Genomic DNA, 144,179 nt, shown 5'->3' with positions numbered 1-144,179 from the left:
GTGCACGATAATCTGCCTGGTCTGTGTCAGATGTGTGTTTTACCGATTGTGTGTACAGGCGTGTTAAAGGACAATGTGTTCTTTATAGTCATGAGTTCTTCCTCTATCACATCTTCTGTAGATGATGACAGTAGTTACTGTGACAACAACATACGTTACAGCCACATAAGCTATCAATGGTATACACACTGGAGAAAAGCTTGGCCATTTACTCCATGTAAGCAGTCAATGATTTCCAGACAAACAACGCCCTTCCACAGTGATTAACTTAATGAGGTTTTGCACAAGCAGGGAATGGAAAAGTGGGAGAGGGCATAAACAGTGTGGTCAGAATGAATGCACCACTTTACCAGTAAACAAGCAAACTGAAGATGTGTTCTGGCACCACAGAATTTTAAACACTGATAAACTGTTAACCATCAAATGTTTTGCTGTGCTTAGTAAGCAGTTGCTTGAAAAGCTCATGGCCTAAGATTCAGTTGAAATACTTTCGAAATGAATTTGTTCTTTGGGACTATATAGGTAAGAACAATAGCAGGCCTCCATCTCAGTTGGGCACTTACAACCAATTTATGATGAACCTGATGAATATTTATTTTAAATTTTGTATACTTTTTTTTTTTTACATTTTAATGCTTAGTTGGTTGGTTCATTTTGGGAGTACAGAGCTTTGCTTACCTCAACCACAAAATCAAAAGCGTCTGGGAAGGGAAGCCACAGTTTATAAGGAAGGATTCTAGGAAGTTTTAGCACCAGGGTTAGTTGCGTTTCAGTTCATGATTACTCAAAAGGAGTAATAGACCATTGGTTTATTTGCAAAGTGCATACCCCAGAGGTTCGGCAAGCATATCTCACATTGGTGTCAAGCTGGCCAGGGTTGTTTTACCAAACATTTCTGAGCAATTGCAGGGTACTGACTGGCTGGTTCCGCATGAGATTTCATTGCTTAGCTGACTGTCATGAATGATTTATCAAAACACTGGCAAAAACAAAATGTCCTTTGCCAATATTTCCAGTAATGCTCACCTTTTAACATCCCTTCTGATTGGTCAGTATTCTCCAGGCCGAAAAGAGCAGTCGCTGTCCTCACCAGATTGTAGCTACAGTTACAATTCCACCTGCTCTTCATTTTCTGCTATTTGGATTTGGTTGCTGCCTGTTCAAGACCTGCATATTGGTCATATTAAATTGTGGCAATGTTTTGGAACATTTTTTTTTTTTTTTTTCACTGATGTTTTCTGAATGTTTGCCTTACAGGGTGGGGGGAGTGGTGGGACTCACAAGGTATGCAAATCAAATAAAAATAATGGTTATGTTTTATTTGAATAGTGGTACGGCATTGTACAAGCCTTATTAAAGGTTGTACATTTTTCAAATCTGTGTTTATTTCTGTTAAATTAAATTAAAGTTTTGATAATGATTTTGAACATTATAAAAATAGTCATAGTCATAACCTGTGGAAATAAATGTACCATTAATACAATTACGAATATTGTTTTAATAATAATTTATCATTTGCTTTGCTTTTCTGGCTGATTTGACTTTGGCCAGACAATATGGCCCAGGACTGGCTGATCAAATGTTGAGCCATAGAGTATGGCCTCATTTGCATCATTTGCCTTGTCTTCTAACCTGTGCCAAGACAAAGGAGGCCAAATCCTGAACCGTTTGAGAGCTAACCTTTTGAGAATGCCCTCAGAGAGCTCGGCATTGCATACCAACATGGAGTGGTCTTTTGACTTGACCTCGTGGCCTTACTAGCCTTGGAGGGGGTTTAGTGAAGTGCTGCCATGCTTTTGGCCACTCAAAAAGCAATACATTGCAATGGGTAGAAATGGTGGTAACAGCAATCCTGAATGCTAGAAAACTTTCTCCTTGTTTAATATAATACTGAGGACAGCTGATGAATGAGAGACCATAAGTACTGTTACTATATGTAAATATGGTCACACTTTACATTAAGGTCATGAATTGGCATTAACTAATGAACTAATTATGGACAAATACTTTAATTAAGCTTGAAATTCTCTTATCATTAGTTAATGCAGTTGGTAACAACTAATGTATTTGTTACATGATATTTATACACTATCAAACCAAACCGCCACTTTTTCATTCCTATATGAATTGGCAATAACTATTTTAGTTGTTAACATGAGTTAATGATGTACAAATACATTAATAGAGTTGTATAGATTATCTTCTCAGTAGTAGTTAGTTAACAACTACATTAGTTCATGCCATTTTATGGAAACTTATTGTAAAGTGTTACTGTAAATTCTTATCTTTCTTCCATTAAGTGGAGTGATACTTTTCTGTCATTCGGATGAGGAAAACACTTTTGGTCATCTGTTTACTTTTCATAACTTTTCATTGTGTGTGTCCAAATTCATTGGGTGACACTTCATCCTACAGCAAGAGAATGATCCGAAACATACTGCTCAAGTAACAAAGGATTTTTTCATGGCTATAAACTGGAAAATTCTTGACTGGCCAAGTCATTCACCTGATGTGAATCCAATTTGAACATGTGTTTTTTATGCTGGAAAGATAACCTAAGGCAACTAGCCCCCAAAACATGCAGGAGCTGAAGATGGCTACAGTACAGACCAGGCAAAGCATCACCAGAGAAGATATTCTGCACCTGGTGATGTCAATGGTTCACAGAATTCCAGCAGACATTGCATGCAAAGGATATACAACAAAGTATTGAACATGAATAATTTAATTTGCATAACATTAATATGTTGCAAAAACACTGGGACCCTGGGGGATATGTACACTCTAAGAAGAGATCTTTCATTTTGAACATATGTTGTGTTGATTTTGACACAGGAAATGTGTAAGCTATTAGTTGGAATGTCCTCAACGGTTGTGGGGCAACACAAAGGTATTTCCATTTTATTATAATTGAATATGTATATACATATATATATATATATTCAATTATATATATATTCACAAGTACACATTAAATATATTACTCACATATAAAAATATTGTTTTTCAAAGGATTTAAAAGGAGTGGCCAACACATAGTGTTGATTCTTGAGTATTCTTGCACTTTGTGTGTTAAAAGTGTTCAGAATTAACACAACCTGTCAAGGCATTCTTGACACAGGATATGAAAAAATGACACATCTCTTCTTAGAGTGTATAAAAAGTTATACACTATAAAAAAATTAAATGTATAGAAATTCCCTTTAATAACAGCTGAGAAGGGTCATGGCAGAGCAATGTATGTGTTAAGGACTTGCCATGAATTCACGTTTATCTTGAATTAATGTATTTATATCACCCATTTTAAAGGCACAAGCTTAAACCTGCCACTACTTCTCTGAGAATTCCCAGTCTCAAGATAGATGTGTGAATCGGCACTGGGTGAAAAGCTTAATCAATGATAATTCAAAATTGCAGCTGAACTGTTAGTTCACCAGTACAGATTCCACCAGTCCAATGCTCTGGCAGCAACTCTGGAAGTGTTTTGTCTTTCGTAAATCGCCATCTTGGATTCGGCCTCTCTGTGGATGCCTGTGGTATAATTAACACTCACTTAAAGTGTCATGATTTGTCAAGTGTTCTTACAGATGAAAGCCTCATTGAGAAAGCTGCTAATCCCCCTCTCCTCTGCTAAATCCTCAGACAGCTCATCAGCATTGTTTGACCTATAACACACCTGCCTCACTCTGTCTCACTGCTGAGTGTCAATTCAAATGAAGCAGCACCCCACAGATGCAGATTAGAAGAAGGAATCTTTTGTAAATTCAAACTAAGCAAAATAATGTTTCAACCAAAGTGACTTTTTAAAATAGAAATTAAAATTGTTCTCTTCATCTGTTCATCTTTAGACTTTTCCCGCAGTATCTTTGTCCACATAAGTCCCATGAAAAGGCCAGGGAGAGACCTCAAACAAGCTCTTATGGTGATTTCATTTCTAAATGAGTTTTCCACAGAACAAAGCAAAGATGCAACTCCAGCAGACAGTTGAAGGTGGCACCTGGAGAGATGTCAGTCCATACATTTAACAAATGCATGCTTTTTTTATTTGGCTCTGTACTGCACAATTTTAGATTTGAAATCACATGTGTAGTTAAAGTGTTTATTATCAGCTTTTATTGAGTATTTTTATACATTTTGGTTTCACTATGTAGAAATGACAGCAGTGTTTAGGGCACCATAATGTTTGGGACATCAATGTTATGTAAATGAAAGTAGTCATGTTTAGTATTTTGTAGCATATTCTTTGCTTGCCATGACTTCCTGGTGTCTGTGACCCATCAACATCATCAGAGTCTGGATTTTTAGGTTGTCCTACAGGTGATACTAATAATATTTGCATTTTAATGGGAATTGGGGGGTGGGACTAGATTCAATTGTAAATTATGCTGATACAGTATGGACCACATTTGTTGGCTGAAAGGCTTTAAGTCATCATGGGTCCAATGTATCAAATGAGCCTCAAACCACCATGCTGCTGCCAGATATGTAGTAAATATTAAAATAATTGTTTCTCCTGACTAATTGTCCTGTTGAACTCACTGGAAAAAATATTCAGGAGAAACCATTATTTTTGTATCTACTGCATATTTGGCAGCAGCAGCAGCATGGAGAAATTCCCACAGAGATCCATTAAAATGCAAAGAGTAGAACCTGTAGGACAACCTGAAAATAAGCTATCCAGACTCTGATGATGTTGATAGGTCACAGACATCAGGAAGTCATGGCATGCAAAAGATATGCAACAAAATACTAAACATCACTGCTTTCATTTACATAACATTGCTGTGTCCCAAACATTATGGTGCCCTGAAATGGGGGGAAACACTGCTGTAATTTCTACATGGTGAAACCAAAATGTAAAAAATCTGACAATCTCAAATTTTGGAGTACAACGGCAAATAAATAAATGATGGGTCTTTGTCCCAAATCTTATGCAGGGCACTGGCAAACCACTAGTTAGCTGCAAAAACAGGATGCTAAGTAACAGTTGCCAATAAGTACCTACAAGAGCCTGCAGAGTCCTGGAAAATGGTCTTGTGGACAGATGAGACCAGTGACCAGTATATTAAAAGTGCTATCATTTTGACATAGTGAAACCAAAGTGTATAAAAATGATGTACATTACACATGTCAATTGTTTGATTACAAATCTAAATTGAACAAATATGACTTTGTCCCAAACATTATAGAGCTCACTATATAAGAGATTGTTCAGGGATTGTTCGAGCCTGCACCCTCAAGCTGTGAGTATTCCAAATCTCACCAACTCAGTTCCCACAGGTAATTACAAGTGTGCTCATTGTGCAAATGATGACCACTAAAATCACCAAAAGTTCAAAACAACTGTCAATAGGTGTTGTGACATGTATGTTATCCTAAGCCCCTGAACTACCAGATCTTTAAAACACTGAGGACAAAAGTTTAACCAATAGAAATTATATAAAAACTCCTGTGGCCAGACACTTCAAAGAGGCTGATTCCTTCTTTCATTACTTTCTTTGGCATTGAACAAATTAAAACCAGCCACAGAGGGGGGTGGCATGAACTATTTGAGAAAACAAAAAGAGGCTGTCTGCATTCATAATCTTCATTTCCTTTACAATCAAAGTCTTTAAAATGTTTTTTTTGTCTTTTGATACATATGCTTGTTTTATACAATGTAAGCTATTTGTGGAACCTTATCTTTCTTCCAAACAGACCAATCTTCTGGCCAGATCAGGTGCTCTTTTTAATAATGTCCATTAGCAGCCTCTCAGTCCTCCAAGATACCATTGATTACCCTCCCACCTTATCATGTCTGAACTGTTCCCTCCTTCTCCTTAATTGTGTTGTATTAAGGCCTATGATGTTTTTTGATTGTTTTTTTCTTTCTAATTTTATTGTTTGGGTAGGCCAAGAAGTAGAGGAGACCAGGTTTGGCTGGCAAAACTCTCTTGTAGATTTCTCAGAATCTTGTGTATCTAACAAGATTAATTTCAAGATCAGTGGAAAACCTGAAAAGAAAGTATTTCGAAGAAATCTCTTTTATCCTTAAAACATTTGTTTAAAAAGTTATTAACCAGCAAAGACACCCTGACATACTGTGACAATTTGTCCTGACTGAGGGATATGGGGATGGTTGATCCTATAATTTTCATTAGATTTATCTCATAGAAACATTTACATTTTATAATACATGTAACTTTTTTATAATCAGGAGATATTTGTCTCTACAATGCTCATCTAATTAATAAAGACTTGTTTTATACTTTGCAGTTTAAAAAACTAATTTTTGCTTTGTATAAGGAAGTTGACAGTGTGCTAATAGTGTGCTAATTTCAAAATATAAAGACAAACTGGCAGAGAACATATTTGTAAATATTCTTCAACAAACGGAATGACAACCTTCTTTTGACACAGGTTGTTCAGCATTTCAGCTAAACACAATCCATTTCCTGACTTTCAGTAGCCGACATCACAGACAACCTGCCCCACACAGACAGTCAACCAGCCACATACCTATTTTATTTTAGCTGCTGTACAGTGTACCTACCACATGGTTTGACCTAGCAGCACAATATTGTAATTACCTCAGATTAGAGCTCCTATCCATCTCTTTTTTTATGGATATTCTCAACATACACTTACAGTCAGGTCCATAAATATTGGGACATCGATACAATTCTCATCTTTTTGGCTCTATACACCACCACAATGGATTTGAAATGAAACGAACAAGATGTGCTTTAACTGCAGACTTTCAGCTTTAATTTGAGGGTATTTACATCCAAATCAGGTGAACAGTGTAGGAATTACAACAGTTTGTATATGTGCCTCCCACTTTTTAAGGGACCAAAAGTAATGGGACAAACTAACAATCATAAATCAAACTTTCACTTTTTAATACTTGGTTGCAAATCCTTTGCAGTCAATTACAGCCTGAAGGCTGGAACGCATAGACATTACCAGACCCTGGGTTTCATCCCCGGTGATGCTCTGCCAGGCCTCTACTGCAACTGTCTTCAGTTCCTGCTTGTTCTTGGGGCATTTTCCCTTCAGTTTTGTCTTCAGCAAGTGAAATGCATGTTCAATCGGATTCAGGTCAGGTGATTGACTTGGCCATTGCATAACATTTCACTTCTTTGCCTTAAAAAACTCTTTGGTTGCTTTTGCAGTATGCTTCGGGTCATTGTCCATCTGCACTGTGAAGCGCCGTCCAATGAGTTCTGAAGCATTTGGCTGAATATGAGCAGATAATATTGCACGAAACACTTCAGAATTCATCCTGCTGCTTTTGTCAGCAGTCACATCATCAATAAATACAAGGGAACCAGTTCCATTGGCAGCAATACATGCCCATGCCATGACACTACCACCACCATGCTTTACTGATGAGGTGGTATGTTTTGGATCATGAGCAGTTCCTTTCCTTCTCCATACTCTTCTCTTCCCATCATTCTGGTACAAGTTGATCTTTGTCTCATCTGTCAATGTTCCAGAACTGTAAAGGTTTTTTTAGATGTTGTTTGGCAAACTCTAATCTGGTCTTCCTGTTTTTGAGGCTCACCAATGGTTTACATTCTCTTGATTGTTTACTTTGACACACATACACCTACCTCCTGGAGAGTGTTCTTGATCTGGTCAACTGTTGTGAAGGGGTTTTTCTTCACCAGGGAAATAATTCTTCTGTCATCCACCACAGTTGTTTTCCGTGGTCTTCCGGGTCTTTTGGTGTTGCTGAGCTCACCGGTGCGTTCTTTCTTTTTAAGAATGTTCCAAACAGTTGATTTGGCCACACCTAATGTTTCTCTGGTGCGTTTGTTTTGATTTTGCAGCCTAATGATGGCTTGCTTCACTGATAGTGACAGCTCTTTGGATCTCATATTGAGAGTTGACAGCAACAGATTCCAAATGCAAATAGCACACTTGAAATGAACTCTAGAGCTTTTATCTGCTCCTTGTAAATGAGATAATGAGGGAATAACACACACCTGGCCATGGAACATTGTCCCATTGCTTTTGGTCCCTTAAAAAGTGGGAGGCACATATAGAAACTGTTGTAATTCCTACACCGTTCACCTGATTTGGATGTAAATACCCTCAAATTAAAGCTGAACGTCTGCAGTTAAAGCATATCTTGTTCGTTTGATTTCAAATCCATTGTGGTGGTGTATAGAGCCAAAAAGAGGAGAATTGTGTTGATGTCCCAATATTTATGGACCTGACTGTATTTCCCACAAAGATGGCAAAAATACTTTGACTTTGCTTCTTTGACTTTTCTATGAAAACACAAACATGATCTTCACAACAATGTTTTGGGCCTCCTCAATGAAATTACTACATTAAGATGGGTGCAGAATTGAAGATCACGAGACAGGACCCCCTAGTGTGGTTGTAAAAACCACTGTAGACAAACCAGCACCCAACCCCTGTAGTCAACCAGCCCCCAGTCCTTTGCCTTTTGTAAGTGTAACCCTAAGGCAAGTCTAAAAAATGCATTAGTTTTGTAAATATTTTCATTCTGCACCTATGTGTGCAGGAAACCTTCATTTTGCTGACAGCAAGTTCATAGTCCATTTAACTATTTGCTTCTCATTTTTAAACGGGTATGGTAGACAAGCTACAAAAATGACACTACATTGAAGAGGTGACTGTATATAAAGAATGTATATTTGGCACAACAGAAAAAAACAACCACAAAAAACATTTTAAACACATGTGTATGTGTTTTGCGACCTACAACACACAACTTAAGCAAATCAGCACAGTGTGGTAATAGATGCTATTTTAGGGCGTGCTTATTGACTTCCAGGTCATTTTATCTGCGCTTGGCACCGTCTGTTGAGACATATCTCCTCTAGTATTCAGAACGAGAGCGCACGAATAGCCGTGGTGGTGGTTCCACAAAGGCATACAAATCAGTTCGTCGGAAAGCTGCATTTAAGTGCTCATTGTTCGCAGTACAATATTTCGATCTTATTCGCAGTTTGGTGTGTCTCTAATAGAAACTCCTTTTGTCAATTAAATGTTGCTTTTTGTTCGCTTTTGTCATTAAGATGTTCTTTGCGTATCGTTTATAGACAAATATCAATAATTCATAAGATTAGCCAATTCTTTACGGTTTTAATGTTCAGTATGAGTTGTGGATCGCATTGCGTAGGACCCTCTCAGCTCCACTTGTCTAGTTGGCTATATTTCCACATTTAGAAAACGCCGGTTTAATTATGTAGCCTACTGTAGTTTCTTAAAACAGTGGTAGTCGGCCGTGATTTACCGATATCAAATACATAGAAGGCTACGGCAGAATAAGTTAACAAAATGTTGCATTTAAGTGCAAAATCTCTGCGAATTAGAATGCTGCGTCACTGCTAAAGGGGACCACGTATACCAATTGCGAAAATAATTCCTTGGGTTTCATCTGTAGCAATTATGATCCCTAGTACAGGGTAGGTTTACGCACTGTACAGTAATTTGGTATCCGAAACTCACTTCATATATTTGCGTCTCCAGATTTGCTTGTATATAACCTACGTGTCACACCTGACCAAGTCGATAAATAGGCTATGAGATTAGTCTCTCCCATAGATTTCTTCCACGTTTATTCCTTTCGATTCGGTTTTTTCAAACACTCATGCCAGCAGGGCCTTATTCCAAAATAGCTTCATTTTATTTTCTTTACAACCGTGTTATTTTATGCGCCGTTTTGAATTTTATATTAAAATAATATTTTTCGGATACACTGTGCGTTATGACAATTATTAATTCGTAGAATATAGAGAGATCTACTCAAGTGTAAGTAAATACATAATTTGATAGTGTCATGGGGTCTGTGAAATTATTGGTTCCATAAATAAGTACAAATAAAGCTATGCGTAACAACTTATTTTCCCTACACAGATATTGTTTCAGTTAATACTTCAGTGGGGAGTTATTGTAGTAATACTGTAGCGCATAGGGCCACCAAGTGGTAAAAATGTGTAACTCGCATGCTCCTTCTCAATATTCCATAAAGACATACGAGCGGTATAAATATCAAGATGCTGAGCATATACAGAGAGAGAGAAAGCGAGAGAGTGAGTGTGAGGCTGGTGGTTTCTTTAACTTCCTGGACTTGAGCCTAAACGCTACCTAAGAGGCTTAGACGCAGCACAATCTACAAAACGATCACATTGCATCTGGGAAGACAGTATGGAGCATGGTTGTACAGTTAAAAATATGGATTATATTGTTTATCAACGAAATTGCAGGTATGTAGTTATTATTATTATTATTATTATTATTATTATTATTATTATTATTATTATTATTATATTATTGATTATGCTGATGGTCATGCGGATGTTTATTTTATCTTTATTTGTTTTTATTTAATTGGTTTCACACAATGAAATTGTGTTTTCCAGTTAATTATTGTAATAAATGCATTTTACTTGCAATAATTTATTTATCGATTTTTTAAAATACGTATTTACTTCCTAATTTTTCATTACTTTCCCTTCTCTGTGATGATTTGATCTAGAACAATAATTATTGTATGTCGTTTCATTTCTTCTAGCCTTTCTCTGTGATTAAGTCTGGTGGACAAAGATAAAGATACTCCTGTATTAACGAAATTGACTCATCGATTGACAGAAGTAAGGATGTGGTTAAAGGATTAATTTATTTAAAACACGGGGGAAGTATTAAGCGCCTGAAATACTAACCAATGTTAACGAGTGGATGACAAGTAGCGGCTAAAGTGCCTTTTTTTAAAATAGATACGTACAACATACAACGTTTAAGCGTGATGGAGACGCTTTTCAAAGAGCAAGATTTTTGGGGAATGAATTTGTCCTGGAGCAACACGAGTCTCGGGAACGAGACTGAAGGAGCGAATCAGTCGGTGAACCCATTGAAGCGGAACGAAGAAGTGGCCAAAGTGGAAGTGACTGTACTTGTCCTGGTCTTACTGCTTGCTCTTGCTGGAAACCTGTGTGTCCTGCTGGCCATTCACACGGCCAAGCACAGCCAGTCGCGTATGTACTATTTCATGAAACACCTCAGTATTGCGGATCTAGTGGTGGCAATCTTTCAGGTCCTGCCACAACTAATTTGGGACATTACGTTTCGTTTTTACGGACCCGACTTCTTGTGCAGGCTCGTGAAATACCTGCAGGTCGTCGGAATGTTTGCCTCCACATATATGCTTGTTTTGATGTCCATAGACAGATGCTTAGCGATATGCCAGCCATTGCGCTCTTTACACAGAAAAAAAGACCGTTTCTACGTAATTGCTTCTTGGATGCTCAGCCTATTGTTCAGCATCCCACAAGTGTACATCTTCTCCCTGAAAGAAGTGGGCAACGGTGTTTATGACTGCTGGGGAGACTTCGTGCAGCCTTGGGGTGCCAAAGCGTACGTGACGTGGATTACACTAACCATCTATATCATACCAGTGGCAATTCTGAGCATTTGCTACGGACTTATAAGTTTTAAAATATGGCAGAACTTTAAACTGAAAACAAGGAGGGATCAATGTATATCTCTTACCCCTAAGCCCTCCAAAGGTCCTGCGCTTTCTCGCGTGAGCAGCGTAAGGCTCATATCCAAAGCTAAAATCCGGACGGTTAAAATGACTTTTGTCATAGTCGTTGCATATATTGTGTGCTGGACACCCTTTTTCTCCGTGCAGATGTGGTCGGCTTGGGACCCAGCGGCGCCCAGAGAAGGTAAACTTTCCCTGTGACGACCCCCCCCCCCCCCCCCTTCTCACATATACACTTCAGACACTCATGTGGCCGCACCTAAATGCATAAAAGCATGCCCAAGAGGTTCAGCTGTTTTTCAGACCAAATATCAGAATGAGGAAGAAATCTAAGTGACTTTGACTGTGGAATGATAGTTTGTGCTAGACAGGGTAGTTTGAGTATATCAGAAATCAGTCTCTAGAGATTGTAAAGAATGGTGCGAAAAAAAAAAATCCACCCATGAACAGCAGTTCTGCGGACCGAAACGCGTTGTTAATGAGAGAGGTCAGAGGACAACGCAAATAACCACGCATTGTAACAGTGGTATGCAGAAGAGCATCTCTGAACACACAACGCGTCAAACCTTTTGAGTGGAAAGTAAAAAATAAATCTAATAAATACCGAATAAAATACACTGAGTCGCAGCAATCTCGCACCTCACCAATCACTATTTAAGGGGACGGGGAGTAGACCAAACATTCAATCATGTAATATGCTTCACGGAATCTGTCTCATTGCCGTCACTGAGAGAGGTTGACCTAAATACATATTGTTAACGTTTCCAAAATGTAGCTACCAATGTACATCATCTGAACATGCATTTATCTTGGTCGTAAGTAATTCGTCATTTGGCCACATTTTACGCTGCGTAATTGTGGCACAGTATGGCGTGGGCTGAATGTCATTATATGAATCTAGCTTCTTAGTGACGATCTACTGATCCATTCAGCAGTTATTAATGTTTCGACTTAACATTTTAAACTGTAAGACCACAAATATGTGATTAGAATATTATTAACTGACTTTTCTAATGCCGACGTAACAATCACTACTGGCAATGAAAACAGCTGAGATATGGAACACAGAATCCCAAATAAAAAAATCCTCTTCAAAACACACTCTTCAAAAAGATGAGTGTATGACACGACTGCATATCTATTGGAGCTATTGCTATTGGAAAATGAATAGTCGGACTCTTTTTACGCGCAAATCTTCAATTATCCATTTTGAATTGTATATATATATATATATATATATATATATATATATATATATATATATATATATATATATATATATATATATATATATATATATATATTAGTTTTAAGGATCATTTGAAGTATACTGCCAAATTGTTCTTACAATATATGAAAAGTATTCAGTGCTGTGTTTAAATGAATCGTGACCTCATTGTCTTAGTCACAAGATTTAGAGCAAGACTTTAGTCAGTGAGTGATCATATATAAACTAACTGACCATGGCACGAAGATTCTTTAAAATGTTTATGAATTAATAATTTCAGTTACTAATGGGAGCATACCAAAGCAGGGCCAATTTTTGTGTAAAATAGTCAGGCTCGTTGAATAATGATTAACAAGATATACATATATGAGCGTGTTAATAAGCAAGCGTCTCGAATTAAAACTTCAATAAATACAACAGTTCATGTTTGCTGTTCTGTGCCAAAAGCAGCCATAGCTGACGCTTAACTCAAATTCGGCACCACTGCCTCCAGAGGCTAATACAGATTACTATAACAGAACTACTGTACACGATCATCTCTTTCCGTGGACAAAGAGAGAATACCTACAGAAGTGTACACATGGAGAACTACGTAAATGCAACTCTGCGCAGTGTGCGTTGGAAAGGAATCAGGGACACGTTGATACCGATACAAAGAAAGCGATCACGTCCTACTGTGCGGTCATTATATTAAGGATTACCCTGCTCGACATGCTGCCAACTCATCTGGGTTCATTTCAAATGTATTCCTCAGTAACACATTTGAGTGAACAGGAAATGTGATGAAAGATCCGGATATAATTGAACGAGGGCAAAGAAAATAGTCCTAAGTTGAAGTCACAGCACATCGGCACGCAGTAAAATTGGACATGATGACGATAGCGAATGTTCCCATTTATTCCCCTCCCGTTGGTCAATACGAGAGAGCGAGAGCAACAGGTTAGTGTATAAGCCTTGCTCATCCATATTTACATTTTTATTTCTGCGCCTGAGGTGTACAGAGTAGGAAGGCTAAGGTTTTCCACAAACAATCTGTCTTAAACTCGGGCCCAATTAAGCACCTATTCACTGCTTCACTGAGTTAATTATTCTTTAAAGTATCTGTGATTGCTGAATATTGAGTGGCGTTGAAGCAAATTTATGTATAGCGTTCAGCAGGAGTAGTATCTGCTGCACATACGATGTGTCTGTGAAAGTACAATGAAACATCAAGCACTGCACCATATAACGTAGTAACATTGGCATATTGCCACTCCATGATACTCTATGGCTACAGGCTTCTCCCACTCTATCACTAGACTATAATAACTGATTAGATGCCTGATCATAGAGGTACACTTCTAATCTAGATTTAAATATTGAGACAGTGTCTGACCCCCTTACAGATTTGGCGCTATTGGGGTGAAAGGTGGTGACGATTCTAGTGGCCCATCGCTTGAGGGGGCCCACAGCTGTACGGGGCCCACAAAAATGGAATTTGGGAGGAGGGCCCAGCGTGATATTCCTTCATGGGGCCCAGAGGTCTTAGCCACACCCCTGCTTCCTTATACATTTTGGAAGGATGCTCCACTGTAGTAGGGCTCTGTAAGATAAAGCTCTGCCACCCACCATGTTTTTATATATTCTTAGGGCTACCAAGTATCTTGGGTCTTGAAAACAAAGTTACCATGTGGGCTTATAGGGTAAAAGGTTCGTTATGCAGGTACAAGTCCATATAGAGCTTTAAACACCATTAGGTAAATCTGTCATATATCTGTCAAGTGAAGCTAGAACTGGCATAATGTTCTTATAATTCTTAGTTCTAGTCAAGATGCCAGCAGCTGCATTCTGTACAAGCTGAAGATTGGGCTGGTATTAGGGCAGCCGGATAGTAGGGCATTACTATAATCTAGCCCAGACATAACAAGAGTATGGATCAATTTCTCAGCTTCCCCTGCTGATTGGAAGTGCCTAATTTAAGCTATTCTAGCTATTTATATATTAGCTATTTAAACCTCTCTGGATATTTATTTGTGTCTCAAAGGTCTCCACTGTACTGTAAGTATTTGGAATGCTGTTTCTGTAAGTACATGTATGGTTGAATGCCCCAGTATGGGTAATTTATTATTACTTATTATTTGTTATTACTTTAATAATCATAAAGTAATGTATTAAGTTACATGTATTATATTTGGATATAAGGTTTGGTTAGGCTAAATGCTGACAATCTGTTACACCATACATACAGTCTTGTATTGGAACAGCAAGGCCAATTCCTTTGTTTTTGCAATACACTGAATACATTTGGGGTTGAGATAAAAAGATGGGGGGGGGGGGGGGGGGGGGATGATGAAGTTCCTCCCAATGAGTTTGGACGCATTTCTCTGTAAGTTGGCAGACAGAATGTTTTTGTCGACTTCTGAATTCAACCTGCTGCTATCAACAGGAATTACATCATCAATAAAGACTAGTGAACCCATTCCAGAAGCAGCCATGCAAGCCTGCATTGTAATCTCAGCTTTTGATTCTCACTATTGAGTGGTTTGCATCTTGTGGTTTTGTCTCTATATTGCTGCTCTCTAACTCTTTTTCGAATGGTTGATTGAGATACCTTCATCCCTGCCCTGTGGAGATTGTTTGTGATGTCACTGACTGATGTCTTGGGGTTTTTATTCACATCTCTCACAATGTTTCTGTCATCACCTGCTGATGTTTTCCTTGGTCAGCCTGTTCGATGTCGGTTACTCAGTATGCCAGTGGTTTCTTTTTCAGGACATTCAGTTGTTGTACAAGCTATCCCCAACGCTTTTGCAATGGCTATGATTTCCCTCTTTTCTAAGCTTCAAAATGGCTTCCCAAAGACAGCTCTCTGGTCTTCATTTGGGTTCATCATCTTCATCATCATTGGTCTTCATAATCTTTTCTAACACAAATGCACTCTTCACAGGCAAAACCCAAGGCTAAAATCAATAATAGACATTCAGAACTATTTAACCAATCAATCTAACACAACACATCTGGGCAAAAAGAAACTTTGGGTTGTTTGATACAAAAGGTGATATATATAAGTGTTTTAACAAATCTAGATAAAAATACCAAAATACCAAATCTAGATAAAAATCTAGATAACATTTTTTTAATCTAAAAATTCAGATAAAAAATAAGATCTGAAATTCGGATCTGTCATCTCATGGACATCTTTTGACCTCAAACTCAATTGCCTTCAGTGTATAGCAAAAACAATACTTTTGGAGGGGACTGTATGCATTGTGCCAGTTCCAACATTTGTGTGCATGTGATGTGCTGTCTGAGCAGTGCTACTTGGCGAATGTTTGTCTGGTTTCCCCCACAGTCACCTGTTGTGCTGTGTAGATAATGTGGTTATTTGCAGCACGTGCAGTGTGCTGGGAATACTAATAATGCCGTCTGGAAGAGAGGTTAGTTGGGGGGGGGGGGGGGGGGGGGGTTGTTAACACAGCAGCCCCCTTGACTTTCATGTCCTTTATTCTGCTAATCTAATGTTAGGGCACCCTAATGGAAACTTTGTCTGGGGAACAGCCCACAGCTGCAGTAGGTTCAGACTGTGTCAATGATGTGACCATGGTTATGCTTTTGCATTTAATATTAATTTAAGTATTCGGAAATGCATCTGTTGGACTGATTCCATAAAATAATTTTAAAGCTGAAATATTCACAAGTGCTGTTCAATACATACATAGATAATTAAATGTCAACTGTCATGATCATCATTGTCAAAATTTCAGTCATTTGCTGCCTGAGTTTTACATTTCCCACATTTCCCTGAATTTTAGCAACCATAAAATATTTTTGTTAGCAATGACAATAAAGTAGCAAATGTGTATAATTGTGATTCAAAGCTGAGGACCATTTCCTTACTAGTTTTATGGATTTTGTAATTATACCTTCAATCACAATCAAATCCAGGTTGGCAGCGCTTGATTACAGGAATTTATAGTCACCTTTTCTGAGCTGTAATTTTCAGAAGATTGCCAAACCTTTACATTTCAGAGAAGGGAAAAACAGAACAAAAAAAAAACTGTCCTTCTGTGCTTATTTTCATTCATGCTGATTTCCATTGAATTTGCCCGACAGAGTCAGAGTGTTCAGACTGAGTATTTGGTATATTTAAGTGCCACATAATATGTTTAGTGTATAAATTTAAACACCTGTCATTTCCTGCTTATCTTACACCATGCAGCAACTCCAGAGAAAATGTCTAAATTTCATCGATTGTAGCAGTCGAAAGCTTGCTATTTCTATTTTCCTGGAATTTTTTTTTTTTCTTTTTTTTTTGTCCTGGATCTGAAGTCTTTTGAGATTGTTCCAAATGAAAGGTGCTGTTTTCACTCATCCCATATTTCAAACCACTTTCTGGAAAAATACAGAAAAGGTTATTGATTTCTATTGCTTCCACTGAAGTAGAATGAAACAATAGCATCCCAAAATAACAAACAAAAGCTGTAAACTATAATTTATATATTAATAGCAGTTTTCAATCACTCTGGCAACTGGATATACTGTTTGAAAGTTGTATACTTATACTGTTGTATACTTCTACAAAAGTACTTGTACATATAAATTCTATTATCTATGTTTTGTATATACTCTCTTAAACATGATGAGCCCAAGTACAACCATTTCTGACCAGTATTTGTAACGTAGTTGCAGAGAAAATGCGTTACCCCCATCCGTGTGTCAGAAAATTCTGTATAATTCAGGTCATCAAAAAACAGACTTTGGGCATGTTATTGAAGTGATGACTAAAAAGCATTTTAGCTAATGACATTACATTTGTAATGGTTTATAATTTGTTAGGCTAAAATTTTTTAGAGGGAATTTTCAGTGAGGTGACCCCATCTTATATTGGTGAGACTCTAAATACATTCTCATAATATTTTATTATTATTCAGTATGCTTATAAATAAGGAGTCAGCCTGCTTTTTAATAATAAATAGCATGTGAAATTATGGAATGTGTGTGACTTGTTGATGGGGGTTGGCCATTTGACAAAAACATCAATCAATGGACCTTGATAAATATATTAGTGTGCAAGGTGGTATTATTGTGATTATTGTACTTATTTATTTTTATGATCTTCTTGACCTGTTGCTGTCTGAGGATAGCTGCAAGTATTGGAAAACTGCCTAGACATTAGAAGAAAAAAAAACTATGCAGAATGCTAATTTTTTGTGATACTGTCCTCAAATTTGAAAGGGGATTTGTCCAGTGTTGTGACTTGGTGCTTCAATAATCTGTATCCAGTCAGTGAGAAGAAAGCTTCCACTTTCACTTTGTTTGAGCTTTTGTTTTAGTAATCTTCTGAGTAATTCTGCTCTTGGGAAACAAACACCAAAGGGTTACCTTTCATAAGATACCAGGATTATGTCTGTAGTCAAAAGGGTTGAAGAATAGTAAACCATTTTACTTTGGTCATTTTTAAAGTGGCAATACTTAAGGGGTTAAATCATTTTCCTGTGGAAAAAAGTAGTGTAATGGGAATCCATTTACTTATAGTTGCAACATTGTAAAAGGTTGCAATAACATTTTGGGACAGCTAGGATCCCTTCTCCGCCAGGTCTGCTCAGATAAGGAGATTCTTGACTGGCAAATCTCACCCTGCTTTTGAAAGAAGCCTGGCCCTGGGGAAAATCCTTCTTTCTGCCCTATTTTCAACCCTTCTTTTCTGGGTGTCTAGTGTGGGTAGCAATATAGAGTAGAGATTGTACGACAGATAGGTCTGGTGCATTATCTCTGTTGGTCAGTTTGTGTTCCAGCCGTGCCAATATCCACAATATACGCATGACTAAACATGTTCACATATCTTTTAATATTACTCTGTGTTTGTAGATCACCATTACGTTCTTTGTTACCATAATTCATCTTTTTGCCGCTAATAGCCTACCAAAGTAAAACAAAATGAGCGATTTTAAAGTGTCCTTTGACCTTCTCTGGGATTTGGAAAGGAGTAGGAACAAAAAAAATACAACTAAGGCAATATCCTCGCATTGAAATACCAGCAAGACCAGCAAACACTGCCAAAGCAAATTATGGCTCCTAACAATGCTATGAGTTATTTCAATAAATATCTGGCTGTGTTCAGATAAACATCTACAACAAAGACAAATGACTTGGGTGTCAGTGTCATCCGGAGTAGCGTAAACTAGCAAGCTAGCTAGCTAATGTTATTGCAATAGCGTTGCTTAGCTAACATTAGTGCAGTGGGGATACATTATTGCTAGTAGCTAACTTTAGTACCAATGCTTAGCTCGTAGAGTGGGGATACATTTTTGCTAGCTAACGTTGCTTAACTACTGCAGTGGGGATACAGTATTGCCAGCTAACATTAACAATACCGTTGCTTAGCAACCAGTATACAACGGATACGTCCGGTCCATTGTCTCTATTGGTCAGTTTGCTAACCGCTAACCGCTCTACACTTACATTATTATACATTATTATTATTAGGATACATTATTCCTTCCAACGTTAGCTAACGTTAGTCCCATTGCTTCAATAGTGGAGTGGAATACTGTTCAGCGGAAGAATATATTTACCATAAAACATAGTTCTCTTAAAAATAAATTAAAGTTTTTCTTGTGTTTCTTTAGTGAAATTGAATAAATAAAGATAAATGTGATAACCGTTGTATAAAAGCGTTATGGAACTCGAACCTGTGGTATATTGTGGATATTGGCATGCTTAAATAAACTACTGTTCAGTGGAAGAATACATTTACCATAAAGCATAATTCCATTAAAAATACATTCATTGAAAGTTTGTCTTGTCTTTCTTTTCTGAAATTTTGAAAGATAAATGTAGTAACCCTTGTATAAAAGCTTTCTGGAACTTTTTATAATTGTTGTGTCTAACCACTCTGCTAGCTGTGCCGATATCCATGCTATATCATGGGTTCGCATTCCATAACGCTTAAATATATGGCCAGAAGGCTGCAGCTCATCTCAGATGGTCCTCTAATGAATACTCTGTGACAACGACTAATTTGCTTCTTACTGAGTCTGCCTCCATTAAACATGCCAATGATTGACATGTAACCTAGCAATGCTGCTGTGTCTTCACTGAACTAAACTAATCTGCACTACAAGATTGGTGAGCAAGAGAGATCAGCTGGCACCCCTCAGGGGAACTCCGAAGAAGTTAATTCCCTTATTTACATGTGTACAGTACTGCAGTAATCTGTTATTTACTACAAGGATACAAATAGACAGGAAATTCATGATGGATGATCATTTTTCTGTGATTTTGGATGCTGGATGCTGTAGCTATTCTTGTTTAATTTTTAGTTATTTGCTGACATGAAATGCAATCAGGCAGTGCATTGTGATATGACTCACATGGCTGTTGGGCATTCTGTTAAGGCATTGTTCCAACATGTAGACGCCTAGACAGGCCCCACGATCAGGTATCGAATCTAGACTCTGGCAGCCACAACAATGAGCTTGGATTACCAATAACTGGCCATTCCAAATAGGAAAAAAGAGAACATTTCCACAAGATATGTTTCTAGCCAATATCAATAATATCAGTATGTAAATAGGGGGTCTGAATCATTCCTCAAAACCCCTGTCTGAATAAGGAAAGCAATTTAGCCATTGATACGGTAATGAATTGATATAGAGAAAGTGTTTTGCTCCATGCTTGGAGGGTTACATTATATGCTGCTCTATGGTATCAGAGAGGTGTAGTTTTCTCAATCTTCCCCAGCTGAGGTTACATCCTCAGGGTGCAATACCAGCACCCTTTCTGCCGAGTTCCCCCCTTTTGTATGTGCTGAACCAAACCAATTGGAGATTCCTCCAGTAAGACAAGAGGTGTAATAGCAGTGTGGGCCTGGGCCCTGTCAGTAGAAGAAAATGAAACAGTTAGTGTTTGATTAATTGAACATGGAATTGGTGTAGAGGATTTGGCTTTGTGGCTTGAGTAATTTCCATTCCACGTAGGGCACAGATCATGACTCACACCATCTGTAGTGAAAAATGAAACGGGTGAGGCAACATACAAAGGATTTTTCAGGCAGCTAAGACACAAGCCATATGCCCCCCTCCCGCCATGTCAGAATATAAGTCAAGCCATTGCCAGTAAAAGAAGATTAATTCCATTTGTTCTGAAAAGTAACATATCTTATCATTGAGTTCCCATTTCCCCCCTTCTCTGAGCCATTTAAATTCTGTTTTCTACCTCAGTGAATTGCAAACAATGCTACAGTCCTTGCCAGGCTGGAGCGATTTGTCAGTGTAATTCATGATGGCACCTTGTTTTATTTATGTGCAAAACACTGGACATTATTCTCTCATGTTCATGTGATTTATACTCACAACTGTAAAAAGTTCAAGATCAAGGCAGTTTTAACCGATTTCCCATGAAATATTCCAACTAAGTCATTAAGTTGGGTGTTACTCTGAGTTTGCTGATGAGTGAACGGTGCACCTTCACCTAACTAGCTATAATTAGCAGCTTCAGCCCTGGAATCAAAAAGGAATAGTGATTTGGTTCCCCTGTGTCTCCCAACTACGGAGACACAGGAAAAACTAACACTGTGAAAAGAATACCAATTTTAGCCTGATTTATGTCGTCTGTGAAAGTTCTAATTGTAAAATAGTTCATACAAATTAGTTATGAACGTTAGTTTTATTGTTTTCGCTGTTAGGATTGAATGGAAATAAACACACTCTGGCCATGTGGTTTAAGGGATTATCCTTAAGTATCCAATCTCCTGGAATGCATACTATTACTGTTCCATTAACAAAGCCTACAGTTAAAGGAAAGGACAATGTTAAAAATTTAAATAAAAGATTTATCCCGGAAATGTACATTATTATAATCAGATTTTCAACCATTTTTTTAAAATGTCATATTTTTGCATCGGATTTTCACCCGTTATTTAAAATAAAGAATAAAATCCAAAAAATCCCAGGATTTTTTCTATAAAAAATTAACTCTGAAAATGATGAGCCTTAAAAATTATGCTATGAGCTAATCTTGCAAAGGTTATTTTCCTCCAACCCCCTATGCTGTAGGTCTTGAGCCCCTACTTTGACTGGTAATACTTTATAGTCATTCATAAGAGCACTATAACTTTTTCATGAGCACTGCATAGCACCTTTATAAGAATTACAAAAATATTACAATTACAGCATTTACATCAATAACCGCAAATAGGTATTTTGTGTGTTGTGCCATCACTGATGTCAGTAATGAATGTCAGTGTGCAGTAATGAATGTCAAAAGTGTTGCCAAATATGTATACTTTGGCTGTCCGAGAACTGAATGGGCAGAGTTAATGGAAGCACTTGCATAGCAAGCTTCCAACATAACATTTTATTTTATAACAATCCCTCTTTTTAACTGTAGCTACAAGTGAAGTCATGCTAATTTATAGTGCTGATATAAGAATTGTTTATATAGCTGGTAGAGCACCAAGACAAATTTACTGCAACAATACAGTTGAAGCATGGTTTGTGTTACCATATTGATGTTTTGGTTTCATTGATTCTCAATTGAGAATTCTCACAGTTTGGCCAAGACCTTGAAATAACAGAAAGCATCCAACCTACAAAGTATATGACTCTGCTAAATCAATGATAAAATCAATGCCCTTTTGAATATCGCAGAGAATGTTGGATTAACACTGCTTAATGCACTGCCCCTAAAATGTATTTCAGCACAGCATTGTAACTCTACCAGAGTGAAACCAGATAGCCCTGCCCAGTAAATCACTGGCACACAGAATGGAAAACAAAACAATTGTTAATTTAACTTCCAGGTGTCTTAAATCTAATTTATTTTTCAGCAGTGATACGTACATGTATTTACCACTGCACTCAATACAGTGAGCACCAAAAAAATCCTTATTAAAGCATTACAAAAATTGGATTTAGCCCATCTGGTGTACAATGAGCATTAACAATAATATTATGAACTCTATGAACTGGAATGCAGAGATATTAGCTTTTCAGATAAGGTTTCAGTAAATCTTCTTAATTATATTGTGTTGACAAAGGGTGGACGTAAAGGGAATTATCTTATGATGTCATTGTTTTGGGTTAATAGCTCATAATGAATCCTGCTTTGTTGCACTGTCTGTTTCCATAATTAATTCTATTTGCATATTATGGCTTGTTTGAAGATGACATTCATTTCCTTTCACATGTTAAATGCTTGTAGAATTACTTGGGTGATACTAAGGCTCTGCAACTCACAGACAATGCTAAGATTATGCCTATTTTGTGTTGGTGATTATCCTGTTGAAAGAAAATGTATTTACTAGATTTTAAATGTGAAATGATCCAAAGGATGCTCACAAGATGCTCCTAATCCACAATGATATTGAAAATAATTTAAAATTCAAATCTAGACCTTATGTGACTGGTATATCCTTCTGAAAACAGACTATCCTCCCAAGTATAGACACCCTTCTTGTTGTAACACTCCAGGTTTTCCTGATCTGGAGAAACAACCCATTCCTCACCCAAGAGGCTACACAGCCACTGTACCAGCCTCCTTGCCTTGCCTACCAACCTGTGCCTTTAGCCCTGGAACTTGCATCCAGAACCTTGCTGTCCACCTGGTCTTCAACCTGCCTAAATTCACACATGCCAGCTCAATTTTGAACACTCTTCACTGGATTATGGCTGCTGTCCACATTCAATTCACATCACACACTACACATAACAAGCTGCAAATGGCAATGCCCCTTCCCTTACTTACTCAGAGAATTATTACACCATACACTCCAACCAGACCTCTCTGTTCAGCATTCTGTCAGAGCCTGTTAAGCAAGGTGTCCCATCGCTTTGGACACCTGGCAGCAACAGTTCTTCTCTGCCCTCTGACAAGGAAATGTCTTTCCCTAAACAAGCAGAAAGGCTGTCCTCTCTAAATAGGTCCTGAGGCATGCACCTTGACTGTGGTGCTTATTATCATTTATTATTTAGTTTCACAATTTATTTACTGTCCAGGGAAAACTACTATGGGTTATTTATTTTTCAATGTCAGAAAATAATGCAGTAAACAAATATATAACACTGGATTACATAAAACCTCCATTTATTTTCCAGTCACTTTTTTCCAAGGTGACTAACAGTAAGTACATACCAAACGTCATGGTACACAATATGGGTCGGATAAAGTACAATTCGGCTTGTTGTATCTACATATCTACAGTAGTTCACAAGTCAGTATGTATGGTATATCAGACTAGAAGCAAGGCATGATACAATAGATATGGTAAACAAATACAGCACCAAGATGGATACAAATTACAAATGTAATAGCGTTAGATGAAGATACAACAAGTACAACAAGAGAGCAAAAATATCAAGAGACACAAGGGGTACATGAGTGGTACGAGATTAGAGTACTCCTGCAGAGGAGTAGTGTTAGAGCTGGTCAAGGTGCTCTCTGAAGAGATGAAGTTTCTTCAGACTGTGGCAGAAAATTGGCAGTGGCTGAGAATTTCTTACAGGAATGGGGAGCTCATTCCACCACTGTGGATCTAGGGTGGAGAAGCTCTCACATGGTTGGCAGGAGGTGCAAGTTGCCCTGCTGTAGCAGAGTGGAGTGATCAACCTGTAGTGTATCTTTCAACCAGTCCATTGTTCCGAGAACACCAGTTGCTTCATCCCTTTAGTAGTTAGCTTGGTGTCATTGTCTTGCTGTACAATAGAATATTGTACCAAATGACTGGAATGTACTGAATTTACTGGATATATGGTCTCTGACTTTTGCACAGCACGTTTATAAAAGTATTACAATTTAAATGCTATTTTGTGGAGTATTTCTCTTGTTCTTCAATGAACATGCTGTATACTCTAAGGAAAGCCACATGAGGTAAAGAGATATCAGGTGTACTGCCTCTACTATAAAACCCAATTTCCATAACCCCACTGTAAAGCATTTCCTTGAAGGCCCAGAACTGAAAATTGTATATTTTATTTCACTTTCCATTTCACTTAAAAAGGTGAGAGGTAAATTATCACCATCCAATGGACAAATAAAAAGCTGTTTGGTTAAGGTTGATGTAACCCAATCCACAGCGTAAGTCTGTGCAGAGATGTTAAATACAGCACATGAGCCAATTCTATTCATCTTGAATTCATTTACAAAATGCCAGTTCGGCACTGGAGACTAAATGTCATATCCTCAGAATAATAAAAAAACAAATAGAAAAGTGTTCTCACTGATACGTCCTAGTCTCCCCACTGCACCATTCATTTTGTGTGTATGTTTGTGTGTATGTGCATGCATGTGTATGCTTGTGTTGTGCAGTAAAATGTCAGAGATAATTGAAGGGTAGCTTTTGTCAATTTTGAATTTTTATACAGATGAAAATCAGAATTATAATTGGAAATCATTTCCGCATATTTCTGTTTTGAGAATAATGCAATGTTCAGTTCAGTACCAAAATGACTGTCATCATAGCAATCATATTGATAAAGGATAATCATTAACAATATTGTGTGAAAAGACAGCATCCTCTGACTGCATAAAACGATCACTGGTTGATTGAAGGGCCCCAATTATTTGACGTGAAATGACAAAATCAAATGTCAAAAAAGGCAGTTTATTTTATGAATTGAATTATTATAAATACATAAGGGAGTTCTTAGATTTAGTCTGCTGCTGTAGCCAATCCACATAGAGGTTTGACGTGTTGTGTGTTCAGAGATGCTCTTCTGCATACCACCCTTGTAATGTGTGGTTATTTTAGTTACTGTCGACTTTCTGTCTGCTTTGACCAGTCTGACCTCTGTCATTAACAATGCGTTTTTGTTCCCAGAACTCCTGCTCACTGGCTGTGTTTTGGTTGGTACAGACCAGCTGCTGTGGGCCTTGTCATATGATTCTTACAACCCCTATGCACTCTTACAACCCCTATCTCTCTCTCTCTCTCTTTCTCTCTCTCTCCCAGCAATGGCCTTCATCATTGCGATGCTGCTGGCCAGTTTGAACAGCTGCTGCAACCCCTGGATTTACATGTTCTTTGCAGGGCACCTTTTCCATGACCTAATGCAGGGCTTTGTCTGCTGCTCCACACGCTACCTGAAGTCCTCTCAGTCCCAGTGTGAGCGCCAGTCCAGCCGAAAGAGCAACTCCTCCACCTATGTCATCAAGAGCACCAGCAGCCAAAAGAGCCTCACGCAGACCTCCACTACGTGAGCTCCACCACACTCACAAAGACTACTGCACTTCTTTTTATATATTCCTTCACAAATAGTAATAGTTGAACTGCAAATACCTACACATACTATGATATGCTGTGTAAATATATCAAATTGCCATTTCATATGACACATGCAGAAATGTTTTTCTTTAACCAAATAATGTAATATAAGGAAGATCAGTATTTTTTACAATTTAATGTATATAGTAGATGTCTTTGTATGTCAATAAGTGGAGTAGCATTGCAATGACTGAATGCTTAAAACATTGCCCAGTGTATACCTTATTATTCTGTGTGTACAAGGACACCATACAAAGTGATATTGCTCAACAGAAAATATGGACAAAGCTCTTGATTTGATTGTACTTTATGTGTGTCTCGATTGTACACATGCACTTTCTCATTCATAATTACTCCAGTATAGCTCTTTCTTGTAATTCATGCAATAGATAAGACCATTTTAATACATGCGTGTGTGAAGTAGATCTGCTCCACAAAGTACTGGTATTTCTTTTGTACAAAGAAACATTTTACTGATTTGTGTAGACAGCAAAGCCCTTGCCCTATTGCCTCACTTGGAAGGGATTTAGAGGTCCTTGAATTTGTTTTCTTTTAAGATACCAATTGTAATGCGATTTAGGTGAATTATGTCTGTCTGTTTCTGCTTTCTTGACACTGAACAGATTCCCCGTGGTTTCGCCTTCCACCTCCAGAATTAAATTGCACAATGACCTTATCACAGCCAGCCGTGCATGTAGACGCTTAAGAGACATTTTTCACACACAGTAGATTTATTCAGAGATAATGGTCATGTGTTTATCTATTTTTCCCCCAGTAATTATCTTTGAACAGAACAGCTACGTCTGAGTATTCCCATGAACCTACTGCTGGTTTTCTGGGTGTGTTTAGAATGTACTGTAATCTACTTTCAATTCTGCAATCCATTCAAATTATTGTTTGATAAATTGCAGTATTCACTGTAATACCAGGCAACTTTAATAATTATGGCAATCTTGCTGATTTTGTGGTGGTTTGTATTGTGTCTATGCAGGAAACTGTAACTTCTGTAAATATATATATCTTTTTTCATTTAGTGGGATATAATTCACATAAAATTAAATAAATATTTATTAAAATTCATTGTGTTCTCTCAAGGGTGCCAGTGTGTGTGTGTGTGTGTGTGTGTGTGTGTGTGTTTGTGTGTGAGTGTATGTGTGTGTGTGTGTGTGTGTTTGCTGGCTGGTTTATTCTGGCAGACTATGTGTTGGAATTAGACAGCTTTCAGAACTATTGACAGCCCCTAGTGGACAAAGGCAGCACCATTGAGGCAGATGAGACATAAAATACTGATTTTACTTCACAAACAGATATGTCCCCAAAATATGGTTTGCTTGACTAGGGCTTATTCGTTGTGCACAAAAACCAAAAATGAAATAGATTGGATATAATGTTTTACATACAGTAGAGTGTGCAGAAATTAGTTGGATACTAGTAAGTGTATGTTTTACCTAATGGATTTGATTGCAGTGCAATTATCCTTCCTACATTGTCGCTGATTTTAGTTTTCTTCCTAATCCTAGGAGATTATTATGTCATCCTTTCATTTGTAGGTTATTTAGCTGATGCTGCAGATACTGTCACAGATCATTAATTGTGTATTATTGACAGTTTATGTTACTAACACTGCTGAGTACAGTGAATAAAAAGACTGATAACCACACAATTGATAAGGCTTTAATTATTAAATATGTTATCTATATTCTGAAATATGAAACATCACAAGTAAATACTTCCTACATTTTTACATATTTATTTCAAAATTTTTAAATGGAAAAAATCTAAGATGGGGGAATTTAGAAAATAAATACAAATCTTGTATCTTTTAAATTTGATTTAGACTCCTCCAAATGTAACTCATTGTTACTCAATGTTTACACGCTGACTAGCAGGGCCGTGTACTGAGACCTGCCTTCTTTTCACTGATGTCATGTAGAGGTAATGTCACACAAAACAGCTTCCACCAGCTTCAGGACTTCATTTAGTAAAATACTGGGCAGGGCCAGGTCAAGGAGGGCAGAGCCCTGCCATTGGATGAAGCTGTTAACGTTCTTTGGTTGACAGCTGAAGCTCCCAGTCCTACGGAAAGTTCCAGGGCTGTCACTACTGTAAGTCGGTGTGGGTCTGGGCAGGGAGGGTTGTACGGGGGTACGTGTCAGATGCTGCCATACGCCTGAGGGGAGTGTGACAGAACAGAACTTGGGCACACCCTTTAGACCTAGACCTCTTTGCGCAGGGCCACTCGAATGCTGCTGAAGATCTTGCCCAGGGCCTCGAAGAGGGGGTCGCAGAAGGTGTGGATGCAGAGGGAGTAGATGCGGCTCAGGCACTGGGTCTCGATCAGGTAGCTCTTGATGCAGGGCATGACGGCCCAGATGTGACAGAAGGAGATGCAGGCGAACAGGAAGCCCCACAGCAGGGCGACGGGGATGCCGAAGACGGCCGACAGGATGCGGTAGCACCAGTACTTCGACACGGTGAAGGTGGTGTAGCTGGCCTTCCACACCCCATCAAGGCTGTGAGTCCCGTCTGGCTCTGCGATCACATCCTCGAAATCCACCTGCAAAGGGCAGGAGTAAGTCAGCAGGCAGCATGCAGGCATATGTATTTCTCAAAAATAGCCAGTAGAACTCTTACTATCAACAGACTAAAGAAAAAATCCTAATGAAAACTTTCAGTGACCTGATTAAGCATGGAAGACACACAAAGGCTGAACTGGAAAAATTACGGTTGTCTCTAAATCAGAAACAGATTTGTTTGAGTAATGACTTTGTTTCTAGTGCCAATAAACAGAGCTGGCTGCTGGTATAAACACTATATTAGGTCAGTTAGGGCTGGGGACAGAATTCACATTTTAATTGCACTGTAGGCTATTGCTATTTATGAGTCTGTGACAATCGGCTCTGCCACCTCCAATACCCCAAACACGGCAAACATTCTTAGTTAGAGCCACCAAAATCCTATCCGGATCTGCCAATACATCCCACAAAAAATACATAATCCATCCATCTGCAGATTAAAAATCAGACATACATACTATTTATACATGTGATTCCTCATTATTATGCCAACCTTCTGGTATTTCAGTGCATTTGAGGTAATTTTGTTGAAAGTACTGGTCAAGTTATGAGTTTTTTAGCAAAAAGGTCAACACATACCCCTTAGCCCAAATGCAGTAACAAATATTTGTTTGGAGTCGTTTTGTAATGTTCACAGCCTAAATCACATTATTGGGAGATGGGAGAGTGGTTTTTGAGCATTAAAACTTCAAATAATAATCAGCACTGTGATGATACTGTGCTGCCATCATGTGAACTTGACCTAATTAGTCATTGTTATGAAATTTGTATACTTTATTTTACAATGCTGTGTGCTCTACAATATGTGTGTGTAATATGTGCATAACATGACTTGCATTCAAATAATGTATTATATTCCTTGGAATTTGTATGTTATGCTTTACATTATTTTGTATTTTAGAAGGTATAGTATTTGCAAAAACCTGGCTTCACAGATTGAGGATTGTGTTATGAATTGCACATATTGCAAAATATAGATCCAATTCCATTTGGTAGTTTATAAACTATTACTGAAATGGTGCTTCCTTTAACACTATGGTGTTCTGAGTCAGTTGCTAAATTAAGATACTGTGAATATGATTTATTGTTGGTTGCATCATCTAGTGTATGAATGAAACCAATTAAGAGAAACAATAATAGAAATGTGCTACAAATATAAATGACTTGCCATTCACTTTCAAGACATATGACACAATTATTATGATAAACAGGATATATGTGGTGCATTAATATTGCACCAGTCAGCCATTCCTTAATTGTTGAGACATGTGATTCCATATTAAATACAGTTATGTACTGTAGCGTTTCAGTCAGTAAACAGATTAATTTTATTAAAACTATTACACGTTATATTTACATCACATTAAATGCTTAGAAAATGTATCAGTCATATTGTATGTCTAGTTGTAAATGGTTCCAAATGTAAATCAATGGAAGGCCTTGCAAGAAAGTTACATGTCAGAACTGCTTTTGCAAAATATTTAAAAGCTTATTTCATACACTGTGTCCCTACTATACGAATGTAATGTATTGAATACAGTATGCCAGAAAGTGTCAAATTTGGTTTTTAGTTGTCAGATGTGTATCGCATAACAGTTCATTCTATAGCTACTGCAGTCTACCAAAAATTGCTTCAATTCCCACCGGAACTTCATAATAGAATACAAAAAAAACATAGTAATGCTTAGCAACTCTCTAACATCTCTAAACATTATCTATCATACCCTTGCCCCTCTTCCAGAAATAAAGCCTACATCTCTTGCTGTGGCAGCAGAGTTTGCCTATGGCTATTTTGGGAACCATGCAACAGGACACAACGTACACTGCAATGTAAAGGATGAGGGTTTGTGTGCCCTGTCTTTGGGTGTGCATGGAGAGTGACTGCTGTGTCGGTGGATCTATGCGGTGGAGCTCCGTACCTTGACCACGTCCTCGTTGATCTGCTTGGGGTCCCTGTTGATCAGATCGATCTCCTTGGTGTGGCTGTCCCTCATGATCTTCTCCTCGTTGGCGTTGTACTGGTCCGCCATTGTGCTGCTGGGGTCCCGGTCTGGAGGCACTGTCCAGGGGGTGTGAGGCAGGAAAGGGGGACTGCAGTGGCTCTGGGACAAAATAAGGAGTGTTCCGCTGTCCCGGTGTTCTGAGAGTCTGTCCTGAGTGATGTCACTCCTGGAATGCCGGCGGACAGCTGCCACGACCGACAGCCGGAGCCCTCCTGTCAAAAGTGGGCACGGCTAGATTGTGCACCCCTCCCTGTCTTCCCCTCCCTACACACACGCACGCGCACACACACTCATACACGCACACACACACACACACACACACACTCATACACACACACACACACACTCATACACGCATACACACACACACACACTCACACACGCACACACACACACACACACACTCTCACACACACACACACACACATACTCACACACGCACACACACTCACACACATGCACAAACACACACACACACACACATACGCACACATGGAAACACACACACTCGCACACACACACTCACTCATGCACACACACACATGCACACACACACACACTGCCTGCCCCACCCTACCACCCTAGCTCCTCCCACTCCGTAGTCATAACTCACACTGAGGCCAAAAGAGTATCTTAAAGGGGAAACCAGGCTGTGTTACATTTCACAGAGAGGTGCCAGGTCACCCTACTGTAATTGCAGGAGTTTTCTTTGCCCTACAAATGGTCCACATGCCATCCCGAATGGACACTCCCATAGGCAGTCTGCCCATTGCTGTCCATACAGCTACAGTAGAACTGCACTGCAGCAGTAGGCTGCTCGTGTAAATTGTAGTTAAAGGTAATGGAATGAGCTTACTATTGGCAACCTCTTGTAAATAGTAAGCGCATTCCATTTCCTTCATATTTTCTTCTTGAATAGTAAGGGTTTATGGAACTCGAGATATTTAAGCATGTTGTTTCTTGTAGCATGGAGCATAAATTTACTTCCCCAAAATTGAACACCAAATTGTATTTGTTTCTGGTTAGTGATGCAATTGTATGGATTTATTTGACATTCATTTAACTGTGGCAATTATTGTAACTGGACCAATTTAAATATAAATGCTGATGGCATTAAAGAATAATAAGAGTAGTGTTCTGCAGAGTTATCTGGAGATTACAGTAGGTGACAGGTTTACATTAATCATTTTTACAGGGTCACTGATGCAGCCAGAAAAACACAACTGATGACTCTCACACACACATAACTGTTTACAGTGCAAAACTGGATTTATTAGGTGTAAATTTCAGCACCAGCTCAGCAGCCACATCGACAGATAATTTGCCCTTAAAAGACAGGGTTCAGTTTCCACCCTGGTCATGCCATTATATGTTTACAAATGCCAGAGTCCCACGCCAGATTGTAGAGATAAAATAGACAATGCCTTTCTGCAGATTTGTTATATCCTTTCCAGATGTCCCTCCATGATAAGTGAAGTGCTCCAGGTCTTAAGAATGATCATAACTATATTTCCTTATGTTGTCATTCTTATTTTTTATTTATGTCAGCAAGAAATGATATACTTCATTATAGACATGTGGTTTGTATAAGGTAATACTGAAAAGCTTGGTAGTTAACCTTGTGGAATTCAGATGGAATGTCAAACGTGTTTTTATTTTTCATCTTTAAGCTGCTCATTTTGATCAGGGGAAGTGCAGTGTAGTTTGATTGATAATCCACAAAGTGGCTTAACTGATTTTCAACTGGAGAATATTTACTTTCAGGTCTATCTTGGTATGCAAACAGGAACAAGAAAGATATGACACATATTAATGGAGATATGACACATATTATTTCTTACATCACATTACATTTATATCATATTTCATTACAAAAACTATATGTGTCAGAAAAAATACATTTCTGACACATTACTGTAGGCAAAGGTTCCAACAGGGAATTGGCCCCCATATTGGGCCCTACCACCCCAGGATTCTAATATGTTGTTGTCAGTCAGGGCCCTTGGAATGATCTTAACCCCCCACTACCAACACTGATTCAAAGTGCCTTATTGACAGTGCACACAATATGACGTGTCCTCCATAGGCATCCTGTAATTTTATATGTATATAAATTGACCATTTATTTTTAAAATTGTTTTTCGAATGATGAATAGGTGCCAGTTCTTATGCATTCCTAATACATGAAATAGAAAGTTATTTAATTATATCACATATTTCTCTTTGGTATGAGCATAAAGACACACTAGCTCCATGCCTCTCTCTATTTCTCACATTTCAATTTCCTGCAGATGTAGCAAGTTGGTGTAATCTGAAGCTGTATATACTGTATAATGTAAGTTATGTATATGTAATAGTAAGGTAATCCATATAATAACAGGAGCTATGCGGAGGCCCCGGTGCCTGGGTTGGGTAGCTGGCGGGGGTGCCCAGCATGCTTCCCTGGGACAGATTCAGTGAGGCGGGATGCCATCCTCATCGCCACTGCTGCTATCTGATATAAAAAGCTTGCAGCCAAGGCGACATAGTAAACAAACCTCGAGCTGTCTGTCATTAGCAGAGTGAACACAGCACTAAGTTTTTGGCATCAACAAGTGTCTTGGCAGGGAAAAAAGGAGGAAAATGTTTTATTTTATGTCTGTAGAACATTAGCATCAGACATCCAGTACTAGCCCATGATATTGGCAGTGATGCACAGATAAAATATGGAGGTCTGAAATATTTTACAGGCTTGTTCAGTGAGCTGTGTATCCAAAATGAATTCTAGACATTCCACTGCTGTTGACAGCACATTGTTAATAGTTACCTGATTCATTTCTTTCACCCTCTCAGCATTTTACCCCATTTGACCCTCGGCTCCATAAAAGTTCTGCATCATATATTCTCCCAAGATTTTGTGAGCATATTTTTTCTGCCCATTAAATTGCTGAATTCTCCGTTGTTATATTTTGTATATAACAGCAGGTTCTCCCTTTATGTGACATCTATCACACTTTCACAGAGCAGAGCAGCCTGCCAGTTGTACTGTGGGAGGTCTTTAAATATGCCTTCCATATCAATTCTCTTCTGTTTGCTTTTGCTTCCACATTTACATCAAAATTTATATTATTTCACCAAGCTGATGAACAGGCAATACAAATTTGTTTCATGATTATGATTTTTCTTTACAAGGAAAGGAGAGTTTGTCTTCAATGTGAAAGACAGAAATACATATGTGTGAAGGTGGCCAATTGTGAAACGATACATTTGATTAGAAGTAACGTATTAGGTTTATTAGGAGAAGTTTATTAGGAGGTTTGTAGCATCTCTACCATTCAAATCAAATCCATTCACTGCACAAATTCTAATTAATTAATTTCAGTGATGATAAATGCGAGATCATCATGGTTTTTTTTTCATATGTAAAGGAAACCATTTGAAAAACAAGGCCATATATGATGCTCAACCATCTATAAGTTACCACATAACTTGTGTCAAGCAAGCCTTCCATTTTTATACTGTAATGTGACAGGGGATCAATGTATCATCGAGAAATACATCATTCAAGGCCTGTTGATAATTTTATGATTCCACTCCCTTAAAACTTGATCCTGCCCAAAAATACAACCCACTGATTCATACCCTCCCTTGAAATAAAAAAGATGACAGGGTGTGTCTCTGTGGCATATGGACAGTAAGGTAAGTGGCCCAGGCCCCAGAATAGATTGGTATGGTAATGAACAGCGGTTTCCCTACAGAGAGAGTGGTAGGCTGGGGTCAAAGTGCATGTGGGTGGGTGGGGCCCAAACTAATTAGAGGAGCCTTCACAGAGTGCTCACAAAAGGGATGGGCTCTTAGTCCGCTGGGAAGATAGAAATAGCAAGACATGTCAGACATAGCTGTGTCGCATTTAAATCCATGCTGTAAACCGAGCCCACTCATATCACTGCAGACTGACAAAAAGACAGGGATAGAGTCATGGCTGTGAATTCATTTAGACAATGAGCGATATTTCTGAAACTTTGACTTTTAAAACGCGCCATCTGATGCTAATTAAAACAACCGATTAAATTAACTGATTAAAACAACTCTCAGACATTTGAGCTTATTAAATTCTTCCTTGGACACTCTCAATTACGACTTCCTAGCATTCATTTTATTGAAACAATCAAATTACTTATGTCTGCTAAAAAGAAATAAATCAATAAGACCTGACAGATCCATCTATTCATTTCTGCTACGATATTAATGTATCGGCAAAGCATTATTTTTTCAAGATTGTATAAGGAAAAGTTCACCTAAGGGAACTTTAGACAGGAATGTTTAATCTGTAGTGCTGAAATATGAAGCATGGTTAGCATTTGTGAATAAGAAATGTTCTGCTGGAAGCGGTGTTGGTGGGCCAACTGCACCAGGCAGTCAGTAACCCCCAGTACAGTGACAGGGTGCTGTTAGAGTCCTCATTCCTCCATTCAATGTACCCCATGCCTGAATGATCTCTGATCTCTGCAGACACTACCACCATCCCAGGGAACACATCACAACGGGAAGGGGATAGCTCTAGAAACCCTTTCCATGTAGTAATGTTAGTAACACTTACACAATTATCTTCATCTTTTCCCACATTGTGATGGAAAAACACACTTATCTTTATACTATTAGCAAAAGAGCTCCAACATTGTGTGTTGTTTAGGTTTGTATGCACATGTATGATATCTACAAGATTGTTACTACTACAAAATGGCAATATACCGGTTTCATGCCAGCAGGAAGATGTAAATGGAGGGCAGGCACATATCATCTTTATACTTTTACTATTAGACTTAGCTATTAGACTTTCCTCTTCATACATACAAAGCATGCAGCTGTTTAGAAAAAAAAAACCATTTTCTGTTTGTATCATCTTTTCACAATTACTATTGTGAATGATATGGTAGAGATACAAATAAAAGAGAACTTAACACAAGACATGATTTACAATTGTGAACCTTTTGTTAAACTTCAAAACCATTAAATTCCCATTAAATCCATGGCTTTCTTGGCCTTGAATATTTGCTTTATATAAACAGAGAGATCTATTCTAAATACAATTATAGCTGTGGGATTATGAAAGACATTTAAGGACTTTCTGTTTATCTGTTTGCATCGACAGCATAAATAACACAGCAGTTCTGCACAAGAAACCAAATTTAATATACATTTAATTCAGTTAAATTTGTTCAAGAATCAGTATGCAGGTGTTCCACACCGTTCCTGAACATAGTGTTGAAAAGTCCAAAAGTTCCTCTTTGATTGATCAACATTTTATTTGTTATGTCTGTTGAAATATTAAAGTACTGCATCTTACAGCCCTTTTTATATAAAGGGATTTGGCCTGTATGATAATAAGGTATTTGGCTGAATGTTTACATAAGTCTTGCAGCAGTAACAGAACAGTATTGCAATAAATACAACTCTACAGTACATATGATCAAAACATTGTTGTCATAAAGGTCTGTGAATATGACCTTGAATATGAAAACTAAGATTGCCAGCACTTTCACGTACATTAGTCATATGCGGTGCTGTAGCTTCAAACTACCTCTGAAGGTGGGTTTGGAAATTGCTGTTGACATTCGGTGTGCGTCTGCTCTTTGCAGTTAATGAAATTGAGATATTGAAAGTTCTTGGTAAAGTAACTTGCCCCAGACTGTGGATTCAAATCTGCAGTCACGTGTGGTGATGTGTGATTGGCTATAGCAATGCACAAGGAAGGAGGATTTCACTAGTGCACTTGTGCTTGCAGTATGCATTAACCAGCTGCATATTAAACAGCTCAGCTGATGGCTAGTGAAAACAAAGGCCAGCTGCGAGATCTGCTAACGGTATGGACATACTCTGCTAGCCTGCCAATGCTCTGTACTGAAACGGCGTTACACCTAAATAGCATTGTATGACATGGCTCACAATCATCATCGAAGAGCTAGACTGGCAGACTTTACCACTGCTACTTTATAGAAAAGAGCTTAATAAATGATACCAAACAATTGTCCATGATAGGTGTCAACCAGTAATTCATATCAGTGCATACAAATCATGTCCGCATTGAGAAACGGTTCAGTTTGTGAAACATTCAGGCAATTAAGATTTTTTTACTTCTCAGTTCTGAGCTTCCCAGCTCCAGTTAGGGAGGGTCATACTAAGGTGATATACTCAGTATAGTGACAGTTCCATGTTCCCTTGGCTGCAGAGCCCCATTCTTTTCCCCAGGAGCCCCTGGCGTGTAAAGGGAATGCGGTCACTTCTGCTCCAGGTGGATGCCGACAGCTCCGCAGCACTTGCCCATGCTCCTGAAGAGCGGTGAGATGAAGTGGTCCAGCACAGTGTTCCACAGGGTGCGCGGGCAACGTGTGTTCAGCAGGAGGATCTGCACACAGGGCATGAGCAGCCTGAAGAAGAAGCAGGAGAATACTGTGTGTTTCACAGACCAAGCAGGGACATCCACTCTTCAATGAAAAGAGGAAAATTGACGAATAATAATAATAATAATAATAATAATAATAATAATAATAGTATCATCATCATCATCATCATAAGAAGAAGAAGAAGAATAAGAATAGGAAGAAGAAGAAAATTATTTATTATCATATAAACAATCATAGTTGACATGCATATCATTATCTCATACCTAATATTTTATAGGAATATATTTTTTACACAGAGTTGTATAGAGCAGGCGGTCAGCTCAAGCAGGGATTTTAAGGGCTTGGCAAAATGCTGGATTCTGCTACAGTCTGGTGCACAATACTGGATAATCAGAACAATTTTTGGCCCCATTCACCCCTCCAACAATCCTGGGGGCGTTCCAGACTTGAGACTGGTCTGAACCAATTAACTGCACAGATTATCATCAAATGTAAGATGTTTATAGGCAGAATGGTAACCCTCCCAAATGGCTTGAAGCCATCCCAATTTTGAATTACCCCAAACCCCTGTAGTGTGAGGGCAACTGGAATCATGAACAGAAACCTGCAATAGCCAATGGGAGTCTTGATGACTGGGAAATTGAATGTTTGTTTTGCCCTTTGAGTAATCCAAAGTCACGTTGGAAGTTTCTGCTAAATCCCAGATTGTGAGAGACAGGATTCTGTTTGATTGTCAGCATAAACATAAAATGTGTATTGCTCCATCTTGGCCAAATCTGTGTTTGCAATCTAATGACTGAAAAACTAAAAATTGTGAAATCTGTCATTATGTGTGAGGTCTCATATTTTCAATATCAGTTTGGATCCTGTCGTGTGCATCAGATTTAAGCAAATGATGAGTAGAGACAATTGATGACCCATTGTTGATCCATTATGGGGTTTATGAAGTAGCTTCTACTCCCATCCTTAATGTGAACTGCCTCTTCAACAGACATACCATATATGGAGGCAGGACAGGACGGCGAAGAGTACACCACTGATCAGAGACACAGGTACAGCAAGCACGGTGGTGAAGATCCTGTAGAGCCACACTTTGGAGACTTCAAACAGGGTGTGGCTGCAGATCCAGACCTTGTCCGTGCTCCGCACTGACTGTGGCTCAGCAATCACATCCTCAAAGGAGACCTGTAGATCCAGAACCAGTTACTCACACATGATCCAGAACCAGTTATTCACACATGATCCAGAACCAGTTATTCACACATGATCCAGAACCAGTTATTCACACATGATCCAGAACCAGTTATTCACACATGAGGATTTTACATAAGCTTCTCCTTCCTCTGCTGATCCAGATAATTGCTTGACTTACAGTGGGTGACTTTAACCTATCTTTTTAGCAAATTTTGCAAAGTTTTGGTGGATTAGTGAGGGATCACTGTGCCCATGTCACTGTTCAACAGGACTCTGGTCTCTATGTCCTGCAGTACTGCTTCTTTAGCTTTGAGTGTTGTCTTGTCATGACAGAGCAGAACAGATTAGAACTGTCTATGTATACTGTGCGTATGTCTGGTGTGTGTGTGTGTGTGTGTGTTTAAATATATTTTTTCATCCAAACAGATATGGTACAATTAGGGACTGTGTTTACATTTAGGCTTTTTAGGCCTCCATAGTCTGATTTGGAGAGTTGCACTTCACAAGATCTTAAATAATAGACTCCAGGGTCACTTTCAGCCAAAGCAAAACATAGCAAAATGTAAAAGGTTGTGCATTGAACATCCTGTGTGCAGACTGACTGATAGAGCCTATCTGAGATGGTGTCTGAGAAGGCCATTCGGTATGTTCTTTTAAGCATTGGTCTCCATCATTATTGATTCGGACTACACCCCTGAAACACCCAAATGTACCTCAAATATACCTCAAAACCTCTTGCCTAACCCTAATGCTTCTTACTGTTGGGAAGAAGCATATCATTCAACCTGGACACTAGCAAAACGTTGCAAAACTTTTTCCAGATGAACATGCCCCAGACTAGGAGGCTGCTTAAGAATCTAAAGCCCTCTTGATCTACATCGACAGACTAAGCTGGATTCTGCCCTGCTACCTCTTGTAGCAGTCAGCCATTTTCTGGTGTTGGCTAGTAGTTGTTTTATTTTTATTTATTTTCAAATGTTTTCCCCAATTTTGATTTTGGTTATCAGCAGAGCAAACCTCCACTGGGTTGACTGGAGGGTGATTTGATTCACCAGCAGGTCAGGCTGTCGGTACTGGCTCATAATTGGCAGTTGAGCAGCCTGGTGCATTCCCCTCTTGGCCCATCAGGGTGTGACGACGCCCTTTCTTTTGGGATTAAAAAGGCAGGCAGTAACCTGCACACCTGGTTGATTTTCTGATCCTATCTTCTTGCAGTTAGACCTCATGGCCGTTAAAACCATAAGATCTAGAAACACTGATGCTTTAGCATCATTTTTGTTAATTCTTTGCTTGCTCTAGTTGCTGTTAATTTTGAGGCATGTTTTGCAAAACCTCTTGCCTAGCCTTGATGATGGCCTTGTCCTGCAGGTTTTAGTTGTTATGTTTGAGTTCATTACTAGTTTATTTAAATACCAGAAACCCCATATTCATATTCTTTTTTAGGAAATATTATTATTGAAGAGGCATTTGTTAATTATACTTAACTTACTGTCCTTCTTGATTCCCTGTATTTTATGTGGTTGTGAACTGGTTTTCAGGCTTCTCCCTGATCAGCTGAAGTTTGGTCATTGGTACCTCCACAATCTGTTGATTTGCAAATCGGGCCTTAGAAATTATACTCCTTTGGCTGTTTTCCTCCAGGACCAGACAGCTAAAGTTATGGTGGGTTTTCTATCTGTATCAGTTGCACTTCAAGTATAACTGACATAGATGAGTCTAGCTGTATTCATATGAGATGCAGAAAATTAGCTTGATCTTAAATACTTTTATAGAGGGTTTTACAGAGGGTCATATAGGGTTATAGAGGGTCATGTTTAACTATAACCTATACCCCAACCAAGATAACATGAATATAATAGTATTGGACAAAATATATCTACATTTGTCACCAAATACTGTAAAGGCCTATATCCAATCTAGATGCATATTGGCTTTCCCAGCTGCTATAAAAACTGCAATTCCATACCTGCTCCACTGACATGCCATTCAGAAATATATAAGGTTTTCATTGTCAGTGCAGTCAGTGTGGCTGACCATAGTACAGTTTTGTGAAAATATTACATTACATTACATTACATTACATTATTGGCATTTGGCAGACGCTCTTATCCAGAGCGATGTACAACAAAGTGCATACCCATAACCAGGGATAAGTTCGCTGAAAGACCCTAGAGGGAAGTACAATTTCAACTGCTACCTGTACAACAAAGATAAGGACGAGGGCCCTTTTTTTTTCTCTTTTTTTTTTTTGAGAACAAAGAAACAAACAAACAGAGCAAAAGTGATCAAAGTTAACTATCCAAACACTGCTTACCTAGCCAACTAAAAATACCTATACACAAAGCAAGTTACAGGGACAACAATTAAGGTTCACAGGGAGGTAGGGAGGGATGGGGAGAGGTGCTGCTTGAAGAGGTGTGTCTTCAGCTTGCGCTTGAAGGTGGGGAGAGATTCTACAGTTCTGACCTCAACGGGGAGTTCGTTCCACCACTGTGGAGCCAGAACAGACAGTAGTCGTGAGCATGATGTGGAGGTTCGGAGAGGGGGAGGTGCCAAGCGGCCTGTGGAGGCTGAACGAAGAGGTCTGGCAGGGGTGTAGGGTCTGATGATTTTTTGTAGATAAGCTGGGGAAGACCCTTTAACTGCTTGGAAGGCTAGCACCAATGTTTTGAATTTGATGCGAGCCATGACAGGCAGCCAGTGGAGGGAAGTAAGCAGGGGGGTGACGTGTGAGTATTTGGGAAGGTTGAAGACCAGACGAGCTGCTGCATTCTGGATAAGTTGGAGGGGTCTGATGGCGGACGCTGGGAGGCCAGCCAAGAGGGAATTGCAGTAGTCCAGGCAGGACAGAACCATCGCTTGGACCAGGAGCTGGGTCGAGTAGGGGGTGAGAAAGGGGCGGATTCTCCGTATGTTGTATAGGAAGAACCTGCATGACCGGGTCACCGCCACAATGTTCTCGGAGAGGGACAGTCTGCTGTCCATCACCACGCCGAGGTTCCTTGCACTGGGTGACGGCGTGAGTGTGGTATCCCCGAGGGAAATGGAGAGATCCAGATGGGGAGAGGTTTTAGCAGGGATGAATATCATTTCAGTCTTGCCTGGGTTGAGCTTTAGATGGTGGTTGTCCATCCAGCTCTGGATGTCACTCAGGCAAGCAGAGATATGGGCTGAAACCAGCGTATCAGACGGCGGGAATGAGACGAAGAGTTGGGTATCGTCCGTGTAGCTGTGGTAGGATAGCCCATGTGCATTGATCACAGGGCCACGGGAGCGAGTGTAAAGAGAAAAAAGAAGCGGGCCTAGGACTGAGCCCTGGGGAACTCCTGTGGTGAGGGGCCGAGGTGTTGATACCGAACCAGCCCAGGCAACCTGGAAGGAGCGACCAGAGAGGTAGGACTCAATCCAGTCCAGGGCTGTGCCACAGATGCCCGTTGCTGACAGGGCAGACAGGAGGATGGAGTGATCCACAGTGTCGAAGGCAGCAGAGAGATCTAGAAGAATGAGGACAGAGGAGAGGGAGGCTGCTCGTGCGGCATGGAGTGATTCACTGACGGAGAGGAGCGCAGTCTCTGTCGAGTGGCCCGATCTGAAGCCAGACTGATGGGGGTCTAGTAGGTTGTTGTTAGAAAAGAAAGAAGCCGGAGTTGACAAGGGAGGTGACAAATGGGAGAATGTCTGGTGTGATAGTTTGGAGAAGAGAAGAGGGGATAGGGTCAAGGGCACAGGATGTAGGGCGGTGGCAGAGCAGGAGTTGAGAAACATCAGAGTCTGTAAGGGGGGAGAAAGTGGAAAAGGAAGGGATGGGCCTAGAGGGGGGGAAGGGCACAGTGAGGGGGGCGGTGGTTGTAAAGGATCTTTCTTTCTCATCGAAGAAATCAGCAAAGTCATCAGCAGCAAAGGAGGACTGAGGAGGAGGAGGCGGTGCATTGAGGAGAGAGGAGAAAATAGAGAAAAGTTTCCGGGGGTTAGAACCTGAGTTCTGAATTTGTGTTTGAAAGTATTTGCCCCTTTCCTGATTTCCTCTATTATTGCATATTTTTCACACTGAATGGTTTCAGATTTTTAGGCACAATTTAATATTAGATAAAGGGAACATTCTCCTTAAGAATATTCTGGCAGAATTCATGCTTCCTTCAATACTGAAGAGTTGTCCAGGTCCTGAGGCAGAAAATAATCCACACACCATCACACTAACATCATTGTTTGACTTTTGGTTTGACGTTTTTACTGTGAAATTGTGTATTTGCGTTATGCCAGACATAATGGGACCTGTATTGTTCAAAAAGTTCCAGTTTTTACTTATCTGTCCATAGATCATTATTGCAAAAGCCTCGGGGTTCATCCAGGTTTTTTTTTTTTTTTTTTTGCAATTGTGAGATGAGCTTTGATGTTTCTCCTGGTTAGCAGTTTCCACCAGGCAACTCCCTCATGAATCCCTTCTTTGCAAAGTCTGTTTCTTATTGTAGAGTCATGAATACGGACATAGCCTAGGCTAGAGAAGCCTGCAGGTCTTTGGATGTTCTTCTGGGAGCATGTGTGGCTTCCTGGATAACAGTAGTTGTCACTGTGCCCTTGGAGGATTGTTTGGCAGGCCAGCCACTCCTGGGAATAATCACTACTGTTCCAATTGTTCTCCATTTGGTTTGGCAGAGTCCCAGAGCCTTAGAAATGGCTTTGTCACCCTTAATTCATTCAGTCATTCATTATCCTAACCCGCTTATCCTGAACAGGGTCGCCGGGGGGGCTGGAGCCTATCCCAGCATACATTGGGCGAAAGGCAGGAATACACCCTGGACAGGTCGCCAGTCCATCGCAGGGCACACACACCATTCATTCACTCACACACTCATACCTATGGGCAATTTAGACTCTCCAATCAGCCTAACCTGCATGTCTTTGGACTGTGGGAGGAAACCGGAGTACCCGAAGGAAACCCACGCAAACACGGGGAGAACATGCAAACTCCACACAGAGAGGCCCCGGCCGATGGGGATTCGAACCTGGGACCTCCTTGCTGTGAGGCGGCAGTGCTACCCACTGCACCATCCGTACCGCTTTGTCACCCTTTCCAGACTCATATATTTTAGACCTTTTTTTCTTATTTCTTCTAGAGTTTCATTTAATAATGGCATACCAGAACTATGAATTTGTCTGAATTAAAGCAGTTCTGCAAAGAACAATGGGCTAAAATATGTGCACCGCGATGTGAATGATAATATCAAATGTTTGATTGCAGTTATTGCTGCAAGCATTTTTTAAGATTAAGGGGGTAATTTGTATTTCACTGGGGTGTATGGGTGTTTGATATCTTAATGAGAAAGAAATTAAATAGTCATTTAATTAATATTATTTAATAAAATAATAGAGGGAATCAGAAAGGGGGCAAATAATTTTGCATGGCACTGTATCTCCACAGGAGGGTTTTATTTGGCAGGCTAGTCCCCACCTCGTCAAGTGTGCCCCCTCTGATCAATCAGGCACCTGAAATCTGCCTGCACCCACATTGTAAATAGTGCCTTCCTTGTGCCCAGTGGGCTGTGCATGAGCTGGTGAACTGCAGAGCGAAAATAGGCAGCAGCTGGCATTATGCATTTCACAGGACACAACCCCTTCTTGGCTCTCCCCTGGCTTGGGGCAGATCTACAAACTGCACTTTCCAAAATATGAAGGCAATTTAAAAAATAAAAATGGGGAAAATATGTAAAGCATGAATAAATATTGTTTAACCAAATACTGTATATATCCATATTTGCTTCAGGTTTCTAAAAGTAAACCAGTATAGCCTAAATCACAGTACGAGTGTCAAGGAGAAGATTTAGCTTCTTCTTTTAGCGACAGATGGGGTGTAAAGGAAAACACTCCCACATGCGACATGTTGCATATAGAGTGCTACACTTTTCAACATTGCCACAAGGTAGCAGCAAAACTACACCACTTATGCTCACTAAAATCTTATGCTTTAAAAAAAAAAAAATATTTCGTAAAGGAATATATTTTACTAAATTGTTATATGTTGGTTGATAGCACACTTTATATAAGGTACTTAAATGATTCCATTTAACAGGAAGGGAACTTCCCCTTCCTGTTAAAATGCAGAGAGCTGAGCTGTCTGAACATGGTCTTCATTCTGGTACGGTATGTGCTGTGTGTCAGTTACCTTCAGGCACTCATTGACTCCACGAGGGTCTCTCTCATTCAGCAGTGGCCTGGTGTCGCTCTGTGTGGAGATGACATCGTCCTCCAGGGGAATCTCCTCTTCATCCAGTGTGATCTGGGTCTCCTCTACTGAATCTTCCCTCATCATGGTGTCAGTCTCGGCAGAGAAGGATCCAGAATCAACAAACTAGGAGGCAGAGAAGCTTGCTTGCACTCTGCACTCGCACCCCAATCTGCCTTTCTAGGCTCGGCTTGCTGCCATGGCAGTGGGATATATTAGGAAAGTGACTGTGACCCCTGGAATCTCCATACAGCACTAGGTCGCCCCCACGTAGAGAGGCAGACATTTGAATAAATAGGTTATTAATACTTGGGTAAGATATTTCACTGTAAAAAACTGGCAATAAGGCCTGTTCACTTTTTTAGACATAGGTGAAAAAAAATTTGGAAAAGTATTTGATTTAATGTGTTTGATAACAGCCAGGAGCTTGAAACTCCAGGTGTTCACAGTGATATGGTGTTCAAATATTGTAATGTCTGAATGAGTGCACAAATGTTCATCCAGAGAGCGCAGGGTTTTCTGAGAAACAGCATTATCGTCACGCCATAGAATTTTTTACAGCAGCACTTACGACAAGCTTATGGCAGTGCCTAGTGTTAGCTATAATTACGTCTGTTTTGTAGATTTATATCCAACAGGAAGCAATCAGAAAGGTGGAGCTGGAAGGGGACATGGTGGAAATTTCCATAGCTCCATATCACCATCTTCTGGCCACACAGGAGATGTCATGCTCGGTCTGTCTCAGAACTTTCTTAGCACTCATGAAATGCGATCCATTGCTGCTGTTGATAGATGACTGTGTCTGAAATATGTTTTTCAGCTGTAAACAGTGGCCTGGTAACCAGCAGACACAGGCTTCTTGCATTCACCTATTTGCTTTTTTAGTTTTTTTGTGAAGTGCTATGCTATGTGAACTTTAACTGCGTATTTATTTATTATTTATTTCTTTATTATGTCAGAATTGATTTGTCCTCTTTTACCACTGTTAAACACAGCATGTTGATGGGGAAATGCTAGCAATGTCCAGAAGAGGCATTGTGACCACAGAGACCAGAAGCACTGAGATAGACGAATGGCATGTGGATGCATCATGTATAAAAATGCACATACTATGTGTTCATTAATGGGCTCGCCAGAGTGTAGTGTGGTTACGTAAGATCCTAACATGCTCTCCAGCTGTTCTCCTCTGTGAAGGGAAATGGTCAGTTATTGCCGTTGCCCAGGCAGCATACTGAGAAGGGCGGCCTGTAGGGTAGTGGTTAAGGTAAATGACTAGGACACGCAAGGTCGGTGGTTCTAATCCCGGTGTAGCCACGATAAGATCCGCACAGCCGTTAGGCCCTTGAGCAAGGCCCTTAACCCTGCATTGCTCCAGCGGAGGATTGTCCCCTGCTTAGTCTAATCAACTGTACATCGCTCTGGATAAGAGCGTCTGCCAAATGCCAATAATGTAATGTAAAGAAGAGCAACATAGGGCCAACTTATTCACACACGCTCCGTCTGTGGCAGGGAGTTCCAATGTAGCATGTCGGTAGTTTGCCCATTAGGCAGATGTCACAGCGATACTGCTTCCTGCTGCTCTGCTATATATCAAATAAAACAGATAGTTTGAACAGGCAAAGAAAAGATCTTTGCAATTATTATTCGGTCTCATTCGGAATTGATTTGATTAATTATGACACAAATCTGTAGCAACAGTATGATGTTTTCTTTTTTTAGTTTTGACACATACCTGATTCCGTGCTGCAGCATCATCTTCCCAATGGGCAAACTACCTCCAGCTACGTGGCAGCTACCTCCCACAGACAGAGCCCCTGCATCGGCCTTAAGTCGATGTGCTGTCAGGGTGGGTTGAAGGTTACGGCAATGGAACAACATTGTGCCTGTCTCCAGGAGGTGGGGTAATGTGGAAAATGTCACCCTGCCCTCAATGCTAGACCCCTCTGATGTTCTTCAGTGCGGAGGATTGCACAATGCACTTTCAGGAAAATGTTTTCCCCAACCTTTGGACCCATTAACAGATCATCCTCTGAATGCTATTAATAGCCAGCACTGGGGTACAGTAGCACTGGCTGCTTATAGCCTTTTTGAGATTTGTGTCAGCAGTCAACATAGATCTGAAAGATAATGATAGATTTGAATGAAAAAATGCACACCAGGGAATTATAAAGCTGGCTTCGGGGGTGGATGTGATTTTTCCATCAGTTTTAGAGGCCATTGTCAATCACTAGTCGAACGCAACTCCCCTAAGCAACTGATCCATTTTCATGATGTAATATATGTGCCTGAAAATGAATTATTCTCTCCCCCTGAATCCTGGAGCAACTTACAATGGTGCCTGTCCTATTGCAGACATAAACCAGCATATGGCTATGTGCTCATGACAGCTAACACGCTGATGAAGTAGACACACTTCCCATGTGCAATCCACTTCTGATGCAAATGAGATTTACAGCACATGCATCACTTCTACATAATGAAGGTTATATCTTCAGTCCCCCACTGATCTAATGTCTCATCTGTTTTATTACACCTGACATGAGTAAAACAGGAATAAGGAGAGCGATCAGGGCGGGAGAGATCTCTGTAGGGATGACAACATGCACGGTTCCTGGTTCCTGGTTCCTGTACTGGTGGATGGTTGGATGTGCATAGAACTGTAAAGATCACTGGGAGGCAGGGCTGGTCCACAGGTCTCACACACCACTGTTCCACTGTTCCTGGCTCCATGGTCTGTGTGGGACTATTTTGATGATTCATGCGGAGAAACGTATTTTGGTTGAGCTGTGCTAATGCATTTACTGACGTCAGCCTCCTAGTGAGCTTTCGTAACATCCGCAACGCCCCCCCCCTCCCCCCCCACCTACCCCAGTACACACACACTGCAATGTCAGAGTCAGAGTGATAATGTGTTTTAACCTTGTAGAAACCTGCCATTATCCACAATGACTGGGCGATTATTGTGTAACCAGATCCTTTCAAAAAATAACAGGATACAGGACGGAAGCAACATGGAACACTTGGGGATGTACCCACAATCACTGTGGACTGTGGAAAAAAGAGTGCTGTTATATCAGTTTCCTATATGAAAGCAGGAAGCATGTAAATGTTTAATCAGGGAAATTACGCTGAATACCTCAGCCGGCCACTCATCCATACCAGCGTGCGTGCCCCCAATCCCCCAACACCAGCTTAACTATAAATGGATGTTGGCAGCATTTTAGCGCTCCGTCCTCTGGCCACACCTGACTGTCCAGCTGTTCCGGTGGTTACAGCATCCTCAGCTCACATATGTCACATTGTGCCTCTGTTGACTACCATTCACCTTCACAATTTCTACACATGCAAGGTTCTGTTTCTCTGTGAGTAACACAGTGGTCATTTGTAGAATTAAGCTGAATTAGACCGTTTATTTTCTCCCATTCTGTCACTTCTCTATAGATGAATGCATTTCTGAGAAAGATATAATTCTATCCTTGACAGAACTGTGGTATCAACCAAAAAAGCGGGCAACATTTTCATTAGATATAATCAGTGATAATAACAAAAGTACAAAAATAAAGGGTTCCATAGACATGGTATAAAAGCACGGGAGGACAAAAACATTCTGGGAATGCATGACAGAAAAAAGCAAATATCAGTAATTATAAATGAGCAACAAAACAATTTCACACTCTCTTCTCAAAAATAAATCTGAATAAAACATATTATATGTTCATATATATATATAAATATATATATGTTCAGATAAAAAATGTAAATGTCATATGGAATGTCATAAGAATATATGCGAAACTATATCTGCTTTGCATTCAGTAAATAAAAAATTTACAATAATAGGTTTGGTCATACACAAACATGGTTTGGAAAATAAATGTCAACCATTGATTTGAATTATTCTTTGTACAATGTGGGAATTGTTTCATATGGACTAAAGGAGATTGAGTAGTCCAACAGCTGCGTACACCATACCCTAAAAGAAGCCAGATGAAAAAGAACTAACTAAAAATAATGAGGAGTCAGTTGTAAAAAAAGTTTCTCTTTGAACTCAACCCAGAGAGAGCCATGCATCACTCTGGCCTTGAAAGGTTAAACATCTTTGCAGTGAAAGGGCCCCTATTATGTGAATCATTTCTTTGGTTGCAGGCTTATTGTGGAAACGACCTAGATATATTAATTTGGGCTCAAATTGGCTAGTCCTTGGGCCTTGAAAAGAACACATTCTATTTCTTTTGATATGCTTATTTTGTTCTTTCTTTTTCACTCGGGTTTGTATTGTATTGTATCTTTTTTAGATAAGCAGACATACAATTTGCTTTTTCTGGAGCTGTCATAAGCATGTTTTTTCTGGAGGACCGTGTTATGGAAATTACTGCATAAAATATTAAATTCACCATGGTTCAAATACCTTTCACAAGACCTCATTGTTTATGGTTGACCTGAAAGTTATATGTACAGTGCAGTCTGTAAGTATTTGGACAGTGGTGCAATTTCTGCTCTTTTGGCTCTGTACTCCAGCACAGTGGATCTGTAATGAAACAATGAATATGACATTAAAGTGTAGACGGTCACATTTAATTCGAGAATTAAATCACCATATCAGGTGATCCATGTATTGTAGGAATTACATCCCTTTTTATACATGGTCCCCCCATTGTAGGGGACCAAAAGTAATTGTGCAGTTGGCTTCTCAGATGTTTCTTATTAGTCATGTGTATTAGTGCAGGTATAAGAAAGCTGTTAGTATCTAGTCTTGATTCTAGACTTTTGATTGCCTTTGTGGAGTTTGTCAACATGGGCTGTCTGTAGCGTAGTGGCTATAGAGCTTGACTGGGACTGAGGAGGTTGGTGGTTCAAGCTCCAGTGTAGCCATGGTCAGTGCAGCTGTTGGGGTCTTGAGCAAGGCCCTTAACCCCACCTTCCCCCCTCAGTCGAATCAACTGTAAGTCACTTTGGATAAAAGAATCAGCTAAATAACTGTAATGTAATAAAGAAATGTAATGAGGACCACCATGCCAATGAAAGTCAAGGAAGCCATTATGAGGCTGAGAAAAAAAAGTCAGAGATTGGTAGTGTTATTGGTATTTGAAATATCTGCTGTTCCTGTATATTTCCCTATTATCCTTTTCTCTGAGGTGTGAGTGCTTTCCTAAGTGTCACAGTTGCTGTTGACACAATGCCATTTATACTGCCATGGTAATTTTAAAATAACATAGAAGGCCACTGGAAAAGCGAGGTGTTTTCAGAAGCCTTTATTGTTGTTTGCTTTGGATGGTCCATCTCATTCAATGCTTTTCTGTATGTGATGGTTCATCTTAGTATTCCTGTAAACCAGACAGTTTATAGGAATACTAAGCCATAAAATGAGAGTTATCACTTGTTTAGGGGTTTTAGGGGGTTGGCTTCCTTTGAGGACATCCTCAATAGATGTCATTACTTTGTTCTGGCTGTTGGGTTCCATTGCAAAATCCAAAGATCCTAGATGGACATTTTCAATCTATTTTAACATATGATGATGTTCTAACAAGAAAACTCAAAGGGAACTGATAGGATTGTACAGCAAGTTTTATTTTATTTTGAAATACACTGTGCAGGATAATTTTTATTTTTATTTTTATTTTTACAATCCACACATTTTACATGTTTACACACTTTTTTTCATTTGAAACTATACAGTATTTTCTAGAGATTTTAAAATATATATTTTTCATAAAGTGGTATTATACAGTTATAAAATATTGACATTGTGAGCAAAAAATGACAGGATTTTAATAGTTCAAACAGCTGTCTTAGTGCTATTATCAGTGTAGTATATTTTGCACTCATACAAATGTCAGAAAATAAATTTTGTGTGCAACATAGTTTCTGCCAGGTATTAATAGTGGAGGTCATGCACCTCCTCAAACAGAAAAAAACCTGAGACTTGGATCACCATGAAAGGGTGAAAAGGGTGTGATGGCGCTATTTAACAAAACTGTCTATAAATAAAATAAAAGAACCATCTCTTCAGCTACAGTATAAAACAAAAGTATGTGTGAAGTGGAAATGGTAGTGCAATGGGATGCATTATAGTACATTACTGACTAAAGTACTGTGCAGGCTATAGGCTGCAGTGGGCTGCAATTTGGGCACCCCTGGTTTAAATGTCTGTTACAATGAATCTGTCTGTGATTGAAAGCAAACCTGAACTAAATGTTAAATATGAGACCTTTCTGCAAATTTAAAAGCAAGATTGCTTTTTATTTTCATTTTTTACTATTCTTTACTATTTTATTGTTTAAAAAAAGGAAAAGGGCCATGTGCAATAGTTTGGGAACCCTTTTGGACTATTCTTTGTAACTTTTTAAAAAGATGATTATCAAGGCCCAGACCCAGGTGATTTACTTGTTATGAGTCAGATGAATATAATTCCAAGATGGAACTTTTAATTCTGAAGTAACTTCATGACTTCTAAAGTATCCAACTGCAGTGGTTGCTCAGTCTGTTGTTAACAACCACGGGCATCTGAAGTATGCAAAAGCCTTGCCTGAAGCCTTTTTGGAACAATGTGCTTTGGACTGACAAAACTTTTTGGCCATTACCAAAGACGGTATGTTTGGAGAAAAAAATGTGAAGCCTTTGTAGAGAAGAACACCTTGCCAACTGTTAAACATGGAGGTGGATGCATTATGCTTTGGGGTTGAGTGGCAGCTGGGGTCACAGAAAATATTGTGCAAGTGGAAGGAAGAATGGATTCCACTAAATGTCAAAGCATTCTGGAGGCTAATGTTCAAAGGTCAGTCTAGACATTGAAGTTGAAAGAGGTTGGGTTTTCCAGCAAGACAATGATCAAAAGCATTCCTCGAAATCAACCATGAAGTACCTCCAGGAAAGACGGATGAAGGTTTCGGAATGGCCACCACAGTCCCCTGAATATTAGAAAAAATCTGTGGATAGATCTCAAACATATCGTACATGCAAGGAGGCTGAAGAATGTTTCTTAGTTAGAGGTGTTCTGCGAGAATTGAATGACTCTTAGCTGGCTACAAGAAGCTTTTACAAGATGTTATAGCTCAAGGAGGAGTTACAAAGTACTAACTGACAGGGTTCCCAAACTTTTGCACAGGGCCTTTTTACTTAAAACATTTTTTACTTTTAAACTTTTAAATCTTGCTTCTAAATTTGAAGAAATGTGTCATGTTTAATGTTATACCATTTAGAGGTCAGGTTACTTCGCTTAGACATTAATTCTAAAAGGTTTTTTTACCAGGGGTGCACCACATTTTTGCACACCACTGTAGATTCAAATGAACCTATGACCTATCCATTAAGTACAAATACAAATAATACAGAGAACAGTCTGAACCAAACTGCAGGCCAACAACCATCCAAATGAATGATTCATTAGTGTTATTTGTACAAAATATGTAAGGCCTAGCAGAGAGGTCAACCTTTTGAAAACATGGCATTGTTACTTGAATGGATATTCATGTTTTTTTTGGGATGAAGTTTTGGAACACTGAATCTGTCAGTGTTCAGGGCACTTCAAAAATGTCACCTGGATTTTTTCTTCAGGTGTAACACTGCAGCATCCTAGCAGCAGGGAGCGGAACCAGCCTCAATAGTGCAGACATGGTCAGTGCCACCTGACCTGGAATTTCAGCAGAATTCCTCTGGGATCTGCCCAGGGATTCTGAAACTCGGGGTGCTAGGATCCAGTGTGTTCCGGGGACTGGAGTTGAGGCAGCTGGACCGGGTCTCAGCTGTGCAGCTGGACCTCTGCAGGAACTGGAGGAAGTTCTCCTGGGCTGAGCCCTCGTGGCTGGAAGCTGCCGGGTCCACAGACCGAGCCCTGTAGCACCGCCGTAGTTTACACAGCTCCTCCCTGATCTGCCGGTTCAGGAGCCCATAGAAGAAAGGATTCACAGTGAAGGAGGAGTAGGCCAGCCAGGTAACTGTACCCTCCACATCCTCAGGGCTGCGTAAGGAGGAGTTCAGGGATAAGTGCAGGTGGAAGGTGAAGTAAGGCAGCCAGCAGAGCAGGAACTGGCCCACAATCACCACCAGGGTGAGTGCCGCCTTGCCTCCCCCAAAGATCCTCTCCGGGTAGGGCCGCTGGGGCACGTTCCTGGTGGTGGTGATGATGGTAGTCTGGCTGTTGATGGAGTCTGAACGCCGCTTGGGTTTGGAGGCCCAGGCAGGGAGGGGGGCTTGTTGGCGTGCAGCCATGCGGGCCACCCTGTAGACCCGGCAGTACACGGTGAAGATCACCAACGCCGGCAGGCAGAAACACATCACGGTGAACACAATGGCAAAGACCTTCCTGTAGTCACTGTGACTCCAATGCAGGGAGCAGTGGGCTGCACTAATGGAGCTCTTGTTCCCATAGGCTGGCCAGCCAAACAAGGTGACCAGGGCTAGTGAAACGGACTTGAACCATATGAAGACCATCACAGCAACTGCCAGTCTGTAGGTCATTTTGACCTCGTACCTCATGGGGTGCACGATGTAGTAGTACCTCTCAATGCTGATGGCAGTGATGGTGAGGATGGAGGAGCAGATGAGGAACACATTGAGGAAGATGTAGACCTGGCACTCCAGTACAGTGAATGCCACCGTGCCAAAGTATGGCGAGCTGGTCACGATCCCCAGGGGCATCAGCAGCACGGCACAAAGCAGGTCCACCACACACAGGTGGCCAACGAACGCAAACTTCCTCAGATGCGGCGCTTTTACGATCACCACCAGCACAGCAGTGTTGGCCAGGAGAGCCACAAAGTTCAGTGTCACCATGAAAAACATCCCCACTAGGTCCTTGAGACGTGACTGGGCACTGGGCAGAATGCCCAGCTGCATGCTGGGAGCTGAAGGCATAGGCTCCCAGAGACTAGATGCATCATTCAGTGCTGTGCAGTTTGTGATTAACGTTGGAACAGACTCTTCCATAATTCACAGTGAAGGTTCAAGAGCTAACAATTCCCCCATTATTTTTCTGTGAAGTCCAAGGAATTTCTCTTTTAGGATGTCAGGCATCACACTTAATATATTCCTGTTGATAAAAGAGATGTTTTTTTCTTTTAGAGCATAATTATTTCAAATATCTATTAGCATGTTCTTTGTTCTTTAAATATCTTTACAAACAATTCAGATTAATGCCTGTATGTTAAAGAGCCAAAAGCAATTAACTACAGCATAAACCATTATTAATGCATACAACTTGAGACTCAAATAATTATTTTTCCTGGCTCAAGGCTAAACATTTAGTCTTAGTGATTGAGAAATTATAAAAAGAAAAACAAATATGGTCGATGCTCTCAGATTACTGTTATAAAATGAAGACCCAAAAACTGCACAGTGACACTTATTAGTACTCAACATTTTTCTTTCACTTAGAAACATGTTTCCTCAAAGTTATCCATTATCCCATTTATACCACCCACTTCTCATAGTATATTCATTTTTCTGTTGTTGCATCGGCCTTTAAAGATTTATGACTGCTGCAGGAGGAAATAAGGCTGACTCTTGGCACCATCTAAATCATCTCAGACATGTTCATGCTTTTCTGACCTTACATTATCAGTGAGAGATGTCTCATAAACAAAATAGGGACTTCCTTTTAAAACCTTTTCATAAAATAGAAATTTAGAGTCAATCATATTATTGATTTTATTTAGCCATTCTTTAACCAGGCAGGTTAATTGAGATTCTCATGTGCAATAATGACCTGGCCAAGAGGCAAAATACAGCAAGATATACACTAAATGAGCACTTTATTAGGTTACTATCACCTTCCTGTCAGTTTTGACCAGTCTGGCTTGTTTCCTCTGACCTCTCTCATAACAAAACCGAACTGCTGCTCACTGGATATTTATTTGTTTTTAGCACCATTCTCTGCAAACTCTAGAGACTGTTGTGCATGAAAATTCCAGGAGATCAGCAGTTCCTGAGGTACTCAAATCACCCTGTCTGGCACCAATAACAAAAAACGATCACATTTCTTCCCCATTCGGACATTTTGTCTGAAAAACAGCTGAATCTCTTGACTATGTCTGCATGCTTTTATGCATTTAGTTGCTGCCACTTGATTGGCTGATTAAATATTTGCATTAGCAAGCTGGTTTACAGCTCTGCCTAATAAAGTGCTCACTGAGTGTATAATATAATAATAGTCTCTCACAAATTAAATGCTTTAAAGAAAAGTCAGAAAGGGAGGGAGGCTTTGAACTTTCTGTAGGGGTATGTAACATAATGGCAACAGTGGAATACAGTGGAAATAAACTAGTTCTCTTTCCTGGAGCGAGAGTTTTGCTGGAAGAGCAGAACTATTCTTTTTTTATCATAGCACTGCAGTCAACAAATAGAACCATTGAATCTGAATTTTGGAGGCAGCATGGGACACATGTAAGACCACTTTGATATTTTCTGGGATAGCCCCATTTGAACCCAATATTGGCAACAGATACGTGAAACTTTTGAGGTGTTTGGACCTGGGATTCTTCATAGATTGTATGTGATATACTTGGGTAACATTTCAGTGGTATTTTTGATTGTTAGAGACTTCTTTGATGATAGGACATTATTTTAGCTGCAAGCAAGAAACTTACCTTACACCCAAATGATAAAACCCAGAAGCTCCTAGGGTTGAGGATTGGGGTAACCCACCAAATCATTGTTATGGAGAAATTGACATATACCCTCAGAATCAAACAGGACAAATTCATGGACGGTTGGATGAGATGGATTGAGTTCATAAAGTCCATGAGTCAAAACTGTACGAGAAACAATCCCTGTTCACTGTTAACGCTCCTACAGTTCTTCTGTAAATTGTTTGTTTCTTTTGTTTTTAGGAAAAATATGAAAAACTTGGTCAATCTGGGGTCCTGTTTTAGCGATTTTTGGTGTGGTTGGTTTGTGGTTTGTCGATAACCAATGATAACCCGAACGACAGAGCTATGTAAAAAAAAAAAAAAAATCTTGTATGTATTTTTATCTTGTATTTTATCTTTGAATTGTGGGTCTTCTTTTTTTATTATTATTAGTACTCAGTGACTCTGTGGAATATCTAAACCCTGATATTGGCAATAAAAAACTAAATGACAGAACTGTATTTATTTGTACCTTAGAATATCATATTTTTGTAACTGCACGTCATGTTCTTACATTTCTCTCAATGTGTATGTCTGTCCTATTGCATATACATACTCCACCCACTCAGGGAAGCACACTGTAGCATGCAAGCCCTCTGAAACAGATGCTGCATCCTGCAGTCCAACAACTAATCAGCATAGTCATTATGCCAGAGGACTGAACCAATTACACAGATGGTGCAGGCACATTGCAGGCAGCCAATCAATCTGAGGTGGGGGGCAGCAACTGGAATCCTCTTTCCCCAATCATCTCTGTGGATCCCCCAACCATTCAGTTTGCATTATTTTGATTAAGACCAAAGAAAATCCAAAATCATGATTTGTCTGGCCGTATTAAAATGAACTCAATTCATAATGTGTTGTTGGACCTACTGTTTAATATCCAGTTGATCTTAAATGCATCCAAACACTTAGTATGTTGTATTTTGATGTGGGTGTAAATAACCCGATAATTAAAACTGACTGTCTATACTTGACCCCATGTTCATTGTTTTATTTGATCCAATGTGCGGGACTATAGTGCCAAAACAACACAAATTGTGTCACAGCCCCAATTATTTTGCATTTAACTGAAAATAACCCAGTATTCTTTTTTGAAGCACTGTTGAGACAATATCTCCCATTCATTTCCATAAATTCTGCGATTGCATGTTTTTGGTCATTGCCTATTTCCATGTGCTCTCTGCTGATATTTTGTTTCCATAATCTTCTCAGGTGGACAGCATTTGACATCTAATGTTTACTAATGAGAATAAAAATGTGGCGTGATGCCACAGGCAGAAGTACAGTACAGTGGCATGTTTTGTAAGTTATATAAGTGCACCCTCATTTCCATTGCATGAGCCTTCCTGTGCTTCAGCAGAGGTTAATTTTTGATGGGGAAATGAATTCCATGCACATCTCTTTCTTTGGAGAATACCAAATGCTGTGGCCTTCCCCCACACTGTAAATACTTGTTGTATATTACAAAAGCAGCCAGGTTAGTGGGAACTGATTCCGCCATCAAATTGTAAAGGATTTCAGTTTTGGACAGTGATCACAAAGCTATATTCAAAGCCCAGTGTATAATTATGGAATTGGAAAATGTAAGAATCTCAGCATGATATCCTGAAGGTCAACTTCCCAGTTGAAGCCAATGAAGCTACTTCTTCATAAGCAACAAACAGACATTAGCCTAGTACGGGTCAGCTCATTTACAGCTCGTGGTGACCAAGCTATTGTTCTTTGGGTCCTAGCACTCAAAACAACTTTTTTTTGGAAGCATTCAAATAACTTTTCTGGTGAGATAATCACAGAGCTCTACAGTTTAGTGCCCTCATGTGATGATAAAATTCAGTTTATGTGGGTCACAGCCCCTGTATAATCTATGCATATAGTGCTGTGTGATGTCATGTCATGTGAGATTTAATATCAACCCAATGCCATTTTAATCCAAATCCTGCAAAAACCTTTAACCATCCTGTTTTTATATTTTATATGTCATATTGTGAATTAATTTGGTTAGCAGTTGATATGTAAATGAACATTTTGCACTGCAATTGTTTTTCATATTTTGTGAATATGTGTTACTATATTGTATATATGTCAAAAAGTATTTCCTTAATACTGGCCAATTTTAGTAAGAGAAAAACATTGATAATATTTTCCATTGCTTTGCATGAATAAAAATATAATTTTTAATGGAATGGCCTAAGAGTAAAAATTGATTTCAATTAAGTAAAGTGCTGAAGTCACTTTTCATGTTGCTCATAAAATAAAGATTATTGAAGTACAACTTTTGCTGTGCAGAATACTTGCTAAATATAGATTTTACAGTGAATACACACCTTCACTGTTGGAATGCAATATTACCTTAACTTCTTTTGTAACTACAGTATTTCTGTCTCATGGGAACGTCTATAATTGTATTCCTATTGTATATCTAAAAATGATAGATACAGTATATACAGTACACAGTATATAGTACTGTATACAGTATGTACACTGAATACCAATAAATATACATATATTCCCTTATTAGTTTGTACATTTAGTCTAATTTAATGCTAATGCAACAATGCCATTTTAATGCAGGAGATGTAGAACAGCAGCATTGTAGCTATTGTGTGTATACTGTACCTTCTGAGGAAGGCTTGGGATAATATGCCAATGAAATGTGTTCCTCACCTCAGATTCACTGTCTAGTGATAGATGTTGAATACCAAATACAATTTCCCAGGTTTTTTTCCAGATGTCCTCCTCAGGTCATGAAACTGTCAAGCACAAAGTTGTATTTTCTATTGTGGAGATGTCATTCTCTCTTCCTCTTGCTGAACAGGGAAACAGATCCAAACTGATGTCCAGTGACTTCAGAACTGCCTGTGACTTCTGGACGTGCACCACCAAGTTCTCTAGTCTTGAGATGGAAGAGAGCTCCTACATCTCTGGGTAAAGACACTCCTGCAGTAGCCACTTGTGTCTGCAGAGGTCTGAGGTTCTCTCCTGTGGCTGATGAGGCAATGCTGGCTGGTCACCATTGGAAACCCATCAGTTGGAAGGTGCTTCCCTGGCCCCTAACTTTTCAGGCACCATCTCTCTCTCTCTCTCTCTCTCTCTCTCTCTCTCTCTCTCTCTCTCTCTCTCTCTCTCTCTCTCTCTCTCTCTCTCTCTCTCTCTCTCTCTCTCTCTCTCTCTCTCTCTCTCTCTCTCTCTCTCTCTCTCTCTCTCTCTCTCTCTCTCTCTCTCTCTCTCTCTCTCTCTCTCTCTCTCTCTCTGTGTATGGCAGTGACTGTCACACATTGTATTTTTTTTCTTCAAATGCACACACACTCCTCTGTCCTCTGTCCCTCTTAAGCTGGCCTCCCCTGGGTCCTAACAAACCTGACTCTCACAAACATATTGTAAGCTGCTCCAGTTCCATCAAGACATACACTCAGTGAGCAATTTATTAGGTAGACCTGTATACCAGCTTGTTAATGCAAATATTTAATCAGCCAATCATGTGGCAGCAACTAAATGCATAAAAGCATGTATTTTATATATCCAGTGAGATTACAGTATATGTACTTTAATCCCCTTGCTTCCTTTAAAACTCATCAGTGACAAGGGTTTTAATGTTGTTTAAAAGATTATGGTATTTAAAATGTAGAATATTAAATATTTATTCTTGTGTGTGCGATTGACAGTGATAACTTACAGTGGCTTTCTGTGTCAAAAGCTTTTGTTCCAAAGGTCACAGGTACTGTTAATTTTCTTCAGCTCTGCATGAAATAGCTTTGGTTCTCTCTGATTATTTGAACAGTAGAAGCAACCTTGGATCTTACAGTGACATCTGCTGGTTGAAAAACCTATACCAACCTTATCCAAACCAATCTTACACTTACCATTATACAGACAATATTTCCCTACACAGATATACAGTATCTACAGTGGGCTCCAGAATTATTTAAAAATATGCACAAAAATGCTTTATTAATGATTCAATGGAATCAACAAAAGTTTTACATTTTTCAAATAAAAGTGGATTTCACCAAAAAACAGGTTCCACAAATTGGCACCCTTGGTTTAACACTTTGTGCAAACACCCCTGGCAACAATGACAGACATGAGTCCTCCTATAATTTGTGATATGGTTAGAAAAAACATTTGGGGGATTTTTTTTAACATTCCTCCACGCAGAATTTATATGAAGAGGGGGAATTTATATCCCCCTCTTCAGTTCAGACCCCAGGTTTTTCATGGGAGATTGAGGCAACCAGGTTTTCTGCCAAGATTTCTTGGTACTTTGTTGAATTAATTGTGCCATTGATCTTAAATAGTGCCCCTGGATCACTGACAGCAAAACATAATTTTTCTATACCCATTACCCAACTTGTGATGGTCAATTACCATCTGTGTCTTCTGAATTGACAGTTCTTTGGCTTTTCCAATGCTGATGGTTGACAAAGATGGTACTCTAGTAAAACAGGAAGTGATGGAATGACACAATATAGTTCCATTAGACAGAGATTAACTAAATTACATAATAATTGTATTACCAATTTTATTTAAAATAATTGTTAGGGGTGCCAATAATAATAATAATAATAATAATAATAATAATAATAATAATAATAATAAACATTGAAACATGAGAGTAAACATTGAAATAAAAGTATAGAGTATTATCCATGTTTATTATATGCAGTTTTGTTCTTCATTTTTATTAAGGGTTCCAGTAATTTTGGAGCTCACTGTATAACAGCATCTCAAGATTGCTCCCCTAACACTCTTTTGGATAATGGTATTGTACAGTTGTGTAAAGATTATTAATTGCAAATTGGCCTTCTGTGCATACATGAAGTGATATTGTGTACTTGTATTGTGTACTCACATTATCCTAGGACAGAACAATATACTGTACCAACAGACTTATATCGAAGGCAAGCGAATAGTGATCATTAAAAAACTATAAATATATTTTCTCATTTATTTGACTCCTTTTTTACATACACCACAATACAAAATGCATGACTCGGGTAGGTTTTAATTATCCTACGAAAACCTGTTAATGCTGAAGAATACACCTCAACAGAACTGTTAACCATTCCTAATCATTACTCAGGCATTACTCAGAGTCTCCAAGTCCACTGAAACCCAAAGAAAAGGGACTTTGCTTTTCAGCACATATGTGGCATATCAAAACTGATACGAAGTCTGATCAGTCTCTTTATTCTAATTGCCAAAGCAATCACCAACACAAAACGCTTTGAGAATAATGTAAATTATGTTTACAAAGAGACATTGTTAAATGTGTATGAACAGTTATGTTTGATACACAACACATTAATTGATGGCATTAAGAGTACATCTATCTTAGATTGTTTGCAGACACATGTCAATAACATTTACACCCATATACTTTACTGGAGTAAGAGGTGGTTTCTGCTTCTTTAGATGTAGGGTACCCTGGGTAAAAAAGAAAAAGAAAAAGATCTTTAATATAATTTAATATAATATCCATCTGGCCATATATAAAAGTATAAAACAAAATGTATGCCTGCAGGTTTTTTACCATTTACAAATGATCAGACATAGAATTACAGTAGTACTATCACAGAACAGGCATTTTTAGCACAATGTAATTTAATTTTCAGACATTTTGGATGGAAATGCAAGATCATTTTCAAATGAAATACTTTACCTGTATGTTTTAAAAAGGACGCAGTCTCTTCTTTAGCATTTTGTCTTCATTGTTTAATTTGGTCCTGATAGCAGCTCGGATTAAGCTGGAGTCTACACCAAATTTAATCTTCACGTGCTCTGGAAAAATAAATATTATTTACAAAATAACCCATACAACTCTTGAAGGTTTGTTGATTGTTATATGGCCAAGGTTGGATATTTACTGAAGCATTTTACATCTCAAAGCCCAGTATTTAGAGCGTATTTCTTTACATTAGAAGGCGTAATATTTTGGGCAAAAATATATATTTCTTCCTAAAAGATACCTAATTGTTTTATGTTTAAGACTTGATGTGGTTACCAATGATATTTGCCAATGCCTCTGGGGGTAGTGGTGGCTTTTGGAAGTCCTCTTTAGAATTGGATGACTTTCTTCCCTGTAGTGAATGAGTGGCCAAAGTTTCTCGATTGAACACCAGCATCAACAGCGCAGAGGTGTATTTTTTGAAGTCCGTTGTTTCTGAAATTCGATTATATAGACTGCTCTGAACTTTCAGCCCTCCGGGTAGTTCAGTGAACTTATCTTCCTGTTCAACAGACCGACAAACAGAAAAGATTAATAAACAGTAACCAGATAATGGTGACTTTTGCATTGGGCAGAAGGCCAAGCAACACTGGGTCAAAGTGGATATTGTCATTCATACCGTAGGCTGTCGTGACGTAATTATACGCCAAGTGACAATGCATAGCTCTGTTTTTTTTATGATGGCTGTGCTAACTTGTAGACTTTAGATGTCAATGCTATGGTTTACAATATATGGGTATTGTGTAGTAGCAGCAGAAATAAGAATATGACCTCGATGGTGTGCTCAGGTATCTCACTTAGTCCCTCGTCCAAAACACAAACAAGAGAGTCCCCCTCTTCAGTCTGAATGTCCTCTGTCTCCTGTCGGGCATGGTCCAGGACAGACCTCAGCTCAAAGATTGAGTCTCTCATTTGGGCCATCAGGTTGTTCATCTCTGAAAAATAGTACAATTATGAATACTGGAATGCATATACCAGTAATATACATTTTTATACTTTGATTGGTTAGCAGTGCAGTTAGAGGTGGACTCAATACTTAACGATGGTGGCTCAATCTCTGACATAGGTTACTGGAGCCTTGAGCAAGGTGTAGAAATTACTGTGCCTCAAATTATAGCTGCAATAAAAAGTTATTGTTGGATAATTGAAACCTAGCTTAGTCATGCATTTTGGTCCAAAAATAATTGTCAAATAAATTAAAAAAATACCTTTACACTCTTTTAGTTCCTTCTCAGCCATCATTCTACAATGTCTTTCATATTTCAGTTCAGCTTGTAACTTCTCAATTTTCATCAAAAGGGTTAAAGTGTCTGTTCTCATTTCATGACAGTAGGACAACTCCTCTTCATCCTCAAAGCCAATAAGCTCATTCTGTTAAATATAATACGTGATTAAAATTACACTATGCTTTTTTCACCAAAATAACAAAGACCATCATATGAACATTACTTCAAAAGCTTGATGACAGACTGGAAGCAGCACCAATAGTGTCGGTGCAATATAACTATGTATGGTAGTATATTACCGAACTATATTATTTCACTAAAGGGGCCACTCATTATTACAAAAGAGTATCTGTCAACACAGATGAAGCGTTAATACTAATGAAAAAATTGGCATTGAATGTTGCAATAAGAACAAAATTGCAGTATAAGCTATAGCTTAAAAATCGTACTTTTCATATGTATACAGTAGTGATTATGAGAATGTTCGCTCTTCTGTGTGGTGACGTTTTTTAAATCAGTTTTCATTCAAATGAAAGTGACAGCCAATACAAAATGGGACAGTAACTTTGCTATTGTTAACTATCATGACATTTAATTATTCACTTAAGGAAATGAGTGCAGCCTATAATGATTCTGAACAAACGCTGTAGGCCACTACACGTTGATGTGTCATGATTGTGGACGCTGATTTGCGCAAATATGCAATTATGCATATGCAATTGGGCAGAAATAACGGACACTTCACTGGAGCATTCTCACCTCGGGAGGCAGGTGGCACTGCTCGTGCACTGTAGTCTTGTCATTCTGTAGCATCGAAGGTTTCAATGTCTCTTTGTTTGACCAATACGTGTTCCCTGTCGTTTCAGGCTCTTCCTTCATCTTTTTCCCATTTATTGTGGTGGATGGATCTGCCCTTCTCTTTGGTGACATTTTTTCGCGTCACTGCGTATAAAAACATACGACGTTTATGTATTATTATTATTTTGCAAGTAGAATTACCAGTAACCAATTGTTGTTTGTAAACACCGTCTACAGATGCACCGTCTTGGCATGTTTTCATTGGCACCTAATATAGATTTTTACCTCGAACCTGGCTAGAACTGCATTCAAAATAGTAGGCTAACGTTACTCTCCGTACCTCTTTAAGTTTTATCAATAATGTGTAACAAGGACTAAGAATTTTCAAGCTTTCACTAAAGTCTGTTTGCATTCTGTGTCGAAAACATAATGTCACGATCTTAAAATGCAGCCTGTCGAAGGGAGGCAACAAAAAGCGATGACTTCATAATACGCTAGTGCACTGCATTGTACTGCATTGCTACTGTATTCTGCAGTACCGAGCCAGTTTCATTTTCTCACATTTTATGCAACTGACGACATTACATCACCACTCTGTCCGTACGCGAAACCTACGATTTAACATTATAACGCCGAGCTGCGATACTTGTTAACTACTTATCACCATGAATAAAATGTAAACTTTTAAAGCGACATTGGAACCCACCTGTGCAAATGGTGGAACCGGGGAAAAGAAGCGCTGTGTTGCTTGTGCAGTTTATGCGAATTCCGGGCAGCTGGTAGGTGGTGCTGCAGCTGCATCATTTGAGTTGTTATTGCCAGAGTCCCATGCCACATTTGTAAAACGGGGTGCTTAGTCAAAATCTTATTTGAAACAATTTAATATGCTGAAGTACTTTATCGCTTTATGCACAGCTTGCAATTGCCTATTATTATTATTATTAATTGTAAGTGGCAGGTTTGGATGTTTTTTCCCGTCGAAATACCGAGGCAATGGCTTAAAATGGACTTTTGAGTCTGTTGATAAACAAAGTTCTTAAATGCTCTGTAGCTGTTGCATTGGTAGGCTACTAGCTTCAGCTGACAATTAATTCCCATCATAGCACACCTTAAAATCGGCCATCTAAACTGAAGTGTTTAGTGCATTTTAACGTGCTTGAAATTTAAACTAAGTGAGCCCATACATGCTAGGCTGTAACATATGTTGCTGCCATGGTCTCTGTAATTATAAGAGCCAGTGACTTCGGGAATGAAAGTGTTTAAGTCTGACAAAGAGCATTGTCCATTCGCCACAATCCTATATTTGGGTTTTGACCCCTGTGATTTGACCCTAGTAATGATTAACTTGTATTTTGCACACTTTATGTTTGGCTGATGTAGGCCTTAACTATATATATATATATATATATATATATATATATATATATATATATATATATATATATATATAAATATATTAACCAAACGTATATAGGTTTGTTAGAGATGGACGGGTGTGTGTGATTTTTGTCCAGTAATTGCCCTGGGTCAATTTCCACTGCCAGTTACCCTTCAAGATGAAAGCAGTTAAAAGTCTCAAATAAGTGCACAGCCTTCAGCATTGATCATCGTATCAATAAATATAGTTCAGGTGAGATTACATAAATTAATGTGCAAATTAAGTAATTCAGAGGAAACATTGGTATGATATCCAGACGCTAACCCCTTAGTTTTGTCAATTAAGTGAATATAACTTTATAGAAAAATGCAAGTCTTTTATACATAAAAAAATATCAGCAACATTTCATGTAGTCACATTGAATTTGTGCTACAACATGAATTGGTACATTTGTGCTTTAGCTTGAATTAGAGGTGTCCAAACTAGATGGGGGTGCTGTTTTTATTTATTTTTTTATTTTTATTTTTTTTAACTGAAAATGGTTTCTTAACATCATAAGAGCATTTTGCCTGACATTACAACCTAAGGAACCTACTGTACACCAGGGCCTGTATTCATAAAGCAGTTGATAGAGTGCTGATCTTAGATCAGTTTTGCCTTTAAGCTCATAATGAATGAGGTTAAGAGTGGATCAGGGTATGGACCAGGGAGAACTGATCCTCGATCAGTGAAAATGGGCCCTGGGATATTCTTCTCACTAAAGGAGCATTCCCTCGGCAGTGACCCACATTTAAATGTGTTTTTCCATCACACGCCACTGAATGACTCACCTGGATGTGGTCGCTTGCATGATTTACAGGCTTGCATATTTTATTAAGCAAATTAATGCTCCGTTACGTAAACAATGACAAACATTTATCAACACATACAGCTGATAATATGAGTCATGTTTCATCAAATATACTGTATATTTTAGAACAAATTTCATACATTGAAGGAAATGTATGCATTTCAACAAGTACAATTTCTCCTATTTCTTTGCACAACTTTTGAATCCTATTTTCTTGTGAAATGTCGACAAACATAAACGATACAAAAGCCCCAAAACAGTTTCAATGACTGACTTTAGGACACAAATTCACGTGGGACTAGTGCTTACTGAGGCAAATAGTAATTGGCTGATAATAACTTGGAGAAATTAGCCAGACTACACCTGTGCAGAGCTATGGGGTCATTTTTGTCACAATGACAAGGACATTTACTCTGGCCGTGAGTGAAGGAAACAGCCGGAAAGACTAGTGTCTTCTAGTCAGAAGGTGATAAACTGAGTGAGGCACTCGTACTGAGGCTAACACAGCTCTTTAACATCAGAGCCTGAAAAGCCAATGTGAGCACATTGTGACCGCATTGCATAGCGTCCATTCAACTTTTCTTTTGCATATTAATTGTGCAATACAATATTTTTAGGTACACCTTGAACTGTAGAAAAAAAACCAATATGAACTATATATACATCATCAAAAGTATACAGTAAATATTGCTACTTCTGCATTAACTTTTTCTAGTTTTATACACGAGGTTCTTCCTATTTTATTCACAACAGTTTATAAGACACAGTCCTGGCCAATGCGATAGAATGCGCTCAGTAGACACTTGTTTCCCGAAAGGCAACATCTTCAAAGAATTTCAGCTGCCGCACCATCACTGCATAGGCCTTGTACTTGTCCTCTCCCATTTGCTCCCGAAGGTGCACCTGGAACCCATAAGCCAGGAAATGGTGACAAATCACTAGGGTGCCAGTACAGTTAACAGTGAATTGTGGGTAGAAACATGCTACTGACACCGTCGCCACTGTGGTGTTTACTTGCCTCTCGTGCCTTCTCATCATCTTCTTCCATAATATCCAGCACTCGGTCTAAAAGCTTTACCCCCAGTCCCTTCACCACGTCAGTCCGTAAATATTCAATCGCTCTTCTGATCTTTGCAGGGCCAGAGGGAGAATCTGGGGAAAAGACAGGCCAAACAGACAAGATAATTCACTCCCATTTGTCATTTCTCCAAATCTTTTCAGCTGTATACATAGAAAATTTCTATTTAAATGTATCTGACAGTCAACAAAAGCAAATGAAGTAAACTGGAATAAAGAGTCTAGGCCAGGGCTGCCCAATTCTGTTCCTGGAGATCCTGTAGGTCCTGTAGGTTTGCAGCTCAGTAAGATCTCTAGTTGTTGAATAATGCACTTTTCTTAGGGTTGCAGTGAAAACCTACAGGACAGTAGATCTTCAGGAACAGGGTTGGGCAGCTAGCTATGTTGTAGGTCAACAAAGGGGCGATGTAGCGTGACAGACCTGAGGGAAACTCATTGAAGCGGAATCCGTCCTGCTGCTCGGTGGCCTTGCCGTGCAGGACCAGGGTGTCCCTGTACCTCCTGTTCAGTTTGAACTCAGCTCGGGCTGCAGGCCCCGGGGCATCCGGCTCGCACACCACCTCTCTGGAATCCATTTGTAATGTCTGCGTCATCAGCTGAACCAGGTCCTGCATTTCGCTGGACTCGCTCTTCCTGAAATTACAATGCAGCGCAAGCCAGAGCCTGAGGTCAGAGATGGGGAACAAAGGCTTGAGCGATAAACCAGCCTGAGAGTACGCTCGCTTGCAGTGACTATTTGACTGGTTGGAAAGGACTGCACAGCATAGGCAAATAGAATCAGACAAATAAATTGAATGATTAAATGCGATTTTACAGGGATTCATCATTTGCATTTCACATTTTCACTGCTTGAGTATTTCATATTCCAAAACTTATAGATATGACATGTAACTTAATTAGAATGGACAAAAGCAAAGCACTTGGACAGGTAATTACTGGACTCACCCCTCTTTGCTGTCCCCCTCTGAGCGGTCCGTGGAGCTGGTGGATGAGCCGCAGTCATCCTCGTCTGACTGTCTCCGGGATGAACCACCTCGCTGCTGAAGGGGGAGCAGATGCGCATAGACACATTACTTAAAAAAAGTACGTATTTAGTATTTATTTTCCCCATTATTTATTCTTAGACCCTGTTTTTAATTCAGTCCATTTCATTCGTTTAGTGCTTTTTACAGAAGACTGTCATAAAGACGCTTCATGGAGTAGCAGAAGAGCAAACATCAGATCTTGAACCCCAAAAATAGTTTGTTACTTTAACCAAATACATGATAGTTTAATAACATAAGCCATTTTCTTCTACCTAAACATCTACTGTAGGGTCATGGAATACTACTTGTACAAGTGGTGAAACTCTAGTGAGAAAATACTTTAAAAAATGTCTAAAACTTCTTTTGCCACTGATCTCTCTCTGTCATCACATTTGTTTACCCAAGGGTCACCTCACAACACCTGATTAAAGTAACTGACTTTAAGCAAGACCTTGATAATCAGCTGTCTTAGTGCTGAGCCAAAACAAGAACCTGCACCCAACACCAGCCCTTCTTGGATGAGACTGAATACACCTGGTGCAGACAGTATAATCCACAGCAATACACACAATACACACACTCAAGTGAGAGATTGCACTGTGACTTGGTTTATATAGACAAGCAGAAAGGAGACAGATTTACCACGGTTGTTTTGGCTGGGACATCAGATGCCGAGCATCTGACTGAGGCAGTTTGGGAGTCTGACACCTTCCTCTCCGCAGTGATGTCACACGATTCTCTCCTCAGTGCAGGTAGAACTTTAAAAGGGAGCAGAATCTGTCACCTATGCTTGGGAATTTGTTTCTCAACTAACCATTTCTCAACAGTTTTTCATGCCTCAGTGGAAAGAAATAGGCACTTTTTAGTTTGCACCTCAAAGAGCTTCAATTTAACTTCAAATTCAAATGTAGAAATAAATTGGAGATAATAATTAAATAAATACAATAAATTGGAATTAATAATAGAATTTTGTAAAAATCCTCCCTGTCTTAAATAAACCCCATTAACTTTCAAAATATATACATTATAGTTCAAAGTACAGTCCAGAATAGTTCAATGCTTGAAATAAAGAGCACCATTTGTACCCTGATCCTACAGTAGTGTCACTCAGTAAGCAGACATATTCATTCTGAAAAACAAATAAATGCAAAAATTGTTTTGTATTTTCCTTATTGTGTACTTCTGATACTCACCGATTCTTTTTTCAATCGTACCCAAAGATGTATACAACACCAGGATAAAAGGAGTGCACTGAACAAAGCAGTAAAGTTGATGTGTTTTTAATTAATTTTTAATTAATTGTACATTGTGCAAAAGTCCATCATTGTAGTATTATCACTTTTATGTGTTTTGCACAGTCATTGGTTTATAACATACCATGAACATCAACCTGGGGTGTCAATTCCAGCCCTCCTTTGGGGAAGGGGACTACCATATTATTTTTCTTTAGCTCTAAATAGCATTAAAGTGCAAAGAGTCAATGGGACAATAAGACAATATTTTTAGATGCCAGCATCTAATCTCATGGCCATTGGCCTTCAAGGATCTAAGCCCCTCCTACCCGGATAGGAGAATTCTTCCTGGGACTGCTTCAGCCGCCTCCGCTCTCGAGCTGACAGCGGACGTTTCTGAAACAAACCAGCCACATATTCCACTTAAACTCTCACACTGTATCTGTACATCTACTGCTGTATGTGATACAGTTAAATAATAATAAATATGGACAATATGCATGAACAACATTTCGCAGGCGCTGGGCAGATGGCTATTCCGGAATATCACACCTGAATATTACTTTAGTTGTGTTCAATTCCACTTCGGTTCAGTCAGTTCAATAAATGAATTGTAATCAGGACATTTTCTGCTGAGTTATTACTCAAAATCTCAATACTCACTCTACTAATCTAGCGTAGATGAATTAGTGCTACTAATACCAGTGTACCCGCTCGTCACCTCCACCTTCCCATCCTAATAGAAAATGGCAGCTAGGTAATCAGAGGAAGCATGTCGCACAGTGAGTATGTGGGGCTCACCTGTGCTGCTGTAATGACGCTGTCCCCAGAGGCAGAGCAGCTGATCTGGGAAGACGATGACGCGGTAACCTTGATCTTTCCTGCTCGTTCCCCCTGGCCCTTCTTTTTCACGTTCCCCATGACAACATCGCTGGGAGGAGATGGCAGAGGCCTGGGAGGGACTTCTGTAAACTGGAGGAAGACATTCCCATTTCAGATCACATCTCTGGCATGGGAGACCGCAGGTCCAAACAGTAAACAATCATGCCAAAAATATGACAAGCAAAGAACAGCGACCAAGTGTTGGCACCTCCTGCTCTGCACTCACACTGGCCTGGTTGCTATGGTTCTCCTGCACCGTCCCCTTGCTCCTCTGCCTGCGCAGGCGGGACAGGGAGGGCTCAGAGGCAGAGGAGGGGGGCTGCAGCCGAGGGTTGCTCTGCACTGGAGAACAGGGGAGTGCATCCCGGCTTTCAGGCTCCTTCAATTAAAAAAGTATTCATCATTTCCAGTTTGCAACATTCAAAAGAAGAACAACTTACAGGGTCATGGCAATGAATAGATATTCCAAAACCGTAGCCACATTCAGTGCTGCGGACACAATACATGCTGTAGTTACTTTTACAAATAAATGATCTAATAACCTGGGACCTAAGTAATATGCAAGGAGACACACATAAAGCCTTACCATTATGAGAGGAACAAAAGGTTCAAGGAGTTTTTCTGTTGAGTCCAAGTTCTGATGAAAGAAAAGAAAGTGATTACAAACTACAAATTACAACCAAGAAATCTGATCTCGGATCTATAAATGCAGAAAAAGCTTTCAAAATCAAAGAGAAACGTCTGCCCTTGCCTTCACCTCCGGGGTTTGTTTCCAGGCTCCCGCTTCCTGGAGCAGTTTAATGGTGTCATCTCTATCCTCCATATTTGTGAGATTATTCTGTCCTTCTGTGGGCACCACAGCCCCATCGCTCACAGCAGTGAGCTCAGGCTGGGAGGGAAGGTCCTCCCACACTGGGATACTGGGTGGTTTCTTCTCCTCTCCGGCACTGCTGGCCACATCCAGTGCCTGTTTCCTCTGACGAGACTCAGAAGGGGTGGGGTGTGCTGTCCTGGCCCTCTTCTCCTGCGCCTGGGGTGACAACACAGGCTTCGTCTTATTGTGTTTCCTCTCCTTGGCGGGTTGCATGTCGATATCGATGTTGCTGAGTGTAGCTATGGATGCTCCTGGGCTATTTAGTTCCTCTGTTGGCTGAGGTTTTGGGGTTGGCGGTTGTGGGGAGTTCTGGGGTTCCGGCGCTTTACTGCTGTTGCTGGGCAGATGCTTCACCTGATGTTCTTCCTTCTGTGTTGGAACAGGAACATTGCTCAAAGATAGTTGAAGGAAACATGAGGTTACACTTGCCTCTTTGTTTACTGCCAAAAACGCATTGTGCTGCTTTCCCTTGGTTTGGAGATGGAATATAACCCCCTCCCCCAATCCCTTACCATCTTCTCCCTTTTATGTAGGTCCAGGGCTTGAGGGTGGCATTCGGGTTTGGAATTTGCTGACAGTTCAGGGGCAGCCGCACTCCCAGGCCTGTTACAAGGAGCTTTCTTTTTTGATTTTGCCGTTTTCCTAGTACAAACAGAAAAAAAAGACATTGCTTTAATAACTGCTGTCTTCACAATAGACTCTGACAGGAAAAGCTATGCTTGACTGTTGTGGAACTACACGGGAGCTCTGTCAGGGCACAGAAGGATAGGCAGGGAGTAGGGATGTGGAGCTGATGGACACATACTCCTTTGTGGCTTCCAGAAAGACGGAGATCTGCCGTTTGATGTAGGGCTGCCGGAGGATATGCTTGACTTCTGGACGCTCCTCTGGCTTCTTACTGAGCATGCTCTTAATGAGCTCGCCGAGCTGGGGGTTATACTTGCTGGGCATCTCAGGGAGCTATGATACAAACAGGATAATAATGATGGAAATAGTCATGTTTCGGCACAACCTCACGCGTGGCTCAGAACATTACCATACAATGAGCCTGACCAGATCAACAGTGATTTGTGAAAAAGTTCATTCCAGAATATGTCTTACTAACAAACAAAAAAATAGTCAGCTACTTCTTATGCTTGTGTAACCGGAATTCCAAATAGAGGACGCAAGTCAAACCAACTTGATCACTGACATATAACACTGGCTGAACCGTTGTTTAACCAATTACAGTGTAGGAATCTAATATCGTGACATGTAACTGCCCTTTTCAATAGCTAATAGAGGGTGGGTCAAAACCATCTTATTGTCAGGTCCTTTATCCTTCAGATCGGCATCCTGGGAGCGATCATGCATGCAGCATGCAATCATACAGAATACTCTGACTGTCCCCACTCCTGAGCATTCAAATGACTCACCCTTCCACTGGATAAACTTTTGAAAACTCACCTTTCCCCCAACTATACGGTACACCAAGGAGTTCATGTCCTTTGCATTAAAGGCATGCTTCAGTGTGGCCATTTCATATACACAACATCCCAGGGCCCAAACATCTGACTGTAACAGAAAGGTTTCAGTGAATACCTGCATTCTTATCTTGATTCTAGCACTCACAAGAGTGGAGATTCTGCAAATACCTTGTAGTTGTACGGTTTGTTGGAGAATAGTTCTGGGCTCATGTAATAAGGGGTCCCAATGAGAGTGCTGGCCATGTCGTTTTGGTTCTCCAGTACTCGAGCAATTCCGAGGTCTCCCACCTTGATTATGTTGGTCTTGGTCAGAAAGATGTTCTGAGTTTTCAAATCCCGATGCAAGATGTGTTTTTCATGTAAATACTACAAAGCAGAAAAGTAAAAATAATCATTACAAGACATTTTACAATTAAACTTTATCATAAAAAATATATTTTGCAAGTAGCACAAATGAATCATGTTCTTGAAGTACTGCATTATATTTATGCATTTACAGTAGTAGCCACTTCTACCCAGAGAGAGATACAACCATAATTATTTTACTGAAGCAAATCAGCAAATTCCTTATTTGTAGTTATAATGGCAGTGCCCTCATCACAGTGCAATCATTGTGCTACACTCAATCTCCAAAGTTTTGGGAGCTGGTTGGTGCCTTGCATGGCAGCCAATCGCCATTGGTGTGAGTGTGTGTGGATGGGTGAATGACAAGCATTAATTGTACAGCGCTTTGGATAAAGGCGCTATATAAATGCAGGCATTTACCATTTATGAACTACAACTCTTCCAGCTTCCCAAACACTTTGGGGATTGCTGCTAAAGGACACATTTGACAATGAACTTATCCAGAATGGTGTCAAGTTACTGTACCTGTAAGGCCATGGCGATTTGGACAAACCACTCCACCACCTGTCTCTCGTGGAGCAGCTCGCCCTTCTGTTGCCGTAGCCTGTGGTAGAGGTCACCCCCCTCGCAGAAGCCCATCACGATATAAAGTTGACAGTCTTCTCCCTCCCATGACTCTCTGTATGTCACAATGTTCGGATGTCGCAGCTGCGATAGAAGCTGAGCTTCTTGTTCCGCGGCTCGTCGCTCCCTCTTTGAGGACGTCCTCAAATTCAACTTCTTGACGACGTACTGAAATAAGAAAAAATTCCACACTAAAACTTCGCTAACTGGAAATCCGTTAGCGAAGTTATCCAATTCAACAACGTTAGGCTATTCTGACTGCACTCGTTACCTGAGGTTTTTCATGCCAGCTTTACAAGCTACTGGACGTTAGGCTAAATTGGCTAAATGGCACAACTTAGACTAACGTTAACGTAGTATAGTAGCTAAGTTAACTTATCTATACCCACGATATCGACTCGTTTCGCTTGCGTTAGCTGTCTAGTTAACAAGCTAAACAATGTAACTCTACTATGACTGCCGGCTGGCTACCGAGCTAACAGGTACTTTAGCTAGCTTTAGCAACTACAGCGACCATGTCGAATCAATGCAGGCATTGTTTAGTTTACCGGATTTACCTGCTTTGCTTCGGTTTTGTGTTTGACCAGGTTCACCTCTCCGTAGCTGCCTTTCCCTACAACTTTGATGAAAGTGTAACTCTCCATGATTCTTCATTTGGCAATTTAGACCAGAATTATCGTTTTATAAACTATCCAGCTTCATTAAATAATTACATTATTGCGGTTGCATGAAACACCAACTCCATCCTCTTAAAAAGTATCATGATAATATCATCCGCGGCTACCTTGTCACCAAGCAACGCGTATCATTCCACCATAGATCCCATCAACCAGTATAAGACTGAGACCCTCTTAAATTTACACAGCGGCATCTAGGGTCAGAGAACGGAAAGGCGCAAGTAGCGATTCATAAAAAATAAGACACCAAAGAAGTAGCCGATGTGGGGGTGACCCAATTTTTTCATTTTCAATATTTTATTTAAATTTTGGACTGAATAATCATCTATAAAGCAGTGCTGTTTATTTGAAAACAGACAAATTATACTTTGAATGGCTTTCTTGACACACATATGAACGTCCATTTAAAAATGGTAAGTTTGGCAAAAAAAATGTATGAATAAACAAAACTGACCCTGATTGATTCTAATTTCTCACTGAAGAAATTCTCTCCTTACAACTTCTAAAAAAAAATGTATTTTATCTCGCCATATTGACCTCCACGATTTAAACCAACAGATGGCGTCATTACCCAATTACAAATCCTAGGTAAGGAAGTCTATTTCATGGTCTACAAAGTATATTTCATACAAAATTACCATTGCTGTTGATTCCAGGCTGTAATTAACAATGCAATGCTATTCATCTTTTTTTTTCTTTCTTTCTTTGAAGCAGGGTACATGGCCACTAAACGAGGATAGCCTACTAAGGGCATTGATTGACTCTGGATATTGCCTACTTGTCATCTTGTTTTGGGAAAATGACATCATGTCATGTGTACTGGACCACAACATCCTTCACTTCATTTTGGGCTCTTGAGTAACATAAGAAATATAAATCTCCCATCTACAGAAAAATACACTTGTACTGATTTCCCTTGTCTTTGTCAAAGACTATAATGGAAAAAAACTAATTTATAACGAAACAAACTATTGTTACTGTTGATGTTACATTATACTGTCAAACACTCAGAAATCCACATTTTTGTTATTTAAGGAACAAATTTCCCATATGTACCCTGAAAGCACATTTGTACCCTTTTAGGCACTTTTTTGTATCTTTTCTTCCTGAGAGCGAAGAGCTACCATAACAATTAAGGTTATAAGAGCCTCATCGCAATAAAGCATCCCCACTAACCTATAACTAGTATGCTTGCCTAATAACTGTACACTCTTGAAAAGGTATTCCAGTAGTCCCCTGGAGAGAGATGGCAGTTAAATGTATAAATCATCTCAGATTTTGTTTTATTCTTATAAAGTGACCTACATTGGGCTCCTGGAGTCAATGTAATGTTGTTATGCTGATGACCCCCAACTCTTTCTTTTCTTCCCTCCTGATACACAGGTCACCATGCAGATCTCTGCTTGCTTGGTTGACATCTCTGCATGGATGACGTCCCATCACCTGAAGCTTAGCCTTGGCAAGACTGAGCTTCTTTACATCCCTGCTAGATCCCTCTCTCTGGACATTAAGGGCTTTGTAGTATCCCCTTCCTGCTGAGCCAAGAATCTTGCAGTGACCTTTGTTGACCAGCTCAGCCTCTACTGCCAGAGCCTGCAGGTTCCTCCTCCACAACGTACACAGGATCCATCATCTCCTGGCAGAGAAGCATCTAGTCCAGGCACTTCTAGTCTCTCATCTGGATTACAGCAACTCCCTCCTGGCTGGTCTCCCAGCTTGTGCCATCAAGCCCCTCCAGCTGGTCCAGTATGCTGCAGCCTGCCTGACCACCAGTCAGTCCAGGTCGGCTCATGTCACCCCACTTTTCATTGCCCTCCACTGGCTTCTATTGCTGCACTCATCCGCTTCAAGGTGCTAGTGATGGCATTCCAGGCTGCTAAGGGGACTGCCCCAACTCACATCCACACTATAATCTCACTTTACACCCCAGCTAGACCTCTCTGGTCTCCCAGCTCTGGTCTCCTTGTGGTCCCCTCATTACCAGTACCAGATGGTCAGGCTGCGCATTCATGCCTGTTCTCTGTTCTGGTTTCTCAGTAGTGGAATGACCTGCCTGCCACTGCCAGGATGGCAGAATCCCTCCTCACACCCTTCCATATCCTTCTTCCATATACTACAAAAACTGCACTTACTATGACTATTGTTTGTTTATAACTGCTCGCTACATGCAAGTGTTTTACAATTTATGGATTTCATGCTTTTCACTTGTTGAGGAGTTATGCACAGTTGCTTTGTATGTGTCTGCTAAATGAAAAATAAATTAAATAATGTAAAAAAATCTCTGTTGGTTGAATGAACGCTAAACATTTTAGGCTAATCTGTATGCTTAAGCTCTCACTGTTCAAAGACATACAGTTAAACGGCAAAATAGTAGGCTACTGGGACAGTGACATTCCCCTAGTGTTGTACTGTATGAAAAGTGCAGACTGTAAGCTTTAATGTGAAGGTATTTACATCAATATCAGCTGATCCCTGTAGGAATTACAGCGCTAGATGTTAATTGTTTTCCACATGGATATTCATTTGTTTATTAATTATCTTCCGATAAATATTGTCAGACTCGTTTTAATTACTCTATTCGCGGGGTTTCATTTAAACGGGGGACAAACGTTTCCAAGAAAAAAACGGAAACTATCCATTTGTAATATCAGGACCAATCTGTCATTAGTCTACATCCATTCACCTGAGTGTCACTTGTTGGCAGGCGATGGGTTAGGCTCGCTTGAACCTCGCCCATTTGTATCCTTCTGTATTCTATGTATGGCAGCCACCCCCTCCTCCGATGGCTTGTTGACGTCAGGAAAGTGTTGGTGGCAAGTGGTCCAGTGGTCTGTGAACGAGCTGCAAAATAGCGGAGACGGTGAAAAGGGGAATTATCTCTCAACTCAGCAACCACAGGTATGATTTTCTTAACTGCGTTTGTACACGTAGACATGGTTTGATATAAAATAAAACAATTAGAAAAGATACACACAATTTGACCGGGGTCGTTGCAGCCGAAATGACAAACTGGGGGCATTGGATTATTGGCTAACCCATAAGGAAACATAATGCACGCTATCTCCGCTCGGTGAAGCTACTGGTTTAGTTATGTTTTACATTTGATAAAAACAGCCATGTCTATGGGAATTTTGTCTTGGATTACAACACTTAGCGTACGCAAATTAAGACACAGGCAGCTGAGCTCTAGTTACCCTTCAGCAGGCTAGTTTAGCATACATTGTCAAAAATGTTATCAACCATAGCTAAACAACATGCTTCAGTAATTGACGCGCATTAATGCATGTAGCTTAACCTTTTATGTTGCCTCATCTGAAAGTAGCCTGATTTAATTTTGGCATAGATATAGGCGTCTACATCGGTATTCGGCGGAAGTGTTGATTTTACTACAATCATGTCGGGATGTCATGCATTCTTTGGAGTTTTGTTATATCAAATTAATTTAAGAGGATAGCCGAACCTATTAGCAAAAGTTGTGTTTAAATTCGGATTAATGTATGGTGGCTCGGAGGCGTTTTAGTTGAAGTGATGGAGTAGCCTATGGAATTTAGACAGCACACGGGGTTAGTGAATTCCCAGTGATTTTATGAGAGATGTTTGCAATCAATGGCCTTTTCTCTATTCCGAATATAAATTATTTGATTTATTATTATTGGTTGAACAGGAGAAGGAAAGCCCAGCAGTGATTTCAACACAGGCAGCCTAGATGGTGTTAATCACCAGTTTAGGGATTCAGTTGGCGGCGGCTAAATCACTGGCATTATAAAAGTAGGGATGCTCTGTAGCCTCCATATTGTCCATTTGCTAAATCATTGATAAAACACGATCTATTATTTTCTACATTCAGTAGGCTATTTGTAACTTCAGTCAAACCGCATTTGTGAATTCGGTATTTGCTTCCTCTTCAACTCGTCTGCCCCTTGCTTCTGTGAACAGGGGTGTTCAGGCTGAAGATTTAGACCACCTTCGCCCATCTGTGCCACTGCCAACTCAAAACAACTCACAGCATGACCGTAACCTCATCTGAAGGCTGAAGCGTTTGCTTAGCATCACGCACACCATTTGCTTCCTCTGCTGTGCGCGTGTTTTGTATCAGTCGTTTTATCTTTGCGAGTGCGCTCATTTCACTGTTCCAGAATTGAACAGTCAATAGAAATAAGCTGAAAAGGTAATTTTTTACAGCGATTTTAAAATCTACTTCAGGTCGACCATCCTTGAAGAGGAGTAGGTTGCAAAAACAAGTATTGTTTGTCTATGTGTATTAACTAAACACGAAGAGTCACCGCTTCACCTTTCACATGTACACGATCAAATAATTAATTAATTAATTAATTAATGACATGTATTATTTTTTGAAGCTTTGTAGCATCTGAACCTTTTTAAAACACTGATTATGCAATGGATACGTAGGCCTATCTACAAAACGAGAAAACACTGCAAAATGCCATTAACAGTGGGTTAAAAGGTTAGCGTTGTAAATGCCAGAATACGGTTATAGCCTCCGGAAACAATGTAACTAAATGTGCATGAGGAAATATTGGAAACGGCAAGTTATTTTTCGCTGCTTCCTTCTTGCCTGCAGATATTATTCTTAGGTTATAGTTGAGCCTTGGTAATGTACGGTCATTTCTCTGTAGTGTCAACTTTTTGTTCAGATGATTTCATTCAGAAGGCCATGCAATAACATTACTTTCTATATAAGGTGTATCTATATTCATTAATATTTTTACTTCAGCTGGTGACACTACTTTTATTTTATTTTGTACTTCTATCAGTAACTGAGTGTGGTTATTCCATGTTTTATTCTAGGAGCCTTCCAAGTGATATAACTTATTGCCAGCAACCAGAAGAAAAGTTCCCTGTCTGGTTTCCCTGACAGGGAACTTTAGCCTTAATATCACCTATATAGTACACATTATCCCCTTGGAGCTGGTTCTGTTCTGTGCTTGGTTCTGGATAATTCTTATCGGGGGGCAGAAATCTCACATTACATAAACACTAGTGGAGCACCTGGCAGCGGAGAAGAGCTCCTTTTTCTTTTGGCTTCCTATTTTGTATGTTTGTGCAAGAAAAAGGAAGCATTAGGGTCTAGTGCTATGCAGCTACTCAGACAGTAAAACGTCATGTTGGAGCCATTGTTGTCTCTGGGAGAGACAGATCTGTCCTCAGAGCTCTATCGTTTTAAACAGAATCAGTCTCATTAGACTGTTTCAGCCGCAGCTCAACCTGCCTGCTGCTGTATCCTCCCAAGAGATGGATGCACTTACTGTACTGCTAAAGGAAGAGACTAAAATAAACCATGTCCCCATAGCCTTTAATGCTGGGGTGCAGTTTGGTTCTGCAGTTGCCAAGATGCAATTCCTGTTTGGTTACCGTGGAAACTAGGACCATGCCAACTCCACACACGGAGAGAGATGGAGATGGAGACCCCATGAAGAGATACTGTTTGAGAAAGCATCTGTGATTGGCCACAGTGGATCACTGGACTACTGATACAAGCCTATCCGCAGTTAATTAGTAACAGTAACATTACTTGTGCATGGAATGTTTTAGCACAGATTATTTGGCATTGTCTGGGCATCTCTGTATAAAGTACAGTATGCCCCAGCAGGTTTCTGAGTTGCTGTCATTTGTCCATTGTCACTGTCATTAAAACTGATACACATGTAGCTCTCTAGGAAAGCATTCACATCTCACATAAGTAAATTGCACCTAGGGGAATAACAGTGAAAGCATAGTGTGGTGCCATCTTGTGCTTTTATTGGGCGTCAAAATGCACTGTTGTACAGTACAGTCTACTGCAGAGCATTTAGGAGGTGAACAGTCTGACAGCTCAACACTGTTTACAACACATTCCAACCGCTACTCTGGCTTGTCTACAATGTCACTCCCTTCTCTGTGAAGTGTCATATGCTGAAAGGGAGCAGGGAAGATGGATGAAGAAAGTGGGAAAAGACGATTACCTGGGTAGCACAAACATTTTCATTCTAAAAACCCAAGGCAAAACAAAGTATTAATCATCGTCTGAGTCAAGGTTGACTAATCCGGTCAATTTGTGCAGCAGTGTTATTGTGCACCTGAGCACAATCATTTTCTGTGTCTAAGGCCTCCTCTTTGACCTAGAACTGTGACCTGCTCTGTCTTTAAAATATACAAGCAGCTATCACTTGAGTTCACTGGAACAAAAATCCCAAAATGTGTTGGCATAATGTTTATTTATATTTGTTGTCAGACAAAGGACAACAGACTGAATAGTACCCTACATTTTGTTAATGAAATATGCATTATTTAAATGGTACAATTATTAACATGGCCCAGTTCTAGGCCAACAGTCAGAAGTTATTCCTCTTAGTTTCTGAAATTACAGTTGGCAGGCCATGCTAATGAAATTGAATATTTTCAGCCTTATCCTATGAATTCTGAATGCCAAAGCATGCAGTGACAATATGAGCTGATAGGAAGTTTAAAATGTTATTTTAAGACTGGCACAGTGTTTTACAAATGACCATTCAATTGCTACTCTGGAACTCAAGGACAGAGAAATCCAAACTATGATATCTCTGATGTGTAACTGAAGACTCTAATGTCTTCTACTAATGAAGCCGATTAAAAATGTTCTGGTGGAACTGATAGTTGACTTTGTGACCCAGACTCTAGGTCAGCCTGTATCATAGGTGTAGAGGAGACCGATGACATTGCAGTGGTTTGCAGCAGGCTGCAGTGTGTACCTCAAGTAGAGAGCAGTTAGTAGCTTGTCTAATGAACTGAAAGTATGTGATTATTGATGAACAGTCCAAACTCTGATGAATGGAGTTGCTGACAAAGAATTTAACAGGATGGACACACTTTTTCACCCTTCATTCAAACATGAACTGAACATGCTACAAACACGCCCAGACATTGATTGTCTGATTTCCTGATAAATTAGTTCATTTTAACAGAATAAATTATTGTCTCTTAATTTAATTGTGTATATAGAATGAAGCACCCTAAGTATTTTTATGAAAATCTCTTGGTAGAATTTATTTTTTTAAATCTAAAAAGTATTCAACAAAGAATTATGCCTTTTTGAAGGCAACATACTCAGCTGACATTATACATAATTATTTCTCAACACAGTATCTTTCTGAGGGTGAAAAGGGCAGAGGACAAAAACACAGTTATTTAATCTCCGCCACATTGTAACCCCCCCAAGCACAATGAAAAAATAACTAACCAGGTTTTGTGGGTTGCTCCAGCCCAGCATTCTGCCAGTTTGGGAGAATACAAACTGCTCTGCTGGTCTTCAGAAGTGCATGCTGTAAGCAGCTGAGCTGCGGGGCATGCTGAGAGCTGCACGCCATGCACAGCTGGTGCAGGAAAACTAACCAGACCGGAGTCAGTGCTGCACGGCAAGGCGTGTGTGTGATCTGTTAAACCCGCTTTCCAGGCTGAAAGTGGCTGATGGCCAGTTCGATTTTGCCCTGTGGGATTTCCTAGGTTTGATTTCAGCCTATGTTTTCTTCAGACGCGTGATCCCCCGTCCAGGTAATCCAACATTCAGCCAATCAATCAGTAAAATCAATCAAGCGATAATCGTTTGTCATTATCAGTATCGCAGTGATATTTTACCATGGAGAAAAACAACTGACCGTTAATACAACCTGACCTTTAATAAAATACATTTGACAGAAAATGTGATGCATAATGGCAAATCTTGACCATCAGTCGCTGTTACCATGAGCGATGATGCCTCATTATCCTAGTGCAAAGCTGTATTGTCTTGGGGATTTAACATTTAAAATAAGCCCGTTTCTGTCTTCTAAAATTAGACCGTTTCTCTGTGTTGGAAAATGAGACCATTTCTCTGTGTTCTAAAATGAGACCCTTTCTCTGCGTTGGCGCTTTGGATATGCGTGCATTCCTTTCAAATGAATCATTTTAAATCAGATTTTCTTTGGTGTTTATTGGTTTACTGTAACAGTGATGGCATTGATAGAGAATTGCTGTTGCTGAAGATAGACATTTCTTTTTCTGTAACTGATACAAATGGCATTTTGAGATAATTCAGAACTCAGAAAATGGGAGAGTGCTTTCTCTGCACTGCCTCTCGTTCAGTGTCCTGCCTCCTTTTCATCCGCTCAGATTTCCCACTGGGACGAGAGTACAGAAAGATGCCTTTGGATGAAGATGGAAATGGCTGGAAAAAGAAAACGTCAGATGTTAAAGAGAATTATGACTTCAAGGAAGTCCTGGGCACGTAAGTATCAAGCGATGATTTTAATACTGTAAAATCTGTTCACTTATTTTAGAATGGTTGATCATTTTTTTCTCGGAGCGCACTCTGGTTTATGAGACAGATTAATGAATCAATACAAAAAGCAGTCTCCAGTTAAAAAGCAAAATCCCCATATGTTCGCATAATGTGTCTAGCAGCATAGTTTGCTCTGGTGAGGTGCAGAAATTCTAACTTTCTATGAATATTTGATAATGTGTAAATGGGTTCTGCTTCTGTTTCTGTTGGCACAAAGCCAGTTTGTCAAAAAAAAGCAATTACCAAATGTATTGACCAATACTCTGCAGCAGTTATAAACAATACTGACCAATCCCCTCCAGCCGTTTTTAGGCCATAGTAATCTTTATTCCTGCCTACATCAGAATTGGTATAGTGACCAACCCTTGTTCTGCAGTTATAGTCTGACCGTTGTGATTCTGTGGCATATTGACTGGTCAGATTTCACAGCTCGGTTTGTGCTTCTCGGACAGTGTGAGCCTGTTTTCACAGAAGCAAAGTGAAATGTTTGCATACACTGTGGTTATTTTCCCACAGACACAAGCCTGTGTTAGCAGAAACTGTGGCTATTTTGGTGGCATACGATGCAGTGTGTTCCAAACCTGTCAAGGCAAAAATGGATGTCCTAACCCTGGGAACCTGGTCCACTTTCTCTCCTCTCTGCCTGCAGCTTGCACATAGCCATTATAACATGTCATTCTGCAATGATGAGTAAATATCACTCAAGTAATCTCTACATGCACGAATTACAAAATATATCACATTTATACATTTTATTCTTTTTTTTTCTATTTTATGAAACTCCATATTTGAAATGAATTAACATCCAATGCAATATGAGTCTTCAGGGTTTAATCAAAATGACAATATGTCAAAAAATCTCTAAATCTCTAATCTCTAAAAATCCTCTCTAAAATTGCCACGCTTCCTAAATAACATGTTGAGACCTAACAGTGGGAGTCTGTGTGTAAATTACAGCACAAGATGAAAGCATTCCCTAATCTCATAGGCTGCGTGTTCTGTGTGGTCTGTGCAAGTGACATTGGGCCAGGCGTAAAGAACACACACCCAGCATGTCCAGTGAGTAAAGGAGTGAATATGGACCCATCACTCACAGAGCAGATAAGCCTGACCTTGGATGTCTGGAGAGTGGGAGAAATGATCAGGAGATAGACCAACACATGTGTCCAGTGGAGACCTGGGTCAGATAGTTCATTGAAATACTTTCGCCTATTTATTATCCTTTGCACACCAGTAGAAAGTCTGCAGATTAATGACAATTTAAAAAGAAACATGAATTCACACAACATTCTCTGGGACCAACAGGATTACCAGCATCCAGAAATTTAAATAGATATGTATATATACTTCTGTGTTTGTCCCAGGTCTGGGCTGGCATCCCAGCTCTAAATATTCTGCTCTTGGTCCTAACAGCGTGAGTTTGTAAGAACTGCCTCTGTATTGATAAAGTCTCTCATGTATTGTAGTCTCTTAAGTATTGCGCACATTGCGGTGTGGGCAGAAGGGTCTGCCGGCCAGAGAGGAGGGAGGAGGGGTCGTTTTCCTGTTCTACAGGGGATGGGACACTATCCCCAGATAGCTCATAATGCTGCTATTCACGGCAGCCCGCTTTTGAAGCCAACAGACAAGCCGATAAACACAAGGTGCCCTTGCGCTTAAAACGGCACGGCGCGCAGAAAGGCAGGGATACCAGAGCACTCAGTGCGCAGTAGGCAGTGTGGTGGGATGTTCGCTGTACTGTCTGTGCGTGTGTGCAGGGGTGGACATGTGCTGGAGCATCCTGTGAGGGCCTGTACTTCAGGGTCTTGGAGGGATCAGTGCATTCCATGTTTTCCCTCCAGAGTAATCGATTCCAGTACACGTCCGGGCTGTGAATTACGGCCAGAGCTGCAGTAAAACAACAGACTGGCACATAGAATCCATTTATCCATGAAAGGTACCGGCAGGAACAAAAGAAAATGAAAGTGCCATTGATGTACGCTGAGGTGCTCCTTTCTGCCTGCAACAAGAATAAATGACACAGGGACTGCAGCCAAACCTACAACAGAACCAGGGGAAATAGAGAGTGGGGAAAGTCATGTATTCCCCTGTTGCATCCAAGTCTTGGATGCAACAGGGGAACATATGATGTTGTGCTGCTGTTTAATGCATAACATAAATGTAAATGATGCAGTCAGATATTTAATTTTCGATATTGACTACAAGCTTGTTTTGTTTTATTGGGATCATTATCTCAGAATGGAAGTAGAATCAGCCACTTCTGTTGCTATGGCAGCTGATACTGACTACAGTGAAACGAAGGGCAAATCCCTCCATGAAGAAAAAAACCTCACCCAAAACACCTACGCCACTTCGTTGGGTTGAATAAAATGCAGAACAATTATACTATTGGATGAGTGTATGTTTAAAAAAAAGTTTTGGCACTACTAAGAGCTTGACCAGGTTTATACTTGGTCCAATTTCCAGGGTTGTGCTTTGGCAACAAAACAATCGTCAGATACTGCTTCTGAGGAGTCCTGTGTACAGTTGGTCAGGCTCCCGTCGGAGCTGGACATTTAACCCAACTCATAACAGCCACACTTGGTAGGACCACTTAGATTGCAGTATACTGCTCTCATGAAGCCTAACTTCCGTTTCCCTTTCCATCTCCCCATATTGGCTGATGTCTGTACTGCCATGTTTTATGTCATCACATTATTGCAACCAATTTTCCCCATTCTGCATGTTCTCTCATATCTCGTATCGACCATCATTTTAGTTTATTGTCTGATACCAAAAAGTTTATGTTAAGCTATTTTTGGCCGATACAACCATGATATTATCGTAAATCCCTACATTTGAGAGAGAGGGAGAGAGAACAGTAGATGGATAAATTATGTTGCCATCCTAAGGGTTGACTGTGTTGAGAACTGACATCTGTTTTCCTTGATTATCTGCTGTTCTACTGAGAATGACTGATTGTATGTATGTTTTTTTTTTAAAGGTAAACTTCTTCAACATAGTAGAACCAAATAGTGCAAAGCTGACAGTTGCCTCATATTCCTTTGTGAATTATATTTATTGTTTAAAAGTACTGACATAATGTGTTTGTTCATTTCAAAAACCATGAGATATGAGTCTCCAAATAACTATCCATACAGCCTCACTCTTCTGTTTTAACCTGAAAATAACTGTTTGCCAATCTGTTTTCCAAGATGGTTCATCGCCTTGGGGCCCAAGCAGTCTGATTTCATGGTGCATTAATGAGTTCCTCCATGTCTTTTTGCGTTATTTATAAAATATTGAAATGCATGTCGGCATACTTTATACCTGCAGTGTTGCACAGTAACCATACAGACTAGGGATTATGGCCTACGTGTTGATAAAAAGCCTCTTAAGCTTTGGAAGAAGATTTCCAAACGGGTTAATCCTGGAATTCTTTGAGCATAGTTAATTGATTTATTTGGAAAGATTTTCTTCCACAAGCTAAGCTGTGCATTGATGCGTCAGGTTTAGGTGTCAGAGACAAAGGACAAGAGAGGGAGATTTGAAGTTTTAAAATAAATTATATTCATTGAACAACATATACTTTTCATTTAGGTCACAAGGGAGAAGGATTTTACGTATTTATTGGACTAAAAACTCAGCTATGAACTCATCTTGAACTCATCCCTGTTCCTGAATGTTCTGTGTGGGCAGTTTACCTCCGGAATGGTTTATAGTCGCTTTTCCTTTTGATGTAACCCCCCCTCCCCCCCAACCCGCTACTCCATCTGTCCCCATGTCCGCTGTACTGGGGTAAAGCAATTACATTGCGCATGTATTTAGATGGCTTAGCCACATCCATGCAATCTTCCTGAGTCAGGTTTCTACTGAAAGCAATAATTTGTTTATAAATCTATAAACTCATTTATTTAAGTGTTTGCTGGTCAAGCCCAAGAAAATATCAGATAATCAGATATTTCTGTAATCAGAAATAAATGATGTTGGCATGGATAAGGGCAGCTGCTAAACAAATTAATATTCAAAGTAATGTATTAAGGAATATAAAATTATTTTAACTACCTAGTCCTTCCTATTATCCTATTAAAACAGGATGTCCTGTGTTGGATATTTATTGGGTTTTAAGCTGTATGAAAGCATGCTGTTCTTCCAGAAGTCCAATATGAGATTATGTGCAGTACTGTTTGAATACTGCATGTAGTCCAGGTTTGTTTATGGAAAGGCTATTGGCTCACTGTGAAATTCAGCTGTGAGTTATAGCAGGATGTTGTCTTGACAACAGAAATGGTTTCTATGCAGACTATATAACAATCACTATGGTGACAAAGTTTATTTTTTGATTAGTGAGTATTAAAAATAATGGTGGTGAAGTCACTTATTATTTTCATTTTCCTAGAAAATTATTTGTATTTCCAACACCATTTGGGCTGTTGGAATTAAGTCCTCCTCAGCTGTCCTCTTGTTTTTTTCCCCCTGGAAGTAAGGCTATATCATGGCCACAGCTGTATACTCTTCACTATGGTGAACATTTAAAGCTGTGTTTCTGATCTGGACGAGCTCCGATGTCTGTTGTTTTCATTGTTACGCAGCGCTCATCTCTTGTTTCTTGGGTCTGAACTGATTACTGGTTTTAAGGTGAAAACAAAAAACCAGCAGATGCTGAAATTCAGATGCATCTATGGGGGCAACCACTGTCTTTTTAAAGATTATTATTCCCCGCTACATGGAAATGATATTTTCGTACATACAGTGCAGAATAAGTAACCGATCAGTTGTCAAGTAGGCAATTTATGCACCTGAAATATTTCAATAAGTTTGAGCTGACATCAATTACAGGACATCAATTAGTTTGTAACTGTTTATTTGTGAAATATTAATGCCGACTTCCTACATTGACTAATTTCAGTATAACTACACCTTACAGCCAGGCTAGTCAATTGGTACATAAGCCATTCACACAGGCCTGTGATTTACTTTAACTCATACCGCAGCATTCAAAAATGGTCCCAGTGCATTTGTTCCGCAGACACTGAGCAGGGTTGTTGGACGTGGTGTGCCCTGTTCTAGCGCCTGCGTTGAATCTGTCTTAGATTATTTTTATCTGACTACATTCACTGGAGTGTTACAGGGAAGTAACTTCATTATTTGAGGTTCTCTTATTCGTACAATAATATTTATGAATGCTATGCTCATTATCTACATCTGGCAATCACTCTTATGTAAATCGTGTTGTGTTTTGTATTATATTGTGCCAGATTTGTCTCCTTGGCATCAAATTTGTACAGAGTGATTGAGATATTGCTACAGTAAACATTATTGAACCACTGGATTACAGCAAGAAGCACCGGACAGTCTTTTGTTTGTATTTTAAGATAGCAGACACTGGGATATGTGAAGCTGACTATAAGTATCCTTACACTGATCTGTAGTCTGGAAATAACAGATGAATATACAGTATGCCATCAGAGCTGCAGAAAAGGTGAGATACCAGCCATTATTGTGCAAGGACTGCCGGCTTGTACATATGTGTACAAAACAGTTGGGACAATATTAAAACTTCTTCTGCAGGTGAAATGTTTAGTTTGTGGAACCTGGCCATTGCTCCCACTTAGACATAGCAATCCACCCCCCCACAAACCACAACCACAACCAAATAGACAAGTGATTCCCACATAGGGAGTCTGCCAAGGTTGTACGGTAATCAAAGTACTGCAGTCAAGAGTAAATGTTTGTGTTAGAGAGTGCTGTGTAAAGGGCAAGTTAATCACACTTCCCTAAAAGTCATTAACAATTTACAAGCTCGCAGTGCTCCACAACCACACACATTCTGTTTACGTTTTTTTGTCCTGTCTGGTAAAATAAAGCCATTAGAATAGAATAGAATAACTTTTTTTTTCCCATGGGGAAATTCAAGGAAAAAATACATGCTTAGAAAAGCCTGCAGTCCTGGGTCAGTCAGGTTTTTTAAGCCTCTCAAACACTGCAGAAGGAAATGAATGGTATTGATGGTAACCTTGTTGCTGCCGGGTTAACATACATTCCTGCGAGTATGTTCCGGACACATTTCCATGGTGACCATTATAACCCGAATACTTGGTTTATTTAATACTAATAATTTTATATTTAAGGATCAAAAACAAGATTGGCAGCATTAGCAGTCCATTTGCCTCTGTGCTATAATATAATCTATGTTAATGTAATTCATATATTAATATAGAGTAGATTAGTGCAGTGCAGCACAAGTGTAGTGATGGGGACACTATGCTATAGGAGATGCCGTTTTTTAGATGAGACATTAAACCAAGGTCCTGGCTCACTGTGGTCATTAGAGATCCCATGACACTCTTTGCAAAGAGTAGGGAGTTCCCTAGTCTCCTAGCTAAATTACCCAAACTACCTCTATCCCCTGCCACCTAATTGTCCCCTGATTTAATTGGCTAAGAAATCTCTCCCTGTCCACCTCAAGTGATGTGTGTTGAGCATTCTGGCACGAAATGGCTGCGGTGTATCCCCCCAGTGGGTGCTACACATGGTGGCTGAGGCAGATTTCCCCCTCATCCCTGTACAGCGGTTTGCATGTTAGCAAAGCGTTACATAAATGCAAAAAATAATAGATTAGAGGCTTAGATAAATTAACAAACATGTAACAAGAGACACCTGGCTCTTCATGTCACCCTCCCAGTGTCATGACATCATTGCAGTGCACGATAGTGGACAGCAGCTCCCAAAAGCCTTGTAACTTTTCTTAGTGTGCGTTTGTTTATTTCATCTGGCACTGAAAAAAGTGCTGACGCATTTTGGACTTTAGTGTTTCTCTGAGGTGTGCTCAGAAGACCAAATTTAAGATCTGTCAGCTGTTTTTAAGCACAAGGTGAAATGAAGATGCACCTGAAGACACCTGTGATGGTTGGTTTCTGGCTGCACTCTGGACAAAGAAGTGGATGTCCATCCCATTTAAGTGGTCGCAGCAAAATAGTGTTTTGAGCTTTTCTGTCCAAATGTTTTATGAAATGAAGGGTTTCATCTTGTGTTTTCTGTGATAACATCTGTGGTGATTACTTTATCCTGAATGTGTTAATATTGTGCATTTGTATTTTATACTTGGGATGAAATGGCAGAGATGTATGATGGTCCTGTGCCTGACTGTAATTAAAGCAGAAAAAGCATTAATAATTAAATAACACGCACGGCAGGGTGCACTGGGCTACAGATATCAAAGTCAGTCTTACTCTCATAGTACACTCATGCAAGGAGATGCCACCTTCACTGTCCCAGTCAGTCTGAACTAACAGCTAACAAAGAATGAAAGGAATCCTCTGACAATGTTTCTTATGACATTCATAAGAATTGGTCTCCCATTTGTTTTCTCCCTGAAGTAGCTAGGGGGAACATTGTCATGAAACAACAGATGTTGTATTCCTCTGGTCTTCTGTGAAGCGTTGGCATTAGGCCGTGTGTTTGCATTACGAAGGGACAGATGAGGAATGCAGAAGGCCTGTTCACATGCATGAATGGGGATGTACATGTAGGCCTACTTTTCATATTAAACAGAAGCATACTGCCTTCCAACTAGACGTACTTCAGAAAGTATTCAGACGCTTTCATCTCTCATTTTACTTTTGGTCCCCTAAAATGGGGGGACTATTCATTTAAATAAATGATTCCTACACAGATGAACTGATGGGGAAATTAGAATACCCTCAAATTAAAGGTGACAGCCTGCACTTTAGCCTCATGCTCATACTTGTTTCATTTCAAATCCAATGTCCTGGAGCTCAAAGCCAAAGGAACAGAAATTGTACCACTGTTCAAATACTTACGGACCGCACTGTAACTACGCTAAAGTTATATACTATATGTCTGTCTACCAGGCCATAATCTCATAATGTCAGTCTACAGTATTGCAGTTACCCTGTAATGTGTTGGCCTTTGTGCTACTGCTGCAGCAGCCTTCAGGCACCTTGAACAGCTCTTTAAATCTGCTTAGTGGTACTGTTGTTAAGAGTCAGGGTTTGTCCAGCAAAACCCAGGCAGCCTGCCCTTGATATACTGTTCTCTATTCAAATAAATCTTAGCACTGTAGGAGTCAGCAGTCGAAAGCTGCATAATGACAGTGAGCGAAGTTACGGCCAAGTGTTCTGGAGAGGTGCTGATGCCGCACATTTAAAAAGTTATATCTCTGACCTGAGGGACAGCTGGAGCATATTACTAGAGATGATGAAGATGACCGGTGAGTGGGTGAGTGGTACTGCATAGTCCAACCTTATTTTTTGTGAGTGTTGTGCTAAAATTATGTGTTAACGTTTTTCCAATTTTGTGAAAAACGAGACCGAGGTGAGGAGGGGGAGCACTTGACTTATCCAAAATCAATGAGGTGACAGATGGGGCTGCCCACAAGTGATGGTTAATGGTGGCACACTGACGCATGCTTCAGTGGTAGTGATTGATATCATGAGGCTCCCGCGAAGAAGTGAATGAAAACCCCATAATTTTTCTCATTCGCTGCCTCAGCAAACATCCATGAAGAGAAAGAGAGACTGGTTTTGGCAGCTTTAAATAAAATGTTGAATCATATTCACCCAGTGGAAGATGGAAACATGTTCAGCGCTCTGGGTTTTCAGAATTACTGAAAACCACAAATCGATTAAAATTGTTCTCTTTCTTTAAATGTCTCTGGAACTCCCAGTTCGGTGCAGCCGGTTCTCATAACTATCTGTTTCGGCCTAAAAAGCTGAAATTGTAAAGGGCATGCAATAATAGTTCCGAGAAAACTTAAACCCCTCTGGGATTGTATTTTGGCAGAGTGAATGGGTAGGAATTCTCTCCATACTTGCATTGTTGCTTTTTTTGTTCTCCTGCCCCATCCCCATTTCAGATGAATCTGGTGGAGCAGGGCTCCTCCTGCTGGCAGGGCTGATCTCTGCTCTAGCGGACCTGTGTGTTATTGTTTCTGGTGCCCAGTGGAAGAATGGCTCTTCAGCTCTCGGTTTGGAGTGTTTGTGAGATTTCAGCAGCAGAGTGAGCCGGATCATCGCTGTTTGAGAGAAGGTTCAACAGCCCTTCCACTCCTGAACACCGAGAGTGTGCAGCAATGGCTTCTCATGCCCAAAACTCTGTAAGCTGCCTCACCAGAGAGCCAATTCTGTGGTCCTCCCAACACCTGACATGTTGACTGGGCCATCAAAAAGAGGGTAGCGGTAATCATCAAACATTTCCTGTTTTGTTGTGTGGCAATGCTGCATTAGTCTCTGCCCTCAGTTAGAAAAATATGCTTGCATTTGATTGCATAATACATTGCGCACCCTGACCTTAATGATACACATGAATCCTACAGTTACAAAGCACTGTTGGTGGGTGTTGTTACATTAACTCTTTGAACCCGGATGCACTACAGCACTCCCATTAATCACCTTCGAATAACTCTTATTTCTGAACATAGTTTTCTTTTATTCTTATGCAGGATTGACCCCCTTCCTAATATCCTCTATTATTGCGTATTTGTCACATTGAATGGTTTCAGATCTTTAGACATAATATTTTATGAACCTGAGTGAACACAAAACACATTTAACTTATTTAATGAAAACAATATCAAACACTCATATAAAAAAAAAGTAATTGCTTTCTTAATAACTGGTTGCACCACCTTTAGCAGCAATGACTGCAATCAAGCACTTCCTATAATTTGATATTGCTCAGTATATCTGCAGTGGTCTGCGCAATAAGAAAAATATCACTGTGATCCAATTCAAAACCTGAACAAATCCTCTTCCTACAAGCCACAGCCTTTGTAAGAAATGGGGTTTGTATACACTAATTTAATCACATTCGCTCTCAGTCTTAGATACTCGTTGGACTGCGGCTGTCACATAACTGTGACAAATGCATTCCTCCGTTCCCGTACGTGTATTGATGTCCTTTAATTTTGGCCCCGGTGGGTGGCACTGACTTACTGTCCTGGCTGTAAATTTGCTGTCCGAGGTCCAGCAGTGATTTACTGTAGTGGCACCTCCAGATACCCCCCACTAATGGCTCTGTTCTATATCACGGTCTCATCAGCATCACGGTCTCATCCTCCATCCAGTCGCACCAAGCTTTTCACACAGGACTGTGATCCTCAGCTTCCAGTTTTAGAAATAATAATAATAATAACAACTAATAAGTGGAAAGTGTTTCATCATGTTTCATCAGTCTCTTACTCATTTGGGCTTTCTCTATGTTGCATGCACCACGTAAAGAAGCCAAATTCAAATGAGCAAAAATGGTGAATGGTTTAAAACTGAATTCAGACATTGTACATCTTATACTGTAAGTCCAGTTAGCCTGGTTTTGATCACTAGGGCTGAAGCTTTGGTGCATCGGTAATGGAAAAATGACTCGATGAGCATGTCAACATCAATCATGCCCAGGGATTAGATGCAGTCTCTATAGAATTTCTTGAATTGCATTGTTGTGTGGCTGGACTGGTCTAGTGTAGTTACTCCAGTGTTCCTTGAATATTGAGACTTGTTTTGTGAAAGATGGAATTATGAAGTGTAATGATGTGTGCATTAATTGAGACACAGGTACTTCTTGTGTTTTGGTAACGGAATAATCCCGAGGGAGACTGGATTAGTTTCTTTCTGTGTGTCTGCTTGTGTGTGTGTAAATTTTGGATTATGTGTGGGATGGCACCAAATATTACATTATTTTAATGCTTGAACACAAGATCACTGATTGATTTATTAGATGATTTCTTGAATGCTTATTAACAACATAAAGATAAAAGTTCACTTAGATTACTTCTCATCATTATTTGTGAAAGAGGACTCTGGGGAAGAAAGAAGGAGGAATTGATCATTAGAATATTTGCTCTTTGGAGAATATTCAAATGTTTATGTGACTATGTATGTCACACACAGATAAACATGCATATGTTTATATGTGTTTGATATTTCTATGCTATACATCTTCTGAAATTGAATAAATGTAAGTGCATTTTCCTTTAAGAAATATGTAAGTTCAGGTATCAGAAATCTAATTGTTTTGGGAAACCATACATTCCTTTTAGGTTGATCAGCAAATACACGACATGGAAGAATGACCAATGTTAGCTTTTGGGTTAGAGGCTGCAATGGTTAAAAGTGATGCCTTCACACATTTATGGGAGCTCTTTTGCACCGTGATAAATATGACTCCCCTCACTGGACCATGTAACACGCTGACCTACCACGGTTTGTTTGTGTCCGTGTCCTCAGTAGTTAATCACCGCCCTGCTACTGCTCACTGTCAGGATGCAGACCCAGGCCTAACTCTGGCCTGTCTCAGGGAAGGACTGCATCATGGGAAACCTGAGTCTCACAGTTACAAACATGTGTAGATGAAATGTTCTGTTTAGCGTGATATCAGAATACAAGTTTTAGCAATTTAGACCTTATAGATTAGCACTGTTAGTAACTTTAAAATTGTATAGCTGCCAAGCTTAGTTTGAGTTAATGACCAAATAAAAACAGAGGCCATTTGTATCTCATTAGAGCATACATTTTTTTCCCCAATGTTGGGTCTCTCAGAATGACATCACCTTTACAGTGACCCACTGTGTTTGGATTTGTGAACAGTTTTCTACTGAATTTTCTCTGGCCATCCTTTATATTAAACATCAGTTTAATATCCTGTTAAGATAACAGGGTATGAAAAGTCAACAGACACCAGTAAATGTCTGCTACTTGCAACTGTGAAGGTTGCTCTTGTTTGACTTTTTAAAATTCCATCATGGATACTCAAGCAACCTTTACTCTGCTGGCCTGTGGTTGATTCAGGTTTAGACAAAACAACACTGAGCTTGACTGTTGTGTTTAGTTTTTTGACTCCGAGGTGAAAGGGTGTTGTAAACACTTGTGGGGGAATGATAGTCACCAAAATGTGTTTGTGAAGAAAAAAAAACCTTTACGCATTCATTTGTAAGGATAAAAGTAAAAGTATGGAGCAATTGTTTGAATCCAAGCCTAAGTATCAGCAATGGTTAGACTGTCTGTTAGAGCCAGTGAGCCTACTCCCAACCCTGGATCAACCAGCAGAAGGTGCCCCTTGGTAAATGCGAACACAGGCTGCCCGCGCTATGGAAACATGGGGCCTTCCACCCGGGCTACCTCACCTCCTCAGCATTTCGACAGAGGTCACCTGGCCGCTCTGTACAGTGTGTGACTCCCGACTGGGTGTGCACAGATGGCCCATGTGGAGATTGAACCAGGATCTAAAGGCCCCTTCTTCGCTTGCCTGGCATGGTGCTCGATCATCCTCAAAGGACGGACATTCAGTCAAGCACGGTGGGGGGTCGTATCACAGCCTGGGCAATATGGCAGATGCACCAGCCCATGTTTTTGAGTTCTGCTGGATATGGGAAAAGTGTGTGGGAGCCTTGGCCATATAGGGTATAGAGGACACAGGAAATGGTATGTCTCTATGTCACAGTGTTTACTTTCTGTCACTGATCTGTGTAATGGCATGGGTATATCGTAGATTTTAGGGAAGATCTACTATCTATAATGAATGATTTATAATCTTCCTTTTGTGAGTATGGATTTGTACACTCCCAAAGCACTTTATTAGGTATTCATTAGACTTCTTTTTTGACTTTTTGGTCAAAAGATTCTGCTGCTGTAGCCTATCCACTTAAGAGGTATGATGTGTTGTGGGTTCAGACATTCTGTTCTGCAATAACCACAATGTGTGGTTATTTGTGTTACTATCACCTTCCTGTCAGCTTCGACCAGTCTGGCCCTTCTCCTCTGACCTTTCTCATTAACAACACATTCCTGCCCGCAGAACTGCTGCTTACTCTATGTTTTTTAGTTTTTTTACACCATTCTCTGCAAACTCTACAGACTGTTGTGCGTGAAAATCCCAGGAGATCAGTAGATCAGATACTCAAACCACCCTCTCTGGCACCAATAATCATTCTAAATCACTTTGAACACATATATTTCCCATTCTGACATTTGGTCTGAAAAAAACGGAACCTCTTGAGCATGGCTGTATGTTTTTATGCATTTAGTTGCTGCCACATGGTTGGCTGATTAAATATTTGCATTAACAAGCAGGTGTACAGGTCTACCTAATACTGTGCTCACTGAGTATATGTAGGCATCATGTTTAACATGTCCAACTGTAAGACCTAGGTTGTCATACAGTAGCTGTTTTGGTATGCCTTTCTGAAAGTAAAATCAAACTATTATGAAAAATAATTGTTACTTTCTCAGCTCATGTATCATGAGCTTTTATATACTTCACATTTATTTTATTAAAAACTAAGCAAATTATATATTTTTATTCTTTTACTGAATTCCAGCCAGTATGTGACACCAACATTGAATTCTGCGTGATGTCTGGCTTCAGCTTTATTTTGAATTATGAATCAAATAAATGAATGAATGAATTCAAATAAGTGCTCTCCATTTTTCCACCTACTGGAGTCTATGTAGGTGCTTATTGCCTGGACATGCACTTATCCATATAGGCCTTTTTGTGATTGCAGTTGCGTACATTTGCCCGAACGTACACCTCAATGTGAAAGTGTGTGTGTGTGTGATGTCCAAGTGGGGTCCCCTCCCCTTGCGTATGCATGTGTGAGCATCCATATAACGTGATTGTGCCTTGAGCTGCCTGGAATAATGAGTGGGTAATCCTGAGGACTGTGTTGAGGATGCTGGCATTCAGTAACACGCCTGTTCAGCCCAAGTCTGGTGCGTGGACCGAGAAACTGGCACTGAAAATCCAAACGGATGCTTCGAACCAGACGCAGAGCTAAGACAAACACAGGTCTGTCCGCACAAACGACGGCCCTTCAAAGATGGCACAAGTTTGATCTCATTCAGTAGCACCATCAGGGGAGATTCACCCGTGTTTATGCAGCTCTTTGATCCACACAGCAGCTAATTCAGCCCCGGCGCTGTGACGTAAGCTGCTACTCTGGCTCTTGTCATAATGTGCACCCGAGAGTGCATACCAGAGATGTGCAGCCTTGCCAGTCTAAATATAACCGCTAAAATAGCTTATCTGTGTAAACCATGCCCATTGGGTTATAAATTGAATTCATGTATTTTGTGGGCAGTTGTATCTGTATGCATGCAGAGTGAATGATGCGCTGGGAGTGAGCCGGGGCTTCTTTGTGCTTGCCCTGATCTAATTTTATAATGATAGCGCGGTGGCCTTTCCTCTCACCATCACTGTCACTGCACTCTGTCTAATCCTCCCGCGTTCTGAGGCTATTCTGGTGGGTCCAGCTGTTTGTCCGGAGACATCTGTCTGTCTGCCTGATGGCAGCTGCACATTTTGCTGTCCGTATGAACCCTGTGAGTTCGGATATCCTGGAGAGTCTGAACTTAACAAGGGCCAATGGTCCTCCCGGAAGTTGATATCATGAACTGCTGGGAACCCACTTATTTATACTGCACATAAAAATAATATCCACTATCAGGAACGAGTATGGTACATGGCTTCCTGGGTTAACTAGAAATACACATGGGGCTGTTCTCTGAGTAAATTAAACCCAGAAAAAGGATGTGGTCGTGCAGAACATGTATGCGTCAGCCTTCTGAGGGCAATTTACTTCACTTGCTTGTTAGTACAACTAAGCACTTTCACTGGTGCCTATTGCCAGGTACTTTACAGATTCTTCAGTGTGAAATACATTCCAATTATATGTTAAATGAAAAAGTGCTGATTATTTTCACATGCCCATTAAGGGCTTCCTTCATCAGAGTTCCCCAATGAATAGAAATAGAAAGAAATAAAAATATCTGTGCTTACTAAATGAAACCATTTCAGAGTTCTAATGATTGTCCTTGGGGGAAAAAATGGTTTTGTCAATGTATTAGGTTTGAGTTGACCACTTAACTTCTCTTGCAAACCTTAATTTGCATTTAGTTAATGTTAGTTTATTTAATTTAACCTTATCTTTTTTTGCATTCATTCCTTATTCCGCGGCACAATTTTCAATCGCTATGGTAACAGGATATACCGCTTGAAAGTGTTAAAACTCACGGTTCTATCTGTGTAAGATATTTTAAGATGCCATTGCTTTAGTGACAACAGTACCTTATTATGTGGGTGGCAAAAAAAGTGTGGGGGGACCTCACCTTCTCTGCATATTTAAATCCACATACTGCAGGAAATTCTGTCAAGTAATGTCAGTGTCTTTATCACGGCTGTATTATTGTAAGCCCCACCTCTATTTAAACGTGTAAAGGACTGGCTTTCTTTATTAGAATGTGACCATAGGGTTAATATACAGCTTTATAAAAAGATGTTCATATGGCTACCAAATAAGTGATTAGTTGAATTAGGTTGTTTTGTTTGTTTTAGGGCCGCTGTTTTGGTATTTCTGGACCAGTGGGCGTATCTAAATTGATACATAAACTGAATCATGATGTTTTTGGACGCCACAAATTATGACCAAATTTAAAAGCAAGGACATCTCATTTTGAAAAGAAAAATAGTGCGACGTGGATCTGCGCTAGTGGTGGGCAGAAAAAACAGGAGCTCTTTGGTGAATGCCTAAAAATACTGGAGCTCCCTTGCCAACAATGTAAAAGCCATGTGAGACAGACAGAGTGCCTTGGTTTTTTGTTTTGGATCCAGGCTTATACTCCCTCACAAGGTTTTTACATTGAAGGCAAGAACATCTAATTTTTGTACTTTTTGAACTTGAGTTTGTATCTAGCTAGATACTTGTAATGTATTGGCATTAGTGGGGTTCATTTTAAAGTTCTATATGTTACAGTTCATATTACACTTGAGCTAAACTGATATAGTGTTTGCCCATGTATATTCTTTTGAATTCAGTGGATCATCAGTATTTATGCCAGCCCTATTCCTCTGAATAGTGCCTGTATCACCATTAACAGCATTAGCTGCTGTGTGTTGACCCATTTCTAGGACCTGCAATGCAGCCCAGGCCTTGTGTCTGCTGTTGAAATTCATCAAATAGAGGGATCTCCTTTGCACTGTGCAGCTGGTTGAGAAACTTTCATGGTCCATGGTTGTATGTAATACTATGTTGTAAACGGGAGCAACTCAAAAGGGTCTGATTCAGTGCAGTGTGATGTGTCTGTGCTTGTGCTTAGGAACCTGATTGATGCAGCGACTCTGAGCTGAACATGAGCCCATTATCTGCCGGGGATGTGCTGTTTATGGTGAGATACAGTGACTTGATGCCATCACAGCCTCCTCCCAGGGCTTGCAGTGCCAGTTAGTCACACTGAGACCACCAATAGTCCCCAAGCTTTCCTAGGCATACTGAAACCCTTCAATGCTTCCCCTCTCCAGTCTGTACAAGTCACTCTGCCCCCCAGCCCAATATATGGCCTCCAGTCTACAAATCCCCCTGCCTTTCCCCTCCATTCTCTCTCAGGCACAGTGAAATACAGCCTAATTTCCCTCCCAGTTTCTCTCAGGCACATTGAAAAACAGCCTAATTTCCCTACCACTTTCTCTCAGGCACAGTGAGAGACGCCCCGCTTTCCTCTCCATATCAGCCTGCTGTGCCTATGGGGAACACTGAGCAACTGGCCTGCTCTTAATTAAAGACTGTCTCACGGCAACAAGGGAACTCTCACTGGCACATCAAGACCTTTCATCTGCAATAGAAACGTGAGAAAGCAGTTATTCTGTGAGCAATTTTCTCTGAGAGGAAACAAAATCCAAGGGAAATATATTTGAGAAAATGTAACCTTAATGCATGCAAAATGTATGGGTATTACAGTGGGGTAAAAAGATTTGGGCACCCCTGGTTTTAATGTCTGTTATGATGAGTCTGTATCTGATCGAAAGCAAGGTAAACATGAGACCTTTCTGCAAAGTTTAAAGCAAGATTTTTTTCTATTTATAAATTATATAAAAAACAAAAAGGGCCCTGTGCAAAGGTTTGTTAAACGTTTTGGATTATTCTTTGTTGCTTTTTAAAAAGATAATTACCAAGGCCCAGACTTAGATGTTTGCTGTCTGGTGTTAAAAACCATGGGTTCCTAGTTGTCCAAGGATGTTAGAAGGAAATTGGTTCATTTCCACCAAGAAGGAGAAGCAACCTACCCGAATATACTAAGCAAAACCAAGAAGGATTTCAGATAGAATGGCCCAAGACCTGGTGAGAAATGTTCAGAAGAACCCACACATCACTGCAAAAGAGCTGCAAAAAAGAGTAGCAGACACAGATCTTGTTCACAGGACAATACAACATACTTTAAACAACAAAGACCTACATGGCAGAGTTGCCAGAAAGAACAACGTCAACACAAAATTAAGCGTCTGAAGTATGCAAAATAAAATATCATAAAATGAAGTATGAAGTCTGAAGCCTTTTGGAACAATGTGCTTTGGACTGACAAAACCAAAATTGAACTTCAAAAAAGGTATGTTCAGAGAACATGTCGAGAAGAACACCTTGCCAACTGATAATCATAGAGGTGGATCCATTATGCTTTGAGGTTGTGTGGCAGCTGGGCGCTCAGAAAAGAATTATTGTGCGAGTGGAAGGAAGAATGGATTTCACCACATATCAAGAAATTATAGAGGCTAATCTTTAAAAGTCAATCCAGACATTGAAGTTTGGAATGGACACCTCATTTTGGAATGGCTTTTTGACCAGGGGCGCCCACATTTTTGTACTGTATATTGTATTGTATATTTGTACATTTATATATTAATGCATTACATTTCCTGCAATGGAATGTTTATGGATTTTCAGTTCATTTAATATATTGAAAATAACTGATGCACTTTATTGTAGAAATGGAATTCTTGGCTATCCCTAAATTGCATCCTTGTCTTTTATTATGGACTTTTACTCTCATCTCACAATTCAGTTTCGGTGTTGGTTTCTGAGTGTTGGGGTCATTTCCTTGAGCTAGACACTTTGCTAACATTTTGGTTGTACAAAAGGGTTAGGCAGTAATTCTAAGAGTTGTGTCTGATAGGATCCTCCAAATTACACTTTTCACTGTCACACATCTCTCACATATTTCTCACATACTTTTCAAACATTTCATCCCTTTACATTACAATTACTCATCCAGAGCAACGTTCAAACGTGGAGAACACCAGTGATAGTCTCAAGGATACAAAGGTGTGAAGAAGACATCGAGGCAGTGTAAAGTTAGCTCCACAAACCGAAAATAAGTATTGTAAACAAAGGTAAAGGGTTTCTGCTTTCCTGACCACAGTAGGAAGCTCATACCACCACCTTGGGACAGAACAGGCAGGAAATCTGTCTTGAAAGTGGAGGTACATTGCTGGGTTAAAGGACTGGCTGGTGTGCAGGGTCTGATGATCTTTTAAAGATGTGAGTGCCTTTTCATCATTACTGTAGCTGTAAAGGCATTTCATTTCATTATACTATGCAATTGACTAGGCAATTGAAATAGCTGCCTCATTTCATTATTTCATTTATGCGTATGTATCATTTATAGAGGTGTAGAGTTCATTGGACAACACCTGATAAATTGCCATATGGAGCAATACGCTGACATGCTGACTGTTTGGGAATTGCAGTGAACTATGTTGTGTACACAGCATACAACTGTAACATGTTGTAATGTATGAGTGTTACAATACACTGTAACAACTAGAAATATATCACGCAGAACACTGAGTTTTCCTAATTATTTTTTTAAATCAGGCTGTAGGTTAGAAGTGTTGAGAAGATTGTGTTACCTGATGCTGGTGTTGTCGTGACATCCTTGTCCTTTATCATTAGTGTATTGCAATAAATTACAATAAATGTATTGTGTGTGTGTTAATGATGGATTAAATATTTGTAAACAGCAAATGCAGTATATTCCAGAATATCTAGCTGTATTGGCAACAGATATATGAGCTGTTGGGTAATTACATGCAGTGAAAAATGAGCAGTGAATCAGAGCAGTCTGAAATGCTGAATGCATAATTTAATACAGTAAAACATTTTTAAAATATTTAAAACAAGTTGGCTTGGAGTTACTTCTGACATCATGCTGAGAGATGTGAGCCATTTAAATGAGTTTAACCTTATCACCATGTAAATCTGGGTGGATGAGTGACGGGCGGAGCACAGGCAAACCATCGCAGGCAGGGAACCTGCAATTACATACGAGCATGTGAATGATCTCTGTACTATTCCCTTTGGATAAAGCAGTGCACCAGAGGTTCTTTCTTTTTTGATTTTTAATTACAACAACAGGAAGTAAGGGAAATCCCAATGACGACGTCCAACTAGGAGCTGTTCTCTCTCTGCGTTGCGTTCGTCAGTCACTTAACTAGATCAGTCTGATTCAGTTTGTTTTCAAACCATTATTTAGAATGACATCTGCCCACATGTCCTTGAAGTGACCTTTCATTTGTGGAGAAAGGCTGGACTCTCTAGACTTTTCGTCCCCTCTGGTATTACTTCTTGATGCTCAGTGGAGTCATTAGAAAACAGAGGCTAGAGGCCTTGTGGTGGGTTGCCGTTAGCAACAGAAGCTAAGCAACGCAATGTTTTGGTTTTTTTCAATGATTTGAATCAAGATGTCAGCCAGACAAGATCACGACACATTAAGCTGAAAACATTTCAGCTTTTGTTAGCAGTTTATTATTTTATACATGTAATGGGATTAATTCATTTTCCATGAATATGTAATCCTAAATGAAAATGTAGGTCTTTTTTTCCTTTGTGGATAAGAGTTGTGACTGATTCAAGTTGGCACCTCTCGGTGACTTTTTATTTTGTCGTCTGTTTGCATCATCCATTCCATTCAGAGCTGTGTGTAAATAATGACTCGTTGAAGAGGTTTATGGGGTGGGCAGTACAAGGCTTAATCCAAGCTAATAGTAAATGCTTTTACGCAGGCCTAAAATAGTTATGACATGACATACAGCCCTGCCATTTAGGTAATATGAAGTGTAACACCCTGATTTAAAAGATGTGAGATCTACTGTACAGTAAGCATTTGGTATGGGAAAGAGGCAATGGGTAAAGGGGGTTGCTTTAGTCCCCAATGGCCCTTCCTACTCTCTTTAGTTTGAAAATTTGCTAAGATTCATGCTCAAAATCAGTGTACATCAGCTTTTGCTACAAGGGCGGCCTGTAGCGTTGCTCCAATCAAAATCAACTGTAAGTCACTCTGGATAAGAGTGTCTGCCAAATGCCACTGATGCAATGTAATATACAGCTAAATACTTAGCTATACCCCTAAAGCATGAATCAGCTTCTTTCAGTGGAATCATCAGCACGTTGTAGGAATTCACCAACAGCAACAAACACAGAAAAAATAAGTGTATTGTGTGTCGTGCCAACTAGCAGGAAAATCACTGAAACTCAACACCAGTTTGCAAAGCAGTATTGAATCACAAATTGCAGCGGATTGTCTAGATTCTCCAGAGAAGAAAAACATTCAAATAAAATTAGCCTATACCTATTTATGGAAAATATTGTTAACAGTATGAATTCCTCAAAAAGGGAAATTTTCCCAGAACTTTACAGGCCTACTCAAAGGCCCTGTGTCCCACCTTATCTGGGCTGAAATGGATTGACATACACTGCGTTCACAAACAACACCTGCTGTTACGTATTCCTTGCGTCTTCCCCGAATAAAACACACACACTTACACACTACTCTTCTTACAAGACAAAACTGTGACCCCTCGCATCTCCATCCATAGATGGAGATAACGCTGTTTTGCCACGGGGGCCAGGGTGAATCTTTAGTCAGCACCGTGAGCTAACACACCCACATATATTTGCTTTGTGTGTGGGTAGTACCTTCTGTGTATTTGCTCTGCTCAATCATGGCTCTATTAACAAACCCCGTACTGAAGCAATGTACCCCGTGTGTTATGTCCTAACAACTGTGATCATTAACAAGGCTGTTGAGGCCTTGTTACAATACCAGCAGGATTTCCCCGACCAACGTCTCGCAATAAGGACACCTTGATGAAGGAAGCTGTAGTTTACATCGCCGTGCTACAACACTGTTAGCGTACCTGTGCCGTTATTACCAAACAGTTAGACACAGTTAGACTTTTTCCTAATGCCATGTTTGTTTTCTATTCTGCCTCGGAGAGCCTGGGGCTGCGATGTGAAATGGCTTCACTTTGCTTCGTGGGTATCATTTTACGCAGGTCTATTTCAAGCCTGAAATTGAAATGGAGGTTTCTGTTATACTGTAAGTCAATGATCTTTCAAAACAAACACCAGGGCAGTCATTCCAAACACAAAGTCAGTGGACTGCAAGAGGCAGGTTTTACTATATGTTTGGTAAATGTACAACCTTACTTGAGTTTTATATTTAAGCTTTTGTTACAAACCCATTTTTATAACTCATTTATCTTGCTGCTTTAATGACTTAGATTAATGACTTATTAATCACCCTTAGTTTGACTCAGGCAGAACAGATACATATGGTCTTTAGCCAAGGTTACTCTGAAGGCAGCAGGGGATTGTGGAACTCCATAATGGTTTCCTTGATTAAAGTTGTTGTCACGTGTTTTTAAATTACCTTTTATCTCATGTGCTTTTAATGCATCATTGCTTTTGGTTGTGACTACAGTGGAGGCAAACAGATAAGATTTATCTAGCCAGAATAATTTGTGTTTGTGTGTCTGCAGCTGTGTGTGCTTGTGTGGTTGTTGGAGGCAAGTTATTGCATGCGTAAGTGTGTGCCTGTGCGTGTATACATGCATACAGCACCCAGCGATGTTATCACGGAACATGATCTCCATAGGCACCATGGTTACCAACGCCAGTATCAGGTGGGACCTGTCAGCTGGAAAACATTGATCCCTCTCATTCTGCTGACGTTGATTTTAACAACACAACATTCCTCCCTCACATCCTACTGATGTTGATTTTAACAACACACATTCATCCCTGACATCCTACTGATGATCCCACTCTCACACAACCCTGTGAGTAACAAGCAAATGTCTGATCCAAGCATTTACTCTAGAGTGGAGTAGATTTTCATCTAAGTAATGTGCTACAACACACACATGTACATGCTCACACACACATGCATGGACACATGCCCGAACATACACTCAGTGAGCAATTTATCAGGTAGACCAGCGTGTTAAAAAAGTTTTTTTTTTTTTTAAGATATTTTTTCATATTTTATATCTTTTTCAGCTTTATTGGACAGTATATAGTATAGAGAGACAGGAAGAATGGGAGCGAGAGAGAGGGGAAGACATGCGACAAATGTCGGATGGTCGGATTCGAACCGCCGACGTCACAGCTCGCAATGAGCATGCGGTCAGTGCTCTACAGGCTGCGCCACCGAGACACCGCGTGTTAAAAAAGTTTAAGTCCATTGAGCGACAGGTTTCAACATAGTAGGATTTATGGTTCTTGCAATGAAGATTAAGAGGATAAACAAATATAACCTTGTATAACATTGACTTGTGTAGCACTCATGTCTTGTATGCATTAATAGCATTTTTCATGTTTTTGTCAAGTGCAATGCAAGTAATTCATCACATTTCCATATTGTTGTATTGTATTGTATTGTTTAAACTCATCATGGCAGGCTGTGAGTTATTTCATGTACTGAGGCCTTTTTGAAAGCTCTGTTTCTCTGTGTGTTTAGCCAGTTTGTGTTAATCATCAGCGGTGCTTTGGGGGTGAGGTTAGGATGAAGGGCCCTGGCTAACAGGAGGTCTCAAAACATATGTTTTGTGTACATTGTACATACATGGTAGGTTTGCGTACATTTAGTATATTCTAAGCGTACCTATGTTCTATATACCATACCTTTGGAATAATTTGTATTGTTTTTTCTTTTCTTTTTTTGTTGAGACAAAAATGATTGTTTAGTGCAATGGTTAGGTTCCTTGACACGGGAAGTATGTACATTGCATCGTAAAACTACTTTCTATTGTAATATAATTCCAGGTTAATTTGAAGCAATATTGCTAACTCTTTCTCTTAAGTATAAGCATGCCAATGCTCTGGAAACCTAATGGAGTCAGAACCGTTTGCTGTTGACTATAATTGCTTGGTAGCTTTGCAGAGGCAGCAACTGTAACCACGGGAGGCTGAGCTTTGTTTAAAAGTAAATTTACATTGATTTGGAGGGTAGTGGTGGGTGCCTATTTCAGTCTAATTATTGGTATTGCTCTCACCTGCCACAGTAAGAGCTTTGTTTCCTTCCTGTTCTGTTGTTCTTTGACAGGCTATGGACAATAGCACACTAAGGTGGTTGTGTTGCCACATAAAATTGTTACCACACAACGTTGCACACAGCAGCAGCCTTCAACTGAGAATATTGAATTCATCATGAAGTCATCATTAGTTATGTTCCTAATTCTCATTACCCTCAAAACTCTGACCACTGCCCCACTGTGCTGTTCTGAACACTGACCACTGCTCCACACTGCTGTTCAGAACTCTGACCACTGCTCCACACTGCTGTTCAGAACTCTGACCACTGCTCCACCATGCTGTTCTGAACACTGACCACTGCGCCACACTGCTGTTCAGGACACTGACCACTGCGCCACACTGCTGTTCAGAACACTGATCACTCCTCCACACTGCTGTTCAGAACACTGATCACTGCATCGCACTGCTGTTCAGGACACTGACCACTGCGCCACACTGCTGTTCTGAACACTGACCACTGCTCCACACTGCTGTTCAGGACACTGATCACTGCACCGCACTGCTGTTCTATACACTGACCACTGCGCCACACTGCTGTTCTGAACACTGACCACTGCTCCACACTGCTGTTCAGGACACTGATCACTGCACCGCACTGCTGTTCTGAACACTGACCACTGCGCCACACTGCTGTTCAGAACACTGATCACTCCTCCACACTGCTGTTCAGGACACTGATCACTGCACCGCACTGCTGTTCAGGACACTGATCACTGCGCCACACTGCTGTTCAGAACACTGATCACTCCTCCACACTGCTGTTCAGAACACTGATCACTGCATCGCACTGCTGTTCAGGACACTGACCACTGCGCCACACTGCTGTTCAGGACACTGACCACTGCCCCACACTGCTGTTCAGAACACTGATCACTGCATCGCACTGCTGTTCAGGACACTGACTACTGCTCCACACTGCTGTTCAGGACACTGACCACTGCTCCACACTGCTGTTCAGAACACTGACCACTGCCCCACACTGCTGTTCAGGACACTGATCACTGCACCACTGCTGTTCAGGACACTGACCACTGCTCCACACTCGCTGCTGCTCGATACTATGGCACTACTGTCCTTTGTGGCCCAGAAATGATTCTGCTGTTATATACCGTGGCCGCATTCCTGAGCACTGCCCCACATTGTGGTAGAGGACACTATCAGTGACCGCTAGTGAATGCTGTAGCTGCTGGAAGTGAGTGCAGCTCTGGCACAGTGCCTGCATCAGCCTCACGTTTATCTGCAGTACGGGGCAGGGGTAGACCCACACCGGCTTGTGTCAATTCCACTCTGCCCAGCTGACCCTTGGGTCACTTATTCCCACGCCTCCCATCCTCAGTCCCCAGTCTCTTTTTGCTTTACACATCCCCCTCTCTTTCACTCTCCCTGCTTTTATACTGCTTTATTCTCTTAACTTTCTCCATCTGTCCCCATCTCTCCCTGAACATGCTCTCATTTCTCTCTCTCTCTCTCTCTCTCTCGCAGTTCTTCCCAACTGAATTTCCCAGCAGTGTTTCCCAGCTTTGACTTGCTCCAGGAATGCGTTCCCCACACTTAAACAAACAGAGCCCAGAGCTGCACACAGTCTGAGAGCTGTCATGCCCGCTCTGGGGGAAACTCTGGGAATAATGCAGAGCCTCGTCACCCCTGAGACTCCGGCATTTTCTCCTGCTCCAGCTCAGACATGTTTCACAAACTGTGACACGAGAGGATGTAAGAGTGAAACAGCGCTTTAATACTCTCATGAGACCTGTGCACATCCCTTTTCCACATTCCCTCAGTGATACCGTGCGCTTTATGGCCCTGTAAGAACCGACATGAGCTAGCTTTGAACTGGCAGTTTGCCCCATGCATCTTTATTTAGTTTTTTCTGGGTCAAGTTTTCAGGTCAAGATGAGTAGCATTATTTTCACTGTTGTTGACTGTAGACAGGCTGTTCCTATGCTGTGTCTTGGGTGTATTTTTACTTTACCTTCAAAGTTCTGAACCATTCCAAAGGACCCCCATTCCTGGAGGGGTTGCACAATCTCTCACACTGTGCATGTGGAGATTCTTCTGCCTTATGTGAGGCCACTGTTATATGTCTGCTAGCTGTTATGTCATGAGCTTGGTGTTGCTCCTTATAGCCATAAAATATTATGATACCCACTTCTGTCCTGTCCTGTCAGATTCTAAAACATGTTGTCGGTGGCTTGTACCATTGATCAATTGATTGATGGTTCAAAGTTAGGAACACATGTGATGAGATTGATTTACTATCCCACAGCGCATCACTAATTCTCTCTCCCTTTCCTTCTCTGTTACCCTGTCTGCCTCCGTGGGTCTGGCCAAGCCGGCTTATTACTGCTATTTCTCAAAGCAAACAGCTTGATGTGAATCAGGCAGTCTGTCACTGGCAATTGTGTGCAAAAACTATGCTTATGTCCACTGTGAGGCAAATTCCAGGGGTTTTAAAATAAGTACGGAAGAATACTTATTTCTCACTTTCCCCCATTGGGCTAACGGGCTACATTTCTCACCTTTTCTGTTGCCTTTTGTTACAGGGGGGCGTTCTCTGAGGTGGTCCTGGCTGAGGAGAAGATGACCCACAGGCTGGTAGCCATCAAGTGCATCCCAAAGAAAGCTCTGGAAGGAAAGGAGAACAGCATTGAGAATGAGATTGCTGTCCTCCACAAGTGAGTGAAAGCTGGTCTCCCAGGCATGCCACACACATACTTACAAACACACTAACTCTGACACACATGTGCACACACAGTGTCACAAGTCCATTTTGTTTCTCATTCTTCTTTGTTTTAAGATCAACAGTAAGGCTTGATCTCTAAATTGCAATATCCTTTTAAAGAACGTAATAAAAATTGTAATCGTGTTTGCGGTAACATTAACACGTGCCATTAAAATTTCTGAAATTCTCAACCAGAAATCCTGGAACTGAAGAAGATAATTCTATTTTTAGTGCCGCTGTTGCCAAGGTTACAGCAGATAATGTGGAGTTCCCTACAGCAGTGTGCTGAAGGAACTGAGAGAGACAGTTCAGCTACCCTGCCGCGCTCTCTTAGGCCCCACTGTGCTCTTGTGCTTTCCTTTTCTGGGGAAACAAGTGACCGAGCACATTTCCAAAGCTCAGTCACGCACGCTTTTCTCTGGGGAAGGACTGCGGGTCAGTTCATCAAAATACTGCTAATCAAAAATGGATTCAAAATAGTGATATAGTATGGCCTGATATAGAGGGAAAGAGCAAATATTTGATCAGTTACAGGCTTCTCTTGTGTTTTTGTTTGATAGAGTTTATTTGTATTGTTTATAGTGGCTGTTAATCAGGTTGATGCAAACAAATTTCATGGGCTCTCAAGTCACATAAAAAAGCAGAAATACATCAAGTACTAGTTAGTTGTGTTTACCAATAAATTTATCTGAAACAAATGTCAATTGAGAATATAGACTGAACGTGTAATGTACAGTCAGCTCCAGATATTGGCACCCTTCATAAAAATGAAGAAAAAGGCTGTATGTACTGGGATTAACAACAATACATTTACTCTCATTTTTTTATGAAGTAAGCTCATTTCTTCTGAAACCCATAGGCGTCAAAATTGTTAGGCACCCCTAACAAGTTTTGTAAATAAAATAAAACGAAATTCAATCGGCAATAACATTATTTAATCTACATTGTTAAATAAGTCTAAAGTTAAGCTTAGTCTAAAGGAACAACAGTCTATTGTCATTCCATCTCTTCCTATTTCACTGGAGTATAAAAATGAAGGAACATTTTTGTCATCCATCTGCTAGAAACTACAATAAACATGTTTATAAAGTCTGACCATTATACCTGCTGGATAATTTCTCTGAATGGAAGATGCATTTAATCAAAATGAACCTGGAAAGATCTGAGCCTGTGATTAATGCTGTTTCAATATTGATATTTGTTATTTCAGTACTCATCAATGTCACCAGCAGACATGTTAGAAGACATGATTTCCTTTACAATATTTACAACATTTTTTTATCGTTTGCTCTAAGCTTCAAGGTTATTTGTTTTCACTGGGACCAAAAGTAATTGGACAGCTGGCCTTTTCTGTTTCTGATTAGTGTGTTCAAGTGTGGTGTATTAGGTGTATTCAGTCACTTCCAGGTATAAGACAGCTTTCAGTATATAGTCTTGATTCATTGCCTTTGGTGACTGTTACTGGTTTGTCTACATGAGGACCAGTGCTAAGCCAATGAAAGGCAAGAAGGCCATTATCTGGCAGTGAAATAAGAACAGTCAGAGACATAGGGTCAGAACAGATAAGATGCTTCTGTACACTTCAGAATTAATTCTGCTGCTGCAGTTACATTATCAGTGAAGGCAAGGGAGCCAGTACCTGTGGCAGCCATACATGCCCAAACTACAGTATACGATAACTGTGGCTAGCTAACTAGCCACAAAATAGCAACAGCTATACTATTGAACGTGCACACAATAGCTAGCAATGTTAGCTAGCTGGCTTGCCAATGCATTTGGTGTTAAATTCATATCAATAGTTAGCATGCTACAGCTAACAAAGTACATCTGAGATCAAAGGACGTTTTCCATAGACGAGAGACTTTTTCCATAGAACAAAGGACTTTTTTCATAGATTGTGGGATGTTTTCCTTCAACTGACAACCGTTTTTCATATGTTGTCCATGAGGTCCATGAACTGACGGTCGTTTTCCTGAGATCTGAGGGTCACCGTAACCCTCTTTTAGGAACTACCTACCTAACAGTAACCTAGCCATTCCATTTTTGCAGCTAACCAGTGGTTTGCATCGTACAGTTCAATAACTGTAGATCTGTTTGTGAAGTTTTCTGTGGAGAATAGTCACTTCCATATCCACGTCTGCCTCCTGAAGAGTATTTCTGATCTGTTGGACAGGTGTTTGGGGGGTTTTCTTCATTATTCGGTCATCAACTGTAGAGGTCTTCTTTGGCCTACCAGCCTCTTTGCAAGTACTGAGGGCTCTCTTTTTCTTAATGATTTTCCAGACAGTTTATTTTGGTAAGCCTAACAGTCTCTGACAATTTTTATCTTATTTCTCAGCCTGTTTTTGGCAGAAGTCTGGTCCTCATATTGAAAAAATGCCAATAACAGACTCCAAAGGCAATTGAAAGCCTAGAATCAAGACTAGATTTGGAATGCTTTCTTATACCTGCACTAAGGAAGTGATTGAATACACTGGACTAATCAGAAACAACTGAGAAGTCTACTGTCCAAATACTTTGGGTCGCCTAAAATGGGGGGACTCTATATATAAAGGGATGTAATTCCTACATGGATCACCCTCAAATTAAAGATGACAGTCTGCACTGTAACCTGTAGCATTATTAGTTAGAATAGTTTCATTTCAAGTCCAATGTGCTGGAGTACAGAGCCAAAATAACAGAAATTGTTCCACTGTTGAAATACTCAAGGACCTCACTGTATGCAACTTTCACCAAAGATGCTTTAGTGAATGAGGGTGGGAAGGTGCTCCCCGTGTCATCAGCATTAAACTGCTTTCAGGTCCGCGGACCTTTCCGGATTTATCTGGATTAAGTGCATCTCGTCCACTGACCTTAGCAATGATGAGGGCATGTCAGTGCTAATGGATTGATGGTTCTGTTACCAATGGTGTACAATAGTGTGTTTAGATGTCACACTTCACAAACCTCTGTGTAGATTCAACCCAACATGATACGTGTGAGTGAATCTGTGCAGAATTTTGTACAGTCCTTCATCCGATATTTGAATTATAGCAACTGGCCCGAATGGAGTTGGGCTGTGAAAGGCAGGACTGCACGAACCACTGCTCCTGCATGTAATTTATAGAGCTGCACGTTCCCCTCTCTGTTCAGCTGAATCTTGCACAGCCACTCATCAAACATTGCCTGGCCCGTTACATTACTTATGCTTATGCGGTCACTTATATTTAAAAGCATTTGTAACTGTGGGCATAATTAAAATTCGTCCTCTTGTGTCATGGACCTGAGCCAATAATGAAGTAATGTGCTCATTCCCACAGGCAAATAAGTAGTGATTAAATGAAGGGACAAATTATTACCTCATGCTAAGTAAAATCCAGATCCAACATTATCCATGGAACATGCACATTAGCGACAGAATCATAGCCAATCCAGAGTGAATTCTCTCTCTCTCTCTGTTTTAATTTACTGGAATCTTCTTAATTAAACTTGTCTAATATATACAGCGCTGCAGTGAAGTTTCACTTCTGAGTTTAATTATCTGGGTCATTAAGTGGTGCATCATGACCTGGTGGTGCTCATAACCAACTTTGACATAATCCCAGAGAGTGGGGAAGTTACAGTCCACAGAGTGTGCCCCTCTCATGGTTCAAGGACTTCTGCTCTAGTTGACAGGGCATCTGCAAAGCAGTGACTAGTCGAGATGCTGGTCTACAGAGTGAAAAGTGGGCACTGCCGCACGCAATGTTGACAAACTTGTGTTATTATAGGGGTGCATGTGAGACGGTATTGTTGCTAGGGCAGCTTTATTACACTTATGTTGCCTGAGCTGTAGCCTGGTTATTTAAATGGCTTAGCCCCTATATTGTCTAAGCTATAGCCTGGTTAGAGATATGTAAACACTGCTTAGCCCCTATGTTGTCTGAGCTATAGCCTAGTTAGAGATATTTAAGCACTACTTATGCCTTACATTGTCTGAGTTTTAGCCTTGTTAGAGATATTTAAACACTGCTTGGGCCTTATTTTGTCAGAGCTATAGCCTAGTTAGAGATATGTAAACACTGCTTAGGCCTTGTGTTGTCTGTGCTGTTGCTTCGTTAGAGATATTAAACAGTGCTTGGGCCTTATGGACAGTGTTAGTCTCACTTTTTTTCTCTGCAGGAAGTTATGGGTTATGTCCTACTCCTTATTGACTTTTACTGGAATTCACTGGATTCAAAAGACTAAACTATGTTTTAGTGTGTGTGGATACTATGCTTTTGGGTCAGGGTTAATGGAACACTTAGGTCAGTCAAGGCATGATTAGTTCAAAGACATTTAAAGGTTGTGTTGTCTATATACATTTTGTCCAGTTACACAGTGAATGCTCCTGTATAATAAAAGTAGGGCAGCATGTATTACTTCTGCCTCCTGGTGGCCAGATAGAAACAGTGCAGCATCAATCATTCGTATGGGTCTACTGTATTCATCATATATACTAGTCAAAAAAATAAACAAAATTTCAAATTGGTCATACATTTTTAATTCAACTTGATAATACTCGGTGATCAGCTAGATATTAGGCTTGATTTTGCAAACAGTCTTCATCCTGATTTTCACTGTCTCACCAGTGCCCACCTGGAGGACATTTTGTCCTGCATTGATTAACTGGTGTTCTGGATTACTTAACCATATCTTCATTTTTTTTTTATTTTAAGTGATGATAGTCCCGCAACCCAATCTTTCTCTTCAATTCCCTGATTCCTGCTCTGTCAGAGTTTGCCAGAAGGCATGTAGTTGGTATTCTTGCGGCAGGTATATGTGTGAGAGCACAATTTCAAGATTTAATTTCATGATTTTCTTCACTATCAGACCGCTAGTAATGTTTGCAACTGTATGTGAAGCGACGACTACGTATCATTGACAAATGAAAAGGCCGCTACATTGTCTTACAGCAGCTGCAGAATTGGCAGTGGAATGCCATCCTGATAGCCCGGGGACTCATTATAATGTGAGAAAAGGAGATGCTGAAACTCACATGTTATAGACCCTACAGAGCTCCACACCCTACTACCTTTTTTGTATAGTATAAGTTTCTATCCCGTCAACAAGCCCTATATATTGACCTTAACTTCACTGTTGTGTACTGTGTTTTGTGCTTTGGCTTTAATCCAATGCTTAACTTGTGTGTTAATTTTGTGCCTCTCTTTTATTCCAGGATAAAACACACCAATATCGTCTCACTGGAGGACATCTTTGAGAGCAAATCTCACCTATACCTCGTCATGCAGCTGTGAGTGCCACTTTTAGCCTCTCTCTTCTCTTGTCAGCCTTCAAGCCTCTCACACATTGCATTGGCCAAAATGTTCACTGTGTTAAATCTGCCAGCCTCAGACTTTCCCACTGTTACAAGAAACCTCCATTTATATGGTTTAAGTCACATCAATGTTATGTGTGTGCGTGTGTGTGGGTGTGTGTGTGTGCACGTGTGGGTATGTGTTTATGTGTGTGTGTGTGTGTGTGAGAGAGAGCTGATGATGCACGATTGGCAGTGAGGTTGTTATGGTCTTTGTGCCACAGTCCCCTGTCTGCTTGGTTTAGCACTTTAGCGTTGGGTTGACTTGGTGTGTATACATACCGGCTGTAAATGTCTTCCTGTGTATATTATATACATTAGGATTTGTCTCAGAAGGATACTCTGTATAACCCCTAATTTCCCATGGACTAGAGGCCTCGATAAGTACAGATTCTTAAACCACAGGCTAATTTAGGAATGTAGTCAGCGCATTTGGCTGGAGACTGCTCTGTTTTCCAGTATTCTGCATCCCATGCCCTGCTGGGGTTCTCATTCATAATGTAGTGGCAGGCAACTGTGTGACTGAGGCGGGAACTTCCTGTGGGAACAGAATATCTGCATATGAGATTAGGCCTGTGTGTTTGTATGCTTGGCGTGTGTGCACTCATGTGCTTGTGTGTGGGTGGGTATGTTCATGTGTGTGTGTTTGTGTGTGTATGAGAGAGAGATGGTTCATGTGTGTGTGGACTTGATGTAATTCTTTGTGTTAATGTTGAATCTGGATCGCTTTTTGAGTGAGATGCTATGGTGTTGTTGGTGTTTAAGTGTTATATCTGGATTGGCTGTGATGTGGCCCTCCTCCCCCTGGGCAGTAAGGGCTGGAGAAAGCATGTATCTCAGTATCTCACCAGGGATGAGAGAGCTGTTCTGCACTACATTAATGAATTGCTCATTGACAGAAATAGTCCAGTGATGATAATTAACCCTCCTTTATCAGTTGTGTATTCTACAGAGGTAGAATCCACCATATTTGCAATGGGATCTAGGTTCTCTTGAAGTGGTGCTAATAGGCCTGCTTTTTTCAGAATCAAAGCCTCCACATTCAACTGTCATTCATACTGATTAATTTAACAGAACACAGAATGTGTTCTTCGCTGGTAAGAATATTAAATGCTGTTAAGAACTTTTTATAACAGAGAATTTGTTTTATTTCTATGCTGTGGCGATCACATCATTGTGTCATCATAGACGGTTACTGCTCAGTGGTCTTATCACTGTTGATCCAATAGATGATGACCTGACAGTGCTGCAGTGTTATCATTGGGCAAAAGAGAGCAACCAAAGGATGAGGCTTCATTATCACTGGGTAGAAGAACTGAAGTATGGGAGTGTCCCACATGACTCTGCAACAGAAAAAGGCCATGCTACCTATTTTTGTTTCTCCCTGACCTGATTGGCAAATAGCCTTTTCAAGGGTTTCGTTTTTGGAGTTTTTTAAGTGACCACTAGATAAGGAAGGCGTTTTATTCACGCACATTTCCAAAAAATTGAAGGTTCTGTTGAAAGAGAACAAACTCATATATGTGCTGCTTCCCACCGGTCTAGCTCAACCCTAGCAGTTCCCATACTCCATCCTTATTCAGTCTGTGCTGGATTTATTTCCTGTAATTTCCAGTTCAGTGCTTTTTCCAGCACACTGGTTTTTGTCTTTACTCTGACGGACGGACGCGCCGGGCATTGTCTCCTGAATCCGCGCCATTAGCCGGGAATTTCACGGTGCACTTTCATCCACATTGAGGACTATATTGCCAAGAGCATAAATCCTCTTCTCCCAGTTCTGACGCTCCTGCATCACTTTACATTCTGCTGTTCCAGCCACTGCCCACTTTGTCACAATACCGTGTGCTTGAAACCTTGTGCCATTGTTTATTCACTGTATCGCATTTTATTGAAGGATGGATTAATTGAACTAACACTGCCTCTGTGTTTCTGTTCCTTTTTGTTTCATCGCTTTATTCCATTATTAATTCATTATTGTATTAATTATGTATTAATGCTGATACATGTCTTTTGTTATAAGTATTCCTTCATTGTTTTTAAATTAATACAAGCACTTGAGAGTTTACATTTTGACTAGGTGGAAAATGTGATTAAGTACCTAGGCTTATACTGATATTGGATGGATGCACAAGGAATGTACTAAACGTCCATTTTTAGCGTGCATGGTGTGCCTGCCCAAGTAAACTCTGTTTGCTTTCAAATACTTTCAGATTTTTTGTTTTTTCTGGAAAGCCTGTGATAAATATCAATGTTTCATTCAACGGCCTGGGCTGACATTCTGTACGTACCTTCCTTACGCAGTGTCTCTGGTGGCGAGCTCTTTGACAGGATTGTGGAGAAGGGTTTCTACACAGAGAAAGATGCCAGCAAGCTTATTCAGCAGATCCTGGATGCTGTCAAGTACCTCCATGATATGGGCATTGTGCACCGGGATCTGAAGGTGAGCAGAAGGATGGTGGTGAGGGCAGTGAGCCCCGACTGTTACTGGATTGGTGTACTGGTACTAATTTCACCCAACCTCTTCCTTTGACTTGATTGATCCAAACAGCTAATTCACTGTGAGACATATGTTGCATTGCATTTACATTTAGCCATATAGCTGAAACGCATATTCATTTACACTTGGTTTACATATATTTAAGCATTCAGAGATAAACATTTTTACACTACATTTAGGCATTCAGCTGACACTCTTATCCAGAGGGATGTGCAAGTGCGTAAATAAAAACTTAGACAACCAGCAATGACACTGCCAAGTCAGTAGTGCGTCTACACAAAAGGGTAGCAATTCCTGGTCTAAGGAAACTAGACTTTGGCTCATTGACCATCTTCTCTGGCTTAAGTGCATGGGTAGAAGTGTTGAACAGGCCTCTCCCAACAGTAGCTTTCAGTTAAGAAACAAACCTTCACATTTTTATCAGACAAATACTGCATTATGCATAACCCGTTCCTCTGGCTTTCAAACCTCCACCACCAACTAATTTCTGAAAATTTTCTCTTGGTCTGGAATCTGTTTGGTGCTGGCAGTCCAAATGAAGCTCGTTATTCTTCACTGTTGGTAATTTGTTCTAATCTAATCAGTTCTGTGAGGTGGAAGTTGATTGATCCTTGTATAGATTACTAATGAAGGCCTCTCCAGAGTGTGTATACAGAGTGTGAGTCTAATTATATCTGCACTTCAGGCTGTTCCTGGGCTGTTCAGAGTGGCACCCACATTCAGCTGCTATTCCATCAACTGTGTTTATCAGCCGGGTAGCTGTGTTTGAGGGAACTATCACAGTTTATAGATTCTCCTGTCGTTATCATTACTTATGTGGTGAAGAACGATTGGACAGAGCTGACCTGCAGCGTGTCATGTGACCTCCCTGTGCTGTGTTTACAGCCTGAGAACCTGCTGTACTACAGTATGGAGGAGGACTCCAAGATTATGATCAGTGACTTTGGCCTGTCCAAGATGGAGGGGTCTGGAAGCGTGATGTCTACTGCGTGTGGGACGCCTGGATATGTGGGTACGGAGAACGGACCAACCCTTATATTGTAATTGCAATAAAAGGCCCATATTGTACTTTATTACATGATACATTATAGGCCAGTTTCACAGACACAGATTAAGACACAGACACAGTCAAAATTCTCACAGTAAGAGAATTGAGTTTACCTTGGTTCAGACATGGTATTTGCATTAAAATGAATGGTCTTATCTCATGTCCATGAGATAAGACCATTATATGCGGTGCTATATGCAGTGCTATTCAGATCACTGTAATGAAGACGATCAGCTGGGTTAGGCACAAAGTGAAATTACACTGTTATTGTGTTTGCTCTTGGCAGCTCCTGAAGTCCTCGCTCAGAAGCCGTACAGCAAGGCTGTGGACTGCTGGTCTATAGGAGTCATCTCCTACATTCTGTGAGTATTGCCGAGAGTGTGCTTTCTGCCACACCTGTTATAATGGTGAATAACTCTGTGTGGCCCACCCTTCTGCACTGCTGTCTGCTCCAGCTCACACTTCTGCCCAAATATCCCTCTGTATTACCCTGCCCCCAATGAGTTTTATATTGGTGTGTTCTATGCTTAGTTTCTGATTACTCTGACCCTATGGAGTTTATCTGGGTCTGTTCTATGCTTAGTTTCCGATGTCTCTGCCCCCTATGGAATTTATCTGGGTGTGGTCTATGTGTAGCCTTTGCTAACGCTGCCCATGATGTTCTGTTCCCTTGTCCAGTCTATGTGGATATCCTCCATTCTATGATGAAAATGATGCCAAACTCTTTGAGCAGATCCTTAAAGCAGAATACGAGTTTGATTCTCCATACTGGGATGACATCTCCGATTCAGGTACTGGAGCTTACTTCTTTTTACTTCTTGTGATATGCTATGATGAAGACTGAAAACTGAGGAGGCAGAAACCTTCCCCTTATACAAATGTTTGCCCTGGTGTAAAATCTAGTATGAACAGCTTGAAATGACCAGCTACCAGCTGTTTCAAAACATAGCTTGAGCAGTTTTTTCAGCAGGGTGGTGTTATGAACCCTTGTTTAATGTATTTTTTATTAACAATATTATTACATTACAAAGTACTCAATACCAAAGTACTCAAGTGGGTAAAACAGGAAATAAAACACCTGTTTTTTGGGTTGTTTTTCACAAAATTTTTCACATTTCAATCGACATTATTCTAAATTGTGGTAGCTACTCTGTTTTCTGCACTCACACTGCATTCATGGCAAGATCAACAATAGGAAAATTTTGTAATTCAAACAATCTTGAAGCCCAGGTTAGATAGCCTTTATTGCAACACGGTACTTAACATAGTGTCTTTTTGGTCTATGCTGTTTAACGTTCTCCCTATGAATTTAATGACATAATGGCGATGTCGTAACAGTGTGCTGACTGACTGGGTAGTGAATAAAACATATTTTTCTAAATTAAAATCATTAGGCCTCCTTAATCTCCCTAAAATGGCAGGAAGAAAGAAGCTGTGTGCTTACCTGCTAATGGATTATTGAGATCATCCTCAATGGAAATGATTGAAAAAAGGTCAAGATCAATAATTACTTTAAGGGGATGGTTTTTGCCTCCTTGATTTCCAGCCACCAGAAGATTACATTACATTACATTATTGGCATTTGGCAGAGGCTCTTATCCAGAGTGACGTACAACAAAGTGCATACCCATAACCAGGGCGCAGAAAGACCCTAGAGGGAAGTACAATTTCAATTGCTACCCGTACAACAAAGATGAGGACCAGGGCCTTTTTTTTATTTTTTTATTTTTTTTAAACAACAAATGAACAAACAAAGCAAAAGTGACCAAACTTAACTATCCAAATACTGCTTACCTAGCCAAGTAAAAATACCAAAACACAAAGTAAATCACAAAGACAACAATTAAGGATCACAGGGAGGTAGGGAGGGATGGGGAGAGGTGCTGCTTGAAGAGGTGCGTCTTCAGTTTGCGTTTGAAGGTGGGGAGTGATTGTACAGTTCTGACCTCAACGGGGAGTTCATTCCACCACCGTGGAGCCAGAACAGACAGTAGTCGTGAGCGTGAGGTGGAGGTTCGGAGAGGGGGAGGTGCCAAGCGGCCTGTGGAGGCTGAACGAAGAGGTCTGGCAGGGGTGTAGGGTCTGATGATTTTTTGTAGGTAAGCTGGGGAAGACCCCTTAACTGCTTGGAAGGCTAGCACCAATGTTTTGAATTTGATGCGAACCATGACAGGCAGCCAGAGGAGGAAGATGGTGTACGTGTGCGTGTGCGTGTGTGTGTGTGTGTGTGTGTGTGTGTGTTTGTCCTTGTGTGTGCGCGCATGTTTGTGTGTGTTTGACACAGAGAGAGTATGAGAACCCTAACCGCTGCACAATTAAACACTTTAAAGATCTCCATATGCGTCATTCCCCTTGGTTGAAGATACGATCATGCATCATTAGATAGACTTTCGTTACATATTATTTACATTTCATATAAATAACCAAATGTAAAATACCATTCATTTATGGTATTTTCACCTTACCATTGTCCCTGCTGTCAAAAAAATTTCTCAGTGAATTGCATTGTGAATTCTTCTGGACAGCAGTAAGTGCACTTAAAGGAAAGTTCCAGAAATTGTAATGAATAATGGAATATGTGGATGATGTGATCCCATTGTGTTCCTGCGGGTGTTAAAAAGGTTTTGATAACAAATGTCTCTTCTGTGTGCAGCCAAAGATTTCATCGTTCACTTGATGGAGAAAGACCCCAGGAAGAGGTATACATGTGAGCAGGCTCTGCAGCACCCCTGGTACAGCACCTCTTCCTCCTCCTCCTCATCCTCACACCAGCCACGTGCATGCAGGCCAAAGCTTTCTATTCTACTGACTTCATGTCACGTATTTAAGAAATAAATCCTGTGCATTTTCAGAAATGTGTACTGTTTAGCTAACTATGCATACGTGTAACTGCTGACGGGCATGCATTGGTTATTGATTTAGTACAATTGATTAATTAATTAATTTACTTATTTAAGTAATTTAATTAGTAAATAAGAAAATCTATGAATTCATTACAATAAAATATGTAAAGGTACCCAGCCCAGAATACATTTTTGCGGTTCAGGGTGTAAAAACACAAGGAGTTGTGTTCCTAAGTTGGAATAGTTCAATTTAAGTAGGTGCAGTCTTTGAAAAGTAGAAAAATCAACTACTCATGACATATACACTGAGCAGCATACATACTGTATACAGGAAATACAGTTTATAGGCTGTCACCTAACTATTACAGCATAAACACACAGACCATAAACACAAAGACCATAAACACAGTTTAGTTGACAGAATTGACTGAAGTAACAGGAATATAAACTCATGAAGACACAGACACAGTGTTACATATGCACATCCAGGGAGGGAAATTAATGTGAGCTTTTAATCTGTCAAATGAATCAGGCTGCCTGTCATGTCTAGACCTCTTCTGTGCCCAGTGTCACATGTTCTGCTCCCCCTCCCCCTCCACCTCCCTCCTCTCTCTCAGGATATCTGGAGACACTGCGTTAGACAAAAACATCCATGAGTCTGTTAGCGCCCAGATCCGCAAGAACTTTGCCAAAAGCAAATGGAAGGTACTATGATTGGTCTACTCCCTTCACTTTTCATTAACAGGTGGACGTCAGTGAAAGCTAGCACGTGGCTAACGTGGGTATATGTTATGTGATGCCTATCATCATTGTTTCAAATGTGATACATATATTTGCATTGAATGTATAGTCTGAAATAGCTACTTTGTCCTGCAATAAGAAAGGACAAAGCAACTGGCTTGCGCCAGAAGTCAAAGAAACAAAATGCTAAAAAAGGAAAATATTCAGGGACACTGTGTTATCAGTAAAGCCATTCTTCTGTAAAGCAAACTTTATGATCTGAAGCAGATGTGTGAGAGAGTTTGTATGTGTGTGTGCATGAGTTGGTGTGTGTTTGTATGTGAAAGAGAATGCTTATACAGTCATTGAGAACTTTATTAGGGACACTTGTACACCTACCTATTCATGCGATTATCTAATCAGCCAATTGTGTGGCAGCTGTGCAATGCATACAATCATGCAGATACGGGTCAGGAGTTTCAGTTAATGTTCACATCAACCATCAGAATGGGGAAGAAATGTGATTTCAGTGACTTCGACTGTGGAATGATTGTTGGTGGCAGTCAGGGTGGTTTGAGTATCTCAGAAACTGCTGATCTCCTGGGATTTGCACACACACTAGTCTCTAGAATTTGCAAAGAATGGTACAAAAACAAAAAAATCTAGTGAGCAGCAGTTCTGCAGACAGAAACATGAGAGATGAGGGACGTCAGGGGAGAATGGCCAGACTGGTCAAAGCTGACAGGAAGGTGACAGTAACGCAAATAATGACACATTACAACAGTGGTATGCAGAGCATCTCTGAACACACAATGCACCAAACCTTTAAGTGGATAGGCTACATCAGTAGAAGACTTAATAAGTCGACAAAATTAGTGTAATAAATACCTATTAAATTGCTCACTGAGTGTATGTCTGTGTGTGTGTGTGTGTTTCATACATGTGCATGACACTCCGGTGCCTCACCCTCTGTCTCCACACAGCAAGCATTCAATGCCACAGCCGTGGTCAGACACATGAGGAGGCTCCAGCTGGGCACCAGTCAGGAGGGGCCCAGCCAGATCACCCCCACCAGCCCCTGCCAGGGAGAGCTGCTGCTGCCTGAGGAGGAGGAGGGGGAGGATGCTGGTGAGTGAGAGAGACGCACCCAGTCCTGCTCCTGTCCCACAGTCACATTCCCCTGAAAACAAACCGACATGTTCCTTCTCCAGAGTCGCACTGCGAAGACGGCTGTTCCCAGAATGCCGAGGGGCTGGAGGAGCAGGACAGTCTGAAGAACTGCACGTACTGTTGTCACCCAGTCAGCCGCGTCTGAGCAGAAACGCGTCTCTGTGACAACCAGTTTGACTGGAGCCCAGAACCCCCCAGTCTGGCCAGGAATACAGAGTTATTCCAGCAGTGTCCACCAGGGGGAGCTGCTGTGTTGAGAATCCTAGGTGAGGAGGGACATTGTGTCAGTGTCAGTGGAGGGAAGACGAAAGGTGAGCATTGACACAGAAGGGAGGGGATACAGAAGAACCAGGCCCAGGTGCATCACAGGGAACACTGTGGCAGTCGAGCAGTGTTTTCCTTTCATATATGTGGGCTTTTATATTCAATTTTTCTTTGTTTTCATATCTCTTTCAACATCAAAATAGCATTTACCATCCTCAATACTGCCACATTTATATGAACTCATAGGAGAGGCTGCTGTGTCTCCACAGAACATAAAGGCACAGGGGTATCCTGCTCCTGGGTCATATTAAGCTTCCATTTTGTGATTAGAAAGTATTTTCTGTGGATAGGCTACTCTTCAATAGAGGTATAGGTTCCTCCAATAGCCAGTCACATGCTAGCACTAGGTACTGGACTATGTTCACTTATCTCATCATCCCTTCGCTTAAAGCACAAGGGCAGGGCGTGCCGAATACTTTTCTTAGGTTTCAGTGTGCTTGCAAAGTGATAAGACTTTTTGGTGCCTTGAGGATAATTTATACCAATTATTTTTCTTAAATCAAGATCAATATTTTGGCATGTACACATAGAATAAATGTGCTGCATTAACTTTCAGAGATTATTTTTTTAAAATTGCTATCTAGCTATCAGTAGGCATCCATTATTATTATTATTATTATTTGTTTATGTTTTGCATTGTATAGAGGCAAACGTAATTTATATCAAACTAATTAAACGCATACTTTTTGGGGCTTTGTAATTCTGGAGTTGGTCTATTGATGAGGGTTGTTTTCTCTTCCAAGACAAAGGATTTAACTTACGAAATAACCTAATTATATATTGATTTGTTTGTTTTATTTGAATCATGTACATGTTAGTTGAGGACCCATGCACTCAGTTGCAGTACTGCTGCTTCTGTAGGGCTTTGCACCTAGTAGACACTCATGTTCACCTCTTCGATCAGGTCAGTCTTTTTTTCTTTTGTCTTTGTCTTTTAATATGTAATTATTTCTGAATCCACATTTCAGTGAGGTCACATAAGATTATGATCTCGACAGTTAGAGTGTTCGGATTCATATTCTAAAAAATACATTTGAAATACATTATCTTCACTATTTATTACTCTACATATAAGGTGAATGTTCCAGTTGATAAAAAGATGACCTACCCTGACACAAAGCCTTTATTGGTCATTGTTAGGGTTCTCTATTTTAACATCATGTAGCTTTCACTCGCATTTGCTTCTGTCAAGCACTGCGCACATGTCTGAAGTGAACTGTACATTTTTACATACAGATTCAGTTATCCCATCTTCTCTTTTCAGTGTGTTTCACCCTGACACCTCCATCATTGTCCTCAGCTCCTAGCATTCCGTTCAGTTTGTCTGTGTTTGCTGTGACAGCACTGGCCACCATTCATGCTAACCTTGTTGAAGAACAGATTGAAGATGTCAACAGTGTTACCAATTTTTTACATTGGGTGTTTGGGGGGAGGGGTGAAATTAGTTATAAATGTTATGTACAAATTGAAATGGAAAGAATGTGAAGTGGGCGTGAATGTGTTACTCAGAATTAAGGAAATGTTTGAACTGATGAAAATTTAAATATGTCAGCTGCAGAGTGTCAAAACTAAGGGAATGAACTTCCAGTCTTTCTAAGAGTACATTCAGTAGCCACTTACATGTGCATAAACATAATTGTGAAAATGCATGTGTAAATGAGAAAATGTAGAACAGAGATGCCAAACCTTACACTGTTGGAGTCACAAATCTCTGGGGTTAGGTGACATTTGAACATCTCTCTGTCTTTGTGTTACACTTTCACAGGTGGAACTTTAATTCACCTTCACCTAAAAAGATTTGTGCCTGTCTTGCATGCCATTTGTGTTTATGTTCACATTAGTGAAGCAGTCAAGGGACTGAAATTCTAATACTCTTTAACTTGTGTCCATGAGGATGCCAAGTCCATGCATCTTTCATCTTGGTTTTCTCATATGGAGAAGGACAGTTGTTCTCACACTATTTATAGGCATATACTCATATTGCAAGAAGTGTGCACACTGAAACATTTGTGCTCAAAGAGACACCCACACAAATATGTATGTCTTCTAAAAACAGGTGTTCTTACACAAATGAGTTACATGCCCACACTTTCTCCCTCTTCCTCTCCCACACACACACACGCACTCGCACATTCACACAGGGATTTCTATGTATATTTCGGAGTAAGAGCAAAGACATACCATTCTGTAATGCATGAATTGACTAACATCACTCCTCCCACATTCAGGTGTGGTTGTTTTTTGACTGCAGGTTAGGAGAGTGTCCCGGCTCACCTAGGCCTCAGGGCCCATGCTAGAGCACCGTGCGTCTGTCCTTGGCCTGCTCTCTTTATTCTGCGTCAGACTGGGACCAGATGGGCTCTGGTTCCAAGCATCTGCATGTGTCCTGTGGGACAGCACAAAATTGTGGGGAAAAAAAAACAAAGCGAAAGTTTGTATCTTATGGTTGTCTATTATATAATGTAACCCAAGGTTTCTACCGCAGTACTTTCTTTAGTACAAATCACAAACCTCCAGGTTGTAAGCCTTGCTTCTGACCGAGTCTATGGTAGCATGCAGCCTAGCTGTGGGGTGGGGTGGGGGGAGGAGGGGATGGTCATCTGACTCCCAAAGTTTTGTCAAAAGAAAAGTCTGTGTCCCATTGTGCACCAGTGACCACTGCTTTTCTCAATCTGGCAACTGCTGTTTGCCTGTATAGGCTACACATTAAGCTTTCTCCTTGGGCTCAATGTCTGTGCCAGTTTAACTCATGACTGAAGCAGTGGCTTGACATCATCTCATGTAAATAAATTGGCTCATATTTACTTTAGATTTTTCCACAGGGGCATTTTATGACAACCTTAAAACATATCATTGTGTATTCCAAAGTCCACTGTAAACTACGAAGCTAGATGTTGTGAATTGACAAAGAGATTTAAACTTGTTGATGAAGTAGTAAGTAACAATGCAAGAAAGAGAAACATAGGTAGGTTTGGGGTAAAGTGGCCATTCCCTCCTGGTCCTTGCTGACTGGGCCTGTTTGCTGAACCTCTGGGTGATCTCTCATTTTGTGTTCTCTGTTAACTTTACGCTTTGTTCCTGTCATGGAAGAGGTACAGTAGTGATCTATTGTTGCATGACCTGGTTACTATGTGTAAGTGATTGATGAGAAAAAATATATGAATATATACACATGTAATTATACTATTGTCATAAAAAAAAATTGTGAAGTGAGGAATTTTCACACCGGAGTTCATGATGCAGGAACACTGTACTGCACATCTGCACTGTGTCAAAGGACATATCTGCCATGTGTTGGCCTGGCGTGGTGGCACACCCACATCGTGCTTGAGTAAGATGTTGGTTGGGGATGATACTTTACTGTACATTGTGGTATTTTTACTTTCAGCTTTGCGTAGTTTCTCTTGCTCTGCAGAATAAGTTCACCTCACCTTTCCCCACAACTTACTGTATGCTGTAAAGAGGCACTGAACGCAAATGCATGTATCTACAGCTGCCGCAGGGAATTTTGCAATATGAGCATTACAAGGCTTTTACCTGTTAGGGTCAGGTCATCCCTCTAAAGCAAGGTTCTATCTTAGGGGACCCCTTTGTGTAATGTCTGTTTGCCAAGTCCAATCACTTGATCAATTACAGTAGTTGAAAACAGGCTTTTGAGTAATTTCAGACCTTAGTCCTTAAGCTCACCATAGTACAGAGCAGGTTTAGCTCCTCTATTTGGTTTCACTGTCCAGGTGTTCACACTTTCGGCAGCTAGGACCTCGTCTTTTTTTACCCAAGGGTATATAATTTAGTCCACTTATAATACAAGCTTTCAATCATAAGCACATTAAAGAAAATACCAGTTAATCTGAGTACAAGTCCTTAAATGTGAATATGGGGCATTTATTATTTCTGGTATACATTGTCGTTTCTGACATAAGAGCACAAAAGCATTAAGAGCAATTAACATCTTACGATAATTCAGGAGTTGCAGTCGTAGGTGGATCAAAAATTACAATACCCATGGGTCCCCTAAAATTGAGTTTGAGAACCTCTGCATTAAAGCTTACAGTATAAATAATGCCCTGTTGTCAGTGTTGGCTTAGAGGCATTCTAACATTGTAGAACTATCTGTTTCTGCTGTCTGGGTACAAGGTGTGTGGACAGAAACGGAGTGTAGAGAGTGAGAGATTTCTCTCCGGCATTCGGTAAGCCTGGCACAACTGGCTTTATTCTTTATGCTGTCACTCCATACTGTGGTGCCCTGCAGCAGGACCACAGCCTGCAGAAGCCGCTCACTCCTCCCGCTAAACGCTTTTCCACAAACTCAGAAGATGACATTTTACTCCTGACTAACCTCATGTTGGACTAGTTAGAGCTCAGCAATCTAGGTCTGATAATTAATTTCAAAATGGCTTGTAAATAGCCAAAATAATGATACTTGCTTGCATTCTAATCCATCTTAATTCAAATTATACTGCTTTATATACTGGACAGCCTTTTCATGACAGCAGACTTCCCTACCAATGTAACGGAGGGTGATATCCGCAGAGGATCTGTATCATAGCTCAGCAATGGCGGAGAGTGGTCTGGAGACAGTGCACTGAGCTGCTCATCACACTACCTCTAATCTTGCCAAATATCAGTTTCTTTTCCTGCCATGCTGGGTAGAATTGCAGCATTAGTTACAAATTACATAAATAGTGGCTGTAGAATTAAATTGTAGTTGCCAGAAGTTCATGATTAAATAGAATATCAGAATATCAAGTTGCACAGACATATATAATGCCTTCCCTAAACAATCAAAAGTGTGCCACCATAAGTTTTAAAGTACATTTGCACAAAACAAGCAGTTATTCTGGCATTATTATTTAAACAAATAAAGTAATTATGCAAATGTCTGAAGGGCTTACTCATAAAAAATTTAAATAGTCTATTGTTACTCATTAGTTTTGATCTGGCCATGGTAAAACTTCAGTTTGGTTGAGAGATTGGTTTGAATGTTCCTCTCTTTAAAAGTGTTTCTGTTGTTAAACTTTGGTTTCTGTTAGCTAATATTACTGAAATACAGTCAGTACATGTATGTATGTTATATAAACACACGCATACACAAACATATATATTAAAAAATATATATAGTATATCTTTTTTGTAAAAGCTGTTTTGAGCTACTAATGTATGGATGCAATGCATCATGGGTAAATTAATATTATTATGGAGTACTGCTCAATATTAAAGCCACTGATTTGTACCTTGAAGATTTGCTAGCGGCCAATAAAATAAACTTCCTTGTCTATGCACTGTGCCTTCTGTAATATTTTCAGGTTTGCTCTACTTGGTCATCATGATTAAAAAAATATTTAATATCTTGTTCATGGTTGCTGCACCATGGGACAGATATTACTGATGGAATATAACTGATTGCATACTGTAATAACACTGCAACTGAGCTGCTACTAAGTGTGATGTGCAATATGTGAGTTTCTGTTGCCATTTACTGTCCTGCATGGCTGTCAAATTACCAAATCACAACACCTTTGGACTTATGTGGCGCACACCATTCCACTAAATTTAGTGTAAATGTAAATAACACTTAAAAAAGGTTATTCAGTTTGGTTGATTCCATTTAAAGGAATTGATCTGCGTATGGTCACTTATGATAATCATCACCGGATATTCAACAATATTGGCATTTTCGTTTTTATATTCAGAACATTCTTAATGCTTTATTGGCACATATCCTGCATTATGTTATTTGCTAGTAAATGAAGTTGTAAGTTCATCTGTGACATATGTACCTGGATCATTTTCCTGTGACAGAAGTTCTATAAAGCAATAAACACATTGTAAATCTAGGCAAAGAGGTTGTCTGACAACCAAATGGGAATCTAATCTGAATGTTCCTAAACGTTTTCTATTAGCTTGGCCCACTGGGTACTCTGGGTAGATAGTCATAAACCTGTGTCTGTAACATGAGAAATGGATAGAGAAGCATGTGTCTGATTGTGTTTCTGCCTCAGCCTGTGGCGTAAAGAGCTGGGGTAATTATATTTAGCGGACAATTTCAGAGGATAAACTGGGGGGTAATTGGTACTGGACCTCCTATGTGTTTATATATTTAGGAAAGTACAACTCTCTGATCCACTTCCAGCTCAGCTGCACTTTCATTCATTTACTGTCTGAGTGAAACAACAGAGGCTGGAGCAGACAGAAATGTGTTTACATTATTGAGTCCAAACTGCAAACAAAGCCTTATAATACTGTGGGCCACTATGATTCCATAGGTATCAAATTTCTCTCATTTTCCAAATGGCCTAAGCTTTTGGAAAACAATTTCAACCACAACATAAATTTGATAGGATATGGATGGAGAAATTACAGCACAGGAGAAATGGGTCTGTGCCTTTGCCTTAGGCTCAGTTTCTTTATATTGTAGTAGGTACATTTAGCATGTGAACACATGTGTGCCTTACCGTAGCAAGGTTTTCTGTCCATCTTGATACAATACTGCCTTTTACCCTTGTGTTTATTTTTCCTACTTTTGCATATCACGGACAGCATGTCAATGCTTGGACACGGACAGTCAACACACAAAAATGTGATTGCATTAACAAACTCCACTCTCACAGAAATCTTTGTTGGGAAAGTTTTTTTTTTTTTACATTTGAACACATTGAACCTTTTTCACTTGTACTTGTGTCCGGGTGTGCGTGATGAATGTTTTGCGTTGATTATTTTCTTAGTAAATTACATATTTTGTCTAGTTCTGTGAACTTGAACCCTGTAGCACTTTCTGTCCTTTGAGCTTGGACATAAAAGAGTTCATTCCTTCTAATTGAGGTATGGGGTTATGTAACGCATAAATCTAACAGTGACTGAGTGCCCATTTCGGCCAGGAATGAAAGTGTTGTTCCTGTTTGTGTGGGAAAGAGAATTGTCCCAAAAGAATGTTGGCTGCCCAGCATGGTCACCTTGGCCTTATGACCTGTAACCTCTTCCTTGCTTTTCAATCCTATCTGCACTGAGGTGAGTGGTCGCCCTTGGAGCATCACTTAGTTACACGGTTTGGGGGTCTGTCACAGTTATTTGAACCACTGCTTCTTCACTTGCCGCCTGATAAATTTCTATGACTTATTTCAGCTCATGGACTGCATTCTTTTTTTCCAGGCATTGAAGACTTTGAGATGATGATATCCTCAAGTGTTTGGTGCTAATGTTGCTTTGACTTTGCGTGCTTCATTGCCCTGACGGAGATTATATAATGTGTCTGCTATGGTAGAATCTCCTTTTACTAGAGGTGAATCAGGGTCATTTTACATTCTGCACATACGCCCATTGATGAACCTTTGAGTTGTTACAGGAGGTTGAGAAACAAGGTAAATAAAAGTTGTATTTAAATGCAGTATGTAGACGTGATATGATTTAAATGTGATTAATGTGATATATACAGATTTTTCTCTGTTTCATATCAAAACATGCTCAATTGTTCTGTCAGCTTTGTCCTGCGACTTTCTCCGTCTGTGGTGGAGTGTGGTGGAACAGGTGGGCATCTCCTTTGGGATCTGTACTCTCAAACCAAGTATGTTTGGGTTTATTTAACCCTTTAACAAAATGCCCACATGAGTGTTTAGAGATTATTCACCCCGACAGTGAGCTTTGCCTTCTGGCAGGAATATGTGTTAAACGCAACATTACATTTTAAGATCTGTTTTACATACCGTTATGTGTCGCTTCAAATGATTCAGTCTGATCTTGTCCCTGAACCGCTGAAGGCAATGCGTGGTTAATGAATAATCATAAATAAGACCGGGGTTTAATGAGTATTCAGATCAAAAATGATGACTTGAGTGACATCATTTTAAAGTAACTCTGACCTTTAGGGGAGGGGGAGGTGAGCTGTATTTAAAAAAAAATCTGGCAGGAAATGGTTTAACATTAATGCATTTTCTTTTTATTCCCTAAACATTTGTGTAAATATGTTCCAGGGCTCACTGGATCCAAATGAAATGCCTTTTCAAAATTTCATCAAAAGAGGTTTTGGTGGAACCAGAGATGGAAAACAAATTATCTGAGTCAGAATGCTGGGAAAATTTGGCTTTCTGGATCTGAATGAAAGGGAATTAACTGGTGAAAGGACTTACAGTATTTAACAGCACTTGCCAATGGCCTTACATAACCTGATTTCTGGTTCTTGTCATGTCAGGTCAGTTCCCAGTGGTCACTTATTACCTGACACAAATGTTGTCCACTAGAGGCTGCCTGTAGCCTAGTGGCTAAGGTACATGACTGGGTCCCGGAAGGTTGGTGGTTCAATCCCTGGTGTAGCCATGATAAGATCCGCACAGCTGCTGAACTCTTGAGCAAGGCCCTTAGCCCCACATTGATTTTCCCCTGCTTAGTTTAATCAACTGTAAGTCACTTTGGATAAAAGTGTCAGCTAAATAAATAACAAATGAATGATATAGATCTACAATTTTCAGGACTGTATTAATTATTGTCTTAATTATTTATATGAAATCATAGATTAAAATGATTAATGCTAAACATTCCCTGGGGGTCATGGTGTCTGCATGTGTTTGTGGTTTCCTTTCAATCATCTGTCAAATGTCAATTAAGGCCTAGAGAACAAGGTTTGTGCCAATTAATGGCCTGAATTAACCACGGGTACCAAGAACAGCCCGAAAACCAGCAGACACTGCGGGCCACCAGCTTGACACCTATGTTCTAGAATTACTAGCCGTTTGAACCTTCACTGAAGTAATACCTGAAAGGTTACTATAAACTGTAACTGTAGACACAATACCCTGCACAAGAGAGACAAGAGACAAAGAGATGGTGTGAATGTGTATGCTCAGTGTTTGATGTGGGCTTGACTTAATTTGGATGCGGTGCCAATTTTTGTGTTTAATGTTGAACCTGAGTTGCTTTTTGAGTGAGATCTGAGGGAAGGTTATTGCAGATTCTTAGTTTCTACCCACCATCCATTTGCCTTAATAGAACACTTCTTTTTTTATGGGCAGGTCAGTATGGCAGAGCAAAAGATCAGAGGCCATGAAATGCCAAGATTCCAAACTCCAAATTTATAGAGGTGTGAGGTCACATAGGCTACTCTTAAGACTGGATGCTGCATGCACATGCAAGCTTCTCACGGATTGTGTTTCCACTACACTAACTGTACGTATTGACCTTCTGATGTTTATTCTGAGTAGGATTTAGGATGTCAACAATCTGAGAGTTAAATACAAATTACACCTGCTCCATTCAGCTTCTCGCAATGTCTGTGAAAACATTCACTCTCAAAATGGAAACTTAAACACTGACCTTCTCATTTTCTAAGTTCCTTAAATACACAAGCATTCAGTCTCAAGCCTACAGCCAAATACAGCATAAGCTCTTCCATGTAAATTCCGGTTATGGTCTGCTTGGGACTGAGTACAAACCTGTACAAATGTAGTTTTTATTTGTCTTCTTAACTTTCAGGGCTGTATCAAAGCAATCTGGCTTTTGTGTTGAAGCTGTTTTGTCTAGCAGTGAGGGATGAAGAGTGTTTTTCAGACATGGTCTTTTGTGCATTCACGGTCATAGACAGGATGCTCTCAGACTGCTAGCTGGCCAGAGCTGCAGCTGATTTTTCATGGCTTTCCCACAAGGAGGAGAAAGGCAATCTCAACTCACTTTTATTGCCAAGCTGGCCAATGAAATGAGAAGTTATGTACCATCAAGGCCCTATAAATAAGATGAAATGGTGGCCAATGGAAATGAGTTATTGGAGTGGGCCTGTTTTACTGCTCTCTGTGAGGCCCCATGAAGCAAGGCTGTGAAGCAGTGATGAGGTTGGTGGGGTCAAAGGTCAACACCAGGTTTCCAGGATGAAACAAAACCTGCACCATCTTCCCTGTTGCGCTACCCTCTAGTTTTACAGAGGGTCTATCTTCCCTGCTCGCAATGTTGTTGTTTTTTTTACAACTTGCAATAAGGTTGTGGTGAATAATGGAAAAATATAGTTCCATTATCTTTATGTTGTTTCCTTTTCTAGCATCCTACTGTATGCTACAACCACAGGAATTACAAATAAACTTCATTCAGGAAATGATTTATGGGTCAAGGTAAAACATCATATTTTAACGATTTAATGTCAAATCATGTTATATTTTATGCCAGTTGTGATTATGTATACAGGTCATGTATACATGCATTTATGTTCCCTTGTTGATGAAGACCCTTCTTCAAGTGTACAGACTGAGTAGTGAGTGACCAGCATTCAGGATGGGCAAAATGTTGCACATGGCTCTGTATTGAATAGTAAAACAGTGTTTATGTAGGATCAGGATTCAAAGCAGCTCTCATCCATTAGGTACCATATAACCTTGTATTGTGAATATCTAAGCTCAGGAAAAGATCATGTAAATGCTTAGGTGTTTATGTTTGCTCATAGCAGGGTGTACTGAGTTTGTATCTTACTCAAGTCAACATGGCTGACCAACTGTAATCAAATTCTGGAAAATAGTGTAGAAAACGCATCTGATTATTATCAACATGCAATAAGTCAGTCTACAGTCAGGCACCCAAATTAAGGGGTGCATGAGAAAGAGATAGCATTTATAATATTTTATGTGCTAGAGAGCAGTTAGCATCATACATGCCAGAATAATTTCAGACTAAATCAATGAAAGTTGTAATAAAGATAATACAGTTAACTAGGTTGTCATTAGCAATAGTCCACAAAAGTATTCATCTTCTCATTTAACAACAGTACATAACTGTACCTTAACATGATGGCATGCATGTTAAGGGTTGAAAAGTGATGCATGTGCTTTCTTAGCTCTTTTCCCTTCTTTCCTCGTTTATGGGAAGCAGAGAGCTGGACATGGCAGAGCAAATGAAAAAGGAGCTTCCACTTCCAGCCCATTCAAAACAAATCAAGATCCATTACACACCTCTGTGGGCAATTAAAGCTGCCCACAGGTTGTTTTCCATGGCACTAATCCACTCATCCATTAAGGTTTTGATTAACTGTAGTCCTAGCTTTGTGCAATACTCCTGATTAATATGAGATGTGCTATTTTAGGCAGTCGGGTCCTTTAATAGACTGCTTGTGTAGATTGAGTGTCTTGAGGCTGAGCTTTTCCTCCATTGCACTCACAGATTTTCTGTTATCTGGTGAATCATGTTAAGTCATGCTGCTGTGATTGCAAATGTGCAAAGGCATGCAAGGAGGGGGGAAAATAAGATTCTATTACAGTCTCCACTATCCCTCCTGCTAAATAAATGTGTTACTTTATGTAAGCCTTTGAGAAGATGTGAACTCTTCTTAGCAAAGCTAGCCGGTTATAATATTGATCATTGCACATGTGTGTCTGTGTGTATATACAGTGTACAGGCATTTTCCCACCCCTCTTAACATTCTCAGACTTGGCCTTCCTGTAGTGCACCATGATCAGTCGAAAAGTGGCCATAGATGTATGGTTTGTGCCCCAACTCCAGATATGCTCTTTAACACACATATGCACTTGGCCTGAGTGATGGGCACAATGCTTTATAGACTAGGAGAGATGTTACCAAAAGCTGTAATGGCATTAGTTGATGTTTAAGCTTTGTCACTAACCAAATATTACCTAGGTTTGAGAGATGAGGGGTACTACATCCTCAGGTAAGGCCACCCAAGTCCACAGGAAATTGAATAACTAGTTCTTCCAGGTTCCAATCAGCTAGTGCTTAAATGTAAGCTTTTTTTGCCATCCTTATAGCTGAGGAATTGCAAACTGTGTAATGTCCTTCAGGCTGTGGAATGTCCAGGAGCAGACCGCAGTCCAGGAATGTTCTCTTTAGTTCCCATGCACTTAAGTTGAAAGAAGACAAACAGGACATCATGCGCGGTCATTTCCAGCGTCCTTCCTGAAAGGGCTGTGATCATAGCTGTCCAGCTTCATGTTGCAGGTACAGTAGCTGTGATTCATCTCCACAAGACAAATTGCTAGCCACTTGTACAGTTCCCCCAAAACCAGAGATCAACTTGAAACTGATTTATGCCTTTCTGGAATAAAGCTCCAACCGTGTAATGAATACATTCGCATACACTGAAGAAGGCCTACTGTATTGTCCCACATCTGTTTTGCAGCTTGCCGAAGCCAGTGTGTGTATATCAAGGTGAAGCTATGACACATTCCTGTGTGAGCACTGTGATTGAGTGCTTTTTGGACAGCATCTTTCACAGTCTCCCTTTGAGGGTAAGCCAGGGCACACCAGCAGGGCCTGTACTCCAGCCCCATTACATGACCTCACACTGACAACTTCATTACACTGTGGTTCTCATATGATGAGGACATTAAATTCACAAATTATAAACATCCTGATTGCTGAACAATACAATACAACCAAATGGAAACTATTAGAATCTATTATTTTCTTAAAATTGTGCGGAAAATATATTACAAGTATATCTGGCAGCATTTAGAGCAGCTTGATGGAAACTGAAATATAATGAGATGATGCAGAATGTCTTTCAATTCAGTCAAATGTATTGATGATGGGAGGATCTATTCTTATTCTTGCTATGTGAGACTAACCAGCTAGAGGTTAGTAAACAAGATATTGGATGACTATAGTCTCTGCATGTGTGTTGAATTCATAAATGGGAATGGAAGCTTGCACCAGTCTTCAGTGTCACTGCTCTTTATTTACAGGGATCAGAAATGCAAGTCCATGACTGGAAAGCCCACAGACCTTCTGACACATGCCTATCATTTAGCTCCTCATTTAGAGAACAGCTGAAGTTCATTTCTAATACAGAAATTGAGACCAAGCAACCCGCCCATACACACATGCTCTCACACAGACCCACCACATTAATAATGAAATTACATACAACTTATGATGAATTGATACAGCTGCTTACTAAAGTGCTTGCAAAACAAGCACTCGAGAAATACAAGCCAGTGTTTGGCTTGTCTGTCTGTCCTCAACTTAAGAAGTCACCAAGTTCATGATAAACAAAAAAGTGAAGCTTTTTAAAATTGTACTACAGCATGGTGAGTGAAGGATGATCTACAGTATTGCATATTTGCCATTAGAAACCTTGTATTTGCTAATTTACCATATGATGACGGTCCCATCCTGTGAGTTGTCTGCTGCTGTTGTTTAAAAGTTGTTTCCATGAAATGAAAACACAAATACTAAAAGATGGAACATAAAAGCAGTTTTATCTGTTCCTGATCACTACTTTTTGGCACCGACAATATAGTGGTTAGACAGAGTACTGTTCAAGGTTGAGACGCAGGATGTGGAGAGGAGATGCAGACAATATGAAGCATCTTGTTGAGTACAGCAACATGAAAGACAAGCTGGGGTCCCACTCCCACACAGCAGGAGTCTATGATCTTGTGAGATGTTGATGGTGCCTTAACTCTTTGACAATGGAGTGAGGAAAGGAGGGAACCCACACATATTTGTACCATAGAGTCATATAGCACAGAGATAATCCTGGTAAAAAAAGAAGACCAAGTGTGAGGAGTGAGACATGAAATTACTTGCAGGATTTGGAAGGCGATATATCAAGAAAGTCAATGTTTAAAAACAGGCAAGTGGTGTGAGGTCAAACAAAAACTAAAAAGTGATGGATTTATTTCAACGTTTAACATGTGTTTGAAATTTTCTGTGGTAAAAGATATATGGGATAAACTGTCATAACATACTTCATGCTGATGGAAAGCTTTGTCTACAGGAAAAGCTTGAAATGGCAGTTATATTTACTGGCAAAAAGGAAGACCCATGCTGCTAGTTTACTTAATACAGTGTGAAAAACTTAACCCAGAGGCTCAAAGCATTAAACAAGCAAAATGTCTCATTTTAACAAGACACACTATTTCATATCCTTTAAGAATGGATCATGTACGTATTTAGTATCATTCTACGATTGCATTTTGGAGTGCACAGCACCCTACTTTCTAATACAAACTTGCATATACAAAACAAAAATCAAGATTGATCCGGCACCATTGGATTCAGTCACTATGGAAAGTTTTAAAACAATCCAATTGCTGAATCTCAACATCTTTGCTCAATATTGTGGAGATGATGGCAGTGGGACATGGTTTGGCCGCTCATCTTTGTGGAAAAGATGGTGCAAATAAACACTGGCTGATTGCAACATCACCAGCGTGTATTTCATAATAACAGTAGTGCGGAATACTTTACTGTTTTACTTATGGTGACTGGAAACTATAATTTTCTTTCTTTCTACTTTCTTTCAAACCCAGCAGATAAAGCAGAAGAGCATTTATATCTAATTTCTCCTCTTCTGAAAATCTAAAACAATTCCTTAAGTGGGCTAAAAAAGAATATACGATATATGCCATGATTCCTTTTCAATTTAAACCATCTTGAATTGTTTTTGTCCCTTTCCCAGAAAGATACCATCACATTTAAAAATCAAATGTTTGTTTGGTCTGTCTCCATGGCTCTTACATTAACATGATACCAGATGCACGTTCTGTCTGGCTATGTATTGAGGATTCTGCTGACGTCTCCTGGTGAACAGACCATTTGCTGGTGGACATCTGTGTGTTTTCCCTTGGGTCAGCAGATGAGTAATGGGTGACCTTTGACCGTGGCTGGGACGGAGTCCAGGACAGGTTCAGTGCTTGGGCTTGGGCCTGGAGATGACCTTTCTTTGGGGCTTGCTCCGTTCCTGGGTGGTGTCCTGTTGGGGGTGCGAGTCCCGGCTGGTGTTAGCGGGTTCGGGCTCAAGCAGCAGTTTGAGGTGTTGCTTCTTCTCCTTGGTCTCACTCTTAGCCTGCCTCAGAAGCCGCTTCAGGCTCTTCACCTTGTCCCGCAGGTGGCTGTTGGCCTTCTCCAGGGAGCGGACCTTCTGAGAGAGGGTTTTGACCCGCTCCTCCTCCTCATATAAGGCCTCCTGCACCGCAGAGCACAGCAGCTGCAGGACAGAGTGAGCAGGCAGCAGAGGAGGACCATACAGTTCACAGCAAGCACTCACAGAGCAGGCAAGAATCATCACGTGAAAGAGCTGGTGACCACAGAAAATGTCAATAAAAAAGTGTTCAAAACCAATCAAGATTAGATCAAGGGATTCTGAGTGGATTGTGAAAAGTACAATTACAATTACTTGCTGGATGAGAGATAGATAGCTGGATGCTTTCTAAATTATGGTTTAGGTAACTGGATGTACAATGCAAAGAGAAATGTTGAAAATGCCTGACCGTAACTACAGAGAGTCAACTTTCTTTATTTTGCTGAAACTATTCATTCTCTGTGTGAACCTTACTGTATAATGATTAGTAAATGAGTTTAGCAATAGATAAATTACTCTATTATTATTATTATTATTATTATTATTATTATTAATATTGACTTGCCCAGACTCTCTGACTGAGAGTAGGCACATATGGATTCATCACACTATATTGTACAGGGCCGATCAGGTTACATATTCACTTACTGGCTCTGTCAGAAACTTTTGAAAAGAACAAGGAATTTTAAGCAATTCAAATGTCAAGACCACCTAGTGTCATTTTGTCACTGCCTTGGCAGTAGTCTCAACAGCTCAACAGAGTCTGACATCTGAGAGACAGATAGATTAATCAGTACTGTTTATCTTATGAAATGCATATAAATACCCACCCATCGCTCACCAGCTTCCTACACCATACCGGTTCTCAGAAACCAGCTCTGGGGGTCCGAACCAGCTTACTTGCCTACTATTGAGAATATAAATGCTTTCTTATTATTTATGCATTACATGTGCTTGTAATGTATGCAGCTGAAAAGCTCTTTTGCTCGAAAATAAATTGAGTTTGAAATCACCAACCCCCACAAAGCCATTAGGGATGATAATAAATCTGTCTCCCCGAGATCTCTGTCCTGCAATTCATCATGGGCGTGCAGGATGGGTTCGGATTAATGGATAATGTGGTGGTTTAAGAGTCCCCATGCAAAAATAACCCAGGCCGGGGGTCAGTTAGCTATATTTACAGACCAACCATTTATCTTCATGATTGTCCACAGGCTTAGCCATGCAAAAATAAGGAATAGTACTAGAAACAGCCAGATAGCCTTGTATGGAATGTATATGTCCTGCTGTATAGAGCATGTCAAGTACTAAGGAGAAAGGAAAGGCCAAGTGGTAAGTGATCGGGATAACTGGATTTTTGTTTTTAACAAAGTTTACAGAATGACCTCACTATATAAGACAGGCCTGGCGGTTTTCCATTTTCTCTTTTATAGTAAGGACCAACATCGGGGAGTTTCTTTGTGCTTCTTTTTTCAGACTGTACCTATATATTATCCAGATTTTGAAATCCAAATGCTCAGCCCTGAAATGGAATGTTGTAAATATACTGCAGCATATCCCATTTTTGAGAATATAATCATCATAGCAGTGCATTTTTACAATACACTGCAGTATCGGAAAGTGACAATAATGTGTATGCTTTCCCATATTGTGAATTGCTGCAATATCTTTAATTAACATTAATATACTGTATACCAGTGTATATCATTTCCATCATCTACAAAACACAAGATGCTGCTTCTTTCCCTCCTTGTCCTTCAGTTATGCCAACAGATTAAAATGGAGGAGTGGATGTGTAGATTATGGCATGGATGTGTAGACTATGTGGGTCCAGCTGACCAGAGGGATTCTCTGTTGTGCTTGATGAGGCACTACAGTGTTACAGTGACACCGCTGGCATGGCCGGCCTTACCCGGCTGTCCTCCTGAGCTTCCCACTCCGGGCTGTGAGTGTGGACCTGGGTCCCCGCCGTGCAGTTTGCGAACTGGAAGAGGCTGGCAAACATGCGGTGGATCTCCGGTGTGTCCGGGAAGATGGGATCCTGGAAGTTCACGCTGTGAGGAATGATGTTGTAGTTCTCGTCCATCCTTGAAGAAGGCAGAACCATTCTGTTACCAGATACCTAGGTGATCTTACACCATGGTTTTACCTTTACATTTATTTCCCCATATTCCAGTCATGACTCCAGATGTACTGGAGGCATATTGTTTATCACATGTACTTAATATCATAGGACTTGATCAGCCTCTTTCTCCATATCTGCTTTACATTACAGGTCTATTTAATCTGATGATCTGCTGAAGCTTAGGCTTGTTAGAGCCTATTGTCATTCTGATCATGCTTTGCCAGCAAATATACAATGCATGTCTTTATCTTTGCATAGGTCTATGAGCCTAAACAATCTGTGATTAAAATAAAGTCAATCTTTCCCATTAAATGGCATAATACAGAAAATCCCCGAGCAGAATGCTCCAGAAATACCAGCCATCAAATAGCTCTTTAAAAAACATTGCTCCTAGAATAGCCATGACGTACAGAGTTCAGACGAGTACAAAGTAAATACTGTAAGAGTATTTTCACTTACTTTAAACCATAACAGCATTCTGTCTGCTAAATGCCTAAATGTAGCTATTAAATTAGACTCTGTCCACTTAAGTAGGCCCTTGTTAGCAGTGAGGAATTTCAGAAAAGGTTTCAGGGATTTGAACCAATTTCCAGATTCAAATCTCAGGAGGGACATCTTGACATCTTGAATTATTTCAGTAAATATCCAGATATATTTCTTAATTTTCTCAATGTGTTTTGCACCAGATTCAGATTCAAATTCATTCATTCCTATCTGGCTTGTAGGCCAGTAACAGTAGCTGGCTAGCAGACACAACAACGACTGGTCTCATGTATGTTTTACAACAATGCAAAGGAATAGCAAGTCAATTTAAAAGATATGATAGCGATACATTTCAATGTAAACTATGATTTTTTTTTTAATGCAAACAATAGACAATGTTACTTGTCAACATTCATTAAACAATGCCTTTCAAGAATTGGGATAGTTCTATGTCCAGATACTGAGGGGGGCCCCTGCGATGCCCCAGCTAATTCTGCTTCTGCTTGGGACACCTGAAAACATATGTCACTTATAGTGTTTAAAACACTCTTACTGTTGTTCTAGTGATCACTGAAGTAATGGAATGTGCTATACAATTATGCTCCTCCATCACCGTGGGTCCTTATAACATCTAAACTTCTCCCAATGCACACCAAATGTTTTCCCATTTTCTCCTCTCTCCTACAGCACTGCAGTCATGATAGCCCCTGACAGCTTGCGTTCCTGATGTAAATGTGCTCAATATTCACCCAGACAGTGATCCATGATTGACGGCCTCTTTGTATTCTGTGTGAGAGTCTGGAGGTACACAAAGCTGGGAGAGAGTCCCCATGCACAGATGGTGTGTGTGTGTGTGTACGTGTGTGTGAGTGCGTGGATGTGCTCTGCCAAAATTACGGATCAGTGAAAAGATGCATTTCATTGTGATTACAGTCAACAACAGAGCAAAGAATGTAAGCAGAGGCAATGGGGAGCCAGGGCGGGCGAGCGGTTAGCAGAGTAAGTAGAGCTGGAACACATTCCCCAGTCTCTTAGTCTCCTGCTTGGTACCCCCGAGAGTTTAAGAGTAACACTGATGTTCTCCACTGTTCGTCGCTCTGGATAAGACCATCTACAAAATGGCTGTTGGGGTGTGGGTATTGGCTGAGATGAGTGCTGACACAAACACATTTCATGAACTCACCATTATATATGAATATACAGCCATTTATTGTTTTTCAGTGCATATTTCATTTGGCAGTGGCTCAAACTGGCAGAGCTCTGGGAGGACACTGCTGAAAGTGGAAGATAGGAGACTTTCCACAGCTAAATGAGCCACAATGACTTTTGCCACGGTCTGGAAAACAGGTTCCTGCAAACCCATTCGCACAAGAGTATTATAAAAGAGCATCACAAAGAGCTGCTAACTCATACCCATACACCCCTCAAAATGAGCGCATATTCTGTCCTGATATGCCCTGTGTTTTTGGATTGCTCAAGTATATTATTGTGTGCATGTGTGTTTATATGACTGCTGAAGTTTTGATTTTTATGTTTTTCAGAAAATAATCCTGCACTTGATTCTCAGGACAGTGTTGACCCTTGGGTGACAACAGTGCAAGCCAATTTGATATGCCAAATAATTAAACATACATTTTTGTTCTCTTGACATCTTCCAAACCTTTTTTGAATTTTTTCATGGGAAAATTATTATTTTTCTGCCCCTTTGCTTTTCATCCCTTAAATCTGAAGTTAATATTGCTGAAGAAAAATATAGGCCTACGACTAAGATATTTGGTTTACTGTGGGGTTTTTTGTGATCTGTAAGCACTGAAAAACAATCTACTCAGTCTAATTGTTACAAGGTCTATAACATCTCCATATGAATGCAATTGATATTTTTTACTAATCAGCTGTGAGCAGGCCATCTTCCACCCTCATGCAGAGCAGGCACATTTAATTTAACCAACCCGTATTCTCCAACCTTCTACTTGTTACTGGGTTCCAGAACCTCACCAGTAACAAGTAGCAGGTTCCATCTATGTGCAACTGACTCCCTCATGAAGACAGTTCCCCTTTTTATTGTCCAGAAAAAAGAAGTACCACAAGGAAGTGCAATATGTTAACTCCAGCCATGATGACAGAGGAGCTAGGCTTCAGAAAGGCAACCTTCAGCAGATACCCTCTGTGAGGTCCCTGGATTATTAATTTGTTCTGCTGGTTCCCTCATCTGAAGCCAGTGATAATGCAGTTGTACACATATGTTTGGGATTCCATTTAAAGAGCTGTGGTTCTCACGGAGAGACTCACAACCAAAATGTTCATAGGCTATTCAATGTTTTAATTGGTGTACCAACAGTGGGATGTATCCAATGCTGTGCAACCACACTTCAAACAGCTAATTCCTTAATTTTACTGAGATTCCTCATTTAGCTACAGTGAAAAAGTCTGAAATTGAAAACAATGAACTCAAATGATTCCACACATAAATTTGAATGCAATCACTGTACAGTCTTGTAATGAGAAACATCCATTTTACGTTCATGTGATTAGGACTAATTAGGAGTTAGGACTAAGTGCAGCACATCTTATGGTGCAAAGTGAAGAGCTCTTGCACCAGTGAATGCTACGAACAAACTGATTCAAAGGTTGCAGATGGCTTAGTTACTGACGATTCCTAAAGATAGCATCCAATTGATTGGCCTAAATGTCAGATTATTGTTTCCATATTATTAATTTTCCATTAGTTGTCTGCAATTGTATGCAAACGGCAGCCTGTAGCGTAGTGGGTAAGGTACATGACTGGGACCCGCAAGGTCTGTTGGGCCCTTGAGCAAGGCCCTTAACCCTGCATTGTTCCAGGGGAGGATTGTCTCCTGCTTAATCTAATCAACTGTAAGTCGCTTTGGATAAAATGTAATGTATTGTAATGTAACACAACCAATAGTTACATAGGACAATCCAGGAGCACTGTTGTAGTAAGAGCTGCAGTTTCTCAGGCAATTGAGTGGAAGGAAAATTAATACTGGATCCCACTGAGGCACTGACTTCAGGTGTAATTGATTTTGACAGTCCAGTTAATATTTTCCATCTTGAAATACTTAAAAAGACTAGGTTGTAGGGAACTGATCCGAATTACTCATGGAATTATATAACGCAGAGACTCTATTTTACACGCCATATTCCCTGACCCACCGCAACTTGATTTCAAATGCAGCAAAAATTGGCCCTGCATCACCAGGCTACGGAGGTTTTAGCTGAGGAAGGAGCTACATTCGCGATAATTAATGCCAGGAACAAATAAATTAATAAATATTGTGTAGTAGCTACATTTAATTGTATCTTGCCTTTTTAATTGCAGCATTTAGCACCTGCTATGACATCCCATACTGATTAACGCCCTTTGTTTTGTTTGAGCCAAAATTAAAGTTTAGTCAAGTCATACCTGCGAAATGTGTAAAAGAACATTTCTCCTCAGATATTACTCTTATCGTGTTGCCAAGTGGATACTATCGCTTTCACGTGAAATTGTTGTTATACCACGTGGGATAGGATGCGTAGGCTACGTGCATAAATTAGGCTACTGCATTCCACGAGCAAGTCAGATTGATTAAAATGATGGGATAATAGTATTTGAAATGCATAAGCGAAAGGTTTTGACTAAAAGTAATCATGCGTATCAATGCGTACGGTGCACATTCAAATGTATTATATTTTTCATTTGTAGCTTACCTCAGAAAGAAATAATATGCATTGTCCTCCACGACGCTGTAGGAGTAACAAGGGAAGTAACCAAGTCCGGTGACATTAAACCTTGAGCCGGCGGGTACCTCCAGCATGCTGCCCCATGCCTGATCACACAGCAGCTCTATCTCTGCAGAGTATAAGAGGTCCGTGTTGTACTGCCACGGGAGATAGTTATACACGTTGTAGAAGTCCTTGTGAATCGCCAGAACTTTGGCAAAAACGATAATCTCTGCCAACTCGGCTCTGCATGGCTCGGTCTGTGGTCTCCAGTCCTGGGGAAGTTGACATCCCAAAATGCCGCGAAGACAAGTGACAAGTATTATCGCAACAATTGCACCCATGGCAGAATAACCTGAGTCTTCAGTGAGTTAAGAATTCACAGGCACCCTTTGGATGTTTGAATTCGTTTGAATAAATAAGCGATTTTAGTGCAAACATGAAGTACGCAAAACTCAAACCAAACTGGGAAGCCTACCCCATGCATTAGAGACATTGCATGCGCAGTCATCTACTCTCCTTTTTGATGCCGAATTAAATTATGTTGGGTAATTAGTAATAAAAGCCAACATGCAACGTTTGAGAAGTTTCTTTCTGCTGGGATTTGAGTCCACCCCCCATCCTCCTTGTACAGTGCACTGGTGGTTGGAGTGAATGCGGCTCCCCTGCTTCTTAGACACCGTAAGCAGAGACACATGCGTTTGCTGTTGTGGAATGTGACACTGGATTGCTTGAATTTTCCGACGGTCATTGACACAAAATGCAGGGGTCCCAGACTAACTGTAGTGCTGTCTACCTCCCCAGCAATCTGACACATGTACACATACACACTTGTTCAAATGTTTTGCATGTGACCTATCTTCTGTACATCATTATCTTGGATGCATATCACAATATCGTTAAGACAGCCTATTTAAAATGAGAATGTTTTCGAGAATATGTCATGAGAATTTAATTGGAAGAATCTGACATTCTGTGAAATGTTTTATCATCAGCATTTTATTGAATAAAGGCCTTTTAAAATTTCATCAAGATAACATTAAGATACATGCCAGTATTTTTAATATATGTAAATAAACTGATAGTGGGAATGGTGTGTATTGTGTAATTAAATATATTAAAAAAATGAAATACAACCCCAGTGATACAGGTAAAGTTTACTCACAAAAGCGCAATACAAAATTCTCTTGTTGGCTTTTTTCCAAGTAGACTTTTACACATGGATGCTACAGCAAAAAAAAATGTATTTTTCCTAAGCCTGTTGTTAATTGAAATAGGAAAACCACCAACATGTTCCTTATAATAATGTACATCCAGTAATAATGTGTATTTCACATGCCAAGAAACTCTGTTTACTGTAAAAGACAGTTTAATTTAATCAGAAAGTATCAAATAAGCTAAGTACATTAACATAAAACACAGTGGACACCACTGCAAATGCAGTTGTCTGTGAGGACGCCACTTTGCTCAGGAATCAGATATTGCTTCCCATCCTCTGCTCCAACAGTGCCTTGTGGAATTCCTCACTGCAAGATCTTTGGGCATGGGGAAAACTACCCTATGGAAATGGGCTGCAGAAGGAATGGTTCTGAAATTCCTCACAGACTGCTGTGATTCCTGGGACCAGCTCCTCTTTCTCAGGCACCCTGAGTGGAATGGGTTTTGGTACAAATGAGGGAGTAAAGGACACGCGCGTCCGGGTCCCGATTGGGTGTCTGTTGGCAGCTCGCTCAGAGAGAGAAACCCACCTCATTTTTCAACCCATTGCCCTACCGTCTGCCTAAGAACCAGTACAGGTGCCAGTCTGACATGACATCGGTGGTGACTGTAGACAGTGGAGTGCT

At 40.1% G+C, this 144,179-nt stretch overlaps 8 protein-coding genes across 11 annotated transcripts; 2 read left to right on the top strand and 6 right to left on the bottom strand.

Annotated features, from left to right (window-relative positions):
• Window positions 1-10,100: 10,100 nt before the first annotated feature.
• On the top strand, window positions 10,101-27,048 carry oxtrb (oxytocin receptor b). The gene is made up of 3 exons (XM_061258670.1): window positions 10,101-10,226; window positions 10,535-11,687; window positions 25,660-27,048. The coding sequence occupies exons 2-3, from the start codon at window positions 10,766-10,768 to the stop codon at window positions 25,905-25,907; spliced, it is 1,170 nt and encodes a 389-aa protein (XP_061114654.1). The 5' UTR covers window positions 10,101-10,226; window positions 10,535-10,765; the 3' UTR covers window positions 25,908-27,048.
• A 577-nt stretch (window positions 27,049-27,625) lies between these two features.
• Window positions 27,626-30,776, bottom strand: LOC133139249 (caveolin-3-like). The gene is made up of 2 exons (XM_061258671.1): window positions 30,467-30,776; window positions 27,626-28,528 (listed from the first exon to the last, which is right to left on the bottom strand). Exons 1-2 carry the CDS (start codon window positions 30,575-30,577, stop codon window positions 28,187-28,189), a joined length of 453 nt encoding a protein of 150 aa, XP_061114655.1. The 5' UTR covers window positions 30,578-30,776; the 3' UTR covers window positions 27,626-28,186.
• Window positions 30,777-35,698: 4,922 nt separating this feature from the next.
• On the bottom strand, window positions 35,699-44,540 carry LOC133139210 (caveolin-2-like). Its single transcript, XM_061258603.1, has 3 exons — window positions 44,288-44,540; window positions 37,931-38,118; window positions 35,699-36,957 (listed from the first exon to the last, which is right to left on the bottom strand). Exons 1-3 carry the CDS (start codon window positions 44,432-44,434, stop codon window positions 36,807-36,809), a joined length of 486 nt encoding a protein of 161 aa, XP_061114587.1. The 5' UTR covers window positions 44,435-44,540; the 3' UTR covers window positions 35,699-36,806.
• Window positions 44,541-51,403: 6,863 nt separating this feature from the next.
• On the bottom strand, window positions 51,404-57,751 carry LOC133139352 (probable G-protein coupled receptor). The gene is made up of 2 exons (XM_061258821.1): window positions 57,640-57,751; window positions 51,404-53,375 (listed from the first exon to the last, which is right to left on the bottom strand). Exon 2 carries the CDS (start codon window positions 53,270-53,272, stop codon window positions 51,986-51,988), a length of 1,287 nt encoding a protein of 428 aa, XP_061114805.1. The 5' UTR covers window positions 53,273-53,375; window positions 57,640-57,751; the 3' UTR covers window positions 51,404-51,985.
• A 2,155-nt stretch (window positions 57,752-59,906) lies between these two features.
• Window positions 59,907-63,534, bottom strand: LOC133139479 (uncharacterized). The gene is made up of 7 exons (XM_061259054.1): window positions 63,431-63,534; window positions 62,686-62,868; window positions 61,909-62,071; window positions 61,472-61,635; window positions 60,977-61,202; window positions 60,635-60,753; window positions 59,907-60,399 (listed from the first exon to the last, which is right to left on the bottom strand). The coding sequence occupies exons 2-6, from the start codon at window positions 62,854-62,856 to the stop codon at window positions 60,644-60,646; spliced, it is 834 nt and encodes a 277-aa protein (XP_061115038.1). The 5' UTR covers window positions 62,857-62,868; window positions 63,431-63,534; the 3' UTR covers window positions 59,907-60,399; window positions 60,635-60,643.
• A 1,412-nt stretch (window positions 63,535-64,946) lies between these two features.
• Window positions 64,947-73,285, bottom strand: LOC133138982 (serine/threonine-protein kinase Nek4-like). 4 transcript variants are annotated; one of them, XM_061258178.1, is made up of 16 exons: window positions 73,035-73,285; window positions 72,379-72,645; window positions 71,677-71,874; window positions 71,489-71,596; window positions 70,848-71,002; window positions 70,555-70,684; window positions 69,920-70,411; window positions 69,755-69,805; window positions 69,395-69,547; window positions 69,088-69,258; window positions 68,616-68,682; window positions 67,697-67,812; window positions 66,975-67,069; window positions 66,451-66,662; window positions 65,971-66,104; window positions 64,947-65,855 (listed from the first exon to the last, which is right to left on the bottom strand). In XM_061258178.1, the coding sequence occupies exons 1-16, from the start codon at window positions 73,119-73,121 to the stop codon at window positions 65,745-65,747; spliced, it is 2,547 nt and encodes an 848-aa protein (XP_061114162.1). In that variant the 5' UTR covers window positions 73,122-73,285; the 3' UTR covers window positions 64,947-65,744. The 4 variants fall into 4 exon arrangements, with proteins under 4 accessions (XP_061114162.1, XP_061114163.1, XP_061114164.1 ...); XM_061258179.1 differs by having other exon boundaries at window positions 66,975-67,066; XM_061258180.1 differs by having other exon boundaries at window positions 69,926-70,411.
• A 2,664-nt stretch (window positions 73,286-75,949) lies between these two features.
• On the top strand, window positions 75,950-123,279 carry LOC133139037 (calcium/calmodulin-dependent protein kinase type 1-like). The gene is made up of 12 exons (XM_061258286.1): window positions 75,950-76,052; window positions 81,279-81,393; window positions 107,122-107,253; window positions 112,477-112,551; window positions 114,916-115,054; window positions 115,997-116,123; window positions 116,446-116,521; window positions 116,838-116,950; window positions 118,813-118,891; window positions 119,620-119,707; window positions 120,706-120,850; window positions 120,934-123,279. Exons 2-12 carry the CDS (start codon window positions 81,308-81,310, stop codon window positions 121,035-121,037), a joined length of 1,164 nt encoding a protein of 387 aa, XP_061114270.1. The 5' UTR covers window positions 75,950-76,052; window positions 81,279-81,307; the 3' UTR covers window positions 121,038-123,279.
• Window positions 123,280-135,751: 12,472 nt separating this feature from the next.
• Window positions 135,752-142,679, bottom strand: LOC133139623 (coiled-coil domain-containing protein 3-like). The gene is made up of 3 exons (XM_061259216.1): window positions 142,324-142,679; window positions 137,917-138,091; window positions 135,752-136,130 (listed from the first exon to the last, which is right to left on the bottom strand). The coding sequence occupies exons 1-3, from the start codon at window positions 142,677-142,679 to the stop codon at window positions 135,831-135,833; spliced, it is 831 nt and encodes a 276-aa protein (XP_061115200.1). The 3' UTR covers window positions 135,752-135,830.
• Window positions 142,680-144,179: the final 1,500 nt, after the last annotated feature.

Source organism: Conger conger, chromosome 10, assembly GCF_963514075.1.
Source record: "Conger conger chromosome 10, fConCon1.1, whole genome shotgun sequence".
Classification (NCBI taxonomy): Eukaryota; Metazoa; Chordata; class Actinopteri; order Anguilliformes; family Congridae; genus Conger; species Conger conger.
Note: the sequence above shows the minus strand (reverse complement) of the source record. Positions and strands in the feature narration are given on the sequence as shown.

Excerpts from the sequence above, each read along its gene's own strand:
- LOC133139249 (XM_061258671.1), bottom strand. The coding sequence starts at position 30,577 with ATGGCGGACCAGTACAACGCCAACGAGGAGAAGATCATGAGGGACAGC. Across the intron at positions 28,529-30,466 it reads TCAACGAGGACGTGGTCAAG|GTGGATTTCGAGGATGTGAT; the intron begins GTACGGAGCTCC and ends TGCCCTTTGCAG.
- LOC133139623 (XM_061259216.1), bottom strand. The coding sequence starts at position 142,679 with ATGGGTGCAATTGTTGCGATAATACTTGTCACTTGTCTTCGCGGCATT. Across the intron at positions 138,092-142,323 it reads GCATATTATTTCTTTCTGAG|GATGGACGAGAACTACAACA; the intron begins GTAAGCTACAAA and ends GCCTTCTTCAAG. Across the intron at positions 136,131-137,916 it reads AAGCTCAGGAGGACAGCCGG|CTGCTGTGCTCTGCGGTGCA; the intron begins GTAAGGCCGGCC and ends TCTGTCCTGCAG.
- LOC133138982 (XM_061258178.1), bottom strand. The coding sequence starts at position 73,121 with ATGGAGAGTTACACTTTCATCAAAGTTGTAGGGAAAGGCAGCTACGGA. Across the intron at positions 71,003-71,488 it reads ACCGTATAGTTGGGGGAAAG|CTCCCTGAGATGCCCAGCAA; the intron begins GTGAGTTTTCAA and ends TTTGTATCATAG. Across the intron at positions 70,412-70,554 it reads TACATAAAAGGGAGAAGATG|AAGGAAGAACATCAGGTGAA; the intron begins GTAAGGGATTGG and ends GTTCCAACACAG.
- LOC133139479 (XM_061259054.1), bottom strand. The coding sequence starts at position 62,856 with ATGTCACCAAAGAGAAGGGCAGATCCATCCACCACAATAAATGGGAAA. Across the intron at positions 61,203-61,471 it reads TACCTGAGCACACCATCGAG|GAAGATAAGTTCACTGAACT; the intron begins GTCATATTCTTA and ends TCTGTTGAACAG. Across the intron at positions 60,754-60,976 it reads GGCATTGGCAAATATCATTG|AGCACGTGAAGATTAAATTT; the intron begins GTAACCACATCA and ends TTATTTTTCCAG.
- LOC133139037 (XM_061258286.1), top strand. The coding sequence starts at position 81,308 with ATGCCTTTGGATGAAGATGGAAATGGCTGGAAAAAGAAAACGTCAGAT. Across the intron at positions 112,552-114,915 it reads CTATACCTCGTCATGCAGCT|TGTCTCTGGTGGCGAGCTCT; the intron begins GTGAGTGCCACT and ends TTCCTTACGCAG. Across the intron at positions 116,951-118,812 it reads GGATGACATCTCCGATTCAG|CCAAAGATTTCATCGTTCAC; the intron begins GTACTGGAGCTT and ends TTCTGTGTGCAG.
- oxtrb (XM_061258670.1), top strand. The coding sequence starts at position 10,766 with ATGGAGACGCTTTTCAAAGAGCAAGATTTTTGGGGAATGAATTTGTCC. Across the intron at positions 11,688-25,659 it reads CCCAGCGGCGCCCAGAGAAG|CAATGGCCTTCATCATTGCG; the intron begins GTAAACTTTCCC and ends TCTCTCTCCCAG.
- LOC133139352 (XM_061258821.1), bottom strand. The coding sequence starts at position 53,272 with ATGGAAGAGTCTGTTCCAACGTTAATCACAAACTGCACAGCACTGAAT.
- LOC133139210 (XM_061258603.1), bottom strand. The coding sequence starts at position 44,434 with ATGATGAGGGAAGATTCAGTAGAGGAGACCCAGATCACACTGGATGAA. Across the intron at positions 38,119-44,287 it reads GAGTCAATGAGTGCCTGAAG|GTCTCCTTTGAGGATGTGAT; the intron begins GTAACTGACACA and ends CTGGATCTACAG. Across the intron at positions 36,958-37,930 it reads CTGTCCTGCCTCCATATATG|GCTGCTCATGCCCTGTGTGC; the intron begins GTATGTCTGTTG and ends CTTCTTCTTCAG.